Source organism: Sphaerodactylus townsendi, linkage group LG02 (genome assembly GCF_021028975.2).
Source record: "Sphaerodactylus townsendi isolate TG3544 linkage group LG02, MPM_Stown_v2.3, whole genome shotgun sequence".
NCBI lineage: Eukaryota > Metazoa > Chordata > Lepidosauria > Squamata > Sphaerodactylidae > Sphaerodactylus > Sphaerodactylus townsendi.
The window spans coordinates 16,431,419-16,558,632 of NC_059426.1; the positions used below are offsets into that span (position 1 = coordinate 16,431,419).

Genomic DNA, 127,214 nt, shown 5'->3' on the forward strand with positions numbered 1-127,214 from the left:
TAGTTTTTCAAGATAAGGACTTGAAATGCAACTTAGAAGGACTGTAAATTGTTAATGTTAAATGTAAATGTTAAAAGTTTTATTTGTTAAGTAAACTAAATTTTGTTTTAAAATTTAGTTCTTTGCAACTCCTTCCAAGTTCTGCCCCACAGAACCCACAGTTAGAGGTTACACTGGCAGGGGCTGATGGGATTTGTAGTCCATGAACATCTGGAGAGCCGCAGGTTGCAGACCCCTGTTCTATATTGAAGGTGCTCACTAAATTCCAACACTTTTAAAAGCTTACAATGCCTTGGTATTACTGCGTATTCTATGTGGACTCAGGGTCTAGTAGACCAACTTGAAAAATTACCTTTTTTCATAAATTACCAACCTCCCATCATGCATTGCTTCTGATGTAATACAACTTGAGCTTGCCGTTTCTAAAATTTCAACATTGATATGGAAAACTGTTATAAATTATAAACATCATTTATCTAGTGCAAAGAATGTTCCTGTTTTTATAGTGTTAGTAATGTTGGAGCGTAGCTGGTTGAGATGCCATAGATCATGGATGCTATTTATTAACTGCCACAATCTCTAGTCTCTCTAAGGAGAAAACCCAAAACCTTATTAGGGTGTTGTGGATTTTCTGGGTTGTTTGGCAGTATTCCAGTAGCATTTTTTTCCTGACGTTTCGCCTGCATTTGTGGCTGGCATCTTCAGAGATGCCAACCACAGATGCAGGTGAAACGTCATGAGAAAATGCTACTGGAATCATGGCCATACAACCCAGAAAACCCACAACACCCTAGTGATTGCAGCCATGAAAGCCAAGCCTTCGACCATACACAACACCCTATTGATGCTATTAGATGTGAATCTGAGCAGCCTCTCTAGCGGTGACATACCCATCAGTGTGTTTAGGATCAGACATAAATGATGACATGATTTCAACAGCGACAGATGAAAAATAGCAGCTTTCCTTATTTTTCATGGGTTAAACTCAAAAAGCTCTGCTTAAAGCTAAATGGAGAATCCATGGAGAATTTGCTTTGGTCCAGCTCTCAACTGTGTGGTGTGCGTGCGTGCGTGCGTGCGTGTGTGCACGGGGGGGGGGGGGGCAGGGCCCAGAGCATTCACCAGAGTCTAACTTCTCCTTTCATTCCTTTTATGGTTCCTGTCCGCCATTTGCTCCAGTGTTTCAGAACCTGCTTTGTTCTCATATTTCTGGAAAAAATCATAGTCAAAGCAGTTTAGACCCACCCCCACCCCCCCACCCCCGTGCACAGGGAAAAACACATTTCCAAACCTCACCCACCATATCTAGCTGCATTTCCCCTGTCCATCATCGCTTGAGAGCTTTGTGCCATTTTTAAAAAACTGTCCAAAAACCTAGAAATGGCAGGCATGAGAAAATGGGAAGGGAAAACTGAAGTGGGCTCTGAGGGAGAGTGTTTACAAGGAATTTGCTGCCCCAAAAATGTAGTAAGGACCACTAGGGGGCAGTGGTGGGATTCAACAGGTTCGCACCACTTCTGCAGAACCGGTTGTTAAAATGGTGCTTGCAAACAACCAGTTGTTAAATTATTTAAATCCCACCACCGGAACCAATTGCTAAATTATTTGAATCCCACTACTGACTAGGGGTATACAGAATTTTTAAGGAAAGAAAGAAAGGAAGGAAGGAAGGAAGGAAGGAAGGAAGGAAGAAAGGAAGAAAGGAAGAAAGGAAGAAAGAAAGAAAGAAAGAAAGAAAGAAAGAAAGAAAGAAAGAAAGAAAGAGTCAAATTCCCATAACATTTGGGGAGGGGGGGTGCTTTTGAGAGATTTTTGAATCTTTTAAAGCCAAATCCCAAAAATCTCAAGCTACAGAGCATAATGCAGGAATCCGTTTAGCCGACCCCTGCATACAACTCTCCTCTCTTCCCCACTGTCTCTGAAGCTCAAGCAAGTTTTGGAGGTGGCAGCGGAGAAAAGAGTGCATGGATTGGCTGAGCTAACTCCTGCATTCAGCTCTGTACCCTCCCTTTTTTTAAAATGGAGGCAGGGCCGAAACAGCCCCAAAAATGCTGGCAGGGGGGAATTGACATTTTTAGCTCCCTTAAATTACTGCCATTTGGCAGCGGAGGGAGGGGTTCAGTTTGGCCTTTTCCAGTTGCACTACCCTAATGGCCAACGCTGTGCACAGCTTTAAAAGGGAATTAGATTCATGAAGGAGAGGTCTATCGGTGGCTACAGGCCAGTGGTGGGATCCAAAAATTTTAGTAACAGGTTCCCATGATGGTGGGATTCAAACTGTGGCATAGCACCAATGGGGCTGGGTGGGGCATGACAGGGGCGTGACCGGGCATTCCGGGGGCGGGGCATTCCTGGGCGGGGCTGTGGCAAGGACACAGCCACTGTGCTGGTCCTTGGACGGGAAACAAATGCACGCAGGCGCAGGCTGCCACGCACACCGGTGCACCTCCTGCTAGACTGCTTCAAGTTCTGCGCGCTACTGCAGAGAGGAGGGGCGTAACTAAGGCAAAAATCACGTGGCAAAATCACCCATTAGTAACCCCCTCTCGGCACACACAAATAATTAGTAACCTACTCTCGGGAACCTGTGAGAACCTGCTGGATCCCACCTCTTCTACAGGCCATGGTTACTAGAGCAAACCTCCTCAGCTCATGGTTACTAGAGCAAACCTAGTCAGCTCTGAGTTCTAGCGCCAGAAGTCAACATCTGGGGCCACTGTACCTTCAGAGGAAGTGGCTGGGTGAGACAAGATGCTGGACCAGATGGGCCTCTGATCTGATTCAGCAGGGCTCTTCTTACATTCTTATGCAGTGCCAAGGAGTGCAGAATGGGACATCCCTACAAATATGAGGGCCCCCATAGACTCTCCATCCCTGTTCATCCAATAGACCTTACAGGTCCAGAAATAATAACTTGACCAGCTGCTTATGAACCATGCACTTTATTCCAGCCTCAAAACAAGAAGCAGCAAAATGCATTCGCCCCTGACTACCAGCTTGCGGTTTTTTTTAAATTACCCAAGGTTGTAGCTCCAAGTAAATCCCATTGAAAGGAACGGAAGTTGCCAAAAACGTCAGTCCTGCTAAATTTGGTGGGATTTAATGTTGCAGTTGCTTTTTTTCGCCAGATCCAAACAGTACAGGCATTCCCTTCTCACAATTGTAAATGCAATTAAAAGTACAAAACAAAAACAAAATCACCAGGAATAGCATTATTTAAAAAACAAACAAACAGAAATCAACTGGCCCATTCGAAACGTGTTCATTTCTTCTTCATTCTTATCTGCCCAGTAATTCTTCGGAGGAAAGCAGACTCACTCCTGAGCACTTGTATGTTTATTAGATCTTTGTTCAGTTCTTTCTTCTCCACTACAGGAATCACTTGAATCTGTGACAAAATCCCTAGATGTTGGAGGGAAAAGCAACATGAAAATATATTTCTGATGTGCCTGGATATTTCATTTTCCCGATGTGATTAGTTTTGCTTGTGAGTCAATGTGGCGTTAAAACAAATCTCAATAGATCCCCAGAACAGCTAAATAATTCAGACCATGAGGATATTTCCAACTTGAAGGGATCAGATGGCGCATACAGGTGCATGCATGAAAATGCTACTATTTGCCTACAAGTTCACACTGTGGGCAAAGGGTCCCCATTTAGTTCTTGCCCATGCCCAACCAACTCTGTTGTATTCTGCTTTCTCTCATTTTGAGCAATTTCTGCCTTCCACTTCGGTGCTCGCAATTTCTAATTTGAATTAGAATTCCCATTTCACTTATAGGCATTCATTGAAAGAGTGGAGAGAAAAAGCCTTTCCAGGTGTGAACAGAATAATCTTGTTAACAGATGTTAAGGTGGCTAAATTTGTTAAAGCCAGCGTGGTGCAAGCATGGTGCTGAGATCCATCATGGTGTAGTGGTTAAGAGCAGTTGGAGTCTAATCTGGAGAACCGGGTTTGATTCCCCACTCCTCCACCTGAGTGACAGAGGCTTATCTGGTGAACCAGATGTGTTTCCGCACTCCTGCATTCCTTCTGGGTGACCTTGGGCTAATCACAGTTCTCTCAGAACTCTGTCAGCCCCACCTACCTCACAAGGTGTTTGTTGTGGGGAGAGGAAGGGAAAGGAACTTGTAAGCCACCTTGAGTCTCCTTACAGGCTTGGGACCAGCTCTAATAAGCAACTCTCCTGTGCCCTTCCACTGTAGTCTATATGGGGCTGAAGTTCCTATGACCAAGCTATTTGCATAACAGCATATCTTTCTAGAAACTTGAGAAATTCTGTAATGGGAAGGAGGCTTGGCATAGACTCTGTCCATGTGATCCTGGTCTTCCTAAAGCCCTTTCCGCACAACTAAAACAAAATGTTTTGAGGCAGGAAATAAAACATTTCCTCCGATGAGTTTCACATGGTTCCCCCCCCCCCCAAATGATTTATTTCTAGCCTCAAAATGTTTTAAATGAATCCTCTATTTTAGCAATTCTTTGGTTGAAACATTTTCAAAATGTTTTGACTTGCTGTGTATTCTTTATATCTTTTGAAAATGTTTGCCACACCTCTGCATTCCGCAGGCTTTCTCTTGAGCACCATTTTGTGAACTCGCTCCATTGGCTCACCTGTTCATTTCCATCATTTAAAAAACTTGTTTTTGAAGGTCAAATTGTACACATCCTAGGAGAATTGCAGCACAAGGCTTTGAAGCAACATAGCAGAAAATTCACAGAAAATAAAAACCAGAACAATCACAAAATGGCAGCCAGGAATTGTTTTGAGAAGGTGAGTAAGGACAAATGGGGAGGGGGGGGGGACTGGAAATGTTTTGCAAATTTTTTCAAGGATTTGTGAAAAGGGCCTAAATCAGCGATGGCGAACCTTTTCGAGACTGAGTGCCCAAATTGCAACCCCAAACCCACTTATTTATCGCAAAGTGCCAACACGGCAATTTAACCTGAATACTGAGGGGTTTTCTTAGAGAAAACGGTTGGCTCTGAGGTGTGCATTACTCAGGTGGTAGTCGATGGCTTTGCTTTGAAGTAACCGTGCAACTCTTCCAACGGGTGAATCACGACCCTAGGAGGGTTTACTCAGAAGCAAGCCCCATTGCCAGCAACCGAGCTTACTCCCAGATAAAGGATTACGCTTTTATTCTTCGCATGAAAATCAGTGGGGTTTAACAGCACTAAACAGGGTTACCTACACTGTTTCCCCAAAACTAGGCCTTAGGTTTAATGCTAATAATCGAGATTATACTAGACTTTTTGAAAGATGAAAATTGTTATATTATTCTTGTTTTTTCTTTTTCTCCTTTTCTTTTTTCCATGATGGCGATTTTTTTTCCTTTCCGACTTTCTCCTTTCTTTTTTTCTTTTCTTTTTTTCTCAGTTAAGACATATGAATGAAAAATACTGTAATGTTATATTTATTATATGTTTATGAAATCTAAATAAAGCATTTAAAAATAATAATAATCGAGCCCAGCGGCCCAGGCCAGCCTAGATGTGTGGAGGGGGACTCTGTTTGCGTGTGCCCACAGAGAGGGCTCTGAGTGCCACCTCTGGCACCCATGCCATAAGTTTGCCATCACTGGCCTAAATTGAATAAATAACATATGCACTCTTGTATACAAAATAACAGCCTTGCTTACTCCTTGTGATCCAAGACGGAAGAGCTGCAATTTGTGGCCGACCTTCATCCAGCTGCCTTTTCCCTAGGCCATGGGTCCTGGAAAGTACACATTCCACGTAGATATCCCAGAAGAGCTGCGCCAGATCCCAGAACAGCACCCCGTGCTTCAGATTATCAGACGACTTCAAGAAGAGCATGAAATCCCAAAAGCCTCCGACCGAGTCAGAAATCGGGGGCTTCCTCATCTCCAGCAGGGTAAGTGACGAGGATTCCCAGCACTGGGGGTCAGCGCGGCCAAGAGCCAGGGGGTCAAGCTGGCTATGGCAGAAGAACGGCATCACACACAACACGCCCATCATGAAAAGAGAGCCGGTGAATCTCATGTTGCTGGGAGCCTTCTTTGAGATCCCAGAATCCATTGGGTTTCTGGAACCTGGCAAGAGCAAAAACGGCATTAAAGTCCACCACAGAAATCGGAGAAATGCACAGAAATATATTTACTTACTTACTTACTTACTTACTTACTTACTTACTTACTTACTTACTTACTTACTTACTTACTTACTTACTTACTTACTTACTTACTTACTTACTTACTTACTTACTTACTTACTTACTTACTTACTTAGGCCGTTTCCGCTTACGCGTTTTCTCATCTGAGGCGCCTCCATTATTACCGGCAAAAGAATTCTGCCGGGCGTGGAGGCGGAGGCCGCTCGCGATTACTGCAGGTGATCGCGGTTGGCTGACCTCTCTGGAGAAGGCTTACGAAGTACGGCGGTGGCTGGCTCCGCATGGAGCCGCCTCTTCCCCCCTTCCCTTTCCCATTTACCGCTCGTGTCGCTGTCCTGCGGGCCTCCTCAGCCCCGCCCACGCTGCCCTCTGACCTCCAGGGGTCGGAGGACAGCGAGGGAGGGACTTAGGAGGCCAGCAGGACGGCGACACGAGAGGTAAATGGGAAAGGGAAGGGGAAACAGCGCCGGGAAGACGCTTTCCCCTCAACAACAACCCTTTAAAGGGTTGTTGTTTAGGGCGGCCTGACGCCGCCCTGGGGGAGGGGGAGCGCAGTCAGGTCGGCGCTGCCTGGGGGTGGCGTTTTTACCGCCCCCAGGCCGTCGTTTTTGGCCCGTGCGGAAAGGGCCTTATTTATTTAATATACCGCCCCATAATCACCTTATGTTTTATCTTACCTTGGATGCAAGGATTCTATTAGCAAGGAATCGGAGAACAACAGTGATTCCAACAGCGGAAGAATGGGTTCATAAAGTTCAAGCATTCAATATGGCGGACAGATTTTGTTAAAGAATCTTTAAACCATTTGTTAAAGAATGAAGCTCGTGTGACCTATAGTGTCATTTGGAAACCTTGCTCGATGTATATAGCCCAACGATATAATGTAACTATTAGATAGTGAAATTGATCAAAGCTATCAGATTTGGGCTAGCTAGATTATAATTATTTGCCTGCACATATTAGAATAAGATCTGTTAATTGGAGGAGAAGTAGATATAATAGTGTTTTATTTAACTTTTAAAAATGTGCTTTTTATCTCATAAATATCATCTTCTATTCATACTCTTCTGTTTCTTTCTAATTTTCTTTTGTTTTCTTCTTTTCCTTTGAATCTGACTATCTTTTTTATTACTAACTTTTTTTGTTTTTTCTCTTGATGGTTTTTAGTTGTGTTCTCACTGTTGCCTCTACCGGTTCCCTGTGCTTTTATTATCAAATTTGGATCTATAGCCTGCTTTTCTCCAAGGAGTCTCAAAGCAGCTTAAAAATTCCTTCTCTTTCTCTTCCCTGTTGACTGGAGATCAGTTGTAATAGTGGGAGATCTCCAGCCCTGACCTGGAGGCTGGCAACCCTACCAATAATATAGATTTGTCTATTTCCCACCCAGGCCCTCTTTTGACAGCATCAGTGAACTGTGATCTATGGAGAAAGAAGCGAGGGAATCATTGGTCCATCTATCTATTAAGGATAGGCCAGCAAACAAGTGTAGAAGAGAAGAAGGAGGAGTTTGGATTTATATCCCCCTTTCTGTCCTGTAGGAGACTCAAAGGGGCTTACAAGCTCCTCCCCCACCCCACAACAAACACCCTGTGAGGTAGGTGGAGCTGAGAGAGCTCATAAGAGCTGTGACTAGCCCAAGGTCACCCAGCTGGCGTGTGTGGGAGTGCACAGGCTAATTGAATTCCCCAGATAAGCCTCCACAGCTCAAGCAGCAGAGCAGGGAATCAAACCCAGTTCCTCCAGATTAGAATGCACCTGCTCTTAACCACTACACCACTGCTGCTCCTTGTAAGCAAAGTTACAAGGGAAGTTGAGATTAAACATAGGCTAGATCCAGCCAACTTGTTCACACCATCTAAGCCAATCCCCCTTCTTATTACATCCTTGTCCTGCAAGCCCTCTGAGAAATGTGCCCCAGCATAGCCTTTGGGGAGGTCAAAAGAACCTTCAGTTCCCCGTTCCACCCCCTCCCCCCCTCTCCACCCTCCCTCCCCAAAAGCCAATCAGATCCAGCCCAGTAGCCACAATCCTAGAAGCTGATATTGGTTAGAAGCAAAGTGACTTAAAAACCCGGCCATTACAAAAGTTAAGACAGAGATATAATCTGTGTTTGACAGTCATGACGTACCCTGAATGCAGAGCAAGAGTTTAGCATTTGCCAGTCTTGACAAGACTGTGAGTGGGGAGGAAATCGTGAAACAAAATGAACACAGTTCATGACTACATTTTTAACCTCCCCCCGTCTTTCTCATCGCGGAGCAAAGCAATGCTGCCCAGATGAAGTTTTCCTGTATGCTTTCATTTGCTCAGGTGCATACCAAAAAGGCAAAATCGCTTCTCTTCCTTCCAAGCGAAAATCTGGAGTTTCTCAAGCCGGTGTAGATCTGTCCAGGGTGCTGACGCATATCATTCTGTCTTTCCATTTCTTTTTTTTCTGGCACTCCTTTACCATCCCAACAGGCATGCCTGCTCTCTTGCTTCTCCCAATTTCCCACTGTCTCACTTATTCGAAATGCCCTGACTCTAAAGTCCAGCACTGCCAAATGTTGTTGTTGGGAGTTTCCTTGCCACAATGTAGTTGCATTTCAGGGGAAGGGAAGCCGCCTGCCCCCAAGAGAGCTGCAAACTCTGGCACCTGAGAGGCCTCCCTTTTGTGGCCGTTCTCCTGGGAGCTGTCCTTGGTGCTGAAAGGTCTATTTGCTTCCTTGTTCCCGGCTAGGGAAAAAGAAATAGCGCTAAGAGATCCACTTACCTCCCTTGATCCCGGGCAGGTCAGTCTGTCGCCTTCACTCTAACTTTCTCCTGGGAATCTGAAAGCTACTCTTGCTTTTTCTCTCCTTTTCTTCCCCCCCCCCCAAAAAAAAAAAGCTGTGGGAGTGAATGGCTTCTCTTTGTCTTACGTCAAAGCTCGGTGCAAAATCCCCCACTTCTTTCAGACTCAGTCCCCGAAGCAGATTATTTTATAACCTCCTGTGGTTTATGGTTTGTTTTCTCTGCCCTCCAGAAGGAACTTGATCCAGGTTCTGCTCAGAGAAATGTTTCACCGTCTTGGCTTACAGCGTGCAGCCCCTGGATAGTTCTTCATCCCTGGATCTTACTGCTGAACAATAGCAACGGCGGACAGGGTATCCAACCAGCTGCGAGTGGAATGGAATGTAAGAAAGCAATTGCATTAACCTGTAATAGGTTTTCACATGGGTTGCACAAATGCCGACATTTCACTCCCTTCACCGCACAGGATTTCTTTTAAAATGTTTAGTTAGTCGGGTACATAGCCGACAAAGTTCAACACTTTTTTTTAAAAAATGGGACGGTTTCTAAATAAGAAATTCCAGCAAGTATGTAGAGAGATAGTGTGATATAGCAGTTAGAGCACTGGGCTAGGATCTGAGAGGCCCAGTTTGAATTCCTACTGTGTCATGGGATCTTACTGGGCGACCTCAGGCCTGTCACACACAGGTCTAACCTACCTCATAGGATTGTTGTGGACATAAAATGGAGGAAGAATGCTGTTGTAATCCACTTTGGGTCCCTACTGGAGAGAAAAGTTGGGTATAAATGGAGTAAACTTTTTTAAAGAAAAATCCTGTTGAAATGGTAGTTGGATAAGGCATCAGCTATGGATTCCTTGAGGCATGTGAATAAGTGCCCGTTCACTCCCAGTGGGTGTTTTGTGACCAGCACAGCAGTACACAGAAAAAAAACCAGTTGCCTGGTGCACCGTGTCCTCAGCCTCTTGAATTCAGTGTTTGTGGCTTAAAGGTACAACTGGAGTCACCTGCTGAGCTGCCTTCTTACAGCTGCTGTGCCTGGACTCTTGAGAATTGTACTCCTGGTCAAGCAGGGCAGGCAAACAGGTATGAAAGGCACTTTGTGCTACTGCTCAGGTGAACCATTCTTTCATTCTCTTACCTTTACCTCAGGACCAGGAAGGGGTTATGATGAGTTCTGCCTGTATTCTTTGAGAATTGCGTCAAAGTTAACTCCTTCTAAGTTGATTTTAATAGGAAAATTGGTATATTTATTTGCTTCATTTATACCCCGCTCAGAGGTGAAGCTACCAGGGGGCAGTGGCGGGGGGCACATTGTACCAGGCACGTGCCTGGGGTTGGCCCCCCCCCCCCGTGGTGCCCTCCCCACCCCCCATGCCCCCCCACACACAGTTACCTTAGTTCAGCCTGGAAGTGCAGGCTGGAAAAGAGGCCTGTTCACTTGAGGCTGAAGTGGGAACTACATTTCCCAGGAGACCTTGCAAGCCCGAAGGTCTCCTGGGAAGTGTAGCTCCCACCAGGCTATTTTCAGCCTCACATGAACAGGCCGCTTTTTCCAGCCTCCACTTGAACAAAGGTGAGTGTGTATGTTGGGGGTGGGGGCAGAAAATGCAGAGCGCACACCTGGTGCAGTATGGCCCAGCTACACCTCTGACCCCACTTTCCTCCCCATTGGGGACCCAACCAAGCTTACATCATTGGCCTCCCTGTGGGGTAGGCTAGGCTAGGCTGAGTAAATATGACTGGCCCAGGGTTATCCAGCTCTCTTTCATGGCAAAGCAGGTATTTGAACCTGCATTTCCCTCATACTGATACAACACTCTAATGCAGCAACTCTTAATGTCATGTCTATCGGCCTCCCCAGTAAACGCAGACTCGAATGTTAGTGTCATCCATTTTTATCGACTGAGAGTTGTGAATTGTTTACCTGTTAATATTGCCAGATCTGAGACTTCCCAAGCAAACCAGAGGCTTTATTCCTCATCCCTTCCCATAATGATTCCCTAAACCAGTGATAGCGAACCCTTTCGAGACCGAGTGCCCAAATTGCAACCCAAAACCCACTTATTAATTGCAAAGTGCCAACACAGCAATTTAACCTGAATACTGAGGTTTTAAATGGTTGGCTCAGACGCATGTGTTACTTGGGAGTAAGCTTGGTGGTAGTCATTGGCTTTGCTTTGAAGCAACTATGCAACTCTTCAAACGGGTGAATCACAACCCTGGGAGGGTTTACTCAGAAGCAAACCCCATTGCCAGCAACCGAGCTTACACCCAGGTAAAGGATCACGCTTTAGTTCTTTGCATGAAAATCAGAGGGGTTTAACAGCGCTTAACAGGGTTACCTACACTGCTTCCCCAAAACTAGGTCTTAGGTTTAATGCTAATAATCGAGCCCAGCGGCCCAGGCCAGCCTAGATGTGTGTGTGGGGGGGGGAGGGCGATTTCCCCCCCACATGACGAACTCTGTTTACATGTGCCCACAGAGAAGGCTCTGAGTACCACCTCTGGCACCCGTGCCATAGGTTTGCCACCACTGCCCTAAACTGAAACCATTTGCTGGTCCCAGCCCTCAAGGTCAGGCAATGAGATAACCAAAGCAAGCAGATGCAAAAAAAACCCAGCAACACTTAAATTGTTATACTGTGCACGCCAAGCTGAGGAGTTTAAGGTGTCAGATTCTCCAGGCCTCTCCAGGAGGCATGGCAAGCCTGCATGGAAATGGGTCTTGACACTTAACCTTTTTTGCGCCATGGACCTCTTTGGCTGTCTGGTGAAACCTAAGATCCCTTCTCAGAATAATATTTTAATGTTTGCTTGCTCTTGGAAACTGTGGGACTTATTGAATCTGTGGCGTGATGACTTCGGGAAGGGGAAAAGCTGTCCATAATGGAAACTCTGCCCCAAAGGAAATGTAGGCATAAAATAAAGTGCATAAAATAAAATACATCAGATTACAAAAGAAACCAGTTATTTACTGTAAGGCAGAGCTGTTCCAATAGGCTTGTGGTTGAGGCAGCTACAGTTACCATTCTAGGCCGCCCCTGTTCACTCACTCATACACCCACCCACCCACCTATCCATCCTGTAAATATTTATGGTAATTATGATCCCCTTGGTGTGGTGGGTCTTATTGTTGAAAAGGGACCGGAATATAAATGTCACCTGAGAATTTGGTATTTTTAAAAAAGATATTTATTATTATTTTATTGGTATGTATTAGAGGTGTGGTGAGGGGCACCCCAAGCCCACACGGTGAGGGGCAATATAGTAAATCTAATAATGCTGAATTTCAGTTAGCAGTTAGAAGAAAATGTCAGTGCTAACCCCCTCAAGGGGAATACAGCCAGAGGTGGGATCCAGCAGGTTCTCACCAGTTCCCGAGAGTGGGTTACTAATTATTTGTGTGTGCCGAGAGGGGGTCACTAATTGGGTCCGCTTTTCCGTTAGAAATTCCATTAGGTCCAAAAATCATGAAGTCCTGTTGTTTCCTATGTGGCTGGTTAGCGAAGGTAGAAAATGGGATAATTCTCCCTGTTGGGCTGTTTTAAAAACATGTTTTAGAAATATGGTAAAGTTCCTTGTTTAAGGAAAGTATCCTTCTTTTGAATTCTAGAAACAAAATTAACTATTTGAAAGTATTTGACAGGTAGTCAATTAGAGGAGAAGTAGTTGTTTCTGTTGGCGGTAGACGATAGGACTTGCTATAATGAGTTTAAATTATGGACAGAAAGATACCAGCTGGAAATTAGGAACTTTTTTTTTACAGTAAGAGTTTTTTACAGTAACAGAAATTATTAATGCCCCACCCCAGGAATGCCCGGCCACGCCCCCGTTGTGCCCCACCCAGCCCCATTGGTGCTACGCCACTGTTTGAATCCCACCACCATGGGAACCTGTTACTAAAATTTTTGGATCCCACCACTGAATACAGCCCAAGAAGAAGCTAAGTGAATATAAAGGTATAATTTTTCCCACATCCAAGTTCACAGACCCCCTGAACTCCACGCATGGGTATCCCATGGATGGACCCCAAGTTAAGAACCCCTGCTGTGACCACTACACCACACTGTCAGCCACATGTGCCTTATCACAGATCATCAGTCCACATGAAACCTGGGGACAGAGCTCTTCTCGCTCTTTTTCGGTGATAAAATGTGATGCCCAGTAGTTATATAACTTGTTGTGTCTCCCCTTCCCCCACCTTAGCCAGGTCTTTAGGAGATTCCTGAAAACAACAAAGGAACTAAGGCTGCCTCAAATAAGTGCCTTGTGTCCTGCAGGCAAGTTCCCTTATTTCAACCATTCACCGCAATTTTAACAAGAGACTTTGTCATTAAGCTTAATGACATCTAGGAGGCTTTAAGTATGCCATTTGCATTCAAAAAAAAGACTGCAAGGTAAATGAAGGGGCCAGGCTTTATTAGTAGGGCAATGGGCTCAGAATTTCTCACTAGGCAATAGTCATTAGGTCCTTTGTTTTCTTTCCTGCATTTGCCTATTATATTCTCTCTCTGTATCTCTGTATCTCTCTGTCTCTAGCTCTTTGGGGGTCATAAAAGAGCCAATTTCCTAGCCTGTCACCCATGAAGGAAGAAATGATTCACCCCTTTCCAACAGGGTCTCAAGAAATCTCTACGTGGAAGAAAAACTTGAAAGAAACAGTTCCACAAAGGGACCCCATTTGGGTGAGAAATATGCAGTAAAATTCTGCTGCAGAGGTGGGGGCAGATCTTGCCATTGTCACAGGTGCCAGAGATTAGTATGAAACAGTTCAGTGGAAATGCTGCCTATTCCAATGTAACTCTGCCAATGTTACAAAGATGCACCATTTTGACTGGGTCTTGTGAATGCGCTACTATGCTCCACCCATGAGACAGCAGGTAAGAGGTACCAGGAAAGGTAGGCATCAGAAGGAAAATGAACTTGTTCCCTGACATTCTAGCTTTCTGGGAATATGGAAGAAATGCCTTCTTCCTTTGCACCTGCCTTCTGAGAAGGTTCGTTCCAGAAAGTACTGAATATGTACTCTATGTCCCTTACAGTGATAAGATAGTATTAGTTACCTCACAGCAGAAAAACAAGGGAGGAAAATGGTTTTCACAGCAGTCAAGTCCTTGAAGCTATCTGAACTTTTCTGTTAGCCGGATTCCTTACGAAGCCATTGATAGCACGGCTATCCCCTTCTCAGTCCACTGAAATCGATGGGCTTAGAAGGGCTTGACTCCTTAGGATGGCAGTATGAACTGGGTGTGTTTAAGGTGACTGAAGCATCTAGTTCCTATGCTGGAGAATTCAAATCTATATATTTTGCAAGACTTTACTTCTGTTCCCAAAAGTGCTATGATCAGAAAAGGCTAGTGGTAACTTGTTGGGAGGTTGACGGTTTGGCTTTCTTGAAAAACGTTAGGAGCGTGTTCAGCTATTGAATCAAGTAACAATATTGAAAGTCTTGATTGCTGTAGTGTAGATCATGTTCACTAGCTTCTGCTATTGTGAAAGGACCGTTTTTTGGTCTTGATGGCATTTCATTTTTAAAAAATTATATCTCACCTTAGACTTTCTGCATTTCATTGCCCTTGGACCCTGGTCTTTACGTTTTCCTTCTTTGTAGCAGAGTGCAAAGTACAGCAGTTTATTACAAGAATCCTGTTAGGGTACATTTGTATCTATGAGGTAATAAAACTAACTGTTTACAGTGGAACCTCGGTTTTCGTTGGTAATCCATCTGAAAAGAATCAGTGAAAACCGAAACCGATGAAAACTGAAACAAACTTTTCCATAGGAATCAATGTAAATCCAATTAATCCGTTCTAGGCACTCCAAAAAACATACCAAAAACACATTTTTGGTGAATAAACATAGTGTTTAATGCTGAAAACAGTAACAAACAATAACACTAGGACCAGCTTCAGAGCCAGTGGACCAATGTTGCACCAGAAAGCTGTCCAAAGAGGTCTGTTTCTGACGCCTCTTTAAGATTTGTCTGAAATGGGGCAAGACATTGTCATTAAACAAGTTGCAGACACGGCCTGCAACAGCTTTGTCCGGGTGATTTTTCTACACAAACCCCTGCACCTTACTGCAAAATATGTAAACCGAGACAAATGTTTAACTGAAAAAATCAATGAAAACCGAAACTGATGAAAACCGAAGTCAATGAAAACCGAGGTCCCACTGTATTTGTGTAACTTTAAGGTAATAAAATAGACCCTGGAGCAGTGGTGGGATCCAAATATTTTAGTAACAGGTTCCCATGGTGGTGTGATTCAAACTGTAGCATAGCGCCAACGGGACTGGGTGGGGCACGACGGGGGCATGGCCGGGCATTCTGGGGTGGGGCATTCCTGGGCAGGGCTGTGGCAAGGCACTTGGCAGCCGCTGCGCTGGTCCTTGGGCAGGAAACGAATGCACGCAGGCGCAGGCTGCCACGCACGCCAGTGCACCTCCTGCTAGACTGCTTCAAGTTCTGCACGCTACTGCTGAGAGGAGGGGTGTAACTAAGGCAAAAATCACGTGACAAAATCACCAGTTAGTAACCCCCTCTCGGCACACACAAATAATTAGTAACCTACTCTTGGGAACCTGTGAGAACCTGCTGGATCCCACCTCTGCCCTGGAGTCATTTGAAATGTGATGTTGGAGAGACTTTTATAGATACTATGGACAGACAAAAAGAAAGCCAAGTGGGTTCTAGAGCAGATGATGCCTGGACTCTCCCTAAAAATGAAAAAAGGATCAAACTGAGGCTATCATACTTTAGTCACTATTGTGAGAAGACAGGACTCGCTGGAAAAGTTGAAGGTAGCAGGAAAGAAGGAAGACCCAACATGAGATGGATTGACTCAATCAAGCAAGCCATGACACACCCACACACACCCATTTGCAAGTCCTGTGCAAGGCTGTTAACAAGAGGACATGTTGCAAGTCATTAATTTATAGGGTTGTCATAAGTTGGAAGCAACTTGATGGCACATAACACAAACTCATACCCTGGAGATATGCAGAAATCATGTAGTCAGTTTTCAGGTCTTGCTGTGTTCAGGTAGTTGTGGAGTCTGTCTGTGATTTCCTCCCATTCACTCTGTAGCCTCACATCCAAATCTGTCATCAGTCATAGAATGCCTTTGCTGTTTTTGGTTCGGCAACATGTATCACTCTCCACTGCTTCCATGGCATATGAGGGAGTTGTAGGTCTGATATCTGCTTCTGTGCAGAGAACTCCAGCAGATATCTGGATCTGCTGGTTAAGCGGAGTTAGTATGGGTAGATGGGTTTCAATAGTCTGTACCCTACAATGCCAATGAGCACAATTTTAAGCAGCTACAAAGCCTTCCTCCAATTTCAGAGACAATGGAAAACCCACTTAAGTAGGAGGAAAGGCCATTGGGCTGGAGGATACAAGTCAATAGCATTTCTCCATGGTGCTGTGCCTCAGTGATTGAAAAAAATCTTCTCAGAAAAGGGCACGAATTAAATAAGGTTGAACCAAAAATGTTGTCTACTTAATTCTGATTCTGGCCAACTTTTATGGATTTGGATTATATGAATATTAACTAACATTAATAAGCCCTGAGGGAGATGACCCAGGATAGCCTGATCTCATCAGCACATCTTAGAAGCCAATCAGGGTCTGCCCTGGTTCGTACTTGAACGGGAGACCCCCAAGAAACCCCAGAATTGCTATGCAGAGGAAGTCAATGACGAACCAACTCTGTTAGTCCCTTGTCTTGAAAAGCCTATTGGGTTGCCATAAGTCAACTGGAACTTGGCAACATTTTCCACCACCGTCAATATTAATAAGAACATAAGAACATAAGAACAAGCCAGCTGGATCAGACCAGAGTCCATCTAGTCCAGCTCTCTGCTACTTGCAGTGGCCCACCAGGTGCCTTTGAGAGCTCAAGTGCAGGAGGTGAAAGCAATGGCCTTCTGCGGCTGTTGCTCCCGAGCACCTGGTCTGTTAAGGCATTTGCAATCTCAGATCCAAGAGGATCAAGATTGGTAGCCATAAATCGACTTCTCCTCCATAAATCTGTCCAAGCCCTTTAAAAAGCTATCCAGGTTAGTGTCCATCACCACCTCCTGTGGCAGCATATTCCAAACACCAATCACACGTTACGTGAAGAAGTGTTTCCTTTTATTAGTCCTAATTCTTCCCCCCTGCATTTTCAATGTATGCCCCCTGGTTCTAGTATTGTAATAAGGCAGAGTCTGTCAGAACCTTTCAAAAAGACACGTGTAGATGAGCAAAATCTACATGACAGATGCGTCCACCCCTAGACAAATGCCGAGTGCAAAATCAGTGTCATGTGCAATGTTAGTAATGTGTGTATCGCTGATAAGACCGTGCACCTGCTTTGTATATAGGTGGCACAGGGAACTCAGAGGAGTGTGCCGGCAAACACCTGTTGTCTGGTGAAGCACTTTGGTAGGTACAGCAATAAATAGAACTTCTGCACCGTTGACTGTGTGTCAGTTGTTTCTGCATTGCATTCTACAAAGTGGTCTACTCTCGAGTACCCGCTGCTTTAACAGAGTCTGCATCCATGAGACGCCCGGGAACAATAGAAAATGGCTCGATATATCAGATAAACTCTATTGAGTATTAACAGTGACTCAAACAGAAGAAGAAGAAGAAGAAGAAGAAGAAGAAGAAGAAGAAGAAGAAGAAGAAGAAGAAGAAGAAGAAGAAGAAGAAGAAGAAGAAGAAGAAGAAGAAGGGAGGAGGAGGAGGAGGAGTTTGGATTTATAACCCTTCTTTCTCTCCTGCAGGAGACTCAAAGGGGCTTACAATCTCCTTGCCCTTCCCCCCTCACAACAAATACCCTGTGAGGTAGGTAGGGCTGAGAGAGCTCCGAGAAGCAGTGACTAGCCCAAGGTCACCCAAAATAAAAAAAAAGCATTCATTAATTTCTTCAGTTTTCATTCACAGAGGCACCCAGTCTTAATCGTAAGGAAATTCCTAAAAGGAAAATAAGTAAAAAGGCTAACAGGAAATGGGAAAGGGGAGGGAGGCTAGCTGAGATGGACACCATTGCTGCCTTCAGTCATAGATCTGGTGGAAAATCTCTGTCTCTCAGGCCCGGCAGAATTGAAATAGGTCCCACAGAGTTACCCAGGATGAAGTCTCTCAATAATGAGGCTGGGTAGGGAATCTTTAATACCAATGTATATGAAGACCAGCTCTTGGGGGGGGGGGGGAATCCACAGAGAGGGATACAGTGCAAATTTGACAATCTTTATTGTTGGGATAAGAGGTTCACAAGTACTTGATTCAATGCAATAAACACACACACACACAGAGAGAGTTCCTAAGATATAAATAGGTTGGAAAATATGTTTGGAATAGAAAGGGGTATGGGATATATTGGTAATACGACCTGATGTGAAGAAGATCTAGGGTTCAGAACCAAACATCCAGCATCTAGTTTCCAGGGGGCAACGCATTGGGCACAGTGACAAAGACGGAAAGGTGTCAGTGGCACTAGGCGATTGGCCCTTTAGGGAGGTAGGATATTTATAGGGTAAAGAACCACCCTTGGGGGCGTGTCAGGACCTTTGGGAGGTACTCGGATGGACTGTTTGAGAAACAAGAGTGCACTGTAAGGTGGTCATGAGAAGTTAGTTATAGAAGGGAATATCTGAGTTAAGATAATCAGGGGAGTCAATGTCCTTTTGTGGCTGGAAATGAGTATCCATTCAGCAGGGCTACTATATCATGTTGAGGACACGTTCTTCTTTGGCTGTGGAGCTGAAAATGTGCTGCTACGGCAAGCTAGATGACAGCATGAGAACAGAAAGAAAAAAAAATTCCTGTAAGTTCCTTGTAGGTAGACTTGGCTATTGCCGGAGAATGGATTCCTCATCTCTGCAACACCAGCATCACCCTTTTGGGCAGGCACGTGGGCAGGGATACCTGTGAATAAGCATTCCCCCTGCTATATGTAAGGCAGTATGGTAACAACAGGGTCCAGGTCTCATTAAGAAAGCATTCCACCAGGCCAGGGCCAGAGCTGAAAAGACTCTAGTTGAGGACAGCCAAACATTTTGGGGCACCAGGGACCACCAGTAAGTTCTTCCTTGCCGAGCGTAACACTCTTTGGAGGTTTATTGGGGCAGGTGGTTTGGCAGATATGATGGTCCCAGACAGAGGTGGGATCCAGCAGGTTCTCACCAGTTCCCGAGAGTGGGTTACTAATTATTTGTGTGTGCCGAGAGGGGGTTACTAATTGAGTCTGCTTTTCCATTAGAAATTCCATTAGGTCCAAAAATCATAAAGTCCTGTTGTTTCCTATGTGGCTGGTTAGCGAAGGTAGAAAACGGGATAATTCTCCCTGTTGGGCTGTTTTAAAAACATGTTTTAGAAATATGGTAAAATTCCTTGTTTAAGGAAAGTATCCTTCTTTTGATTTCTAGAAACAAAATTCAGTATTTGAAAGTATTAAGTATTTGACAGGCAGTCAATTAGAGGAGAAGTAGTTTCTGTTGGCAGTAGACGATAGGACTTGCTATAATGAGTTTAAATTATGGACAGAAAGATACCAGCTGGAAATTAGGAACTTTTTTTTACATCAAGAGTTTTTTACAGTAACACAGACATTATTAATGCCCCGCCCCCGGAATGCCCGGCCACGGCCCCGTCGTGCCCCGCCCAGCCCCATTGGCGCTACGCCACTGTTTGAATCCCACCACCATGGGAACCTGTTACTAAAATGTTTGGATCCCACCACTGGTTCCAGACCATTTAGGGCTTTGAAAGTCAATGCCAGAAGCTTGGACCTGATCTGGTATTCCACCTGGAGCCACTGCAGCAGATGGAGAACTGGTTGACGATGCACGCACAAGGACCCACGCAACTGCATTCTGGACCAGCTGGTTTCCAGGGAAGTCTCAAGGGTAGACTTGCATAAAGTGATTACAATAGTAGCTCCTGCCTGACCCCTAATGGAAGGGAGAAAGAGATATGAAGAGTGCCCCTGCTTTGCACAACCGGGGGCTGCTGGCTCATGGCAAAAGTGGGTCCCCCTGCTTCACAACGGACAAGATGCTGTGGGCTTGTGGTGGTGGCTTGGACCCACCACACGTAAGGCCTTGCTACCAGTTCACAGCAGCCCCTGCCTGCCTTGGACAGGGAAGAGGCTGCTACTTCACAGTGGCTCTTTCCTTCTAGATCAGCCATTCTCAACCAGTGTTCCGTGGTACCCTGGGGTGCCGTGAGCATGTCCCAGGGGTACCGCGGCAACACTACTGCCCCCCCTCATTTTTGTGGTGTCTCCCACCAGCGCCAGCAAGGACATGGAGCTGGCCCATGGGGCAGGGCCTGCCACAAGATCAGCAGCCACCACCACCCCCCCCCCCAGTGCTTCCCTTCACCCCGGGAGGGGAAGGTGGGGTGTGTGGCAAGCAAGGGCAATGGAAGGGGAAGGTGGAGGGTGGCGGCAGGGGTACCGTGAGATATGAAGAGGTCAAGGGTATCCTGACCTCAAAAAGGTTGGGAAACACTGTTCTAGATCAATCAGAAATGGTGCCGTTCCATCTCTTCATCCAGCACAGGAGATATAAACTTGCCTCCTGCCTTTATCTCTCAAAGCAAAGAGCCACGAAATAACCTAATCTTTTGGTTTTAGTGGGGAAAAAAGATGCAGACTGTGTTCAAAAAATGTGTTTTTTCTCCTGCACTGCAGTACTCAACCAGGAGCATACAGACAGAAACATCTGTCCAAAAGAGACAACCAAGTGTTTCACTCTGCCTATGTTCCCCACAGTGGTGTAGTGAGTGGGAATGGGGGGGGGGGCTGGAGTCCCAGGCACCACTTCCTCGGGGGCACATTGCAGATCTCCCCCCCCCTTTACAACTGCGCTCAGCCCAGAACTCCCCATGGAGTTCAGGGCAGGGACACAGTTGAACGTCAGCAAGGAGGACTCATGCTGCCCCCAAACTCCACATGGAGATCGGGAGCGAGGCCAGCCTGTTTGCCTCACCCTGGAGATCAGAAGTGGCACCGGCCCATTTGACAATTGTCCGTCTGAGGCCAGCTTGCAGTTTAAAGCTCAATCCAAGCCTCACGGACGCCAGGATCAGATTGAGCACCAGGGGCTGGCCAGCTCTACCTTTGCGTTGTTGGCTCTGGAGTTTGGGGGGACCTCCTGTGCTCAATCTGATTCTGGCCTCAGCAATGCTTGGATCAAGCTTGGATCGGGGCGAGCTGAGGCCACCAACAAATGGGCCCTGCTGCTCCCGATCTCCACGCAGAGGCTGGGGGCGGGAAGAGTCAGCTGGCCCCATTGCTGATTTCCATGTGAAGACTGGTGGCATGGCTATGGGAGGGGGCATGGCACCCCAGATAAGGCCCAGGCATCATTTTATAAAGGTATGCCCTTGCTCTCACCTTCTGCCCTTTGGCTACTCGCTCATAATTTTCCCTGAGTAAAAGTCAGCAGATATATTTAACAGATCCTCTTGGTGTATCAAAAACTTTGATGCACTGAGCTGAAACTAAGGTGTAGTGGGGAAAGATAGGCAATTGGGGAGCCCGAGACCAGGAGAGTCAGTCACAGGGAACACTTACTTGCTGTTAACGGAACCCAGTCTCTTGTGTCCAACTGTATACACATTTTCTAGTCAGTGGCTCAAACTACTAAGACCACTCCCCCCTCCCCCAGCTATCGTAAACCATAACTTTAACAGGATTTGTCTCTCCCGTCTGCAAGTGTTGACTGACCGTGGCTCTCCAAACAATGTCTCATCTGTCTACAGACATCCGACTACTCTACAAAAAAGCCTGTGAGAAACGCTATGACTCATCTTTGCAGTAGAGTGTTAAACAACCTTCACGGACAGGTATGCTCAAGCTGCTGTGTAATTCTGGGTTTTTCTGACTAGACACTCCACCCCCTGTAACAATTTTACTAACGGCTACGTGTGACGGCACTTCTTTCCAGCAAATCTCTTTCCTACTTTGATTAGGAATTATCTCAAATACTCTAACAAAAGGCTTACTATTTATAAATTTTTGACTTCAGGGAAACAATGAATTTGTTAATTGCAACTTTGGTAGGATCTGGAACACACGAACTTATTCATAAAAGGAAGAAAAAAGATAAACAAAGAAGTTGCATCTTTCCATGTTCATGAAGTCTTTAATACTCATTTACTAAGATGCAAAACAATGACAATTGAATTTCCATTCATCAGCAGCCAACAAGATATGGATGAGTATTAATTTCAAACAAAAACTTGTTCGTCGTACTGTGCACTTAAAAATAATTACAAACCATTTAAAAAGAAGATTAATAGTGGAAGCAACAATGAATATAAAATATGATTGATAGCTTTTTAGATCAAAAATAAAATTCAAGTATTATTTTGTAAAGTTCCTCAGACATTTGTCTTTGAATTTTAACTTTGTGCAACATCTATCATTGCATAGTAAAGAAAACTTTGTAAAATTCCAGTTCTATGTAAATTTATTTTTTTAACATGCACCTAGAATATATTTTCCTTAATTTGCGTAGTGGAGCTTTCCCCTTAGTGAGAGTTTTACTCAATTCAGTGGGATCATGCAGCATATCAACATAAGCTATATAAAATTTCCATACGTCTTCCTGCCAAGATAAATCCTTTTCAATGGAGAAAAAGTACTGAGGGTGAAATGAAAACTTGACATTTATTCTGCCAGATACTGAAAAATGATAAGTGTTATGATGAAAAGGACACCATGAGTAGCATATGTACTCTACAAAATATGGCAAATGAAGGCTTGTAAAATAAATATCCACGTTCAACAGGCATGATGACATAACTCTAGTATCACAGAAAACATTACAATCCACTTCTGTGAGTTGTGTGGTTGCGTGGTCATTTACATTCTATACATTAAGTTTGTGTATTTGAAACACACACACATACACAACTGAAGAACAGAGGAAAAATTCAGACAAGGAACTTATATTTCTTATGAAACTTTCTGCCGGTGTAACAAAAAGTTACACCAACATTTACCGTATGTACATAATTGGGGACCAGTGTGGTCTGATTAAAAACATCACATCGCACATTTACAATGTTTTTGTGAATTATTTCAAAATTTTGTTTTTGTACAAACTGATTTTTGTAATCATATTGAATGGCGTTTGTCTACTATGGTTACCACATCGGACCCAGAACAGAACCAAACAGGAGACCTTAGCACCTAAGTAGAGATTATTATACCAAATATAGCCAAGATCAAAGGGATGTGAAGTAAAATAGCTTTACTTGTCTGTATCATATTATAAGTAAGAGACCCTATAAAGGAGTACATCAAAATATATATTTTGCTTTCAGAGACTGAGCCAATTTTGCTCCGAGGTTCAAAAAGGATTGAAGTTTAGGTCTTTGTTATGACAGCTGATTATCTATGGCAGGGACTGATGGGAATTGTAGTCCATGAACATCTGGAGAGCCGCAGGTTGCAGACCCCTGATATATGGTCTAGGAGTTTTCTAATAAATGCAGCCAGACCCCCGTTTCATCTTTTACTCATAACATGCCCACAATTTTTTATAATTTATGGCAATTGTGAAAGATGATTATGAGCTAAAAATCTGGCATCTTGACCACAACATTATAGGACAGTTGCTACAGGAAAGGCTAATATGATAACACCGGAAATACATAAACCAACAGCATGAGGTAAAAAAAGAAGAAGAGAGAACTGATCCATATTGTTTTGTCTTTTAACTTCTACAGTTAAGCCTGAAAGCATAATCAACAGGTACCTTTAAAACTGTGACGGGTTGTTAACTTTTGTAGACAATTCTGAATTATGCAATATAAAAATGATCCTAAAACAATAAATTATTATACATCCTGAAAAGAACATCAATAGGATTTGTTGATTCATCCTAGAAATCAAAAGCTCTGAACTGCACATGGCTCTTGAGACTACAAATTTTTTAAAAAAACACTGTTAAGCAAGAAATCTTCTGACATGAATGAGCACACCGGCTGCAAATGCGGAGCTTTGGGCGCTGCTGTACTTGGGTGTTCCCACTGGCTGAATGCAGCAAGAACTTAAAGGAACGGCTACTTAAAAAAAAATCATGGCTGCTGAGATGCAGGACGACTCGACTGACGCTGTATTAGATGGAGTGACGCTCGAAAGCAAGGGTACTCGCAGATCTTTCCTTCCCTCTCCAGAAAGGTGTTTGACCCTGGAAGTCACAAGAACTCCATGGACAAAAAGGCCCTTGGCCTGCTGTGGGGTAGCTATGAAAAGAGGGAACTGCCAAAGCGTTCCTGATCTTCCAGCATCCCTTGGGCAAGGGCGAGATTTCCCCTGGCTCACCCTCCTTGATGAGCCCCGTGTTGTTTCGTCCAAACAGGTCCCACAACTTCCAGCGTCAGCTTTTTGGAGGTCTCGGGGTGGGGGTGGGGGTGGCTGAGAGGAGGCTGTGGCGGGAAAGCTCAACGGCTGGCAAGCCTTTACTGTTGGTGCTTTGTTGGATCTGACCCCCGGCTCCCCAGCATACACAGATAGCCGGCAAATGAACTTCCAGCAGCGGGATGCTAAAGAGTATTTTGGCCATCTGCAGGGCACAGATACACCCCCCCACCCACCCACCCCACGACTTCCTCAGCACAGGTAGACTTTACACAAGCCTAGTCACTCCGGTGCTCCAATTTAACCACTGTTGGTTGTTCTCATGGACACTGGATAGGGAATGCCTGACTAGGACAAGGAAGTGTTCCGAGGCTCAAGGAGGAGGAAAAGTTTATTTTATTACTCCACTCAACTCCACTGACGCGTGAAGCAGTGCTATCCAGACGTATCTGAGCCCCGAAAAGTAACCACAAGTAGTCGAGGAAGAAACATTCAAGGCTGTGCTTTGAAATACATTACACAGAGAAACTAAACGAGAGATGGATCTTGGGATAACTTTTACACACTTAATCTGGGGGTGACGATGGGGGGGGGGTATAAAACAACACGCGGGAAAGCCTTAACCTATTTAAAAGCTCTCAGTGTTAAAAATGGATATTTTAAGGCTTATTTAGGCTTCTTTTCCTTTCATACAATGCAAGATAGTGAAAGGAAAATAGATGGTAAAAATCAAAAGTTATAAGCTTGGCACTTTTGTGATTCATCTGAAAGGGTGTCAACTTACATTATATACAAAATATCTGCATGACAGCAAATAATGCATTTGGAAAGAGGAAAATTTACTGCATATAGATGCATTTATACATATTAATAGGTTTTGGATGGGATTTGTTGTTGTCGTTTTTTGGTTTCAAGCATACACAATTAAAAAGCACACCTCGTGTCTCTGGAACTCCCTGCATCCGCATATGATATACGCCTTTTTAAAAGAAGGGGGAGAATTTAAAAAAAATTAAAGAAAAGGCTTTATAAACCCCCAGAAAGATTTTTCATAGAACAAAATTTTTTAAGAAAATGTGTATATCTGAGTATGACAGGACAAACATCTCTTATTTTGAATATTTAAAATTATTCTTTGCCATGGCATGATCTGCCACACCCTGAAGAGGTTTGCCTCCAAACAAAACAAGATTGATGAGGAATACACTTGTCGGGGAGGGCGCTGCAGAGCTCAGAGAGCAGAGCCTTTTGCACTGGTAGGAGGCAATTTCACAAGAACCCGGAACCAGCTTTTCTAGGCTTTGGATTTACTGCCGTCGTATGCAGATTTTGCTCAGGGCCAGCTTGCTAGCTTGTTTGCCGTATATATGCCATGCAGCTTACCATTTCAAAAAATTAGCTTATCATGCCACTAGAGTCTGTCGTTAATGTGAAAAAGATCATGCGGACTCAAGTTACCAGTTAAGAAACTCTTCAGCTATTTGAGTGTTCTCAAACAGTTTTCTCTTATTGCACTTGGTTGGTTTGCTCCATTCTTGGTTTAGAAAAAAATTAAGTCAAAATAGTTCATAGTTACGGCATTTGTCTTTCATCTCTCTTTAACATTCCAGAAACAGAGAGAGGGGTGGACATGAATCTCCAGCCCTTTTGCAAATACCTCCATCTGTGGTTTTGTAGTAAATCATCTCTCTTCCTTTTCTTATGCAGTGATGTATTTTCTTACACAGTTACAACAAATGCTTCCAGAAGGCTTGCTGAATCCAGTAATGCACAGAAAAGCTGTTCCAGCGAGTTCCTTAGATACCTTGTTGACTTGGATCGTATCTTCTTTTTTTGACATTTCTTCCGGTTAAGAGCAAAGAGAGAAAATAGTGAGAAGGGAAACAGAAACATTGATTAGGCATATTTTTGGGGGGAAAAGAGGCTGTTTTGTTATCATGCTACAGTAAAGGCTGATATTGAGACACTCCAGATGTAAAACTAAAATAAACTAAGTTTCACATTAAAAACACTTCAGGGTGCAATTTTATCATCTGTTTATCATCTTCGGCAGAATATAGGGCTGCTTGCATTAAATCTGCATCTCTTTTTTCCCCGGAATATCAATGATGTTTCACAGAGGAAAGTTTGCCACGTATAACCAATTGCAGTTCCAATTGTTAACAATGAAGCAACTTGATTCCCATTTAAATCAAGCAACCTATCCACCTGAGGGTCTCATCCATCAGCCCTTATTATACTGTGCAGCAAAGTTCCTTCAATTGCGACAGGGCAGATTCCGGGAAACTGCTGTCGAAGAAGAATGGACGTCAGCGTGTGTTAGTCGCGCCACTGAAATTTTGCTGCGCTTGTTATCAGCGAACAAGAAGATTTAAAAGTCCATTCTCCTCTCGTCCCAACAGTCTGTACAAGTAAACAGCAAGACATTACAAGGCCACACAGAAAATAGGTGCAACCTCCCCATAATCTGGCTTTATGTGGGGCATCAAGCAAGGGGCTCATGCATTTAGCCTTAACACTGGGTGTGTGCACTGCTACCGCCACCAAATTATCATGCAGTAAAACATAGAACAGGGTTTCACGGATTTCCTAAGGTATGGAACATAAAGCCTTGGGTTGGGTGTTCTCCACTCCATGCTTGCCGCAAGGTACAGAATTCGAAGCACGGTTCCGTTTAGTTCGTACATCTGAATAGTAGCGGACAAAAGCAAAAAGGGCTTCGCTTTTGCGCTAACCCGGACAGACACCTGACGGATCAGCGTTTTAAGAACTCGGAACGATCGCAAGCACAATCGTGGCCCTCTGAATGTGAAATATATACCCAGTGTGTATCACGAAATCCTAGGTACTGTATTAATTAGACTGTATGACATCACAAAGGAAAGGTCACTCCACATTTTGTTAGGTTAACTGGGATAAATACTTTTGTACACTCAGAATACCCAGAAAGACAGTATTATCAAGGACTGCTCCTGTTGTGAATAGGCCACTATTTGGCCATACAACTTACTAACTGGTCTTTAGGCCTACTGTTCACAATTTGTCTAATGGAAGATAAACTAATGTTACAAAACATCTTTTAGGTCCCCACAGCTTTGCAAGACTCTTTGTTGGTTTGACCACAGGGAAAAATCTAGAGTAAAGCAAAACTGTGTTTTACTTATACCTCACTTTTCTCTCCCACTGGGGACCCAAACTAGCTTATAATACCATTATCCCTTCCTTCTCATTTTATCCTCATAGCAACCACTTTGTACAGTAGACTAATCTGAGCATGATTGGGCCAAGGTGAGAATCCACAGCAGAGCAGGGATTCAAACCTGGCCTCTCCAGATCTTTATCTACCACTGCATCACACTGGCTCTCTTACGCTGTATTCACCAAGTGTTCACATTCAAAGTTTTTTCCCCGTGATGCAAGGCAGAGTGTCAAATTGGTACCACGTTATTTCCATTATTATTATAACATATGGTACTCCGATATTCTAAATGAAATTACACTGTTCCCTAATTCAGCTACACAGTTCACTTCGGAGTGAAAAACTAACAAAAGAAACTGCTCTCGAAAGTCATGGATACCAGCATGTTTCACTAGCCCACATAATACAAAACATTCCCTACAAATATTTGATGAGTCTACCAGTCAACCCACACCAAATGTAATCATATTAATGATTTTCTCCCTCTTCCCCTCCCCTTCAATTTAGGCAGAGGGGAACACTTTTCAAATGAGTTCACTATAGAAGTATTACCTTTTCAATTCAATACACTAAATTTAGTGTCAGAAACTGCATAGGAACTAAGTACTATACTACTATCCCTGTTCACAACAGTTCCTATATATAGATAGTTAGTTAGTTAACCACAGCTACTAGCTGAGTACCATTATTTTTTCTCTAAGGATTAACAACATGTACCAACACTACATCTAATTGCCCCTTTAGGCCTTCTGATATTGCCCTGGCACCTCTATAAGCCAAGTACAAAATGTCTTATTTAGGTTTCTTGTCTCTTTCTAACCATAAACTGCAGAGAAGGATATACCCCTTTTCAGACTAGAAGACCTATATTGTTTCTCCATTTGCAAAATGACTGCAAGAGTTTAACAAACCAAAGTGCCCAATCTTCTGTTTTATTTTTTTTTCAAATCTACAAACCTCATGAAATGGTTGGGGAGAATGAAGGATGGATCTCTCCGACTTGAATAACCAGTTCACAGAGTATAGGAAACTTCTGTTAAATGTATTCCATTTTCCATTAGAGAGCACCTTAATAAACTTGTAAGAAGCTTTTAAATGCCGGGTAATCTACTGAGATCCCCTGGGATGGCTAGCAAGAAAAACTTTTATTTAAATGCAGAACTTAAAGAACTTTGCAGCCTGTAGCCCTAATGGAACAGCTGGCAAGTTCTCAATTTAAGTAACAGTTCAGATACCATTAAAGGTATTTTCCTAAAAAATGCAATACTGGATCATGGGACCGCACAGAAAAATAGACAAGGGGATTACCCACTAATCCACTAATGTAGAGATGGGACTATTTGCACTTTCTGAATTTCCTTCTGATGGCTTTTAAAAGTACAGAACCTGGAGAAGAAGAAACAGGGCAGAGCTAGCTAACAATCAAAGGAACTGCCAGGCCAATCAGGAAATGAAAGAACAGCCCTGGAGGTTTTATTTATTTATTTATTATTTGACTTATAGGCCGCCTCACCCCCAAAGGGCTCGAGGCAGCTCACAACATGGCTGTCATTCAAACAGCAATCATATTACATAAGCCTTAATCTATTACCAATTTATGCAGGAGATACGTGATTTAATGAAGAGAAAATGGAAAAATCATCCAAGTTCAGTGACATGACACAGGACATGGGCAATTGAAATGGGCTGGTAAAAGAGAGAGGAGATAGGGAGGCAGAGATTTTATGGTGCGGTGGCATCCTAAGTAAACGACAGTGTGGGCGACATCACAAATGTAGCCATCGGGAAATTTTCATTCACGTTCACACAGAACATTTTTGTCTTGTCAGCAACCATGTGCAAAATGGGCAGAAAAAATAACAACAGGGGAAGGATAAAGTGTCGGAGACATAAAGATGGAGCGCTTTGTACAGACTTGAAATTTGATGCAGGGTAACAGGAAATACAGAATGACACCAGAGCAACAGTCAGTGGCTAGTAACAAGGAACGGGTAGTTCTGACTCTCTAGCTCATCTTCTGACACAGAGTGGGTCAAATACTAGGAACGACATGACGAGGAGGGTGTTCTTAGAATAAAAACAGCTTCTCTAACTGGTTCAAAGGTTGACCGCTGAGGAACCTAGTCTTGCAGATGAGAAGGAACTGGCACTGAAGGCAAGCTGGTCTCGAACTTGGAGGACTTCTCCAATGGCTCATTCTTGCGCCAAACCTCCTCTGGTGGTGGCTCTGAGGCGGCGCACTCTGGAGAAGTCAAAATGGAACCGGGAACCTTACCCAGACTCTCGGATGGAATGAAAGGGCCTTGAGTTAGTCTTGGAACCTATCAGAACCAGAGATGATCAGATCCATCTCTGTGGAGTGGGAGTCAGCATTGTGGAAGTAGGGATGGGTAGCGTGGTGGCCAAGTTTGCAGATGATACCAAATTATGTAGGGTGGTGAGAACCACAAAGGATTGCGAAGAGCTCCAAGTGGACCTTGATAAATTAGGTGAGTGGGCTCAGAAATGGCAAATGCAGTTCAATGTAGCAAAATGTAAAGTGATGCACATAGGGGCAAAAAATCCAAACTTCACATACACGCTACAGGGGTCAGTGCTATCAGTCACAGACCAGGAAAGGGATTTAGGCGTCTTAGTTGATAGTTCCATGGGAATGTCAACTCAATGCATGGCAGCTGTAAAAAAGGCAAACTCTATGCTGGGGATCATTAGAAAAGGAATTGAGAATAAAACTGCAAAGATTGTCATGCCCTTATATAAAGCAGTGGTGCGACCGCACTTGGAGTACTGTGTCCAGTTCTGGTTGCCGCATCTCAAAAAGGATATTGAGGAGATAGAAAAAGTGCAGAGAAGGGCAACAAGGATGATTGAGGGACTGGAGCACCTTCCCTATGAGGAGAGGTTGCAGCGTTTGGGACTCTTTAGTTTGGAGAGGAGGCGGCTGAGGGGGGATATGATTGAAGTCTACAAAATTATGCATGGGGTAGAAAATGTTGGCAGAGAGAGATTTTTCTCTCTTTCTCACAATATTAGAACCAGGGGACATACATTGAAAATGCTGGGGGGGAAGAATTAGGACTAATCAAAGGAAACACTTCTTCACGCAACGTGTGATTGGTGTTTGGAATATGATGCCACAGGAGGTGGTGATGGCCACTAACCTGGATAGCTTTAAAAGGGGCTTAGACAGATTTATGGAGGAGAAGTCAATTTATGGCTACCAATCTTGATCCTCCTTGATCTCAGATTGCAAATGCCTTAGCAGACCAGGTGCTCAGGAGCAGCAGCAGCAGCAGGCGGCCATTGCTTTCACATCCTGCACGTGAGCTCCCCAAGGCACCTGATGGGCCACTGCGAGTAGCAGAGAGCTGGACTAGATGGACTTTGGTCTGATCCAGCTGGCTTGTTCTTATGTTCTTATGTGCTAGGACGTCTTTTTCTGGAACTGTGCCAGACAAAGCTTTTTCCCCACTGAATTGCTTTTAAATGTGAGGTTCTTTCGTAATTAGCTTTATGCATGAACTGTCAGAATACTGAGCAATGGTAGACATCACGCTATTCAGTGGGACACAGCAAGCATTTACTGTGGTCATCCGTACCTACGTTTTCTACATTTTGGGGGCATTATCAGGGACTATGAACTCTGCAAAGATAATATTGCTGGAGAATTCTCAGTTGAATTGAAGTTTTATTTCTGAGAGAAAAATACAGCAACGGTGCTTCAAGAAGTGAACCTCTCTCACCGGCAGCAGAGACGGAGCTGAGGAAAAGACACTTTGCCCCCTGTTTATCAAGCAGCAAAAAGGCGGGAAAGCAAAATTGGGGGTGGGTGGGTGGGTGGGTAGGGCAGAGCATCCTTAGGAGTTTCTAAGCTTCAAAAACCTCTCCGCGCATTACCCATGTGTGACTGAATGGGTACCACGACATTGAATATTGTACTACAGTTAATGGTAACTAGGGAAGGCTGAGGAAAAGAGTCTGAAAGCCCGACGAAGGAGGAGGGACCATGGCCAAAACCATGTTGTAGACGTCAGGCAGTACCATGTCTGGAGGAGACCAACTGTCTTAGTCATGTTCAAAATGAGATATAAATTAGGTGGAAAAACATGAAATAGCATTATAAGCCTCAGCATAAGCAAGAAATAGAAGGTGGAAGGAGACTCCAGGATCTATATATGGTGGTAGCAGAAGGTGTTAAAAGCAACAGAAGTGCTTACCAAAAGAGAAGGCTGAGAAGAGAGAACCAGCTGGCAGCCTGCAGGCCAGACCGGGCTCCTGAAACTATTTTATCTAGCCCATACCAAACAGTATCTACCGAACACTGAGGCCTGATATCAGCACGGGAGAGAATGATGTGGAGAAGGATGAGATGACGGAAGGAGAAGCAACAGGTCAGACTACAGCCAAAGAACCACACAGTGGCCTGCTCCCCGAAGTTAAAACCTCCTGACAAACATAATCGGTGCTAGTTTTCTATCTGCGTGGAGATTCCTAAATCAGGACTGAATCCATACCTGGTAAGAGGTTCGCCCAGAGCTTCTCTCATTAGGCAAGACAGGTTTTCACAGGACAAGGCCAGGAATACTGCACATTACAGTTTTACATCTTTCATTGTGAGTTTACATAGGAGGTCCCTGCTGGGCTCGTTTGCACGTGTGGGCAGCTGTCTAGAAAAGACAGCAATCCCCAAGATCCCAGAGGCTGAACATCAACTGAGAAAGGAAGAAAAAAAATAGAAGACCAGGCATCAAGCTGCCCAATTACAGCAAGAGGGGTAGAAATCCTGCAGCTCAGCTTAACAGCCATATAAGAACACAATGTACAGGATGGATTTGCCTACTAATTTCTCCCCTGCTTTCATACAGACACACAAAGGAAAACATTTGCTTTCTATGTATCCGCCACTGCATACTGCAAAAAAGAAGACATTGCTGAAAATACAATAAACATGTTCCTTTATGCACAACATAAGCACAACTCTCTCTCTCATAATCTATATTGGATCTCATATGCTTAAGAACCTCATTTTTAAAAATAAATATTTCAGTTGTCAGTGAAGCTAACACAAACACAAACACACACACACACACACACACACACACACACAAACAAAACCTGGCATTTTTTTAAAGTAACACATATCAAGCGTATGTGAACCCAGCATTTATGCATATAATTTATCATCCACCTATTTTATTGAAGTTCAAGGATGGTCAAGAGGTCCCATTTAATAGCGATTTTATTCTTTATTGCAAAAATGCCCTGCCAAAACATCTGAGACGTTTCAGAATCTCACAGAGAACTGTCCATACTACATTATGCAAAGCAGATCTTACAAACAAGTATCATCCAGAAAAGTTTCTCAGAAAGCTCCTATTCAGTGTGTGCGTAGAGACAACTCGCAAACACTTCAATCACATCTAAGCTAAATATTAGGTCAGAATCACCAGTGAGTCTTTAATGCCATTCTAGGAGTGATTGAGACCTGCGGCAGTCAAGAGAATTTCCAATAAGCAAGATCGTCTTACAATCCACGATGCCGAGTTACAATATTCCGGAGTTTCATTAGCACTCTGTCCTGGAACGGTTGTATACGAGTTATCTAAAATTGCTACGTGTATTTTGCTTCTCATACTTGGAAGTAAATTTGCTGTTTCCCTCTTTTACATACTACCTTCAAAACCTTCTGCTGTTCCTCACAATGCACGCAAAACAGGGTTAGTGAAACCCACAAAACAAGAGATGTCCTCTGATGTTTTGGAGTTAATCGACTATCTTTTAAACAAGGTTTCTTGTCCAGCGTCATCTACTGAATGAAAAAAAAAATGAACCATGAGATGGCCTACCTGGTGCTGGGCCTCTTCCGTACTGTGAAAACTCCTTTTCAGTTTTACCCCAAAGAAACATGCACTTCAAGCCGTGAGCTAGGCGAGGCCATTGTGTTTGAGGTTCTGCTACAGAATGCGCTACTTCCTTTAAAAAGCATGGAAATGAACTGTGGTATTTACTTCGAAAGGTTACCCACGCAGGGATATCAAATAATTTTGCAGCATGTAACCAAAATGACACTCAGGATGCAAAAGATCATCTTACTGATGCTACTGTTGTGTGATATGTCACAAGTGATGGGGAAAGGTTTTAAAAGGATAAAGTTAGACACATACAAGAGGGGTGTGTGTTTGTGTGTCTGTGGAAGAGCACAGAATTCAGAAAGTCCCACCCTCCACAACATATGTTCTTCTGAAGAATATATACAGTCTAATATTTCACCCACTCCTCTCTAATATATGCAGTCTAATATTTCATCCACTTCTTTAACAGACTCTCAACTACTTTAAAAATTCTGCACCTCTTGGTGTCTTATTAATTTGAGGAGGGTTGGGGGGGAGGGGGGAGTGCCAGAGAGCAGGGTGTTAAGATTTTAATAATCAAATTGCACAGCACAATCCTAAACAGAGAATTAGATACTAAATCTGTTTAATTCAATTAGCTTAGAAGAGTAACTGTTTGGGATTTCAGTGCTGGATATAGAATGCGGGTCGTGAATGACAGAGGAAAGTATGGAAAAAGGTTAGCATAACAGGAGAATGAGGGGGGGGGAAGAGTTCTGGGGTTAGATTAAGGCAGCTCTGATGCAGCTACAGAATTACAACAGGGAGCAGCAGGTTACAACAGGGAGCAGCAGGTTACACAGTCAAGGAGGCATTCAAGGACTAAAGTCTTCTTGGAAATGATTTTTCCAATTGGGAAATGAAGCGCAGTAGGGCAGGTAGAATATTAGGATGGAATATTCCTTTGGAGTAGCTTCAGCTCCAAGAAATCATCTGCCATTTATGCTGTGCATTTATATTGATTGAGATGGGTACATTTTTGTTAATAGTAATATAAGTACCTGAAGGCAAATATGGTCTTCGCTTGTTCTGTCATAATTTCATCTATACCCCATACAAAGGAAAGAATAATTTATACTATGAACGTCCAAAAATATTTAATCTCAAATAAACACTTCTAAGGAAGACTAGCTTCATTCATATGTTGACTGAAGTAACAAACTACAAAAAAGTTTTATATCAATTCAAAAATATATATATATAAACTGTCCTAGCAGGAAAAAAAAATTGGCAATCCTATATCTAATCATCAATGTGCTAAATAGAATGCTCAAAAATCTAAGTTTAATATTTATGGAAAAATCTAAGTTCATATGAATCACAGATGGTTTATTAAGGGATAAAAAGCTGGCTAATTGGATGGATCAGGAGAATTAAATGCCCATGAACAGCCCAAGGGAGTAGTAACAGTTAATCGCAGCCCTTTTCCAATGCTGCCTCCGGACCAAAAACTTGCAGTCTCAACTGCAGTGCTCACAAAGATTTCCTGACCCATGCTGAAGGCTACAATGAGGGTTGAACTACATGTCACCATTCCCCCGGATCTGACTTTGAGGTAAAAACAATTCATTTCCCAAGAGCATCAGGCACCAATTTGGAACAGGACTGTGGAATGCCATTTTCCCAGCCTGAAATGTCCCCTCCCTCTTTTTGGGTGAGGGGTTGCACCTGTAGCTTTATGGGCAGACCTCCCCAAGAAGGCCAACGGAGCCCCTTGCAGCCATTTTGAGTCAGGAAAACAGCGTGGGGCCTTTTCTCCCGCACACAGATCTTGACATGAATAAGGGAACCAAACAATAGGGGAAATTAATAAGCTGGCATCTGAAGTCTGATTCAGGTCACGGGAACGCAAACGCTGCCCATTATAAATGGCTGCATATCATTTGGCCCTCAGAGCAGTGGTGGGATCCAAAAATTTTAGTAACAGGTTCCCATGGTGGTGGGATTCAAACAGTGGCGTGGCGCCAATAGGGCTGGGCGGGGCAGGATGGGGGTGTGGCCGGGCATTCCGGGGGCAGGTCATTGCTGGGCGGGGCTGTGGCAAGGAAGCAGCCACTGTGCCGGTCCTTGGGTGGGAAACGAATGCATGCAAGTGCAGGCTGCCACGCACCTCCTGCTAGACTGCTTCAAGTTCTGCGCGCTACTGCTGAGGAGCGGAGGAGGGGCGTAACTAAGACAAAAATCACATGGCAAAATCACCAATTAGTAACCCCCTCTCGGCACACACAAATAATTAGTAACCTACTCTCGGGAACCTGTGAGAACCTGCTGGATCCCACCTCTGCCTCAGAGTGCTTGTTAAAGACATGGACACAGATAGCAAAGATGAGAGCGTCTTCTCCTAAGAACAGGTGGCGTCACCTCCGCCCCTGCCCATTGGGAGTCATCTGTGATGTCAAATGCTGGCGACAGTTCTGGAGACTGTGCTTATGCTGTTGTGGTAAAGGTCGACTAGCGTTAGTTTATCTTCTGACAACATATGTTGTCATTGCTGAAATAGGGCAGAGTCATTTTACTGGTTACCTATTCTACTCCCTGAACTATTGTCACCCAACATATTTTCATAAGTAGAAAACTCTGGGAAACGGCAGCCTGCAAATGTCTTGATGTGAAAACCTATGTCGTATTAACCTTGCAACCTAACTATTCAAAATGGATTTGATTCACCAGCAGACACAGCCCTCACTTACCAGAATGAACTGCATTCAACCTAATATAGAGGATAGAGCAGCGGTTCTCAACCTGGGGGGTCGGGACCCCTTTGAGGGTCGAACGACCCTTTCACGGGGGTCCCCTAAGACCCTCTGCCTCAGTGTTCTCCATCTGTAAAATGGATACATGTTAGGGTTGGGGGGTCACCACAACACGAGGAGCTGCATTGAAGGGTCGCGGCATTAGGAAGGTTGAGAACCACTGGGATAGAGGATCTATTTTTCTATTTTTTATTGTAATACATGTGGGCCATAGTGAAAACATGAAGCTTGATTTTGCTATTATGTGGCTTTGCATCCTGGTGACATTTGGAAGATTTTTTTCTTTTTTAAAAAAAGTACGTTTAGGCCTTTTACTAAACAAGGAATCATTTCAGTAGAACGTTGCCAGAGGTCTTGTAGCAGGAACTCCAAATTTAGTGATATAAGCAGAAGAGAGATATGCCATAGCCACGTAAGAGAAGACATGCGGCATTGCTTACTTAAAGCCCCATCCTGTCCCCCCAAGGACAATAGCTGCCACCAGGATGGCACCAGCGATGGAACCTATTATAAGATTGGTGGCACTAGGACCTGTGACAAAGGATCATGGGAAGAAAGACATAAGAACCAACCACTTAATTAAGTCACATCATGGGAAACATACTCAAACAATTGAAAAATAAGTGCGCTGTCAAGTTATTGTAACACCAACATCACTAAATGGGCCATGTTTATTTTTAAAAAAAAAATACACAGGAAGGAGAGGAAAAAAAAAAAGTAAAGAAGATCCTTGCTCGTCGTTTAATTGTTCTATGCTTTGCTTTCGATGCTACACCGCTTTATCATCAGTTTTTGAAACACCAAGAAATATGTTCTCTAGGTTGCCTAAACATAGAGGGAAATCCCTTTTAAAAAAAGATTATGCCTAATATCAAAGCGGCCTGAGAAACTCTTGAGTAATTACATTAAACTCTACCATAACTGAAATTGCAAAGGATACAATGCTTTGCTTTCCCAATTACTTCACTGAACTGAAAGCAGTTTAGCAGGCATAAGTTGACATGGAGACTATGATGAACTGAAATGATGATTACTCTAATCATCATTTCAGTTCATCAGTTTCATGGACACACTCCAACCAAAAAAACAATCGGACTCACTGATTTTAACGTGAGAGGATATTCTCGTTCATGTAAAACAAGGGGACTTATATGTGTTTTACTTTGATTGGGTCATACCCCATTCTGAAGAAATGGCAGAGTGCTCTACTGAATAATCTGAAACATTCCAAATACCAAAGCACTCTTCTCTAGCGAGAAAAAAAATCTGACAAAGGCTTCCCCCCCCCCCCCGCCCATTTTGATTAATTTTCGAAAAAGGATTAATTGAACGCTTGAGAAGCAACAAAGAGTACAATTGAACTTCTTTATTTGCAGTACAGCTAAAAGAAATTAGATTTTTCTATCGAGTTAGAATAAGTCATACTCCATTTTTTGATCTACACATGTATAGCAACATTTAAATATTTTAAACACAGACTTAATTGGGATAGGCTGAGTAGGTGATCTCAAGGTTATATATAAACCATCAGTGAACTGAGTGCATTTTCCTATTTTGACAATGAACTGACTGTTTTAGAAAACCCATTTTCAGATTTGTTAGTGTTTAGAATACTTTCAGAGAACATTCCCTCAAAAAAAAAAGAAGGGCATCAGAGCAATGTGTGAAAGAGAAAGCAAACAAGCCAATTGGCCATGCTGGCAGGGGCTGATGGGATTTGTAGTCCATGAATATCTGGGGAGACGCAGGTTGCACACCCCTGGACTAGTCCAATACTCTGTTTTTTAGACAATATTCGCAATCCAAGAGCACTACTTCCATGCCTTATCACAATCAATTACTCCTGTAAAGAACAGTATATAACAAGACCAGGGGTAGGGAACCTGCTGTTCGAGAGCCGCATGCGGCTCTTCTGCCCTTGCACTGCGGCTCTTCTGCCCTTGCACTGTGCGCTGCGGGCTTCCCCTCTCGCCCGCCCCGTTGGAGCGGAGTGGGTGCTTTCCCGGCGGCCAGCAAGGCCAAGCGGCCAGCTTCATCCTTGCCCGCCCTGCAGGCAGCAGGGCGGGCGGACCAATTGCTCGCGGCCGGCTGGGCAGCGCCGCGGGTTTTCCCTCTCGCCCACCTTGTTCGAGCGGGGTGGGCGCTTTCCCGGCGGCCGGCAAGGCCGAGCTGCTGGCCCCATCCTTGCCCGCCCTGCAGGCAGCAGGGCAGGTGCATCCATGGGCTTCTGATAATGAGTGGAGTAAAAGGTAAAAAAACCAATATATATAGTGTTATCTTTATTTTAAATGTCAAAAATTATTTGCGGCTCCAAGTGTTTTCTTTTCCTGTGGAAAAAGGGTCCAAATGGCTCTTTGAGTGTTAAAGGTTCCCTACCCCTGAACTAGACCATTTTGGTACAATATCTGACCCTGTATCTAAGTACTCAGCCGCTATCATTTTTTGCAACAATAAGTGGGGAAAAATAATCTACAAATGGTTTATGCTTTGCAATTTCTTCATGTAGGATTTTTTTTAAAGTGAGCAACAAGAAATTCATTACTTCTAAGTAGTACGGACTAACAAGTTTGTATCATTAGCAAGCAAACTTTGGCCACCTTTACTGACGCATAATCATGCAAGAGGCATATTCACTTAAGCCTCAGTCTTTATATACCAAATAGATTGTCAGCACTGCAAAATACGATTTTGCTAAATACATGAGAAGGGAGAAAGGAGAATGTTTCACAGTTTAAAAAGCAGTGGTCAATGCCCATGGCATGTCTTATGGGGCATTTTCTTCCTCCTCAGTTTCTAACCACGGAAGGACTTCCAACCATAGCGCCAGACCTTTTTTGGCCAGTTTCTCTCTGCAGCCCCAAAAGAGGCAGCCAATGGGATAAAAACATAAAGTTACTTCACTGGAACATCTGGAAAATGCAACTCCTCTTTTTTGTAGTTTCCATTCCATACTAACCCCAGTACAGCGAGATTGATTTATATGCAGTCACAGGGTACGGCAGAGGATAAATAATGTATCTTTGAGAATATAAAGTACTCAATGTACCTGTGCACACATGCTTAGTACAGCAAATTCTGTTACTTTTGGAGAAGGGAACAATCTCTCTTGTGAAGGAATTAATTTTCAAATGCTACAGTTTCTTATGTGTTTAAAAATTCCAGATAAACTTGATTAACCAACTGGATTTCATTTGAGGAATACAAAATTCAGCTGTCCAGAGGAGGATTTGAGAACCAGGGGAAGAGGACTTTCTACCCACAAATAATAGGACTTCTCCTATGAAGAAATCAACATGGTGCCTCCAAAACCACATTGCAGTATCTAACTAGACCCTTTATCTAATGTAAATTAGCTTTCCACTCTGCCTTTCAAAGGACTATGAATTACTGGTGACACTACAGGCAGATCCAAATAATTGTCACTTTCCATATTTTCAAAGAGGGAATTCACTGATGGTTTATAGCCTTGAGTTCCACCTACACAAAATGCAGCCTACCCCAATTAAGTCTGTTTGACTTTGCCTGTTATATTTTAAATTTTTATAAAGTGAGGATTTGGACTCTTATCATGCTCAACATTTTTTTCTCTACTTCCTTCTTTCATTTCCTTTAACATCTTGCCTGATGTTCTGATGAACTTAAAAACTTGCTTAATTTTTTTACACTTTAGTTGGTCTTTATAAAAGAAATGTGATACAAATTCCGCCCTAATTTGAGCAAGCAACGCACTTTCTGTAGCAGCACAGATCCCAAAATCTGGCTTAATATGGGCTAATAACTTTAATGGGATACAGATTACATATTGTGTAAAGAACATACATTGTGAAAAATCATGGATGTAGTTATTTCTAGTAAAAAATAACAAAAAATAAAATAAGTCTCTGTTACTAGGGCAACATGAACTATGTAACATTTCAAACAGGCCAATGCTGTGCCATTGCCACTTCTTACTTTTACATAATCCAGTCTGCCAAACTGTATCTTGGCATACTGTGAAATTACTAGGATTACTGATTGATAGAAAAACCATTTCTTGACACTATAAACAAATTCCCACCCAAACCAACTCATCGTTAAAGAAGGGAAGAAAGGGAATAAACAACCCCCCCCCAAAAAAAAAACTCTAAACACATCCCAAAGGAAATCAAAACAAGGTCTACAATATATTCTTATAAGTAATGCCTTTATCCTATGATTACTCTAGGTCCGTGAAGAGATGGCATAGATCTCAGTTTCAGTGCAACTTTAAACAGTTGCAGCCTTTCTAAGCTTGACATTAACGCATTTAGTAGGGGTGTAAATGTAAGTAAAACTCCACCTGTTAGCACACAGATAGTGAAATCCTAAACAGAATTATACCCCTCTAAACGCATTGAAGTCAAACTTAGAAGTATGTAACTCTATTTAGGATTGCGCTGGTGGGCTAGCTAAAATTCTAACCGTTATTCACAAAGCTATACAAAGGCTTAATATTTAGGCTTATAGTCCGGCTCTAGTTGGGAACGGCTCATCAAAAGATGCATCGAGTCAGATCAAGAGGACCTGAAAAGTGTGATGCCAATGAAGAGACACATCCAGATATGTGTTCGGACACAAATGAGCACATTCCCTAGGGGTGGACTGCAGCATAAATCTTTCATTGAACAATACTGAAACTATTCTCTAAGGGAACTGAACATCCTAGAAAAACAAAAGTCAAACATTGTTAAAATAAAAATTATGCAAATGCTGTTGTTTTCAAGGCGAGCTTTTTTAATTGTTCAGTTTATATATTTTACCCACGATTACATGGAATGCCCCGTTAATGGCCATAAACCAAATTATATGAAGCAGTCCAAGTTATCAGCTGGAGAACACTTCACTGTAAAAATTTAATTTTTTTTTGTAATTTAGAGAGCTAAAAACAAACAGTTTTGTTATTTGTAAATCGTATTATTTGCAATGATATAAAATTCACACACATTTGTTTTATGCCCCACATTGTCCCAGACAGGAGAGGGTTAAAACACTGCATGAGCAAATCACATGACACGGACACATTCAAATCACATGACAAATACAGTCACAACATAACACAAAGCTAATGGGGTAGTACACAAAGGGCTCAGATGCGTACAGTTACCTCACACACTAGGCACCAAACATAAAACTCTTAAACTAAGAAAAATGCTTACTCTATTCCCCACCCTGTGCCTCCAAAAATCACCCCCAGAGCCAGAATGGTCCCTGCCACTGCACCTATAAGCCTGTTAGTGGCCATGCTCACTGTGTGGAGGGAAAAGGGAAGATTTTTTAAAAAGAGTTATTACGTACACACGGAAGATTTCTGAAAAGAAAAATTAAATGGCACCTCACTCCATGCTTTCATAATTCATTGTACAAATCACTCAGTTCAGCTTCAGAAATATGGATTTAAAGGAGACTATATTTACCTGAATGTAAATGTGGGATAAGTACCAATTTAAAAATTCGCTTAGAGAGAGAGATAGACAGAGCAATGTTTTGTAAACCAAGACCAGGCCCGTCCTTGCCAGGGTGTTGCTGAGAGAGAGGGTGTTATTTCCTCCCTTCTGTTCCCTGGCTGGCCTTCAGCTCTCAATCCAAATGAATGGGTCAAGTGTACACACAGCAGCAATCAACAGAATACACAACAAAAATGCAAGACCCTGGCTGTATCATAAAGTACAGCTGTGAACAAGAACAATATTCAGAGGTATACCTACTTAAAACAGTGCATAGGGCTAATCTGGGCACCACCCACCCCCACCCCGCTGTATAATAAAGTACAACTGTGAACAAATACAATATTCAGAAGCATGCCTACTTAAAACAGTGTCCAGGGCTAATCCACGTACCACGCCCCCACAACACCGGGCTAACCCAGGCACTGTGCCCCCCCAGCTGTGCCCCCACAACACAAACGCAAGACCTTGGCTCAGTGTTTCCCAACCTTTTCGACATCACGGTACCCTTGACCTCACTCTTCATAGCTCATGGTACCCCTGCCATCCCCCACCTTCCCCTCCCAGTGCCCCTGCTTGCCCCCCCACCTTCCCCTCCCAGGGTGAAGGGAAGGACTGGGGGGTGCAGGAATTGGCTGCTGACTTTGCGTCAGGCCCTGCCTCCTGGGCCAGCTCCATGTCCTTGCTGGCGCCGGTGGGAGACACCACAAAAGCGAGGGGGGCTGGTAGTGTTGCCGCGGTACCCCTGGGACATGCTCACGGCACCCCAGGGTACCACAGAACCCTGGTTGGGAATTGCTGCCTTGGCTGTATAATAAAGTGCAACTATGAACAAGTACAATATTCTGGGGCATACCGACTTAAAATAGTACCCAGAACTAATCCAGGTACCATGCGCCCCCACAACACTGGGCACTGGGCTAATTTGGGCACCGCCCCCCCCCCACTGTGCCCCCCCAAAACAAACACAAGTTCCTGGCTGTTTAATTGAGTACAATTGTGACCAAGTAGAATATTCAGGGGCACACCTATTTAAAATAGCGCTCAGGGCTAACCCAGGTACTGTGTTCCCCCAGCTGCACCCCCACAACACCGGGCAAACCTGGACACTGACTGCACCCTCTCCAGCTGCGCCCCCACAACACAAATGCAAGACCCTGGCTGTATAATAAAGTACAACTATGAACAAGTAACATATTCAGGGATATACCTACTTAAAACTGCCAGGGCTAACCCAGGCACTGTGCTCCCCCCAGCCACCCCCCCACCCGCCCCCAGAGAACCACTGGGCTGGGCATTAAGCTGAACCAGGGGACCCTTGAAGCTGCCAGGATGAGCTAGGTGAGCAGGCATGGGCAGTTTGGCACACGGGATGGGAAGCAATGCAGCAGCCTGTTTCTTTCTGCTGCTGCCTCACTCCCACTGGGCCTAGGGGGGAGGGCCAAGAAGGAGGGCACCTTGCTGCCCCATCGGGCCCTGCCTGTTCCTGGAGGGGAGAGGAGGGGAACCAGTCGAATGCGTCCATGTGACTTTTCAAAGTGGCGCCTGGGTCATCTTCCCCCTCTGTCCCACTAGATATGCCACTGACAATATTTATGTGAATCAGTAAACTGCATACAGACACAGCAAAGCCGATAAACAGCACAAGTGTAGTGGACTTGCCCCACCCTGAAGGGCTGGTGTGAAGCAGGCCTGCTTAAAGAGGCCTGGGTGACAGTAAAAGTAAGGCAGCAGGCCCTAATTTGAATAAAAGCAAAGTGATTGGTCTATGGAAGGCACTGTTGCCCCTGGCCAATGTAAAGGGGCTCTAAAACGCTGCTAGATAAACAGAAAGACAGAGAGAGCCTGTCAGACAGTTCTTCGTGGGAAGTTCTGAAGAGAACAGTTCGTGTTGAATTGAGAGCAGAGTCTGTGGAATGCAGTCTCTCCGCTCTGTCATTGGTGAAAGGGAATTCTGGTCCAGCTCAGATAGATAACAACTGAAGCTCTGTAACTTTTAAGTGAAAAGAACCTCTCTGAAACCATCAAGCGTTAGTACCTCTCTGAGCCAGTTTAAGAAGTCTTTATTTTGTTTTTTTAAATAAATTTCATTCGTTGTGTTCAAGTTACCCTCGTGCCAGCCTGCATTTGTGAGTGAGAGGTTGAAGAATGCCTGTCTGAGAGACTAGAATCCCAGCCAATTTTGAGTTCCCTCCGTTTTTTGTATATGGGACTCTGAAGGACATTCTCCTCAGACAAAGAGCAAGTGTGAGGTGGGATCCTTTATATATTTGGCAGCCAGCAGCAGTTTTTGGGATTCCTAGTTCCTTCTCTTTTATGGTGGCAGCAGAATAAAAAGTAGATCCCTGAACACTAGCCTGGGATAATTTCGGTGGCAAAGGAAACCCCACTGGTCAGTTTAGTGGGAACCTTGATTGCCGGCCACCCGTCCCGTTACAATTGGTGGCTAGTGGTGGGTTAATATCTCTCCCTCGCCTTGAATATAAGTGACCCAGTTACAATAAGCCTTTCCCAAAAAACAATAAGTCTCTATACAGGGAAAGCACATTAGTCTGAAGTATTACAAAAGAATCCAATCCAAGAGATTTTAGAACAATTTCATGGAGTCAATGTTCACTTCTTCAGCAAGTGTTTATCACTACGCCCATCTCAAATCCTGGAACAATCTTATGAATTTGCCAAAGTATGCTCCATTTCTTGCAGGCACAACAGCCAACTCTAAGCGCTTAGGGTTTTTTATAACATTATTCCAGAGTCTCTTGGATTCCATTATAACAACACCCATCAGAATACTTCGCCTTTCGTATACAGAGACTTACTTATTGTTAATTGGGAAAGGCTTCTGTTGTTTGCCGGTTTTGCTGCGGCTGTATGCACTTCACTGATCCACATAAATATTGTACTTGTTCAAAGTTGTACTTCGTTATACAGCCAGGGTCCTGTGTTTAGTGTGATGCACTCTGTTAATCACTGGGCTTCTGTTGATTCTCAAAAAAAAATTTTTTTAAGTCCTTCCTTTCATCTTTTCTCTCCCAGTGCAATATTCATGGTATAATTATCTTACAAGGTGTCTCGCAAAACGGGAGTTACTCAAGTGCAAAGTCCTTACACAATCTTTATTGTTTGAAACTGGTACTTTTTCCTTTGGGTCAATATACTTTCTGCACTAAAATACAGATGACATCTACTGTCTACTTAGTGACAGGGAAGCTGTGATGAAAAACAAGAGCTGCTGCAGCCCAATGGTTCACTTCCATGCACAAAACACATCCCTCTCCTTTGGAACCCGGCCTTAACCTCCTCCCAGTTGGACACTGTATAGTTCCGCCACAACAGTCCCATTTCCCTTCAGCATATCCACTCCATATGCTTCACCCTCCTCAGCCCAAAGTCCAGGGGCACTTTCGCACATGCAGAATAATGCACTTCCCATCCACTTTCACAATTGTTTGCAAGTGGATTTTGCTATTGCGCACAGTAAAATCCAGCTGCAAAGTGCATTTAAAGTGGATTGAAAGTGCATTATTTTGTACGTGCGGAAGTGCCAAAGGAGTTTCTAAAGTTCACCTTATAATCTTCTGCACATTCCTTATCCCAGCCCACCAGAGGGTTCCAATGCATTGCTTTACATTCCTTTTGAGAATGTTTTAGAAATAAATCTGTGAGAATCAGGGAAGCCTAGTCTTGGTGTAACTTGTCTTCAGTTTTGGAACACTGGTAAAGTCCCTCTTCCAAATAAAGGGCTAGAGCAGACATGTCCAACTCTGGCGCTTCAGATGTTCATGGACTACAATTCCCAGGGCCAATTGGCCATGCCAGCAGGGGTGGATGGGAATTGTAGTCCATGAACATCTGAAGCGCCAGAGTTGGACACCCCTGGCCTAGAGTCCCTGAGAAGTGCCAAACTCTTGTGCTACTGACCACCCAGAGAGAGGTCCCATTTACCCTTGGGAAGACAGGGGGCCTTTCCCCACTTACCATTTGCGGCGCGCTACTCTCAGCGCGAGTGATTTCTGCCGCGGGGTCGTGTTCCCCACCGCGGGGCAGTCAGAAAGTGCCGTTTCTCCAGCGCCAGAAATGACGCGCGCTGAGGGGACATGAGAGCATCAGAGTTGGGGCGGCTGCGTTGTTGCCGCCCGGACTCGTGGGGAGCGCCACTGGACCACGCGCTATTTGGGGAGTGGGGAACGGTAAGTGGGGAAAGGGCCAGGGGTTCCTTTGCTATAACAATCCATAAGCATCTTTAGAGCTCTGAACAACTGCTCTACCACCCCTAACTTTCCTCTTCTTGAAACTCTGACTAATATTTAACACTTTTAGTACCGGAAAACCTTGTACAACGATAGTGCTGTTTTGTTCCAGCGCTCCTGATTCTGGCTGGGCGAGGCTGCCCCTGTTAAGCTGCTATTCCATGTCACTTCTCCATTAGAACTGTGCTGTAATTACCTCCGATAATGCTGCTCCATACAGCTATCTGTTTCCAGAATGTACCCACAGTGCTACAGGAGGTATTACAGTACAATTATCTTAATAAGTTTCATTACCATTTTCCTTCTTCACTCCATTAGTTAGATGGTACAAAGTGGAGCACGCTGCATGTATGCATCCCCGGATTCAGCTCATTTTCCCTGCAAGTCACACAGTAGCTGCCAGGAAAGGCATGATTTTTGAAGTCCCCAGGAGACCAATTTTGCTCAGAATTATGACAGGAGAAAAGGAGGTGCTCTTGCCTTCTCCTCTACACTACTTTTCTCAGCCAAAATGGCCTTTGTAGGAAGTCACTTGCATCACTGGAGCTGTGCCTGCTCAGAATACTCCATGTGCGGCTCCAAACATATGTGAATAGTTCCCTTGTAAGGGATGTTTAAGCACAGGAAAAAACATGGCGGGGAAGGTGGGATCCCCTCGTCCCTCCGTGCTGCAGTTCCGTGCAGAATCGGGCTCCAGTGGACTTTAAAAATCATGCCTTACCCAGCAGATGCTGCGTGACTGTAGGGAAAGCCAGGTGGGACCAGGGAGATTCATCCTAACTTGCTAAACAAACCAATATGTACTTTGGCCCTCAGGAACATTTGCTTGAATGCCCAAAGTGATTGTGCAAAGGTTTTTCGCCCACGGGGCACGACTTTCTCATCTTCCCTCTCCTGTTAAAGTTCAAAATGTCCCATGAACCCCAGAAACAGGGGAGGGGGCAGGAAAGTCATCTTCTGTGGGCAGATATTCTTTCATCTGCAGAAACCCTTCGGTAGAGGCAAAACACCAACTTGAAACGCTCACATTTTCCACATGGGGACCGTCCTGTGTAGGTTCCCTGTTGATATTGCAGCTGCTGATACAGCAGGGCAGCAATAGGTGCTCACATAGTTGGATTCTCTGTCCTACCTGCTCCAGTTCCCCAGTAGTAACCACCCGCTTGCATACTACTCAAGTTTTTTTCCCAGTTTTTGTTTTCCTGAAAAGCTGGCAACTGAATATCAGTAAATGTAACAATTTACTGATTACTGTATCAGGTTCTCCGAATTCCCAGTTTTCATTTTTTTAAAATAACCTCTCACTGTGGAGATATAAGAGGAAAGGGGCTAAAGATATTCTTTTTGAAAAACGAAAGCAAGGAGTTCACTGAACCTGATACATAGATTATTACATCATAATGACATTCAATTACCCATTTTAAAAGCCCCTGAGGGGAGGAAACATCTGCTGCAGGGACAATGGATGAAGCATGGGTGGTACTAACTAGAACAGTGATGGCGAACCTTTTTGAAACCGAGTGCCTAAATTGCAACCCAAACCCCACTTATTTATCACAAAGTGCCAACCTGGCAATTTAACCTGAATACTGAGATTTTAGTTTAGAAAAAACTGGTTGGCTCCCTCTTCCTCCACCCCACCCGCACGAGTAGGGGCCAGCCTGCTCTAGCCTCCAGCAAGTCCCACACACACTGCTCTGTGCCTCTCTAGCATCTCTGCCTCCTCTGTGCTCCTCCCCTCGGGCAGCAGCCACCTGGAGCACAGGCACCAGGCCCGCTAGCCAAGTCCTCCCTACTCACTGCGGTGCACGCACGTCATGCTCAGTGGCCCAGGCCAGTCTAGATGTGTGTACGTGCCCACCCCCCACAAGATGAACTATGTGTGTACGTGCCCACAGAGAGGGCTCCGAGTGCCACCTCTGGCACCCGTGCCATAGGTTCGCCATCACTGAACTAGAATGATACAAACTTCCCCACCCACGCTGCAGTCATCCAGGAATGATGCAATTTCCCCCAAAGCTTCACAGCAAAAGCAGATGTGAGAAAGACGGGAAGTCTTGGGAGGTGTACAAATGCTAAAAATCCCACTTTCCCCGAAGCATCAGTTTTGGGGCAAATAACTGGCCTTTGTGTTTTTTCAATATATTTAAGCCCATTAAAACTGCAACGGTTACATTTTAAAAAAAATCTACCAAGCATATAATTTTTCAAAAAAAAATTAAAAGTACTTTTTGGGGTTCTGCGAGTTTTCTTCACAAATGAAAGATAATAAACTGAAGACAAGAGGCACAAATTTTTTCAAGAGGTTCTACGAAATAAACGAGAACTGCTCCTGAGCACAGCTAGACAATACAGCCAGGGTCTCAAATTCTTCTGGGATGTTATAGCAAATCTAAAGCCATGATTTTTGATTTGTGCTAATTAGAAATCCGAATGGAAAACCAGCAACTACGCTAGGAGGGTTAACTAGCCACACTGTGGGGATGATTACCAACAGATGTTAGTTGTACTAAAACACAGTTTTCAGGGTGTTGTTATTAAAGCAAAACAACTAAGAAAGAAAAAAGGTTTTATAATGATGATTTCCTCTGAAGGGTCTTTGGAGCAATATTTACAACTGTCCAGAAAGACTAGAGCAGAGAGTGTACAGTCTTCTTATTTTCAGGGGCTTTCATTCAAATCTTCCTGCCCAGTGCCATATATTACACATATAAATCTTAAAAACTGAAATCACACAAACCCTTTGGTCCATTTGGTGCTTCTACTTCTTCTTTTCTTCTAGCATCAGGCATGCTACAATCCATACCTGCCCAGGTATTATTACAAATGCAGGTAGCTTCGTTACTGCATACCTAAAAGAAGTTGTCAGCATGGGTTAATTTAAAAAGTACACTCAAATTCACAGTTGACAATTACGAAACAGAATAAGGACGGCTATACTCAAAACAACATATATTTTGAAACCAACAAAGGATGCTCTCAGACACGTGCATGTATGTCTTCAGAGGAGCTCAGTCACATTCCTTCATGCTAGAACTGGATCTGGACACAATTCAAAACAGAAGTGATTTGAGCAGAGAGAGGCTCTGGAGCATTCACACTGATACCGTATGTACATTACCAGACTGGAGCATGCTATAGTCAGCACGAGAAAGAACTGGAATTTCATCTTGATACATAAGCAGCATCTCCAGGAGCTGCCTTTACATATAAGCATTGATTTGTACACTTTTTACAAAAATGGAGTTTAACCTCTGCCAGAGGAAGGCATACTTTAAAAATGAGAATACCAGAATTTTTTTTTTTTTTGCAATGGCTTAACACTGACAGGGAAGTTGTTGAATATTTATACATGTCCAAAAGGTATTTCTTCCACCAAGCTCAAAAAACGAGATGCAACTTTTTATCCCCTCCCCTCCCCGCCCCCCACCCCCACCCCCACCACAGGAAAAGCAGCTTGGAAGTAAACTTGAATTAAGAATTGGGGACTCAGTTAGATTCAATCACCATTCCTACTGGTAAAAAAGGTCCCTTTGCTCACCAGAAAGGTCTACCTGAAGACGATGGGACCTATGTTGACAAATATCATGTGGAATGAAGGCTTTAATAGGAAGGGGAATTAGGTGAGATTTAGGCCCCTTCCGTGCTGGCCAATAAACACGGGTGTAGGATGCAAAAAAAAACCCTTTGGGGGGGCACTTCACACAGATTCCACCCCCCCCCCCCAAACGAGTCTGCCCCAGGTTATTTCCCCCAACCCGTTTTTTTTAAACCGCTGAACAAGCGAGTCTTTTAAAAAATCCCGGGTTGCAGCCGTTTGCGGCCAGGCAGGAGGCACTTTTTTAGGAGCCGCGTGGCGTAGTGGTTAAGTGCTTGCACTGCAACTCACACGGCCAGGAGTTCGAGCCCCCTGTGGGTCAGATATCCTGGCAGCTGGCTCATGGTCAACTCAGCCATCCATCCATTCCTTGGTCGGTAAATGAGTACCTAGCACATAGCTAGGGGGTAAAGAATAGCCGGGGAAAGCAATGGCAAACTACCTCACAAAAACGGCTATGAAATCACTGCTTGCAGTGGTACCCCAGGGTCGGACACGACTGAAGGGGAAACTTTACCCTTTACTTTAGGAGGCACTTTATTTTTCTCCCTTTTCCTTTTTAAAAGATTATGCAGCTTGCATCTGCGTAGCTACGCAAGTGCAGCTGGTTTTATGTGGGACATCAGCATGGCTGTCGGGGTTCATTTGTGCATGCCTGTGTACCCATGGGTGGGAAGTAATTTCTTTTTAAATAGACACATCTCCGTGTGAAGGGGCTACAGCAACCCACACTGTTTCCATGGGCTCCAAGCACTGACTACACTGATGCATGTGAACACGAAAACAGGAAAATGGGTTCCTTTGTCTTGACTGCAACCTGTTTGCCATTTGCTGTGCGAAAGGGGGCTAACTGAAAATGGTGGTGAGATTCAGCCCAGCAGGTTCGCAGAAAATGACCAGAAACAGGAAAAATTACTCAAACTCTGTACCACTCAGGTACTTTCTAAGACAGAGAACAGGCACAGGTAGTGGCATCGGTCCACAGCAAAACCCACCCTCCAAAACCACGTAGCATGGTTTAAAACCAACCAAAATAACAACAAAAATGCAGTGTGTGCATGCCTGAAGACAAACAAATAAAAAGGGAGAGAAAGAAAGAGTTTCTTGCTTAGAATAAAGGATGCTTTGAGAAACCCAGTTTCTTGACCAAATTTCATTCATTGTAAATTGGCACAGGGGCCAGTGATGAGAAACATTACCCCACCACTGGTAGGATCCAGTGTAGTGTTTCCATGGGCACAAGGGCGTTCCACAAAGTGGAATTTCTGCAGTTCCTCCCTCCTGCAGCAGCTCAAGATGAGTCTAGAAATCTTGATTCTGGGGGAGAGGGGACCCTCCAGATGTAGGATGGGGAGGGCAGTTCAGGCTGCCACAGGTGGAGGAGATGAACATGAACATGCCTTATACTGAATCAGAGCATTGGTCTGTTAAGGTCTGTGGTCTACTCAGACTCTCCAGAGTCTCAGGCAGAGGCCAGGGGCGTACCGCCCAGGGGGACATATGGAGTCAAATGTCCCTGGGCTGCGTCCATTTAGTCACATGGGGGGCGCCCCCCACACCCCTCCTCCTCCCCACCCCAGGTCTATTTACTGACTTCAAGACACAGAGATTTCTCTCTCTGGCAAGGTCGTGGTGGGGGAGGGAAGCCGCCGGGGCGGGGGGGGGGGGCTCAGCTTTTGCACCGGGCTACGTTTTCCCAAGATACACCTCTGGTAGAGGTCCTTCACATCCCCTACACCCTGGCCCTTGTAACTTGAGATGCTGGGGACTGAGCCTGGGACCTTCTGCATGGCAGGCAGTTTTCTCTCCTTCTGAGCTATGGATCCTTCCATAAAACTGTGTTCCACAGGCAGACGAAGTCCCCGTGCCTGCAGAAATGGGGCACCGGATCCAACCCGTTTTCTCTTCGAGCTGAAAATACAGGTAGATGTTAGGAATATGGGACTTACCCCATGCCCTGAACAAACTTTTCCATTAACCCCGATAGGGCAGCTGCTTATGTTCAAGGACTGGATGGATAGGCACCTTCTGTCCATGCACATCATATGAGGACCACAGGGAGCCCCGTCTTCCACATAACCCAAGTCCGTATCGTCATCTAAAAGTACATGAGAACCGCTGCAAGAGGAAGCGTCAAAACTTCTGTTACAGTAATTGTGATGCCACGAAAGATGTGTCGCTGCCTTAATATTTATGATTTCATCTACTATGAGAGACAGGCACTGAAGTTATACAAGTTATTCCATCTACTGTATCTATATACCCGTTTGCTGATTGGGAAAATTATTTATATTTTAAATATAATTGTTCTGTAATTATTTATGTTATGTAATACTGAACAGGTTAAAGAACGCTGCCAATTCTAAAGTTAACGGCAAAACCATCCGTCACCCCAATGACTGCCACGGATTACTGACCTAATCAGCAGTGGACCTGTAAGGACTTGCCCTTCACCACTATTTCCTCTTTCCTACTTCCATGTCTCTCCTTCCCACCCTGAAAACAATCATGGCCCCTCTGGCTTTATGTTTTGGGATGTGCAAAAATGTGTGTGCCAAATGTAGTGCTGTAACTGAAACTATGAAAAGTATTTTTGGTCCAGTATTTTTAATTGTGCAATGTCTTATCTATTCTTTCTTTCCCTTAGGTTGTTCTGCTTCAACAACACCTGCAAAAAAATTCCCATCTCATGTACTGCACTTGCTAATACAGAGATGTCAAACTTGTGGCCCTCCAGATGTTATGGACTACAGTTTCCATCATCCCAGATGAACTGTAGTCCATAACATCTGGAGGGCCACAAGTTTGACACCTGTGTGCTAAAACGTTACAGAATGAAAAGCCACTTGCCAATTTTATCAAGCCTAACTCTCATTTTAGTTCTTAAAAGGTTACCTTCTAAAATACATCTTAATTCTTTGAATAAGAATGCTAGACAATGGCTTTTGACACACAGTGAAAAGGTTACTACACACCTGCAGTTAACTACTACACCTTGGTGGAAAAAAGAAGTTGGTGTAATTTCTCCCTGAAGGTGACCAATTCGTGGAGCTCCGTCAAGATTTGCACAAAGCAATAATCCACAGAACACATCACTGAAAAATAAAAGCCAAGAAAGGGTCAAGTGGCAAATGTTGAGGCAAAAGATTATAATGATGAAAAAGGTCTTCACAGTTTAAAAAAAATTAGTCTACAGTGGATGAAGTTCAAATGATTTTAATGAAGAGGTTGTTGTGGGATTTCCAGGCTGTGTGGCTGTGGTCTGCTAGATCTTGTTCTGTAACAGACTTCCCTCTGTGATACACCTCTGAAGATGCCAGCCACAGATGCAGGTGGAACGTTACGAACAAGATCCACCAGATCACGGCCACACAGCCCGGAAAACCCACAACAACTAGTTGAATCCGGCCGTGAAAGACTTCGACAATACATGAATGAAGAGGATTTGTCAGGAATGGAGCCTGGTAATTGAGGGGCATTCCTAGCTTGATGGGTTTTTGCAACAATGTCTACTTCCACGTCAATGCAAGATAAATAGGTTGTAACCAGCCTGGAATAAGTAATGGATCTTTCCTTTCTCTTTCCATTGATGTTTATGGTTTAACACCCTCGTAGATAACTAGCCTGACCTGCTGGATTACTCGCAAGGGAGAACAGGATGTGTCCGTTGGCCCATGGGGGTAAACAGCCAGGTGGTTGTATCTTTTCCTATCCCCGACCGTGCGGGGGGGGGGGGGGGGTGGCTAAGCTCCAAAACAACTCTTTTCTCACATTCTCTGGGAAAGCCAGCACAGAAGCCAAAGTAATGCGAACTAACAAAACATTTCCTGAAAGTGGGAAGAACTACAACAAAACAGTATAGACTATATACCAGGTAGGAATTTAATTTAAGTGAATGATGAGGGCAGAAGAATATGGAAGTTAGCTGCCCTGCGCTCAACACAGTGTTGGGGGAAAGCAGGTGTAAACTGAATAAAATAAGAACAAATTATGGGCCATGCACTGCAGTTCTCAAACAAGTAGAAACTTCAAGTAATTTTACAGCTCATCTAATATAGCATGATGTACCTTAAACTAGAGACTGAAATGCAGAGCATATAGGATAGGAAGTTAATATACTGCACTACAATACACAGGGCGCTGCTGGCAGGCAAACCAGTCCAAATTCTTTAGAGGGAAAAGAAAGTCACAAGGAAATATTCTCCACTTATGTCTGTCATTCCTAGGATTCTGATGATAATGCTATGAAATGAAGAGCCACAAGAGGAAGTGGAAGGAGGCCCAGTGATCTGTCGAAGGACGTGATATAACATCTGATCTGGCCTCTGAGAAAACAGAAACTAGGCAAGTTTTACCACCTGCAAAATGTTTTGGTAATCTAGAAGGCGGGCAGCCCCATCCAAGAGCCGTGTGCCTGGCTCCAGTGCTGCACCAGCTGCTGTCCCCAAAGAGGCTTCCCAGTGGTGTGGGGAGGCTTGAAAAGTCAAAGAGCTTCCTCACCGCCAAGAAGTTTCTATGGGTCTCAACTGACTTATGCCGCCTTAAAGGGACACTGGTGTGGTGCCCCGTGCCACACAAGCGGATTTGAGGGGGGGCCCTTGTTGGAATAAGCGACTTCTGCATGCCTGGACACTGGGGGGTGCTGTGTATCTCACTCTAACTGTGATGTTGCCTCTCTTGTTTGCCCTCCTTGTCTGGGCCAGGAGACCGCCCACTAACTTCCTTTCTTCCTCATGCTGGTTTCACTTCTGTTCTAGCCTCTGACCCGAGTGCATGGTCAGTGGCAGCCTGCTCAGTGGGGCTTTCCCACTGTAGCATCCTCTCACCTGCACACACGTGATGGTGCGTTAGTTGTGCCCACTTGTTGTAGGTAAAGTAATCTCTTTAGACTAGGGTTTCTTTCTATCTACCTTTTTCCTGGAACAAAGCTGTGAACTGGAGATGCTTGAATAAATGTAAGTTTTACTTTTTACATTTATCTCTTGGGAAGTTTCTATAAACTGCACTCACACACACTACTGGGCAGATTCATGACTCTAAACAAAATCTAACACCCCTTTGGATAGGGTTCTAAACATGCAATCGTACATAGATTTAACAGGCTTAGAGCTCGCACAGGATTGCACTGACGAATGTAAGGAATTCCTAATCATTCCTAATACAATCATCCCTAATACAACAATTCTACAAAGGTAAACTTACTGTTTGTTGCATGGAATCCACCTGTCTCCATCCTTTCCACAGTTTCCTTTCACAGTACCTTCCGTGTTAAGCTTCTCATAACAGTGTTTATGAGACCCTGAAGCCTCTAGTGAAGTAAATTAAAAAGTTAATTTTTATTAATCAAATCAACCAAGTAAAGTCTTCTCTCATTAGACTATATTCAAAATAATATGAATTGTTGCTATTCCCTAGTGCTAATTCTCAGACTACAGTTTACTAAGTTAACATCCTTTGCTTGTTCGTTAGTAATCTGGAATTGGCTTTGATTTGCTACTGTATATAAACATGTTGGGTAAACATGAAAATTTTTTATCACAGAAATGGTACTTAGGAATTTTGTTCCAAGATAAGAAGGGGCAGAAAGAACAGTGGGAGATCCGGCCCTGTTATGCTTGTGCTTGAATAATAGTTGGCAATCACATTTCTGGAAATCCTCTCGATCAAGCCAATTCTGTTCCGACTTATACTGCAAACATACATTTAAAATTGTGTATTTTGAACCCTCTCTCCAATCTACTTGGATGACTTAGTGTTTTCTGAGCTTATTTCTATTTGATATGCCTTGCCTTGCCTGTTGCCTAGAAAACATTAGGAAAACGCCTTTTTTTTAATGAAAAAGGGTCTATGTGGCTACAACATATGCTAATGTTATTTGCTAATTTAACAAGATTGTAGAACCACTTCAGATATCAACACTTTTAATTCTACCTTTGGCATAAGTACACATCCGCTATTAACATGGATTCATGAGTTCAAAGGAACAAGTTTAGAGTCTTGTGCAATAAAACATTACAGAAGATGGCATTCTAAAAACCAGGAAAGCATAAAGGTTATCCGGCTCTGTTTTTGAGCTGGAGCTCCTTCTCTAGACCTTCGCCCTCAAGCAGAGGTGTATTGGGGTGAAATGACGCCTGGAGACAACTCCTTCTCCAGGCGCCCCCACCCCATGTGCCCAGGGGCGGGGCTCAGGGTGTGGCCCCACACCGAGCCCCGCCCCCAAGCCCTCCAGCCTCCATGCAGGCGGGCTTTCGCCAGAGCTTTTGAAAGTCGGCTTTTGAAAGCATCGAGGGGGAGCAGGGCCACGCCCCTACCTCCATACAGGCCAGGGGTGGGGCTCTGGGGCAGGGCCACTCCCCAAGCCCCACCCCCAGCCTCCGTGTTTTCAAAAGCCAATCTGCAGGGAGGTGTGGGGGGCGTGGCTTGGTGGTGTGCAGCTGGGGCACAGGCTGTTTGGTCCAGCCCCCCCACATGACCAAAAGGCATGCGTATGCTTCTGCTCTCAGGTGAGAAATAGATGCAAGACTGATGAAAAAAGCAACAGAAAATACAAAAGATCAGAGCAGAGTTATGTGGATAAGAGAGAGAAAAGATTTAAGATTAGAGAACAGAAAGAACAATGAAATAGTGCAGGCAATTTAGCTAGCTGCTCTTCCCCTCAAGAGAGAAAAAGAACTGAGGAAGAGAGGGTGATCCCATACCCAACAGGAAGAGGAAAGAATTGTTCCTGCCTCCCCAATTGGAAAGTGGGAATCACATACAAGATGTCCTCCGGCTCAGAGGAAGAACTATGACTGGCCCAAGGTCACCCATCAGACTTCATGAGGAGTGGAGAATCAAACCTGGTCCCTTCCAAATTATAGAGTCCCCACTCTTAACCACTACACCATACTGGCTCTGTTTCTATTTCTGACCTCAAATACATTTGTAAGATTCTAAGAAATATTACACATAGACCTGTCTCCAATCACAGGTTGTATCACCATATTTCCATGGCTAAATGCCTAATAAAGCTAAAAACATATATACTTATGAGTATTTTTCCCTTTAATCTCTATACCTTTCTACTCCTGTGCAGTGCAATTTCAACTGAAAACCCTAGTGACTGCAAAGCTAGTAACACAAAGACAGAAAGAAATGCATGGGAATAAAGAATACTTAAATCCAACATACTTGGTCCCCAAATGTATTTGCATTGATTATCTCTTGATTTGCACTCTCCACTGTAGCAACGTCCCTACATTTAAAAAACAGAACAGTAAATACAATTGTGCATTTTGTGTTTTTCTCAAAGCCTGGTGTTAAAATAAGAGTTAACCTACACAAAATAGAATTTTTTTCCTACAAAGTTTGATCCCTTAAAAAGGACGGAATTATTTTGCATGGTTTCCCACATGACAGAAACCTCAAATGAGCTCTCCTTGAGAAAGAGACAGACAAGAAAAAAGAGAAAAGGAACAAACTGAAATTTTATTGACTGATATATGCTGGGGGAAACACTGGTTTGCATGCATAAAATATGCATTTTAAACTATTATAAACTGATGTGATGTGCTCCTATCCTGACGACACAGTTTTGCTGTCCTCTTCGCAAGTGGGTTTAAAACGCTTACTCAATCACTGCTCTGAGTACTGCATGAGAAATAGATTGGAATTGAACTATGAGAAATAAAAAATCCTTGTCTTTTCAAAAATCTGGAAACCCTGTAATTGGGGAATAAATGGCAATAGAACAGAACAGGTCAAGCATTTTAAATACCTACACATACATTTCCAATATAATGCATCTTGGACTTATCACTGTAGGTTAGGAATAAATACAGCTAAATCCCTAGCCATTACACATTTATTTTCTAACAATAGAAACCAACACGTTCCTGCTGCATTAAAAGTTTTTAAAATAAGTGCACTTGTGTTGTACGAAACACCATTATGGATTGGTGCTGTCAACTATTCCCTAGAACGAATTCAATCCAAATTCCTTCAGAAAATTTTGGAGATGCAGAGATGTGTTCTGTATGCAGTTCTGTGTTTTGAAACCGGTCAGGGTCTGTTGGAATCTCAGGCATGGCTTACAAGTATTGGGTACTGGCTACAATTCTGGTTCCTTTAGCCTCATTTAGCAAATGCTACCAGAATCAAATTTTTTAAATTGGCATCCTGCTACTGAGGAAAAAAACTAGATCCCTTGGCCTATCCATGGACTCGCTTTGTATTCTTTCAGCATCCGAGGCCTTCTAAAAAATAAAGGAGAAGAAGAGTTTGGATTTATATCTCCTGTAGGGGCTTACAATCTCCTTGCCCTTCCCCCCTCACAACAAACACCCTGTGAGGTGGGTGGGGCTGAGAGAGCTCCAAAAAGCTGTGACTCGCGCAAGGTCACTCAGCTGGCGTGTGTGGGAGTGCACAGACTAATCTGAATTCCCCAGATAAGCCTCCACAGGTCAAGCGGCAGAGCGGGGAATCAAACCCGGTTCCTCCAGATTAGAATGCACCTGCTCTTAACCACTACGCCACTGCAGACTTTTGAAGATTGAAGCAAAATCTTAATAAGTGCAGCCAAGGCTTGCTCCCCTTTGAAATTGGAGAGTCCGCTTAACGCTGGCCATACCACCACATACCTCCACTATCTCCAAAATATGAACCAAAATACAGCTATTTCTTCGGCCACATTAAATGTTATGCCCTTTGAAATTTCCAATGGAAGGTATCAAAATGTAGTATATTCAGAAAGGCACGGCCCTTGTAAGGTAGGCTGAATTGAAACTATTCAGCATGCTCTATGTTATTGTTGCTTTTACCTGGAAATCGGAACAAAATATCTCTGCCCTATTTTTGTAAATGGGACATGGCTTTTTGATTTTGCAAACTTGTTCCTTCTCTTGAATAATTTCAATCTTGAAATAAGCGAGAAAGCAGCAAAAAAATTTTTGCAAGATGCTGTAAAACTGCACCAAAATAAGACTGGGAGATAAGTTTATTCCATCTGTTGCAATTATGGCTTATCCTTAATTTTGTTTATAGTTTGATCATAATTGTTTACTATGTTTTATATGCCAATAAATGTTTTCTGTCTGTCTGTCCGTCTGTCAGATGTAAGGATAGCCCTGCTTCATCCAGTGCAGGCTCCAGCACCCAGCAAGCTCCGGATAATCAGACTGCAAATGGCCCTGACTGTATGTGCGCGTCTAGATTATGAGGAAGAATTTGAAAGAAGCGGTATGTGTGCCAGCGAACATGACCACTTGAAAATACTACAATACATGCTAGATATTAAGCAAAACACGCTTTAAAGACTTTCGCACCTGATTTGAATCACAAGCAAATCCATCTTGCTTATGAAGATTTGGTGGGCACTGTAAGAAAAAAAGAACATTAGTTTAATAGGAAAGTTTTGCATTGCGGGCCAAAAACAAGCATCTTGAATACATGTGGCACAGCCAGACAAAAGAGGATAATTCTAAGGCTATTTCTGCACAAAAGAGGATAATTCTAAGGCTATTTCTTTTCTCTGGGAGAATTTTAACGAAAAATGGGGTTGGTCGGACGCCTTCCCATTATTATTATTATTAGTATTGTGTAACCGCTGTTTTAAAGATTTTAATAACTTATTTATTATGTTTTATGTTGTACACCGCCCAGAGCCCCCAGGGGATGGGGCGGTATAAAAGTTTAAAAAATAAATAAAAAAAAAAAACAACCCAATAACAGCGCCCTAGGAATGGTTAAAACTCCTTCCCTGGGGCACTGTTAGCACAGCAGGTGCTCGTGCCGCCCAAGTGGTACAAAAATGCCACTTTTGAACCTCACTCGGGGTGCAAGGTTTTTCAAAAGCAGTGTCTTTCACCTGGTGCCATGTGAAAGGCAGCAGGTGGAAGGTGGCGTTTTCCCCCGCCATGGCCCCAAATGCCTCTTTACCTCCTCCTGGCTTCCGTCGCTCTGTGGAGGCCAGGGGACATGCCTCCTGGCCTCCATTCCTGCAGACATCACTCTGGCCATGGGGGCGTGTCCCCTGGCCTCCACAGAGCGACGGAAGCCAGGAGGAGGTGAGGAGGCGTTTGGGGGGCTGCACAGCTGTGCGGAGCCTGCTCCACCAGCTGCGCAGCCAGTGGGGCCATTCGTGCAAATAGCCCTGCTGCTCTGGCCGTGCGGAAACAGCTTAAGAGAGTGAGGAAGAAGAAATGCTAAGTACATTAACCACAATATTTAGTTGATTAACAAGTTAGACAAAGAGGAGAAACTGCAAGAAACTGTCAGAAAAGGAAATTCCATTCTCTCTCCGCTTGGCTGGCCAAAAGGCCGTAATAATAAATATCTATCGTTCTCTCTCCGCCAGTTGCGGCTACTTTCTTATCCCTGCTCTGGATCACTATCCTTCCTCTCCCACCCACCCACCCACCCACCCACCCCACACCCACCCCTTTTCCGCTCTCCATCTCAGCCTTCCCCCGCCCAACTTGCTGTCAACTGTGGTCTCTGCCACAGTTCTAACATTAAATCTCCAAACAAATGTTTGGGGTGAATGGTCAAAGTCTAGGGGGGGTTTTCCCTGCAATTCTGTCCAGCCGCTATAATACTTGTGGACAAAGAAAAAATATCCACGGAGACAACGAAAGAAAAAGGACACTAGATATGAGAGAATGGAAGACCACAATGTCTTAATTCACTAGAAGAGCAAAACTGTGCACAATATAAATAAGAACTGCACTTGGTAGCGTTCTTATATCAAGCCGCACGGTAGATTTTAGCTATTACAGTACTGGGAAAAGCACGTTAATCTTTTCCCCTTTTTATCCAGTGCCATCTTTTAAACTCTGGGCAGCAGCAGATAAGAGAAGGTATGTACTGTTCTACAAAATCTGGAATACAGTAAAGGAATTTAATTACCTGGCCAGAGTCCCCAGTACAGATCTCTGCAATGTCACACTCATTCACTGCATCACGACATTCAATTCCTCGTGCAAAAAACTACAAAACGAAGATTTAGTTAGGAAACCGGATGAAGGGCACGAAGAGTTCAAGCATTTTAGGCTGCTTTCTAAAACAAGCATCACTTTTAAAAGTACTTCTCAAGACGAAGGAATTTTCCCCTTTTAGTTTTAACATTAGGGGATTTTATACACTCAGTATTAGAAGTTCAGCACTAAATAATGTATACATATGTAATAACATACAGATTTAATGAAACGCAGTTTAAAGATCGGCCTGTCTACTTTTTATTGATGCACAGGTCCAACAACATATTATGATGGGATGTGAAGCTTCCATTAGTGTACAGGTGTCAAACTCGTGGCCCTCCAGATGTTATGGACTACAGTTGATGGGAACTGTAGTCCATAACATCTGGAGGGCTGCAAATTTGACACCTATGCGTGGAAACTTGACCACAAAGAGGCTCTTTTTCAAAAGGGCAAAGAGTAGAGACAGTGGGTTGGATCCTGCCTAACATTTCCAGTGATGGAAGGAGATTCATTTTCATACAAACTCCCTACTCATATCATTCCTGGGGCTTATCAGGGGACATTTGGGGCATGTGTGAGAAGGTAACAAAGTTGCTTGGCTGTGATAAATTTCAGGAAGATCCAAACCAGTAAATCCCATTATTCAAGCCAATCTGCAAACATACAGATAAAGGCAAAATAGGAGGGAACCTTTTCACAATATCTGCATGGTGAGAACTGAGTATTTTGCAGACTAAGAAATTTTGCAGATGGAAACCTTAAAAATCCAGTTTCAAATGGGAAAGTTGCCTGTTTTAGTGTACAAAACCACTTTTAAAGTGTACAATATACTGGCTTTATTCTTATATATGTTTACTGTATTTGAGAAAAATCATTAAAGAAGAAGAGTTGGATTTATACCCCCCTTTCTCTCCTGTAAGGAGACTCAAAGGGGCTTACAGCCTCCTTGCCCTTCCCCCCCACCCCCCCACAACAAACACCCTGTGACCGTAAATAAATATTATACATATAGTAAGTCCCCTGCATAGGCATTTTATAAGTCTGGGAATTTTAAATGTTTATCCCTGTTACCAATCAATGTATTTTATCTACTGTTTCGCTATTATGGTGAGATGGGATTTTAAGTACTAGTAATTGACTGCAACAAATAATAATTATAATATTCAGTTCACGTGAATACCCTCTTTGTATATACCACAGACTACATACTACCTTTGATCTGTGTTTCTAGTGTTCTTTTTCTCATACACATATAGTCTATGCTAACGGTACTGTGAAATTGATGTACTTTTGCTCTAGTATACTGGTCATTGACTGTAAAAAAAATGAGTGATTGTTTGATATACTGGCTTTATTATTATACATGTTTACTGTATTTGAGAAAAATCATTAAAGAAGAAGAAGAGTTGGATTTATACCCCCCTTTCTCTCATGTAAGGAGACTCAAAGGGGCTTACAGTCTCCTTGCCCTTCCCCCCCCCCAACCACAACAAACACCCTGTGAGGTGGGTGGGGCTGAGAGAGCTCCAAAGAACTCTAACTAGTCCAAGGTCACCTAGCTGGCATGTGTTGGAGTGCACAAGCTAATCTGGTTCACCAGATAAGCCTCCACAGCTCAAGTGGCAGAGTGGGGAATTAAACCTAGAGTGCACCTGCCCTTAACCACTACACCACGCTGGCAATCTTGAGGACCAAAGTACCCATTACACACAATTGCATACTGCTTTCCTGTGAATTTGTAGCATTGAAAAGAAGCTTCAGAAGCTGTTTAACCTCTTACTCTTCTGGCCATTTGCCTGCTGAGGATCAAACCCCTCCACTCCAATTCAATCCCACCGAAAGAACGAAAAAATGTCAGAACAGATAGTCTCCTGTTGATTATGTAATTGTTCCCTGATCTATCATCATAACAAAATTAAGTAAGATTTTCCCCACCACCACCACCAGAAAAGAAACTTGGCAGTACAAAGATAACAACTAGAAAAAACTCACAAGGCAGGTTTCGTTACAACACGGCCCATCACTGCAATGTGCTCCATTAGACAGTGAGCATTTCTTACAGCAGTTTTCACGGCAATCCTGAAGAAAACACAACATTTGTGAATATCCAAAACCAAAATAAATTAAGTTGCACAATCACCGAAAAAGATTAATGAGTAGTACTGCAAAACATACGAGTGCACAAAATCTTACACGCTGAGTACTGCAGAAGCAAAAAATATTTTATTTAGGGAGGAAGAACCCAAGTGCTTGTACTGGTAAAGTCTCTAAGGATATATTAACACATTTAAGTAGGAGAATCAACAACACTGACAGATTCTCTTCTTCTATCAGAATTCCTTAGTTTTTAAACAAAAGCCCTAGAGTCACATTTCATATTTCGTGGTTAAAACAATGGTTTGGGGACTTAATCAAAGAGATTCCCAATTTTCCTTTAGGGGAAGGTTTATTCATTTTCATATGTGAATACCTTTGTGCTAAAAGTAAAGTCTAAGCAGGCAAGCTACACTTTTCTTCTTTATTATTTCTGATGGAAATTGTTTTCCAACGTTCTCACTGAAGAAGGTTTATAAAGAAGCCCACTGAATCAATCACGTGGCTACTGAAGTTGTACTACACAGCAAAAGACTTATGAGTCACAATATACCTTAGCAAAATTGTTCTTGCAACGCTCCTTCTAAGAAACCATCTAGTACATGAATGAGAAGCAACAACTGGTTTTGTGTGTGTAAAAATACTCTGAACTTACCATTTGGAACCCACAGTCACAGTCTTCTCCTGGTTCCACGTACCCATTTCCACATTCAGTGGTATCGAACAACTGAAAAAGGCAAATACACAAAGGACTACTTAAAAATCCAAATGGATGTTTCTGTTTCTTCTAACATTGCAGTTGAATGAACAAACACACCCTCGGATTTCTGCAACTGCGCAAGGAGCGCACAACAAAGATTTTAAAAAATCATCTTTTAAACTACGGTAACGGCTGAGATGGTGGAATGAAAGGCAAAGAACAAGACTGTTTATCTTTATAGGCTTTCCACAGAACCAAATCAAATGGCAAGGAACCTATTCAATGTTGGTCAAGTTGACACCTCCAAGGAGCACTAGCCATACCCTCTATGACACAACAGCAAGCACTCTGCAGATAAAGTTGATCACATTCACCCCAGTCTTAATGCCACGACTGAATCAGTGCTGATGAACAACATGCGTTGCTCAAACTCTTTCCTAGGATAAGGAAGGAATGTTGTGGTATAGCTGAAGAACAGGATTGCTTTTTCAGCTGTATTCCTGTATCACACATCTGATTCAGTTTGCAACATAAAATTTGCTTTAGTCGTGTACTGAGCAATGGTATCTTCCAATAAGTGGTTTAATTTGTATCAGGACACTTAAGAGTTGGTGTCTTCCTAGTGATGGTTGCATACCCTTTAGGACAGTGATGGCTAACCTTTTTGAGACCGAGTGCCCAAATTGCAACCCAAAACCCACTTATTTATCGCAAAGTGACAAACCCGGCAATTTAACCTGAATACTGAGATTTTAGTTCAGAAAAAAAGGTTGGCTCCGAGACGTGCGTTACTCAGGAGTAAGCTTGGTGGTAGTCGTTATCTTTGCTTTGAAGCAACCATGCAACTCTTTGAACGGGTGAATCACGACCCTTGGAGGGTTTACTCAGAAGCAAGTTCCATTGCCAGCAACCAAGCTTACTCCCAAGTAAACGATCGCGCTTTAGTTCTTTGCATGAGAATCAGTGGGGTTTAACAGCGCTTAACAGGGTTACTTACACTGCTTCCCCAAAACTAGGTCTTAGGTTTAATGCTAATAATCGAGCCCAGTGGCCCAGGCCAGCCTAGATGTGTGTGTGTGTGTGGGGGGGGATTCTCTCCCCTCCCCCATGATGAACTCTGTTTGCGTGTGCCCACAGAGAGGGTTCTGAGTGCCACCTCTGGCACCCGTGCCATAGGTTCGCCACCACTGCTCTAGGACAATAAGAACCCATAGAAACAGAGGCCTCTTGCTGAAGGGGGCCAAACTAACAGGTCAGCAAAATCACAAGCTGCTGAATGGTCCAGAAGAATCAACAAGATCCCAGCAAAGGTTGTCTATCAGGCAAGCAAAGCGACATCCATCTCAAAAGATGGTCAGAAGCCAGGACCATCCGGATGTACCTGGTGCTGACTGGCCACCACATGCTTGTCAAGTACCTTACGCAACAACAGGTCTGGCACCACCCAGGCCAGAACATCCCTGGAGTTCAAGGAACATTTCTTCAAAGAATGCCCTCAGGATAAAGAGTCAAAGAACAACACTTAATATATAGTTCTGGCCTACCTTTGTTGGCCTGTTGAAAAGGCAGGATCCTCCCCCGCGGGATAAAAATTCCTTGTATTCTGCAATACTGCACTTTGAGAATTTTCTGGGGTGATAGACCCTAAACACAACAAAGATGGAGAAATATGCTTCATTATAAGGCACTGAAGAATGTAACAATTTACTAGATTTTAAAAAACAGCACAACAATGTATGGCTCATTCCGCACTTGCAGAATATTGCACTTTCAAACTGCTTTCAGTGCTCTTTGAAGCTGTGCGGAATAGCAAAATCCACTTGCAAACAGTTGTGAAAGTGGTTTGAAAATGCATTATTTTGCGTGCGCGGAAGGGGCCTATGCTTGCTCAGATAAATGTAATTCCAGAGTCACTTGGCATAATTTGGACAAGATGTCTGCACCATTTTTTCCCCAGTATTTTTTTGGGTTCGGGTTTAATAGTCCCACAAAATTTTTGCAAATCCTGAAAAAAGTCAAATCCTCATGCAGGCTTTTGGGGGGAAATTGAAATTTTTGGGGGTTTACTAAACCCAGTGGCGTAGCTGCTGGGGGAGGGGTGGGGTGTCTTGGACGGGGTGTGGGCGCAGGGCACACACATGCCCTGGGCACAGTTCCCCCTTGCTACGCCCCTGACTAAACCCAAACCTGAAAAATTCCAGCTGCTTCCCAACTCCATGTGGATTTCAGAGGCAGCAACAACGCCGAACTGAACGATGGACTTGGCCTGGCCAAACCAAGCATTCCACTCTGCACTGCGCCTGCTGCCACTGAGACCACATGGAGTTGGGTCAGTATGGGACTTGGCTTTTTTCGGGTTTTTCTCCAGTACCTTTGCAAGTAATTTATCTAAAATTGTCCAGTTATAAGGAGTGGACTGTGATAACTTATAGTTTTCTTGCTGGTCTCTGACTGTAATCGAAATAAATATATGAATAGAGTTTTCTTGCAATTACTTTTACATGCAAGAAATAGTTTTCTTGTAATTACTTTTACATGCAAGAAATGTTGGTATTTTAAAAAAACAGCAGTTCTCTCCCATCCAGAAATGAAGTACCCCATTTCAAGCTAAGAATACAGAAAGTGATGTATGAAGTCATTTATATATTTGGGGATAAGGTTTGGTATTGATGTATTTATACATGCAAGCTGGTTATTAGTGTAAACATAGGAGCCTTAGCTTGTTCTCAGCAACTCATACACAATACATCTCTCTTAGGTACTGAACATCATAGATCATTATAGCATCATAGATCATTATAGAATCATAGATCATTATAGAATCATAGATCATTATAGCATACCCTGTTTCTTCCATGATGCATCCTCCCCAAGATTCTGTGCAGTCACATTCTTCTCAGCAGAACACACACACACAAAAATGAAGAACAGCAGTTAAAATATAATAAGCAGCAACTACAAAAAGCATTGGTCTAAAGGGAGGAGGGCTAACAAGAAACTTTGCTCCCCCCCAGTATTGTATTATGGAAGCATATCTAGCAGGGAAGGCTACAAGGGAAGGGTTTTCTCAGGGTATTCCTGCAAATATCATTACATTTTTTTCAGGCTATCTGTACGCTCTTCCCTCAAGATGCGTACTGAAGTTAGCAGGCTATCATTTCAAAATTTAATTCTTCACCACATGGCTTTGGCCACCCACGCTATATGCCAAATCATCATAAATTGAGAAGATATAAATTAGATGTTCTTTTCTTTATCTACGCTAAGCAGACTCTATATACAAAGGTCAAAAGAACTAACTCCCCTCACAATCTGCCTGCACTATCAAGCCTCAAACCCATGACCCAATAACTTTTGTGGCCTTGCACTGGAACACATGTCAGTAGGCCCTATTCTTGTCAGTATTATGTTCCATAGAAAAACACAGACTCGGGCTAAAAATACATACCAAAGGGAAACATTAAATCAACACATTTATAGTGCCATCCTAATCAGGTTCATACTTATCCAAGCCTACTGATTTCAATCAAAGGCACAACTGCCTAGGATGGCACTGGTAGTGTATATAACAATTGCTACCTTAAGGAAGGAAGGAAGGAAGGAAGGAAGGAGAAGGAAGGAAGGAAGGAAGGAAGGAAGGAAGGAAGGAAGGAAGGAAGGAAGGAAGGAAGGAAGGAAGGAAGGAAGGAAGGAAGGAAGGAAGGAAGGAAGGAAGGAAGGAAGGAAGGAAGGAAGGAAGGAAGGAAGGCTGTCATAAAAAATCTGACTGATTATTGACTGCAGAACTGGAAACATTTAGTTAAGCAAGCAAATATATATATGCACATATACACAAGGAGATAAAGGCATGGAAAATGGAATCCACCACAGCCCCTCTCCACTGCTGTGGAGCTAAGAAGTTGGGAGCTGCGGTACAGCAGGCTGGTTATCTTAAATGACTGACTCATATGGCAGAAATGCAACTCTTACCGGCCTGCAGAGGAGAGGTGGCAGTGGCAGGGTTGGCAGCAGTGCCTCGGCTGACACCAAAGTTGTCTTAAGTGCGCGGGCTCAGCTGTCCCTTCCTCCTCCACCCTCTGCAAGCTCAGACAATGGGCTTTTCCGCATTCTCATTTTTCTTGCTTGGGTGTTTCCGTTGCTTTAGGAAGGTTTTCTTCTTCCACATGTGTTAGGCTTCCTCTAGTGGTCGACTCAATTTTATACTGCTTTATTTCTCGGCACAAAAACCTGCAGTTTAAATCTGCAGGGAAATATGCTGGATATAAACCAGTGGAATATAGAATCAATCACTAGAGGAAGCAAAATACATGCAGAACAGGAAAAAAAAACCCCACTGAAACATCACACCAGTGAGGAAAATGAGAGTGCAGAAAAGACCAGTGTTCCACTCTGGGAGGGGATTAAACCTTCCCCCTCCATTTTTTTCTATTTGGGGGGTAAATCTGGATAGGACACCAGGTTTGCAGAAGAGCCCCTGCTCTCTCAATCTGGCTCCACTCACTGGATCTAGCAATGCACATGGAGCTAGATCCAGGATATTAGAAGCAGGGAACCCACAAAGAAGGGTGGTGACACATCATCTGGTCGCCACATCTCAAAAAGGATATCGAAGAGATACAAAAAGTGCAGAGAAGGGCAACGAGGATGATTGAAGGATTAGAGCACCTTCCTTATGAGGAGAGACTGCAGCGTTTGGGACTCTTTAGTTTGGAGAGGAGACGTCTGAGGGGGGATATGATTGAAGTCTATAAAATTATGCATGGGGTAGAAAATGTTTCTCACAATACTAGAACCAGGGGGCATACATTGAAAATGCTGGGGGGAAGAATTAGGACTAATAAAAGGAAACACTTCTTCACACAACGTGTGATTGGTGTTTGGAATATGCTGCCACAGGAGGTGGTGATGGCCACTAACCTGGATAGCTTTAAAAGGGGCTTGGACAGATTTATGGAGGAGAAGTCAATCTATGGCTACCAATCTTGATCCTCCTTGATCTGAGATTGCAAATGCCTTAGCAGACCAGGTCCTCAGGAGCAGCAGCAGCAGAAGGCCATTGCTTTCACATCCTGCATGTGAGCTCCCAAAGGCACCTGGTGGGCCACTGCGAGTAGCAGAGTGCTGGACTAGATGGACTCTAGTCTGATCCAGCAGGCTAGTTCTTATGTTCTTATCATTTTTCTGACACGTGTTCCTTTTTCCCATCCTCCCAGCAGCTCCCATATCACCTCCCATTTGGGGTTTTCTTTTTCCCACCTACCAAACCAGCTTTTATGTGCCCCTTTATCCAACTTTACGTATTATTTACCTAATTTACACCCTGTCTTTCACCCCAATGAGATTCCCAACTTGCATCACTCTCCTCTCCTCCATTTAATCCTCCTCACAACTGCAGAGGTATACTAGGCTGAAAGTGTGTGACTATTCCAAAGTCACCCAGCTAAGCTTATGTGGCAGAGAGAGGATCTGAACCAGCGTCTCCTAGATCTTAGTTTGACACTTGACTACATCACATTGGCTCTCAGCTTTCGTTTCTTCCTTTCCCTGGCAGCTTCTCACTGGGGAAATTCCAGCCAAGTTGCAGAAGTCATGTGGCAGTAAGTAACTCAGGCGAGTCTCATGACAGCCCCTGCGTTGGCAGTTCCTGAGCCTGGGAAAGTTGCATAGCATCAAGTTATCTGGCAAACACTGCCAGACACTGTTGAGTTCCACAAAGTGCATTTTAGTGTGTGGCCCGGGCAAGTCATGGGATGGCCGCTGTAGCATAGCAGCAAGTTCTCAGGTAGATGTTACCATGCCTGGGTAAGTCAAGGAAATCACATGGTAGCTTGCTGGTTGCTGCCACCCCTGGCCCCAATGAGTCCTCCCTTCAGGCCTGGGGTAAGGGAAGAAGAGGTGGACCGGGATGTCAAAACAGACCTGGAAAGAACCACAGCCCTCCCCGAGTCTTGTGAATTGCAATTTTTTCTGCAAACCTGGGGATTCTGCAAATTTGTCTTGTCTAGTCATGGCTCCAGTCTCTGGATTTATATATCCACAGATGGAGTGATGTGGAAAATTAGGTATATTGATCACACACTGGTTTGATATAAAGTTATTACCTCAAAAATTAAATTACATATAAGTTTTGTAAACGCAATCTAAATATGAGAACAGAAGCAAGCTACGTACTTGGTTTTCTGGCTCCCGGCTCCCACTGTATTCCTAAATTCTGAGCCAGACTTTGGGACAGTTCTTGCGCCATTGCCCAAGGAAGGCCATACTATTTGAAACAAAAACATAAAACTACTAAAGATTATTGCAATTTATAGTGTAAAGCTTCTGTCGTACCATTTATTCTGTGTGGTATTTGATCCCCAACCCTAAAACATACTTTGATGGAAATAAATTAGACTAATCTAAATCAGGTTTACATCCTAATTGAAAAGTGCAGACTTGTACACTGTTGTACAACAGGTACACTGTTCAGAAACAAAACAGAAGGATTTGTTTCCTTAATTTCCAAGGAAAATATACGAATCTAGTTTCCTTATCTATGATGCAAAGGTCCATGAGCTGAGTTTTATCAGCCCATCAGAAGAATTATTTTCTTAATACAACAGTGGGAGAAAGAACAACCTCTCTCTTAAGAATGTGGATGTGTTAATTTAATTGCAAATAAAATTAGTTTAAATCTATAATGCAAATAACATCTTCAGTGGCTATCATTTTGAGGTTAAACTTTCGGTTCACAACTATGGTTCAAGGGCATTTTTGCACAAAGATTGTTTGCATTTTTTCAAGAAATGTATACAAATGACCAGTGCAGTGACGAGCAAATCAGTACAGGCTGAACACAAGCCATGATGCCAAGCTAGGACTAGTAGCACCAAAGTCCCACCTTATGGAAGTACCTCCTTCATGGAGGTAATTTTCCTCTCACTTCAGGTTTTGCTATGCCGTTACTATTAGAAGTGATGCCTAGAAGTGCCCTACAACTAGAAGGAAACATTAATTACAGAAGTGGCGTAGGAGGTTAAGAGCTCGTGTATCTAATCTGGAGGAACCAGGTTTGATTCCCAGCTCTGCCGCCTGAGCTGTGGGGGCTTATCTGGGGAATTCAGATTAGCCTGTACACTCCCACACACACCAGCTGGGTGTCCTTGGGCTAGTCATAGCTTTTCAGAGCTCTCTCAGCCCCACCTACCTCACAGGGTGTTTGTTGTGAGGGGGGAAGGGCAAGGATATTGTAAGCCCCTTTGAGTCTCCTGCAGGAGAGAAAGGGGGGATATAAATCCAAACTCTTCTTCTTCTTCTCCTTCAAGGAGAACTCTCTCATCATTTTTAGCTGAACTACTAGGGATAATGAAGGAAAAGGCCCGGCAAAATAAAAATGACCGAAACTTTTACTGTAAAGTTAAGTTCCAAGAACAAGATTTGATACTGGAGATCTTCGGCAACAGATGTGAAAATATCCATGATACCAGATGCACCTGAAACAGGCAAAATTGTTTGTGGTGTGGAAATCCCTAATTATTATTATTAATAATAATTTATTTTGCTACTGAGGAACATACGGAATACAAGAGCTGCTACATATTTCTAATAAGTCTTTATTAAAAAATGCTAAGCAGCAGCAATCAATTATCTTTCAGGTTACAGTTTAACAATATACCTATGAACAAAACTTTGGGATTTGGAAAACCTTACAAGAAATACCCTTTAAAAAGGCAGAGGATGTTTTTATTACCCTCCCCCCAATAACCATCCATAGAGAAAGATTACCTCATTGACACCAACGCCTCGAGTCACAGAACAAATTCCTCCAAAATAACTCAGACTGCTCCTTTTGTAGTGAAACGTCACATTCCTTAAGAACAAAGATAAGCCACGTGACAATAAAAGGTTTCTTTGTACAGCAAATAGTGGCAACATCTTTCAAATGCATGTAAGATCTCTCCTTGCAGCATGTCAATTACTACTGTGTTCTCACAGCTAAATTAATCTTCAAAAATGGCCAACAGAGTCTATCCCTCCACCCCTGCAATGGATACCTTAATCATAGTTTCCGTTTGAAAGGCAGGGTTTTTGAGTGAAGCAAATTCACAGGGGAATAATTTAAAAAGGGCCTGGTCCCCCATCCCTGTCCCCCCTCACTTCCTTTGTAGCACAGGAAGTGCTTTGTAGCACAGGAAGTGTTACCACCAATGAACCTTGAGAATGGCCCCTTCCGTACATGCAGAATAATGCACTTTCAATCCACTTTTAATGCACTTTGAAGCTGGATTTTACCAGCGGAGGTTATAAAATCCACCTTTTGCAAAACACTGTGAAAGCGGATGGAAGCAGTGCACTTTTCCGCATGTGCAGAAGTGCGCCATTGTGTCAGCGTCTTCCCTTTGGTGAAGTCTCTGCCAATGTCTGCAAGACTCCACTCTCTTTCAACACACTTAGAAGTAGGGGCACAACTTCTTGTTGATTCCCCAAAACAGAGTCTGAGACTCTTTTGCCTTCAGTGAAGTTGGTGCCCAGTTGCACTGAGTGGAAGGACAGGCTGCTATTGGGCATTTTGCTACGTCAATAAACATCACTACTGCAGGAACAAGGAAATCCCATTGACAGCTGTGAAAATAAAGCACATAATATGCCCCAGAGCCCATTTGTGATCCTGTCTACATGGACTTTGTAGTTATACTTGTAAACTACCTACAAAAGTATACAGTTCGTTATCTTCCTCCTCCAACATTTTTTTCCTGGTGCCACCTTGGCCTGTAGATGGTCTAGGCATAACTCTGCCCTTGCCTAAAAACACTACAAAGACCTGCTACCTGAGACTGCAGACTGCCAGTTTTTCTAATTTTTGTCCTATTTCAGGTGTTTTCTGCTGATATTGTACTTTTTCCCAATTTTGAGTTTTGTGGGCAATGGATGTTTTGATTTAGTGATTCTTTTAGATTTTTCCTGAATTGAAAGTCTGCATGATGCCTCGACCCGTGTCCCAGGAGAAAATGCCATATAAATATGCTAAATAAATACTTTTGCTAATGTATCTGTTGAATTGAAATAAAATGTAGACACAAACATTTGTTACTGATATATATTTTGTAGATTACTGATTTTTGTATTTTTCCAATGACTTTGTCGTGACCTGTGTAGCTCCACGCTGGCTGGATCTCATCAGATCTCAAAAGTTAAACAGGGTTGGCCCTGGGTAGTATTTGACCCTTTAAGGAATACCAGGGTTGTGATGTGGAGGAAGTCTCTAGCTTTGGAATCCCTATGGGATTGCCATAAGTCAGCTGTGTCATGATGGTGAAAATGAATAGATAATTAAGGGGTTGATATTGTAACACTGTTTTCATTGAAAAACTGTTAAGGTGTCAGTGGTCTGGTGTTAATGTCTATGCTTTTTTGCTGGGCAGGGCTTCAATGGATATCCTTCATTGTATTGTCAAAGGCTTTCACGGCCAGAATCACTGGGGTGCTGTGTGGTTTCCAGGCTGTATGGCCATGTTCTAGCGGCATTCTCTCCTGACGTTTTGCCTGCATCTGTGGCTGGCATCTTCAGAGGATCTGATAGTAATATATACTCCACTTGCTTTCCTACTATCAGACCCTCTGAAGATGCCAGCCACAGATGCAGGCAAAATGTCAGGAGAGAATGCTGCTAGAACACAGCCATACAGCCCGGAAACCACATAGCACCCCAGATATCCTTCATTGTTTTGTTATTATTCTGTAAACCTCTTGGGGCAGGTTCCTGGAGAGGCAGCATTAAAAAATTTAAACAAATAAATGAGAGGGAGAGAGTATGGCACAGTCTTTCAGAAAACGGTGAAACATATAAAAATATTAAAGCCAGCAATACATACGAGAGAAGGTGAACAGCGTCGGCACGCTGCTTGATGTACTGCTGTCGATATCGGGCAAAATCATGAAGCATCTGCCTTGGGTCGGGGCGAACGGTGATACGATCCCTGTCTGACCAGGTTTCCACAGCAACCAAAACCACCCTGGTGTTCAGCTGCTCCTTGTAAATCTGAGGTCAGAGACAGGACAGGCACAGGAGTAGAACACTGGGTCAAACATGCACAATTAGCCAGTTTGTCATTGGAGGGACAAAAGGGGTAAAGGAAGAGGGAAACACGGGTACATCATTAGCCAACATAGAGCTTAACTTTTTTAAAAAACATCAGTAAGTTTACATTAAATCAAAGCTTACGTTTCATCTAGTTCAGTGGATGGCGAACCTATGGCACGGGTGCCAGAGGTGGCACTCAGAGCCCTCTCTGTGGGCACGCACAAACAGAGTCACCCCCCCATCATCAATAATAATAATAATAATAATACGATCTAGGCTGGCCTGGGCCACTGGGCTTGATTATTAGCATTAAACCTAAGACCTAGTTTTGGGGGAGCAGTGTAGGTCACCCTGTTAAGTGCTGTTAAGCCTCACTAATTTTCATGAGAAGAACTAAAGCGTGATCCTTTACTTGGGAGTAAGCTCGGTTGCTGGCAATGGGGCTTGCTTCTGAGTAAACCCTCCTAGGGTCGTGATTCACCCGCCGGAAGAGTTGCACGGTTGCTTCAAAGCAAAGTCACCGGCTACCACCAAGCTTACTCCCGAGTAACGCACTTTGCGATAAATAAGTGGGTTTTGGGTTGCAATTTGGGCACTCGGTCTCGAAAAGGTTCGCCATCACTGATCTAGTCACAGAGAAATAACAGAATGGCTTGCTCGTTTAACCAGAAGACCCAGGCAGATATTTGTACATAATTAAGGGATTGATATTTTACCACAGTTTTCATCAGAAAACTGTTATTGTGTCTCATTAACTTGCAAACATAAATTGAGCATAATGTAACAGCCTCCTGGAAAAAGTTAGCAGGTTCCCACCCACCTGAGTCCTCAGTGAGGATGCAAACCAGAACTATTCCAGTGACCTTCTGAGAGAACCTGAGTATGGGCAGAAGGATGATACCCAGCTGGTGGGGACATCAGGTGTTTTTAAATAGCTTCTTAGTGTTTTATACACATTGTTTATTTTTTAAAATTAAACTGCTTTCATAATGTCACTCTCGAGAAAGGCAGGGATACAAATATTTTCTAAAAATAAATGGATGACCTCACCGCACAGTAGGAAATAAAATGTAAATGTATTGTGGAAATATCAAGACAGCCATTATGCCTCACTTATCACTACACGTAATTGAAATCTTAGGGCAGTGGTGGCGAACCTTTGGCACTCCAGATGTTATGGACTACAATTCCCATCAGCCCCTGCCAGCATGGCCAATTGGTCACCCTCCCCCCACCCCACCCCCCCCCCCCCCCACCCCCCCCCCCCCCCACCCCCCCCCCCCCCCACCCCCCCCCCCCCCCACCCCCCCCCCCCCCCACCCCCCCCCCCCCCCACCCCCCCCCCCCCCCACCCCCCCCCCCCCCCACCCCCCCCCCCCCCCACCCCCCCCCCCCCCCACCCCCCCCCCCCCCCACCCCCCCCCCCCCCCACCCCCCCCCCCCCCCACCCCCCCCCCCCCCCACCCCCCCCCCCCCCCACCCCCCCCCCCCCCCACCCCCCCCCCCCCCCACCCCCCCCCCCCCCCACCCCCCCCCCCCCCCACCCCCCCCCCCCCCCACCCCCCCCCCCCCCCACCCCCCCCCCCCCCCACCCCCCCCCCCCCCCACCCCCCCCCCCCCCCACCCCCCCCCCCCCCCACCCCCCCCCCCCCCCACCCCCCCCCCCCCCCACCCCCCCCCCCCCCCACCCCCCCCCCCCCCCACCCCCCCCCCCCCCCACCCCCCCCCCCCCCCACCCCCCCCCCCCCCCACCCCCCCCCCCCCCCACCCCCCCCCCCCCCCACCCCCCCCCCCCCCCACCCCCCCCCCCCCCCACCCCCCCCCCCCCCCACCCCCCCCCCCCCCCACCCCCCCCCCCCCCCACCCCCCCCCCCCCCCACCCCCCCCCCCCCCCACCCCCCCCCCCCCCCACCCCCCCCCCCCCCCACCCCCCCCCCCCCCCACCCCCCCCCCCCCCCACCCCCCCCCCCCCCCACCCCCCCCCCCCCCCACCCCCCCCCCCCCCCACCCCCCCCCCCCCCCACCCCCCCCCCCCCCCACCCCCCCCCCCCCCCACCCCCCCCCCCCCCCACCCCCCCCCCCCCCCACCCCCCCCCCCCCCCACCCCCCCCCCCCCCCACCCCCCCCCCCCCCCACCCCCCCCCCCCCCCACCCCCCCCCCCCCCCACCCCCCCCCCCCCCCACCCCCCCCCCCCCCCACCCCCCCCCCCCCCCACCCCCCCCCCCCCCCACCCCCCCCCCCCCCCACCCCCCCCCCCCCCCACCCCCCCCCCCCCCCACCCCCCCCCCCCCCCACCCCCCCCCCCCCCCACCCCCCCCCCCCCCCACCCCCCCCCCCCCCCACCCCCCCCCCCCCCCACCCCCCCCCCCCCCCACCCCCCCCCCCCCCCACCCCCCCCCCCCCCCACCCCCCCCCCCCCCCACCCCCCCCCCCCCCCACCCCCCCCCCCCCCCACCCCCCCCCCCCCCCACCCCCCCCCCCCCCCACCCCCCCCCCCCCCCACCCCCCCCCCCCCCCACCCCCCCCCCCCCCCACCCCCCCCCCCCCCCACCCCCCCCCCCCCCCACCCCCCCCCCCCCCCACCCCCCCCCCCCCCCACCCCCCCCCCCCCCCACCCCCCCCCCCCCCCACCCCCCCCCCCCCCCACCCCCCCCCCCCCCCACCCCCCCCCCCCCCCACCCCCCCCCCCCCCCACCCCCCCCCCCCCCCACCCCCCCCCCCCCCCACCCCCCCCCCCCCCCACCCCCCCCCCCCCCCACCCCCCCCCCCCCCCACCCCCCCCCCCCCCCACCCCCCCCCCCCCCCACCCCCCCCCCCCCCCACCCCCCCCCCCCCCCACCCCCCCCCCCCCCCACCCCCCCCCCCCCCCACCCCCCCCCCCCCCCACCCCCCCCCCCCCCCACCCCCCCCCCCCCCCACCCCCCCCCCCCCCCACCCCCCCCCCCCCCCACCCCCCCCCCCCCCCACCCCCCCCCCCCCCCACCCCCCCCCCCCCCCACCCCCCCCCCCCCCCACCCCCCCCCCCCCCCACCCCCCCCCCCCCCCACCCCCCCCCCCCCCCACCCCCCCCCCCCCCCACCCCCCCCCCCCCCCACCCCCCCCCCCCCCCACCCCCCCCCCCCCCCACCCCCCCCCCCCCCCACCCCCCCCCCCCCCCACCCCCCCCCCCCCCCACCCCCCCCCCCCCCCACCCCCCCCCCCCCCCACCCCCCCCCCCCCCCACCCCCCCCCCCCCCCACCCCCCCCCCCCCCCACCCCCCCCCCCCCCCACCCCCCCCCCCCCCCACCCCCCCCCCCCCCCACCCCCCCCCCCCCCCACCCCCCCCCCCCCCCACCCCCCCCCCCCCCCACCCCCCCCCCCCCCCACCCCCCCCCCCCCCCACCCCCCCCCCCCCCCACCCCCCCCCCCCCCCACCCCCCCCCCCCCCCACCCCCCCCCCCCCCCACCCCCCCCCCCCCCCACCCCCCCCCCCCCCCACCCCCCCCCCCCCCCACCCCCCCCCCCCCCCACCCCCCCCCCCCCCCACCCCCCCCCCCCCCCACCCCCCCCCCCCCCCACCCCCCCCCCCCCCCACCCCCCCCCCCCCCCACCCCCCCCCCCCCCCACCCCCCCCCCCCCCCACCCCCCCCCCCCCCCACCCCCCCCCCCCCCCACCCCCCCCCCCCCCCACCCCCCCCCCCCCCCACCCCCCCCCCCCCCCACCCCCCCCCCCCCCCACCCCCCCCCCCCCCCACCCCCCCCCCCCCCCACCCCCCCCCCCCCCCACCCCCCCCCCCCCCCACCCCCCCCCCCCCCCACCCCCCCCCCCCCCCACCCCCCCCCCCCCCCACCCCCCCCCCCCCCCACCCCCCCCCCCCCCCACCCCCCCCCCCCCCCACCCCCCCCCCCCCCCACCCCCCCCCCCCCCCACCCCCCCCCCCCCCCACCCCCCCCCCCCCCCACCCCCCCCCCCCCCCACCCCCCCCCCCCCCCACCCCCCCCCCCCCCCACCCCCCCCCCCCCCCACCCCCCCCCCCCCCCACCCCCCCCCCCCCCCACCCCCCCCCCCCCCCACCCCCCCCCCCCCCCACCCCCCCCCCCCCCCACCCCCCCCCCCCCCCACCCCCCCCCCCCCCCACCCCCCCCCCCCCCCACCCCCCCCCCCCCCCACCCCCCCCCCCCCCCACCCCCCCCCCCCCCCACCCCCCCCCCCCCCCACCCCCCCCCCCCCCCACCCCCCCCCCCCCCCACCCCCCCCCCCCCCCACCCCCCCCCCCCCCCACCCCCCCCCCCCCCCACCCCCCCCCCCCCCCACCCCCCCCCCCCCCCACCCCCCCCCCCCCCCACCCCCCCCCCCCCCCACCCCCCCCCCCCCCCACCCCCCCCCCCCCCCACCCCCCCCCCCCCCCACCCCCCCCCCCCCCCACCCCCCCCCCCCCCCACCCCCCCCCCCCCCCACCCCCCCCCCCCCCCACCCCCCCCCCCCCCCACCCCCCCCCCCCCCCACCCCCCCCCCCCCCCACCCCCCCCCCCCCCCACCCCCCCCCCCCCCCACCCCCCCCCCCCCCCACCCCCCCCCCCCCCCACCCCCCCCCCCCCCCACCCCCCCCCCCCCCCACCCCCCCCCCCCCCCACCCCCCCCCCCCCCCACCCCCCCCCCCCCCCACCCCCCCCCCCCCCCACCCCCCCCCCCCCCCACCCCCCCCCCCCCCCACCCCCCCCCCCCCCCACCCCCCCCCCCCCCCACCCCCCCCCCCCCCCACCCCCCCCCCCCCCCACCCCCCCCCCCCCCCACCCCCCCCCCCCCCCACCCCCCCCCCCCCCCACCCCCCCCCCCCCCCACCCCCCCCCCCCCCCACCCCCCCCCCCCCCCACCCCCCCCCCCCCCCACCCCCCCCCCCCCCCACCCCCCCCCCCCCCCACCCCCCCCCCCCCCCACCCCCCCCCCCCCCCACCCCCCCCCCCCCCCACCCCCCCCCCCCCCCACCCCCCCCCCCCCCCACCCCCCCCCCCCCCCACCCCCCCCCCCCCCCACCCCCCCCCCCCCCCACCCCCCCCCCCCCCCACCCCCCCCCCCCCCCACCCCCCCCCCCCCCCACCCCCCCCCCCCCCCACCCCCCCCCCCCCCCACCCCCCCCCCCCCCCACCCCCCCCCCCCCCCACCCCCCCCCCCCCCCACCCCCCCCCCCCCCCACCCCCCCCCCCCCCCACCCCCCCCCCCCCCCACCCCCCCCCCCCCCCACCCCCCCCCCCCCCCACCCCCCCCCCCCCCCACCCCCCCCCCCCCCCACCCCCCCCCCCCCCCACCCCCCCCCCCCCCCACCCCCCCCCCCCCCCACCCCCCCCCCCCCCCACCCCCCCCCCCCCCCACCCCCCCCCCCCCCCACCCCCCCCCCCCCCCACCCCCCCCCCCCCCCACCCCCCCCCCCCCCCACCCCCCCCCCCCCCCACCCCCCCCCCCCCCCACCCCCCCCCCCCCCCACCCCCCCCCCCCCCCACCCCCCCCCCCCCCCACCCCCCCCCCCCCCCACCCCCCCCCCCCCCCACCCCCCCCCCCCCCCACCCCCCCCCCCCCCCACCCCCCCCCCCCCCCACCCCCCCCCCCCCCCACCCCCCCCCCCCCCCACCCCCCCCCCCCCCCACCCCCCCCCCCCCCCACCCCCCCCCCCCCCCACCCCCCCCCCCCCCCACCCCCCCCCCCCCCCACCCCCCCCCCCCCCCACCCCCCCCCCCCCCCACCCCCCCCCCCCCCCACCCCCCCCCCCCCCCACCCCCCCCCCCCCCCACCCCCCCCCCCCCCCACCCCCCCCCCCCCCCACCCCCCCCCCCCCCCACCCCCCCCCCCCCCCACCCCCCCCCCCCCCCACCCCCCCCCCCCCCCACCCCCCCCCCCCCCCACCCCCCCCCCCCCCCACCCCCCCCCCCCCCCACCCCCCCCCCCCCCCACCCCCCCCCCCCCCCACCCCCCCCCCCCCCCACCCCCCCCCCCCCCCACCCCCCCCCCCCCCCACCCCCCCCCCCCCCCACCCCCCCCCCCCCCCACCCCCCCCCCCCCCCACCCCCCCCCCCCCCCACCCCCCCCCCCCCCCACCCCCCCCCCCCCCCACCCCCCCCCCCCCCCACCCCCCCCCCCCCCCACCCCCCCCCCCCCCCACCCCCCCCCCCCCCCACCCCCCCCCCCCCCCACCCCCCCCCCCCCCCACCCCCCCCCCCCCCCACCCCCCCCCCCCCCCACCCCCCCCCCCCCCCACCCCCCCCCCCCCCCACCCCCCCCCCCCCCCACCCCCCCCCCCCCCCACCCCCCCCCCCCCCCACCCCCCCCCCCCCCCACCCCCCCCCCCCCCCACCCCCCCCCCCCCCCACCCCCCCCCCCCCCCACCCCCCCCCCCCCCCACCCCCCCCCCCCCCCACCCCCCCCCCCCCCCACCCCCCCCCCCCCCCACCCCCCCCCCCCCCCACCCCCCCCCCCCCCCACCCCCCCCCCCCCCCACCCCCCCCCCCCCCCACCCCCCCCCCCCCCCACCCCCCCCCCCCCCCACCCCCCCCCCCCCCCACCCCCCCCCCCCCCCACCCCCCCCCCCCCCCACCCCCCCCCCCCCCCACCCCCCCCCCCCCCCACCCCCCCCCCCCCCCACCCCCCCCCCCCCCCACCCCCCCCCCCCCCCACCCCCCCCCCCCCCCACCCCCCCCCCCCCCCACCCCCCCCCCCCCCCACCCCCCCCCCCCCCCACCCCCCCCCCCCCCCACCCCCCCCCCCCCCCACCCCCCCCCCCCCCCACCCCCCCCCCCCCCCACCCCCCCCCCCCCCCACCCCCCCCCCCCCCCACCCCCCCCCCCCCCCACCCCCCCCCCCCCCCACCCCCCCCCCCCCCCACCCCCCCCCCCCCCCACCCCCCCCCCCCCCCACCCCCCCCCCCCCCCACCCCCCCCCCCCCCCACCCCCCCCCCCCCCCACCCCCCCCCCCCCCCACCCCCCCCCCCCCCCACCCCCCCCCCCCCCCACCCCCCCCCCCCCCCACCCCCCCCCCCCCCCACCCCCCCCCCCCCCCACCCCCCCCCCCCCCCACCCCCCCCCCCCCCCACCCCCCCCCCCCCCCACCCCCCCCCCCCCCCACCCCCCCCCCCCCCCACCCCCCCCCCCCCCCACCCCCCCCCCCCCCCACCCCCCCCCCCCCCCACCCCCCCCCCCCCCCACCCCCCCCCCCCCCCACCCCCCCCCCCCCCCACCCCCCCCCCCCCCCACCCCCCCCCCCCCCCACCCCCCCCCCCCCCCACCCCCCCCCCCCCCCACCCCCCCCCCCCCCCACCCCCCCCCCCCCCCACCCCCCCCCCCCCCCACCCCCCCCCCCCCCCACCCCCCCCCCCCCCCACCCCCCCCCCCCCCCACCCCCCCCCCCCCCCACCCCCCCCCCCCCCCACCCCCCCCCCCCCCCACCCCCCCCCCCCCCCACCCCCCCCCCCCCCCACCCCCCCCCCCCCCCACCCCCCCCCCCCCCCACCCCCCCCCCCCCCCACCCCCCCCCCCCCCCACCCCCCCCCCCCCCCACCCCCCCCCCCCCCCACCCCCCCCCCCCCCCACCCCCCCCCCCCCCCACCCCCCCCCCCCCCCACCCCCCCCCCCCCCCACCCCCCCCCCCCCCCACCCCCCCCCCCCCCCACCCCCCCCCCCCCCCACCCCCCCCCCCCCCCACCCCCCCCCCCCCCCACCCCCCCCCCCCCCCACCCCCCCCCCCCCCCACCCCCCCCCCCCCCCACCCCCCCCCCCCCCCACCCCCCCCCCCCCCCACCCCCCCCCCCCCCCACCCCCCCCCCCCCCCACCCCCCCCCCCCCCCACCCCCCCCCCCCCCCACCCCCCCCCCCCCCCACCCCCCCCCCCCCCCACCCCCCCCCCCCCCCACCCCCCCCCCCCCCCACCCCCCCCCCCCCCCACCCCCCCCCCCCCCCACCCCCCCCCCCCCCCACCCCCCCCCCCCCCCACCCCCCCCCCCCCCCACCCCCCCCCCCCCCCACCCCCCCCCCCCCCCACCCCCCCCCCCCCCCACCCCCCCCCCCCCCCACCCCCCCCCCCCCCCACCCCCCCCCCCCCCCACCCCCCCCCCCCCCCACCCCCCCCCCCCCCCACCCCCCCCCCCCCCCACCCCCCCCCCCCCCCACCCCCCCCCCCCCCCACCCCCCCCCCCCCCCACCCCCCCCCCCCCCCACCCCCCCCCCCCCCCACCCCCCCCCCCCCCCACCCCCCCCCCCCCCCACCCCCCCCCCCCCCCACCCCCCCCCCCCCCCACCCCCCCCCCCCCCCACCCCCCCCCCCCCCCACCCCCCCCCCCCCCCACCCCCCCCCCCCCCCACCCCCCCCCCCCCCCACCCCCCCCCCCCCCCACCCCCCCCCCCCCCCACCCCCCCCCCCCCCCACCCCCCCCCCCCCCCACCCCCCCCCCCCCCCACCCCCCCCCCCCCCCACCCCCCCCCCCCCCCACCCCCCCCCCCCCCCACCCCCCCCCCCCCCCACCCCCCCCCCCCCCCACCCCCCCCCCCCCCCACCCCCCCCCCCCCCCACCCCCCCCCCCCCCCACCCCCCCCCCCCCCCACCCCCCCCCCCCCCCACCCCCCCCCCCCCCCACCCCCCCCCCCCCCCACCCCCCCCCCCCCCCACCCCCCCCCCCCCCCACCCCCCCCCCCCCCCACCCCCCCCCCCCCCCACCCCCCCCCCCCCCCACCCCCCCCCCCCCCCACCCCCCCCCCCCCCCACCCCCCCCCCCCCCCACCCCCCCCCCCCCCCACCCCCCCCCCCCCCCACCCCCCCCCCCCCCCACCCCCCCCCCCCCCCACCCCCCCCCCCCCCCACCCCCCCCCCCCCCCACCCCCCCCCCCCCCCACCCCCCCCCCCCCCCACCCCCCCCCCCCCCCACCCCCCCCCCCCCCCACCCCCCCCCCCCCCCACCCCCCCCCCCCCCCACCCCCCCCCCCCCCCACCCCCCCCCCCCCCCACCCCCCCCCCCCCCCACCCCCCCCCCCCCCCACCCCCCCCCCCCCCCACCCCCCCCCCCCCCCACCCCCCCCCCCCCCCACCCCCCCCCCCCCCCACCCCCCCCCCCCCCCACCCCCCCCCCCCCCCACCCCCCCCCCCCCCCACCCCCCCCCCCCCCCACCCCCCCCCCCCCCCACCCCCCCCCCCCCCCACCCCCCCCCCCCCCCACCCCCCCCCCCCCCCACCCCCCCCCCCCCCCACCCCCCCCCCCCCCCACCCCCCCCCCCCCCCACCCCCCCCCCCCCCCACCCCCCCCCCCCCCCACCCCCCCCCCCCCCCACCCCCCCCCCCCCCCACCCCCCCCCCCCCCCACCCCCCCCCCCCCCCACCCCCCCCCCCCCCCACCCCCCCCCCCCCCCACCCCCCCCCCCCCCCACCCCCCCCCCCCCCCACCCCCCCCCCCCCCCACCCCCCCCCCCCCCCACCCCCCCCCCCCCCCACCCCCCCCCCCCCCCACCCCCCCCCCCCCCCACCCCCCCCCCCCCCCACCCCCCCCCCCCCCCACCCCCCCCCCCCCCCACCCCCCCCCCCCCCCACCCCCCCCCCCCCCCACCCCCCCCCCCCCCCACCCCCCCCCCCCCCCACCCCCCCCCCCCCCCACCCCCCCCCCCCCCCACCCCCCCCCCCCCCCACCCCCCCCCCCCCCCACCCCCCCCCCCCCCCACCCCCCCCCCCCCCCACCCCCCCCCCCCCCCACCCCCCCCCCCCCCCACCCCCCCCCCCCCCCACCCCCCCCCCCCCCCACCCCCCCCCCCCCCCACCCCCCCCCCCCCCCACCCCCCCCCCCCCCCACCCCCCCCCCCCCCCACCCCCCCCCCCCCCCACCCCCCCCCCCCCCCACCCCCCCCCCCCCCCACCCCCCCCCCCCCCCACCCCCCCCCCCCCCCACCCCCCCCCCCCCCCACCCCCCCCCCCCCCCACCCCCCCCCCCCCCCACCCCCCCCCCCCCCCACCCCCCCCCCCCCCCACCCCCCCCCCCCCCCACCCCCCCCCCCCCCCACCCCCCCCCCCCCCCACCCCCCCCCCCCCCCACCCCCCCCCCCCCCCACCCCCCCCCCCCCCCACCCCCCCCCCCCCCCACCCCCCCCCCCCCCCACCCCCCCCCCCCCCCACCCCCCCCCCCCCCCACCCCCCCCCCCCCCCACCCCCCCCCCCCCCCACCCCCCCCCCCCCCCACCCCCCCCCCCCCCCACCCCCCCCCCCCCCCACCCCCCCCCCCCCCCACCCCCCCCCCCCCCCACCCCCCCCCCCCCCCACCCCCCCCCCCCCCCACCCCCCCCCCCCCCCACCCCCCCCCCCCCCCACCCCCCCCCCCCCCCACCCCCCCCCCCCCCCACCCCCCCCCCCCCCCACCCCCCCCCCCCCCCACCCCCCCCCCCCCCCACCCCCCCCCCCCCCCACCCCCCCCCCCCCCCACCCCCCCCCCCCCCCACCCCCCCCCCCCCCCACCCCCCCCCCCCCCCACCCCCCCCCCCCCCCACCCCCCCCCCCCCCCACCCCCCCCCCCCCCCACCCCCCCCCCCCCCCACCCCCCCCCCCCCCCACCCCCCCCCCCCCCCACCCCCCCCCCCCCCCACCCCCCCCCCCCCCCACCCCCCCCCCCCCCCACCCCCCCCCCCCCCCACCCCCCCCCCCCCCCACCCCCCCCCCCCCCCACCCCCCCCCCCCCCCACCCCCCCCCCCCCCCACCCCCCCCCCCCCCCACCCCCCCCCCCCCCCACCCCCCCCCCCCCCCACCCCCCCCCCCCCCCACCCCCCCCCCCCCCCACCCCCCCCCCCCCCCACCCCCCCCCCCCCCCACCCCCCCCCCCCCCCACCCCCCCCCCCCCCCACCCCCCCCCCCCCCCACCCCCCCCCCCCCCCACCCCCCCCCCCCCCCACCCCCCCCCCCCCCCACCCCCCCCCCCCCCCACCCCCCCCCCCCCCCACCCCCCCCCCCCCCCACCCCCCCCCCCCCCCACCCCCCCCCCCCCCCACCCCCCCCCCCCCCCACCCCCCCCCCCCCCCACCCCCCCCCCCCCCCACCCCCCCCCCCCCCCACCCCCCCCCCCCCCCACCCCCCCCCCCCCCCACCCCCCCCCCCCCCCACCCCCCCCCCCCCCCACCCCCCCCCCCCCCCACCCCCCCCCCCCCCCACCCCCCCCCCCCCCCACCCCCCCCCCCCCCCACCCCCCCCCCCCCCCACCCCCCCCCCCCCCCACCCCCCCCCCCCCCCACCCCCCCCCCCCCCCACCCCCCCCCCCCCCCACCCCCCCCCCCCCCCACCCCCCCCCCCCCCCACCCCCCCCCCCCCCCACCCCCCCCCCCCCCCACCCCCCCCCCCCCCCACCCCCCCCCCCCCCCACCCCCCCCCCCCCCCACCCCCCCCCCCCCCCACCCCCCCCCCCCCCCACCCCCCCCCCCCCCCACCCCCCCCCCCCCCCACCCCCCCCCCCCCCCACCCCCCCCCCCCCCCACCCCCCCCCCCCCCCACCCCCCCCCCCCCCCACCCCCCCCCCCCCCCACCCCCCCCCCCCCCCACCCCCCCCCCCCCCCACCCCCCCCCCCCCCCACCCCCCCCCCCCCCCACCCCCCCCCCCCCCCACCCCCCCCCCCCCCCACCCCCCCCCCCCCCCACCCCCCCCCCCCCCCACCCCCCCCCCCCCCCACCCCCCCCCCCCCCCACCCCCCCCCCCCCCCACCCCCCCCCCCCCCCACCCCCCCCCCCCCCCACCCCCCCCCCCCCCCACCCCCCCCCCCCCCCACCCCCCCCCCCCCCCACCCCCCCCCCCCCCCACCCCCCCCCCCCCCCACCCCCCCCCCCCCCCACCCCCCCCCCCCCCCACCCCCCCCCCCCCCCACCCCCCCCCCCCCCCACCCCCCCCCCCCCCCACCCCCCCCCCCCCCCACCCCCCCCCCCCCCCACCCCCCCCCCCCCCCACCCCCCCCCCCCCCCACCCCCCCCCCCCCCCACCCCCCCCCCCCCCCACCCCCCCCCCCCCCCACCCCCCCCCCCCCCCACCCCCCCCCCCCCCCACCCCCCCCCCCCCCCACCCCCCCCCCCCCCCACCCCCCCCCCCCCCCACCCCCCCCCCCCCCCACCCCCCCCCCCCCCCACCCCCCCCCCCCCCCACCCCCCCCCCCCCCCACCCCCCCCCCCCCCCACCCCCCCCCCCCCCCACCCCCCCCCCCCCCCACCCCCCCCCCCCCCCACCCCCCCCCCCCCCCACCCCCCCCCCCCCCCACCCCCCCCCCCCCCCACCCCCCCCCCCCCCCACCCCCCCCCCCCCCCACCCCCCCCCCCCCCCACCCCCCCCCCCCCCCACCCCCCCCCCCCCCCACCCCCCCCCCCCCCCACCCCCCCCCCCCCCCACCCCCCCCCCCCCCCACCCCCCCCCCCCCCCACCCCCCCCCCCCCCCACCCCCCCCCCCCCCCACCCCCCCCCCCCCCCACCCCCCCCCCCCCCCACCCCCCCCCCCCCCCACCCCCCCCCCCCCCCACCCCCCCCCCCCCCCACCCCCCCCCCCCCCCACCCCCCCCCCCCCCCACCCCCCCCCCCCCCCACCCCCCCCCCCCCCCACCCCCCCCCCCCCCCACCCCCCCCCCCCCCCACCCCCCCCCCCCCCCACCCCCCCCCCCCCCCACCCCCCCCCCCCCCCACCCCCCCCCCCCCCCACCCCCCCCCCCCCCCACCCCCCCCCCCCCCCACCCCCCCCCCCCCCCACCCCCCCCCCCCCCCACCCCCCCCCCCCCCCACCCCCCCCCCCCCCCACCCCCCCCCCCCCCCACCCCCCCCCCCCCCCACCCCCCCCCCCCCCCACCCCCCCCCCCCCCCACCCCCCCCCCCCCCCACCCCCCCCCCCCCCCACCCCCCCCCCCCCCCACCCCCCCCCCCCCCCACCCCCCCCCCCCCCCACCCCCCCCCCCCCCCACCCCCCCCCCCCCCCACCCCCCCCCCCCCCCACCCCCCCCCCCCCCCACCCCCCCCCCCCCCCACCCCCCCCCCCCCCCACCCCCCCCCCCCCCCACCCCCCCCCCCCCCCACCCCCCCCCCCCCCCACCCCCCCCCCCCCCCACCCCCCCCCCCCCCCACCCCCCCCCCCCCCCACCCCCCCCCCCCCCCACCCCCCCCCCCCCCCACCCCCCCCCCCCCCCACCCCCCCCCCCCCCCACCCCCCCCCCCCCCCACCCCCCCCCCCCCCCACCCCCCCCCCCCCCCACCCCCCCCCCCCCCCACCCCCCCCCCCCCCCACCCCCCCCCCCCCCCACCCCCCCCCCCCCCCACCCCCCCCCCCCCCCACCCCCCCCCCCCCCCACCCCCCCCCCCCCCCACCCCCCCCCCCCCCCACCCCCCCCCCCCCCCACCCCCCCCCCCCCCCACCCCCCCCCCCCCCCACCCCCCCCCCCCCCCACCCCCCCCCCCCCCCACCCCCCCCCCCCCCCACCCCCCCCCCCCCCCACCCCCCCCCCCCCCCACCCCCCCCCCCCCCCACCCCCCCCCCCCCCCACCCCCCCCCCCCCCCACCCCCCCCCCCCCCCACCCCCCCCCCCCCCCACCCCCCCCCCCCCCCACCCCCCCCCCCCCCCACCCCCCCCCCCCCCCACCCCCCCCCCCCCCCACCCCCCCCCCCCCCCACCCCCCCCCCCCCCCACCCCCCCCCCCCCCCACCCCCCCCCCCCCCCACCCCCCCCCCCCCCCACCCCCCCCCCCCCCCACCCCCCCCCCCCCCCACCCCCCCCCCCCCCCACCCCCCCCCCCCCCCACCCCCCCCCCCCCCCACCCCCCCCCCCCCCCACCCCCCCCCCCCCCCACCCCCCCCCCCCCCCACCCCCCCCCCCCCCCACCCCCCCCCCCCCCCACCCCCCCCCCCCCCCACCCCCCCCCCCCCCCACCCCCCCCCCCCCCCACCCCCCCCCCCCCCCACCCCCCCCCCCCCCCACCCCCCCCCCCCCCCACCCCCCCCCCCCCCCACCCCCCCCCCCCCCCACCCCCCCCCCCCCCCACCCCCCCCCCCCCCCACCCCCCCCCCCCCCCACCCCCCCCCCCCCCCACCCCCCCCCCCCCCCACCCCCCCCCCCCCCCACCCCCCCCCCCCCCCACCCCCCCCCCCCCCCACCCCCCCCCCCCCCCACCCCCCCCCCCCCCCACCCCCCCCCCCCCCCACCCCCCCCCCCCCCCACCCCCCCCCCCCCCCACCCCCCCCCCCCCCCACCCCCCCCCCCCCCCACCCCCCCCCCCCCCCACCCCCCCCCCCCCCCACCCCCCCCCCCCCCCACCCCCCCCCCCCCCCACCCCCCCCCCCCCCCACCCCCCCCCCCCCCCACCCCCCCCCCCCCCCACCCCCCCCCCCCCCCACCCCCCCCCCCCCCCACCCCCCCCCCCCCCCACCCCCCCCCCCCCCCACCCCCCCCCCCCCCCACCCCCCCCCCCCCCCACCCCCCCCCCCCCCCACCCCCCCCCCCCCCCACCCCCCCCCCCCCCCACCCCCCCCCCCCCCCACCCCCCCCCCCCCCCACCCCCCCCCCCCCCCACCCCCCCCCCCCCCCACCCCCCCCCCCCCCCACCCCCCCCCCCCCCCACCCCCCCCCCCCCCCACCCCCCCCCCCCCCCACCCCCCCCCCCCCCCACCCCCCCCCCCCCCCACCCCCCCCCCCCCCCACCCCCCCCCCCCCCCACCCCCCCCCCCCCCCACCCCCCCCCCCCCCCACCCCCCCCCCCCCCCACCCCCCCCCCCCCCCACCCCCCCCCCCCCCCACCCCCCCCCCCCCCCACCCCCCCCCCCCCCCACCCCCCCCCCCCCCCACCCCCCCCCCCCCCCACCCCCCCCCCCCCCCACCCCCCCCCCCCCCCACCCCCCCCCCCCCCCACCCCCCCCCCCCCCCACCCCCCCCCCCCCCCACCCCCCCCCCCCCCCACCCCCCCCCCCCCCCACCCCCCCCCCCCCCCACCCCCCCCCCCCCCCACCCCCCCCCCCCCCCACCCCCCCCCCCCCCCACCCCCCCCCCCCCCCACCCCCCCCCCCCCCCACCCCCCCCCCCCCCCACCCCCCCCCCCCCCCACCCCCCCCCCCCCCCACCCCCCCCCCCCCCCACCCCCCCCCCCCCCCACCCCCCCCCCCCCCCACCCCCCCCCCCCCCCACCCCCCCCCCCCCCCACCCCCCCCCCCCCCCACCCCCCCCCCCCCCCACCCCCCCCCCCCCCCACCCCCCCCCCCCCCCACCCCCCCCCCCCCCCACCCCCCCCCCCCCCCACCCCCCCCCCCCCCCACCCCCCCCCCCCCCCACCCCCCCCCCCCCCCACCCCCCCCCCCCCCCACCCCCCCCCCCCCCCACCCCCCCCCCCCCCCACCCCCCCCCCCCCCCACCCCCCCCCCCCCCCACCCCCCCCCCCCCCCACCCCCCCCCCCCCCCACCCCCCCCCCCCCCCACCCCCCCCCCCCCCCACCCCCCCCCCCCCCCACCCCCCCCCCCCCCCACCCCCCCCCCCCCCCACCCCCCCCCCCCCCCACCCCCCCCCCCCCCCACCCCCCCCCCCCCCCACCCCCCCCCCCCCCCACCCCCCCCCCCCCCCACCCCCCCCCCCCCCCACCCCCCCCCCCCCCCACCCCCCCCCCCCCCCACCCCCCCCCCCCCCCACCCCCCCCCCCCCCCACCCCCCCCCCCCCCCACCCCCCCCCCCCCCCACCCCCCCCCCCCCCCACCCCCCCCCCCCCCCACCCCCCCCCCCCCCCACCCCCCCCCCCCCCCACCCCCCCCCCCCCCCACCCCCCCCCCCCCCCACCCCCCCCCCCCCCCACCCCCCCCCCCCCCCACCCCCCCCCCCCCCCACCCCCCCCCCCCCCCACCCCCCCCCCCCCCCACCCCCCCCCCCCCCCACCCCCCCCCCCCCCCACCCCCCCCCCCCCCCACCCCCCCCCCCCCCCACCCCCCCCCCCCCCCACCCCCCCCCCCCCCCACCCCCCCCCCCCCCCACCCCCCCCCCCCCCCACCCCCCCCCCCCCCCACCCCCCCCCCCCCCCACCCCCCCCCCCCCCCACCCCCCCCCCCCCCCACCCCCCCCCCCCCCCACCCCCCCCCCCCCCCACCCCCCCCCCCCCCCACCCCCCCCCCCCCCCACCCCCCCCCCCCCCCACCCCCCCCCCCCCCCACCCCCCCCCCCCCCCACCCCCCCCCCCCCCCACCCCCCCCCCCCCCCACCCCCCCCCCCCCCCACCCCCCCCCCCCCCCACCCCCCCATAACATCTGGAGTGCCCAAAGGTTCGTCACCACGGTGCTAGTGAATTTTCCAGAAGAAAACCAGGAGAAAAGATTCCTACAATACCTTTGAATATTGCGGTTTTCCATCTTCATAATGAATCTCCACATAATCAGAGGATAATAAATCACTACAAAGAAATGAGGGGAAAGGACAATAAATAAAGATGGCAGGTAAATATCCATAGGAAAAATATATGTAAAACTACAGAAGTATAATAACTTTTTGAAATAAATACAGTATTTTAAAAAATATGAGCCAACGAAAGACACGCAAAGAGAGATGCCAACAGGGAACTACTGAATTTATCAGTCTGACAGTATTAGCCAGGAGCTTAACATACCAGACAATTTTCTCAGCTTCTATATGTGTTAAATTGCATGGTATAAATAGTTTGAGTTATCCCAAAATAAAAATACTGTCAATGAACACTGAGTTTATCTGTATAGGTTTGAGTCTGAATAGCAATACTACAAATTAGACCCCTCTCTAGACTTTATGACCACATCAACTGGAGACCCACCAGCAGTATATCTCAGGTGTGCATAACCCCCTCTGTGCACCTGGTACGGGCAATCACCAATCTGTGTGAATTGGGTAATGCACAGATTTTCCTTGCACTTCCAGCTTCTTCTCAAAAGACCCGCTAACACACAGTGGCTAAGTATGAGAATCAGGATGAAGGGCAGAGCCTTCTGCAGAACAGAACCATACAAAGAAGAAATGAAAGAAGAAAAGGGAAGGAGGAAGAATGAAAGAATAGCTGTATAATTTGGAAGGAAGGAAGACACACAGCTAGCATTTCAACGAAAACTGCCTTTGCCAGTCACAGTGGAATGCAGAACTGTTAGTCAGGAAAAGCTACATATTCACCTCCAAAAAAACCAGCCATGTTGGCAACAGAATCACGAAGAAGGAAATCTGTGCTCCAAAAAAAATGGGGGAGGGCTGTGAAGGTCAGGCAATTGCTTGTGAAAGAAAGTGTAGGTCATTATGATTCTCCATCCAATAAACTGTTGTTTCTAAACAGTTTTACAGGGAAGTTCCTTAACACTTTCAGAGAAGTCACAGAAATACTGAAAATGAACATGTATTAATTTACTTAAGAACAGTGGTTCCCTAAGTGGGTGCTACCAGCCCCTGGATGCCATGGGATTATGGGGGGAGGGGGGGTTGATAAGAGGCCAGGGGTTATCAGGGGGGTACTGCAGGTAGGCCTCTTCAATAATGATGTTCACTTATGTGCAACTGACCAGGCTATGGCACCATGCTGGCAAATGGAAGTCCAAGTTCCCGAGTCTCCATGGTGTAATAACAAATTAACAGTGGAAACAACTGCGATTTTTAATAACTTCACCAGCATAGAACTACTTCGGTGGGCAGACCATGGTTGGAAAAACTGTCATCATTACATGTGTTTTGTCTGTCCTGCGTTTTTGACTGGATTGAGTTTTCGAAAGCATCATAGCGTTTTATACGGCAAACAATTCAATGCAAAGGCGCATTAAATGGCTGAAAATGTGGAAGATATGTTGTGCAACATACTAAGGATACCAGAATTTGAATTACAGCTGAATGAATCAACTTTGTCAGGCAATAAATCTTGGCTTTTTGCTTATATACACTTTGTAAAAGATGGACATTTGGCTCAAGAGTTATTTGTGAGGCAATTAAGAACAGGTGCTGAAGGGGAGTCAATATTTTGTATTGTTGAGCAATTCTTCATAGATAGGGAAATTCTGCTTACTAACACAGAATCATAGAGTTGGAAGAGACCACAAGGGCCACCAAGTCCAACCCCCTGCAATGCAGGAACACATAATCACAGTTCCTAGTGCAACTGATGGAACACCATCAATGTTGGAACTGATGGAACACCAGTGCAACTGATGGAACACTAGTGCAACTGATGGAACACCATCAACTGATGGAACACCATCAAGACCACTATGGCTGTGTTGCTTACTTGAAAAAAAAAAAACAATGCCAAATAGCTTTACTACTCACTATGCCATTCATCAAACACATCTGATTGCAAAAGGCGTCAGCTATCACCTGCACAAGCCATTACGTGCTGTCATTACTGCACTGAACAAAATGCTCTCTCTCAATGATCGACTATTCCAGGATGAAAATGTTTGCTGCTTCATGCTGAAGTTCACAGGCTATCAAAAGGCAGATGTAAGAGACACTTCTATGACCATTTTGACACTGCTGTAGTTTTTGAAGACACTAATGAAAATAACCGATTGAGTGAAGCTCAAAAAGAGGTCCGGAACGGCCCAGCTTAGGAATCAAAACTTGTTTCACGGAGAGCTGACCGTAAATAAATTTGCAGTTGTAAGGAAATTAGGTCAATCGTATTAAGGCCAAATTTGTCATCTCTACATTTATTTCAAAATTGACTCTATTCAAATCCAACATATGCATCATGAACTGTACCAATTTATAAGCTTGTCAGGGTTAGAAGAGAAAGATGGGATACAAAATGCTCCCCCCCTCCCAGCAGAAGTAGGTAGACACCATAGGACCCAAAAGGCGCATTCTAAAACAAAGATGGTCTAGCAAGCGAAGCTACAATTTTGCTTTTTTCTTTTGGTGACAGAATAGAAAAGAAAAAAACACTAAAAACACTAACTTTTAGACAGCCAATATGTCGCCATGATCCTTGAACCCAGTTTTTCTTCCAAGTCAACAGTTAAAACACATACTCCTACCAGGACTGTGCGATTGTTATATTTATGCCGTACAGGTCCATGATTTGCCGTAATGGTCCCCTACGTTATTCTCAAAGAACTGCGTCATACAGTGGCGTAGTGGTTAAAGATGCTTGCACTGCAGCTCACATATGGCCAGGAGTTGAATACTGCGGTCTATAAAGTCATCGCAGCAAACTTATGGTCAACTCAGCCATTCATCCATTCCTTAGTCGGTAAATGAGTACCTAGCACATAGCTAGGAGGTAAAGAATAGCCGGGGAAAGCAATGGCAAACTACCCCAAAAAAACAGCTTGCCTCTGAAATCACTGCTTGCAGTGGTACCCCAGGATCAAACACGACTGAAGGGGAAGCTTTACCTTTACCTACTCTCACAACAAATCCGGGACACCTGATCAAAGTTGCACCATAAGCTTTATGGTAGAGTGGGGGATCTGAACAACAGGGAAAACACAGGGTGAGTGAGAGAGATTTATTCCTCCTTTCCATCCACTGGGGTTGGAGGGAGGGAGTTTCCTTGCTCCCACACATTTGAATGTTTATCTTCCCATCCCCTCCTTCCTGCTGGTATGCGTATGTGCGCACAGTACATCTGGCAATCCTAGTACAAAGTGATTGACTCCACCTCCTGGGCCAATGACTTCATACTAGGGCTGCCAGATGCTTCCGACTAAAGCAATGGATGCACTTGATAAAAATATGTTGGCCTTTCTGTGTGTATGTGAGTGAGTGAGTGAGTGAGTGAGTGAGTGAGTGAGTGAGTGAGTGAGTAGGTGAAGGTACTGAGTGAGTGAGTGGCGGTGAGTGAATTGGTGAGTGGAGTGAGTGAATTAAAATCGGTCGGTGTCGGTTTACTACCGGAGACAGGGCGCGACAGACAGACAGACAGACGAACCGACAGAAACCGAGTGAGTGAGTGGAAGTGAGTGATTGAGTGGCGGAATTACAGAGTGAGTGAGTGAGTGAGTGAGAAATTTGGAAATTAAGTGAGTAGGTGAGTGGGTGAAAGGTGAGTGGGTGCAAGGTGAGTGGGTGAAAGGTGAGTGGGTGCAAGGTGAGTGGGTGCGTGCGTATCGTCGCGATGAAGATGGCGAATTGAAGTCACTACATGAGGAACTCCGACGCGTTAAATTATTCAGAAGTAATCTTCAATGAACTCAGTGGGTGCGCCGGAGGTAAATAGAGGGCGTTTCCGATGTTTACCGCTTCGAAACATCGATAATAACAATAGAGCATCCTGCACCGGTCACCGAGATGGCGCAGAAGGGTAAAAATACGAGGCATAAACTCCATCATAAATACGTATCATCATATCACCGGGGACATTAAGCAAAACGAAGCTTTCAAACTCTCGAGCGCTTCCATATGACCCCCAAGATCATAGCGTTTTCACTCTTCATTAGAAGACTTTAGTCCTGTCACCACCTACTTACACCGTCAGCTGGAAACAACATGGGAAGCCAACTGGTCAGTTATGAAAGACTTTTTCTTTCCAGCTTTCTTGAACTGAGCCAGCAGGCTTTCTCCAGAAATGTCCCACCTGGCCACTGAGTGGTGGATTTGGTTCTCTTCAAACCTTGTTGTCTGTGATGGAGAACAAGCAGACAGAGGTATTGCCACTGCGGGGGAAAGAAAGTGCACAGGGCATGGAGCTCGGCTGCACTGGTTGCAGGCCTTACAATCAGAAAATACTGGATTATTATAATTCCAGTATTTTCCCAGTTTATGTACTGGACAGAAAGGGAAAATACTGGATTGTCCAGTTTCAAAGTGGACAGCTGGAAATCTTATTCGTACTTGTCCCTAATTCCTGCAATGGACGTTTTCTGGTGGTGTCTACCAGCCTCTCAAAACTCCAACGGAGCCTGCAGGTTGGGGACCTCCACCTTGTAACACACTCACTCTGAATAGACACCAAGCCCACAGTGAAACAGCAAACTAGGCCACATCAAGCTAACCTAACACCTGATACAACAGACATTTTATTTATGTGACAAATTAGGGACCTGTTTAAACAGAACAAACAGAAATGTGAGGTGTGTTTGTGAATCAAAAGCCCTACACAAAAATTTTCTGAAAAGGAAAAGACTTTTAATTGACTTGAGTTAGATCCAGAGTCAAGTTTCCATCAGCAGTGGAGGGAGAGATTTCTGACAGTTTCCCCCTCTCTTGACAGACAACCCCCTCCACTCACCCACCCCCCATTAACTTCTCAGGTTGATCCTGAAGGTTCCATTTCACCAAGAAGCAGAATGTTGGGAATGCTCAGTAGACTGCAGGGGGAACAGAGAGGCAGGAAAAAGCCGCCCAGGTGATCTAAATTCCTTCTGTTAGGAGAAACCAAACTTTAAATCCAACCCCTTGCCTGTCATCTCCTCAGTCATCTCTACCCATTTCCACAAAGAAACATTTGGGCTCAATGAAACTACTTTTCTCCTAGGCCAGCGTGGTGTAGTGGTTAAGAGCAGGTACACTCTAATCTGGAGAACTGGGTTTGATTTCCTGCTCTGCCACTTGAGCTATGGAGGCTTATCTGGTGAACTAGATTAGTTTGTGCATTCCAGCACATGCCAGCTGGGTGACCTTGGGCTAGTTACAGTTCTTCGGAGCTCTCTCAGCTCTACCCACCTCACAGGGTATTTGTTGTGGGGGGCGGGGGTGGAGAAGGGAAAGGAGAATGTAAACCCCTTTGAGTCTCCTTACAGGAAAGAAATGGAGATATAAATCCAAATTCCTCTTCTTCCTCCTCCTCCTAAGTGTTTTGCATCCTTGGGTTGCACACATAGCCAAATATGCGAAGATATGGAAGGAATTTCCATTAGTATGTTAAAACTCTGACACCAAGTACCTAAAACTAGCATGGTTAAGAGCAATGGGGTCTAATCTAGAGAACCAGGCTTGATTACCTGCTCCTCCACATGAAGCCTGCTGGGTGACCTTGATGTTGTCCCAGTTCTCAAAGAACTCTCTGAACCCCACCTACCTCACAAAGTGTCTGTTGCGGGGAGGGGAAGGGATGGTAATTGTAAGTCACTTAGAGACTCCTTAAAAGGAGAGAGACGTGGGGTAGAAAAACCAACTCTTCCCCTTCTTCTAAAACCAAAATGAATGTCACTTCAGCTAAAATAAAATTTCTGTAATAGAAGTTAGGAAGAGTAAATGATAATATTGTGCTTCAGCTTAAAAAAAATAGCTTGACTCTTCATAAACCAAAACACTGTATAAAATCACATTTTCCCTCTTCAAAACGGTTACAAAAAAAATCAAAACTAGACCTCAACTGAACTTCACAAAGAGGGTAATGCTCTGTATCGTTGAAAAATATTTCTGCTGATTCACTTTGGCTTAGATTTGAGAAACAGTCAAGTAAGGACAATAGCAGCTGATTGTGCATTTTCTTTCCGCAGCACTCTGCACTTACATGATTTGAGGATAATGTTCACTTCTTTGACTTCAGCGTTGGTGTTATAAATTTACCTTTACTCCAGCTAGGCATTCACAGCAGTTTACTAACAGGGGCTTGTTTCACAAATCAGGAAAAACTAATGAAAAGTAACAGGCTCCACTGGATGCCATATTGGCAAACTTAAGCAAGGCAACAACCCGAAGGATCATAACTGGGACACATGAAGTGCTGATCATGAAGGGGTTTTAAACTTTAACCCGGCACTTTGAATTGAACAGTCAATATAAAATAAGTGATATGTTCCAACTGGCTAACCTCCCATTATAATCAGCCTGCTGCATTCCAAACCAGTCAACAGCAGCTCTACATAGAGCCATGTTACAGTAGTATGACCATGATCACTTTGGCCAAATCTCCTGAGACTAAAAAACATAACAGAGTTTATCAATCCAATGCAGCTGGTAGGAGGAAGTCTTGGCTGCTACCCAAGCCTGCTTTTCAAACAAACCCAGCACTCAGAAACTCTTAGAAATTAATGCCACTCAATTAAAGACAACTGGGTCCAATCCTTCCAAGACATCAACCCTCCCAACCAGCACTGCCACTGTCTTAGCTTCAGCTTGTTCTGCCTTGAGACCATGGCCATAAACCACTGGTTCTGAGTCAAGACAGATGTAGACGGAGACTTAGATGATGAACTATAGAGAAGGGTCATGTGCATATGATTGATACCTAATCCCAAAGCTCCAGACCAGTAGTTTTCAAAGCATCTCCAAACCTGCGTACGATGTTTACATAACATGGCCAAATGCTTTAAAATACCTTCCATAGACAATACTGTTGTCATTCAGTTTACTACTTACCGTACATACTCATGTATAAGTTGACCCGCATATAAGTCGAGACATCTGATTTTACCACAAAAAACTGGGAAAACTTATTGACTCGTGTATAAGTCGAGGGTGGGAAATGCAGCAGCTACTGGTAAATTTCAAAAATAAAAATAGATACCAATAAAATTACATTAATTGAGGCATGAGTAGGTTAAATGTTTTTGAATATTTATTTCAAAGAAAAACAGTAAACTAGCTCTGTACGTGGAAAAGGGAGTCTACAAAAACAATATGGTCTCAACAATAACTATAAAAGTACAAAAACCTTAGCCAGTCAACCAGCAAACTTCGAGGAAGCTAAAACTTACAAGAGTTAAAATCCTTCAAAACTTCGGTTTTTTTTTAGTCAGGGGAGGAATGTTTCGGTATGTTAGCAGCTAAATTCAACATTTCAGAGTATCTTTAGGAGACCCTCCTGATGATACCACCCAGGTTTGGTGAAGTTTGGTTCAGGGGGTCCAAAGTTATGGACCCTCAAAATGTAGCCCCATCTACTATTAGCTCCCATTGGAAACAACGGTGGGCTCAGCCGGATGGGGCACCTTCCTACTGCTGGGTCCATAACTTTGGACCTGCTGTATCGCAAACTTTACCAAACTTGGGTGGTTTCATCAAGAGTGTCACTTGATGATATCCTGAAATTTTGGTGCCGTTAGCCTAAAAACTGCACCCCCTTGCGGCCGACAAAGTAAAAGCCCTAGAATATTTTTTAAAATACAGCTAAGTCGAGGGAGGCTTTTTCAGCACAAAAAATGTGCTGAAAAACTCGACTTATACACGAGTATATATGGTACGTAGGTGCTAGGTGAATATACTGTTGTCCTTATGCCAAAGACACAGGTGTGCAAAATTGATGTTTTGAGAAAACGATATTTAAAGTTCCAATTTCTAAGACTTTCAATGGGAAAGATTAAATTTAGATCAAAATTTAATCTATTCAGAATTCAAAAAAACTATTTGTGCCTTTGCTATATATATACGATAAGAGACACTGAAAAAAATGCAGTTAGATAAAAAAACAGTCAAGAATGCAGGACAATAGTGCTCTGTGATGAATTTCTCCCCTGAAAAATGCTCCATAACTCAAAAAGTTTGAGAATATCTGCTCCAGACAATCTCATTCAGCAACCTCGCATAAATATTGAAGAATAAAGATCGCAAAACAGATTCTTGAGGCACTCTACTAAATCCCAAACACAACTGAATCTGCCCCATCCAAAGAAAACCCACAGGCCTAGAAGAAGAGTTTGGATTTATATCCCACCTTTCTCTCCTGTAAGGAGACCCAAGGTGGCTTACAAGATCATTTCCCTTCCTCTCCCCACAACAGACACCTTGTGAGGCAGGTGGGGCTGAGAGAGCTCTGAAGAACTGTGACTAGCCCAAGGTCACCCAGCAAGAATGTAGGAGTGCGGGAACACATCTGGTTCACCAGGTAAGACTCCACCGCTCAGGTGGAGGAGTGGGTAATCAAACCTGGTTCTCCAGATTAGAATCCACCTGCTCTTAACCACTACACTACACTGGCTCTCTAAAAGTCAAAAGGCTGCTCCTCCAATACTAACTTCAGGGGCAGATGTGTTACCAGGAACCTCAACCGCTCCTCATCCATCACACACTCTATCACTTTCCCCAAGAAAAAAAACTGAAACCAGTCTGTAATTGCCCACATCATCCCTTGCCAGTGCTTCTTAAGCAGTGTTCCAGCAAGTCTTCAAAGGCTTCAGGGAAAACTTCTTGGATCAGTGAGGCATTTCTTTTCAACCAAAGGCCCAAGTCCTTCTCCTAGCATGATGGGCATGAATCCAGAGCACAAACAGTGGATCTCACCATCAAGGATTTTGTCAGCATCTATCGGCAAGATTATTCTGACTCTGTCTATACCAGGGGTCTACAATTGGCCATGCTGGCAGGGGCTGATGGGAATTGCAGTCCATGAACATCTGGAGAGCCACAGGTTGCAGACCCCTGGTCTATACAAACAGATAAATAGATGCTTCTGACACTACAGGAGCCAGACTGACTCTCAACCTGACATTCATCAGCAAAGAACCTTGCAAAAATATCCCAGCCAAGTACTAAATAAAGAGCAGACTTTGGCACTACCATATCATAAATTATAGTCTAACAACTGAGCACAATGAGATACAACTGGTGGCACGTCGAAAACGACCATCACTTCCACCTTGAAGATCTACACATGAGCTCTATATGGCATGGAATCACTGATTCATCTCGAGTCTTCTGCCTGTGACATTTGACTATAGACATCTCTCAGGCCTCTTCAAATTCCCCAGCTCCTTCATGAGGCCTTCCGCACCAGTACAACCTGATTTATCACAAAAACCCAACCCTTTCACCCAATGGAGAACAGCTCACGAGCAGTTTGAACGGGAGGACGGCGTCACACCCAATCAGAGTACAGCAACAGAGGTCATGGGCCAACATGTGTAGCGAAGGGCCATTCCACTTTGCTGTTTAGACCCACAGAACAACTCGTACACACAGAAGAGTGATGAGGAAGTACTGATGGTGAAATCTGGTAGAAAGCTTAGCATCAGTGGTGCAAACCCACACTCTGCAGACACAAATGGCACATCAGCACCCGTCCAACCTGTCTTTTCTTAGAACCCATAAAATCCAGCATTAGGGTTCGGACATGCCACGCAGAGTCCAAGTCTACAACAGCAAGAGAGCGCAGCACCCTCTTCACAAGCAAGCCCAAGAACTCCAATGAATGTGGGTGTGTATCATTTATCCATGGACTAGATCCCATGATGTATTTCCACTAACAGAAGAATTTCTTTCCATTTTAAAAATATTTATAGCCTGGTGGGAAAACAAAATTAACTATAAAATGTATAGTTTCAGAATTTTAAAGTATAGTTCAAACACCTACATCAAGAATACATTATTACTGCCCTAGCGGAAAAATTATTTACATTTTGATGAAAGGTGCAAATAAGTTTTAACACCGAGGTAGTCTTAATATTAAATATTACCTGTGCCTTGATCTATGAATGAAAACAAACATTTAAAACACCATGTTATAAGTAATACTTCTTTCATTTCTTAGTTAGCCATTCTGTCTGAACACCGGAAAAAAAGATGGAAAGGAATATAGATTTTTTCTTTGCAAAACTCCATTAAGATCCCTCTAACAAAAAGGAAACACTGCAACTGCTGAACTGTACAATTTATAAGCTAAAAGTATGGATGCACGGACTAAACTAGCAACTGTTCATGCAAGACATTTGAAGAGAAGAAGAGGAGTTTGGATTTATATCCCTTCTTTCTCTCCTGCAGGAGACTCAAAGGGGCTTACAATCTCCTTGCCCTTCCCCCCTCACAACAAACACCCTGTGAGGTGGGTGGGGTTGACAGAGCTCTGCAAAGCTGTGACTAGCCCAAGGTCACCCAGCTGGCGTGTGTGGGAGTGTACAGGCTAATCTGAATTCCCCAGATAAGCCTCCACAGCTCAAGCGGCAGAGCGGGGAATCAAACCCAGTTCCTCCAGATTAGAATGCACCTGCTCTTAACCACTACGCCACTGCTGCTCCTTCAAGTCCATTCTTTTTCCTACAAGTCTATTCTTAGATTAAAGCTAATACGTATTCAGCTACTGGCAACTTGCATTTTTTTTCCCATACCAAGGTAAACTGTGAAATCTTTTAGAATCCAATATACTTTGCTATCAGATCAACGTATTTCATAAAATTCAAAAAGTATATGATAACCTACAGCAAAATCTCTCTCTTATTTATAAGCCTCATACTCCTCTCTTAATCTCTGTTTCCTACATTCTCATCATACAACAACCGTAATCAGCAATTTTGTCTCGGGCTCCAAAAATCTCTGTGATGCTAAGGAACGTGACAATTATTTCCCTCACCTACACATTCAGAGCAGAGCAGTAATTATTTACATAGGATTTTGGGGAGGGAAGAGGCAAAATATAGCATCCAAATTATCTTCCCATTTATAGTCAATTAATCCACAGCAATGAACCTTAGAAGAATTAAACCCTTTGCAGTCGGATATGGAATAAACACAGTGCATGCAGGGGACACAGGGTAAGCTGTATTCCAGACACCAGGGGACACCATTATTTATTCTGAGGTGTCTAACTGGGCCAAAAACATGGTATATAGTTTGGCAGCTACATCAAGCAAGACAAACGGTGAACTAAAATAAGAAGTCAAGAATTACGAAGTTTTGCTACCCTTGTTTAAATAAAAAAGCCAAAACTTAGTTTCTTAACAGTGACTGGATGGTTCCACACAGAGGAAGGAAAAACCACCCGCACTTATAAGGGAGGGATCACATGACCAGTCCCTGCAGCACGTGATGATGGCACTGCCCTCCCCCCACCTCTTCCTCATCATGTCAGCTACCCAACAAGAATCTCGCTGGGTCCCCCCTGTGGCCTGGCAGTCCTCTCTCCCTCAATAGCTGAGCCATGGCTCACAGACGAACTGCGGTTGACTTGTTAAGACGAAACCCCACTAAAGAGCTAAAAGAAAATGAGAAAATACTGGAGCGTTGCGCTTTCTGAAGGCAATGCTAAAGTCAGCCAACTCCAGGGGCTGACTGTGGACAGAGCTGCACATAGAGGCTTTGCCTACAACTGCTGAGCCTCTGACTTCTAAGTTACAGCAAAGGACTGCAAGGAGAAAGCCCCAGAAAGAGCACAACAGCATGTGGAAGCTATGGGTTTGATGCAGGGAAGTAACCCCCAAATACAGTTATTCTAGTCTCAACCTGCAGATTGCAGTGGGCTTAACTCAAGTAACTTTGATTGGGACTGCACCGCATTTCTGCTCTTGGTACAATCTTGGTTTTTTGCAACATGGCTAAATTTTCAAACTTTAACATACAGTTCCATAAAATAAGTTTTAAAAAACCCCAGATAAACATTCAATGTCCCTCAGACTACCTACAGTTTAAAAAGCCACAGATATACACTTACTTATTCAATGAGATGTCGAGAATAAACGTGGAGCCAAAGGCCTCAATCTGGAAACTTGCCTGAGCCAGATGCACAGCCTGAAGATGAGAAAGGAAAGAGGCACAGGAAGAAGACATGCACAGAATGCTGGTTATTTTGCCAAATTATCCACAACAAGCAAGCTTGTTCACAAGCCCTCTTATACATTTAAAACAGTACATCTGTGGGAAAAGAGTATAATTTAAAATAGCCAGAATACTATATGGCTGATTAAGTCTGCGATGTAAATTTTAAAAATCAAATTGTAACGTACAATGATGCCACGAGAAAGCATTAAATGTAACAGAACAACGAGGCTGCTCTCTGTGAAGACGTATGAAACGGCCTTACACTGAATTGGCTCCTTGGTCTATCAAGGGCTGCACTGCCTCTTCAAAGCTGGGAACAGCTATCCAGAGTACTGATATTTCATATCACTAATTATTTGATATTTTTATCCAGAGATGCGAGGATTAAACTTGGCATCTTCCGCGTGCCAAGGAGATGCTCTGCCACTGAGCCAAAACCCTTCCCAAATTCAGGCTTCGGTCATTCTTAAAAGCTACTTTAAGTATAGCAGTTAGCACAGATATTAATACAAATGCTATCAATTAAGGATTCTAACTTATGTAACGATTAATATGTTCCAACCACAAAGGCGGCCAGGAGCCAAAACCCCAAAAGGGCATGACAAACTCTTTCCCAACACCACCTCCTGCTCAGAAATACAAGCACGTTAAATGAGATTTCCCAAGATTTATTTTGCTAAATACAATGATTTCTACCATAGACATGTCTGGCACATGTGAACGGAGAAGTAGCTGTTCTATGGTTAAATATTACATCACAGGACTGATCAAAATCCAGATTTTTAACACAGAGGTCCAGAATCTCAGCTAGTCAGCTGCTCTGAGATCTCGCTTCCACTAAAACTGTAAAGGGTTCAAATTATACTGAAATAATATCGCCTAAGAGATTTAATTTAGAAAAGCAGTCTTAAAGACGTGTCCTAAATTATGGTAGGTTAAGGCTAGATTTACTCTTCAGTACCAACCTGAAGAAGAATGCATCTAATCTTGGATAAACTGACCTCAAGTGAAAAACTAGATTGTAGAGAAGATTTGAAGCCACAGATGCTGATTATTATTAACAACTTAATTCAAAAACTTAATTGTATAACTCTTCTATGTAATTGTGAATTTCCGAATGATATCAGAAATTTAAAGACGAAGAAGAGTTTTGGATTTATATCCCACCTTTCTCTCCTGTAAGGAGACTCAAGGTGGCTTACAAGATCATTTCCCTTCCTCTCCCCACAACAGACACCTTGTGAGGTAGGTGGAGCTGAGAGAGTTCCAAAGACCTGTGACTAGCCCAAGGACACCCAGCAGGAATGTAGGAGTGTGGAAACACATCTGGTTCATCAGATAAGCCTCTGCCACTCAGGTGGAGGAGTGGGGAATCAAACCTGGTTCTCCAGATTAGAATCCACTTGCTCTTAACCACTATACCACACTAGCTCTCAGTTTATAGCATTCTACTATAGCAGGGGTCTGTAACTTGCGGCTCCGGAGCCGCATGCGGCTCTTTCAGCCTTATACTGCGGCTCCGCGTAGCCTGGAGGTCAGAGGGTAGCGTGGGCGTGTCCCTCCAGCCCTCCAGAGGAGCACTGGAAGGAAAGGTGAATGGAGGGGCCGAACCAGAGCCTCTCCAGCTCGGTGGATCTTCGGGGCTGTGGAAAATGGGTCCAAATGGCTCTTTGTGTGGTAAAGGTTGCCGACCCCTGTACTATAGCAAACAGCCCAGACTAGCCTGATCTCATCACAGTTTGGAAGCAACACAAGATCAGTACTTGGGTGAGCAACTACTGGAAAGGCTGAGACTATTACACGCAGGAAGGCAAACCATCTCCGCTCATTTCTTGCCTTGTGTCAGATTTTTTTTAACATTACCTCACTTTTTTCTACCTTGAAGAATCTCAAAGCATCTTAACATCACAATCTCTTCCTTTCCCCCCAACAGACACCTTGTGGGGTAGGTTGGGGCTGAGAGAGTTCTGAGAGAACTGTGAATTGCCAAGGTGACCCAGCAGGCTTCATATGGAGAAGCAGGGAACTGAACATGGGTCTCCAGAGTCTTGACCATTATACCACATTGGCTCTCAGTCACAATTCACCGCCCCACTTTAACTTGCTGACTTCTCACTACCATATGCTACCAGCTTCTAAATCCTATGCGATCACAATATCGTGCCCTTAGTAATGCAGTGATGTCAGATCCCGCATTGCTAATGGTACCCCATTTTCAGAATGCTCATCTTTGCAAAACATAGGAAGCTAGGTCCAAAGGCCAATCTAGATCAGCCTTCTGAATCCAATAAGGATTAACCAAATACCTCCAGTCAGGCAGGAATTGTCCCTGCCATTGTTATACTACCTTTACACATGGACATTCTATTTGGCCAGTTTAGTTACTAGTAACCCCATCAGACCAAGTTCCCCTCTCCACCACTGGAATCCTCTCCTTCCTTGAAAAACAGGAGACAAATTATACACACTATGCACTACCTGCATGATTTTCTGCTGTGGGAAAATTTTATTTGCCACTGAATTTTCAAAAATCCAGGGCTAACTGCAGCTTCTCCCTTCACGTTCCTGGCAAGTTTTCAATTATTTTTTTTTCAGACATCTGACCATTTGCCCAGTAAAACATATTTGGTTGTTTCTTTTAATAAAGCCAGCTTTGTTTAAATAAGAAATGTCATGGGACGGGTACAAGTGTGCCTTTACGATTGCCATAAGGACCAACCAATTTCCACTCTCTGTAACTGATGAAAACAGGAATAACCCGATTGCTCCCAAACTTTATGCTCTGCGGAGGGGAGTCTATCTGACTGAATAAGGCTCACTAGTCAAACTCACTTTCTGTGTGTACACAAACCACTGCGAGTAGCAGAGTGCTGGACTAGATGGACTCTGGTCTGATCCAGCAGGCTAGTTCTTATGTTCTTATGTTCTTAAACCGCTGAAAATCATTTTGGGGGGGCAAAGAGTGTCTCTCTTCTGCAAGTATATGGGACTTTGATAGTACCTGATTTCACAGGATCATTTAGAGCTGCAGCAAAAGATTTCTATCCTCCCCAGTGTTTTCTAGGGATAGAATCTAAGATCACCGACTGCTATGAAAACTCATAATGTGTGTGTGTGTGTGGGGGGGGTCCTTCCGTTGGGATCAGCAGACAGCAGAAGTCTTGTTGCTATCAGAGTTGGGTAGGAAAAAAGGCCTTCTCACCATATCGGCGAAAGTGGGACTAGCCAGCCATGGGGGGTGCCATCAACACAGAACAAAGGAATTAAGTCTCTAGTGTCATGCATGCATAAAAATACTGCATTGATTAAATAATTTATTTACTTTATTTATACCCTGGGAAAACAAAACATCTTACATAATTCTCCTTGACTCCATTTTATTCTTACAACCACCTATGAAGCAAGTTATGCTCAGAGTGTATGATTGGCCCAAGGTCACTCAGAAAGCTTCCACGGCAAAGGCCCCTTCCATACATGCACAGTAATGCACTTTCAATGCACTTTCAATGCACTTTCAAAGCAGTTTGCAGCTGGATTTTACTATGTGGAATAGCAAAATCCACTTTCAAACAATTGTGAAAGTGGACTGAAAGTGCATTACTAAGAGCAGGATATTGTGATCGCATAGGATTTAGAAACTGGTAGCATACAGTAGTGAGAAGTCAGCAAGTTAAAGTGGGCTGATGAATTGTGACTGAGAGCCAATGTGGTATAATGGTTCTGCATGTGCGGGAGGGGCCAAAGTGAAGATTGGGAACTGGGCCTCGAGACCCTAGTCCAACACTCTAACCAGTATTCCAAACTGGCTCTTAATCATAAAACCACTTTCCCCTTCTCCTGTCTGTAGAAATAGTAGAGGACTATATTGTTTTATTGGCATACCCTATCGAAGGACATCTCATAACTTTCAGATAAAGAGGCAGATCTGAAGCCTAATACTTCTACTTTTTATTCATCAGGGACAATCCTTATTTTCTGATACCCATTTTGGTAAATCAGTCACAGTTTCTAGTTTTGCCATTGGGATTGTTACAATTTTGATAGCGCTAAAGTTGAAATCATTCAGTGTTTAGTGCCCAACACAGGGTCTCTCACTGTTGCATGTCTGAGTGGGCAAGGGAGACACCTATTCTCTAGGATACATTCATGCAGAAGTTCCTGTGTGAACGTTAAAGCAGAAAATAGTATACAGATTACTGCAGTTATACCAAGTTATTACTGCAGTTATACCAACAGCCTTTTGGCTGTACAGTTCAATGGAGGATAGGCTACTGTAGAATAAACCAGTACAACAGTAGTAGTAAACTCTTCAGCAATGTGGAGCAGTATAAAGACAGGGTAAGACCATTTCTCGATTTGTAAATCTGGAAGTGTTAAAATTTATATTTTCATCTGTGAAATATGACATGTGAAAAGACAAGGGCACTCCTTTAAGAAATGGATGTTATGTAAAACTACTCATAGTCCATCTTTCTCACTGGCACTCAAGGAAGGTTACACCATGCTGAGCAGAGCAATCAGCAGGCTGATCTAATAAGAAATATGAAAGAACTACAAAACCTGGTACAGTGGAACCTCGGTTTTCGTTGGTAATCCGTCCAAAAAGAATCGGTGAAAACCGAAACAGATGAAAACCGAGGCAAACTTTTCCATAGGAATCAATGTAAATACAATTAATCATAAGAACATAAGAACTAGCCTGCTGGATCAGACCAGAGTCCATCTAGTCCAGCATTCTGCTACTCGAAGGCCCACCAGGTGCCTTTGGGAGCTCACATGCAGGATGTGAAAGCAATGGCCTTCTGCTGCTGCTGCTGCGCCTGAGCACCTGGTCTGCTAAGGCATTTGCAATCTGAGATCAAGGAGGATCAAGATTGGTAGCCAAATCTGTTCTAGGCACTCCAAAAACATACCAAAAACGCATTTTTGGTGAATAAACATAGTGTTTAATGCTGAAAACAATAACAAACAATAACACTAGGACCAGCTTCAGAGCTAGTGGACCAATGTCGCACCAGAAAGCTGTCCAAAGAGGTCTGTTTCTAATGCCTCTTTAAGATTTGTCTGAAATGGGGCAAGACATTGCCGTTAAACAAGTTGCAGATACAGCCTGCAACAGCTTTGTCCAGGTGATTTTTCTCCACAAACCCGCACACCTTACTACAAATCGATGAAAACCGAGGCAAATTTTTCACTGGAAAAATCAATGAAAACTGAAACCGATGAAAACCGAAGGCAATGAAAACCGAGGTTCCACTGTATTACATAAGCCAAAATGCAATGCAATTTCTTAGACCAACCTTGTTATGATGCACCCTTATTTCCTTTATAAAAATGCTATGCCGAGCAGTTCCATGGTGAAATGTCAGGCGACTTGGAGCCTTTCTTTGGCTCTTCCCTCATGCTGGAATGGGAATTATCGCATTCCTGCCTGCATAGAACGGAGAGGTCTTCTGCCAGAGGAACAGAGACTGAAGACCACATCTTTTCAGGTTAGCACAGAAGATCACGCCTGCTACTTCCACCAGTGTAGTGGTTACAGCTGGACTACGATCTGAGAGGTCCAGGTTCAAATTGCCGCTCTGCTGTGGTACATAGTCTTGGGCCCAGTTACACGCATTCAGCCCAACCTACTTCACAGGACGGTTGAGAATAAAATGGAAGAGTGGGTAACGATGTAAACCACTTTAGGGCCACTATTGGATTTAAATGACTAGCCAGAAAAACTCAACTTAAGCACATTCTTGCTAGTTGATGCAGATGTCATTTTCAGAGGCTTCACATTACATCTGCTCTGAAAGTTTTCAGGTTAGTTTGACAGAAATTTCAGATAACTAAGAACCAGATCTACAGCCTCAGAATTACAAAACTAAACACCTCTGATGGCATCTTCTAGAGACCATCCTGTTGCATAGATAAGCAATAACCTAAATAAATGATGACAGAAGCCTCAGGACAAAAAATGGGCCCCTCACTCCATGAATTACAGGAATTTATCTACAAAATATTTCTCTAATGTTACACATATTGTCACATACTACATAGTAACAAATTAATAACGCCTATCTGACAGTGGGATATCTTTGCTACAATGTACCATAATTAAAAACTACAAGTCTTCCCTCATTTTTTTAACCAAAAATTTAGTTTTAATTTAAACCCAAATTATTTTTAACTATTTAATTTTTTTTAATCCGATTTAATTTTTTAATCAATGTTGGTCTTCACTAAAGAGAAAGGCAGGACATAAATTAAATAAATACTATGTTCATATACTACTTCAGGCTTGCAGTAGCTACCACCGTGGTGGCGAACCTTTGGCACTACAGATGTTATGGACTACAATTCCCATCAGCCCCTGCCAGCATGGCCAATTGGCTATGCTGGCAGGGGCTGATGGGAATTGTAGTCCATAAGATCTGGAGTGCCAAAGGTTCGCCACCACTGAGCTACCATATATAACAAATCATTCAGCAACTATGAAGGTAGTTCCAGAGAGCAGCCATATTGGTCTGGAGTAGAACAGCTTGAGTGGAGTCTAGTCGCGCCTTAGGGACCAACAAGATATTCATGGTGTGAGCTTTCAAGAGACAACGCTTTGATGAAAGAAACTGTGCCTCTTGAAAGCTCACACCCTGAAAATCTTATTGGCCTCTCAAGTGCTACTGAGCTCAAATCTAGCTGCTAAGCAACTACATTTCAGGTTTCCAGAATCCTTGCTGCTAAACCATCAGTTAGGTGAACCGAAAAGGCAAAGGCAAATGTCAAAGTCTTGCATGAAAATTCAATTCAGTCACCCAACACTGCCTTAAAAAGACAGTAACACATTTTTAATCACAATGAACAAAACGTAATTAGCCACCTCTTCTTAACTGTGAATGGAAGGATTTCTGGAACAAATCCCGCACTCCGCTACAACACTGTTCCAGAAGGTCAGTGAGACTCCCGGAAACACAGTGAGAGGCAGGAGGGGAGGGCACAGCAAGATGGTAGGAACAGCAGGAAACACACACAGTGCTGTACAAGCGTTTGTTCAGTTAACGATGGTTTGCGCAAGAAGAAATGGTACTAATTTCCTTTAAATGTTTGATCTAAGCAGAATAATTGGGATCAAAGCGTAAGTGTGGAAGCTTCTTGTTTTTATGAGGCTCGACAAACCAAAGGAAAAGATAGCATAACTGCAATAAGAGATGGGGCTGGTAACCCTCCAGGGATTATGACTGGGCATTCAACTTTGTTGGGAGGAGTTAACAACATACAGCTATCCTCTTTCTACTCATGAACTCAGAGCAGGGAACAAAAAGATTCTTCTGATTCAAGGGACACTTCACTCGAAACAAACAAATGCCCCACCACAAAATGAAAATCTGTTTTATAATTTCCCTAAGATTAGATTTGGGCATGAATACCAAAAGGATAATGACCAAAACACTGATTTCCAGTTACAGAACTTTTGAATATTTTCAACTACATTACATATATAGTAGCTTGTTATATTAACTTAGACACATCTCTTGTGTAAGGATTCCCCCATTCATAGAAGGTAATCATAAACTAGGCCCCTGCTCTGAAATCAATTTATTATTATTATGTTTGATATCACAGCTGCCAGCTTTTTAGTTGGATATTAGCCTTTTGTTATAATTCGAGCCTTACCCAGAGGCCTAGGAAGTTGTATTTGTGCGGATCCTGGAAGGGTTGCCTTGTAATCTGACAGATGTTAATTTTGTCGATTTGAAGATGTTTCAAGTGCTGCCCTAGCATTTTTGGGATGGTGCCCAGGGTGCCGATTACCACTGGGACGACCTCAGCTGGTTGTGCCATAGTCACTGTAACTCGATTTTCAAATCGTGGCATTTAGTGACCTTCTCATGTTCTTTTTCGATGACCCTGCTGTCACCAGGTACTGCTATGTTGATGATGGTCACTTTCTTGTCGTCGATCGCGGTGATGTCTGGGGTATTATGTGCCAACACTTTGTCCGTTTGAATTCGGAAGTCCCACAAGATCTTGACCTTCTCATTTTCCATTACTTTCTGTGGATAATGTTCCCACTAGGACAGTTTTTAGCTGTTCTAATGTTGTAATTCCTGCATAAATTACAGTGGATCATCTTGGCCACTGAGTTGTGCCTCTGTATTCAGCGACTGGCCTTCACTAGGGCCAGGGCTTTTATGGCTCTGGCTCCAGCCTGGTGGAATGTTCCACCTATTTCCATCAGGGCCCTGCGGGACTTGAAAAAATTGCACAGGGCCTGTAAAACAGAGATGTTCCACCAGGCATTTGGTTGAGGCTGTCACATCAATTGGTCTCCTACATAACATCCGCCAATCTCTCCTCAGGAAGGGTGTGTGTGTGAGGAATGCCACCGGCTATAGAGTTTTAGTGGACTGTATTTTATTTTATTAATGCATTTTATTGTAATGTATTTATTTTATTTGGGTGCTGTGTGGTTTCCGGGCTGTATGGCCGTGTTCTAGCAGCATTCTCTCCTGACGTTTCGCCTGCGGATCCTCTGAAGATGCCAGCCACAGACACGGGCGAAACGTCAGGAGAGAATGCTGCTAGAACACGGCCATACAGCCCGGAAACCACACAGCACCCAAGTGATTCCGGCCGTGAAAGCCTTCGACAATATTTATTTTAATCTGTATTTTAATGTATTTTATTTTAATCTATTGAACGTAAGCTGCTCTGAGCCCTACGGGGGAGAGCGGCATATAAGAAATCTTTATTGGCCTCCTTTATCGCCAGCTCATAGGCTTTCATAAGTGCCCTATAAGTTGTTCTTGATGCCTTATCACGATTTTTCCTCCACACTCTCAAGTTGTCTGAGCTCTCGTTTCCTCGAACACAGCTCCTCTGTATACCAGGGAGCACACCGGGGACAAGAGCATAGAGGACGGTAGGGAGCAATTAACTCAATGGCATCCAACGGCCTGGAGTACAAGTCATAGACTTGCTCATTGAGGATGCCAGCAGGCATAGGGTCCCACAGGGCATTCTGGAAACCAAGTGGCTCTATAAGTCTCAACGGCCGAGCTAAAATCTGCTCACTGCCTAGACTGGGGTAGGACGGTAACTCCACCCGAACCCTCAGGGCAATATGGTCGGACTACTAATAGAGGATATGACCATATCTATTTCCACCCCGAAAATCAAATCCAGGGTGTGAGCTGCCTGATGAGTGGGGCCAGTGTTGACAAGTGAGAGGCCTAGTGTCGCCAGGACAATAAGCCCACTCCGAGATGGTTTCCAGCAGCTTGGACAGGCTGCCTGCCAGTGCACTAGACGACTGGTACACCAGAAGGACAGCCAGCCTCTCCAAGGCCCCCACATCAGACCAACACACTCTATCCCGGAGACTGACAGCACAGGAATCGCCCAAAAGGGAATAGCATCACAGATGAAGACTGTCACCCCCTGCCCCTGTAAAGGCACGTGAAATCTGGGGGGGGGGGGGTGCGAGCGAGCTCAGAGCAACTGTCTCGCCCTCCTTAACCCAGGTTTCCGTGATGCACACCAAGTCCATCTGCTGGTCCTCAAGATAATCCCTGAGGACACTGATCTTACCTTCCTTGCTTCATAAGAACTGGGATCCCTGGCCCCCTTATCGCCCCCCATAATGGCCAGTCTCTCCCCAAGACTCTCATTCTCACTAATTCTCAATAAGATTGACACAAGATTAGTGGCTACACAGCCATTACCTAAAGAGCCAAAATCTAGCACATCAACAGAACTAATCAGAACTACTGCTAACCCTTTACTTATCACTCCTCTCTTACAGTAAAAAAATCCTATGACAACCTAATAATACAATATTAAAAAACTCTTTGAGGACTAACCTGACCCAAACTTACAGCTATCTTAACAAGACTAGCTAACTAACTACTACTAGGGAACTATAATAAACTATGGTAAGTAGGTTCAGGTGGTATTGCTTGGAGAGGGCATCTTAGCCCTGCTCTGTTGCTGCCGTCATCTTGGATCCTCGGCCCCGTTTAAAACCCCAAACCACAGGAATCTGTTTCCTCAACAACAACAAAAAGGCCCTATCCCCAACCAGTCCCCAAATGGGCCCACAACAAGAAGAACTATTTGTCCGCTGCCTTGGGCTGCTGCTGCAGTTTTTGATATAGCTGCCAGGCCCCGCCCTCCACAGGTGTTCCAAATGGGGTGGGTGGAGAAGGACTCTCCCTCCCTCCCTCCCTCTGGTCTCAGGTGCATGTCACAGCTCACCAGGTCTTGTTCTGCTGGCAGGTAAGAAGGTTCTCTTGCTGGCGGCACTGACAGGCTGGCTGCTGCTGCAGTGTCTTATATAGTTGCCAGAACTTACAGGTGGAAGATTACATGAATACACTGGTAATTCTTTCATTCAAAAACTGGCAGGATCAGGTCGTGAATTATTTTAACTTTTGGTTTCCGGGCAAAGCTTTTTTTTAGCATGCTATCTTTTCAATACAGTTACCTGCTTTGCATTTAACCTTCTGACCTACTACATGTAGTTAATGCTTTCGTGATGTACTTATCAGTGAAGTCTACATGCTATATATACACATATTGGTAGTTTCCACATCCCAATTATAATGAGCGGAGGAAGCTATTTATCCTGTTTTGGGGAAGAACTTTGCACAGGGCTCTTCCCCAAAATGGGTTCAGCCCATTATATTTCCCTCAGACCAGGTTGGCTAAATTTCCCTCAGACCAGGTTGGCTAAATTAGCCATCTTTTTGGAGAAACTAAAGGAGTCTCAGCAACCCGGACTGTTTGCAGTCACTTCCTGGAGGGGTGAAATCTCCAGTGCGAAGGCAAACAGGGAAAAATGGTTTCATTAATAACATGTTACACACATGTACTGTGCAGAAACCACCATTACTAGCCTCTTTTCTGCAGTCTTATAAACTTTAAGAACAATTCTTCCCGGGGGGTTAGGGAGGCATTGAAGTTTTGGGGAAAACTGAAATATACACAATACTTATTTTTCTAACCAAACCTAAACTTCTTTTATTGATTTAACAACATTAAATGTACCATTTATAATGGAGTTGGCATAAAAAATTGTAATATTTGGGAATTTGAAGTATAAATATCTTAATTTTTATAAGAAAAACTGCAGATATGCCCCTGTACTTCAGAAAAAAGTTACGAACTGCCGCACCCTATGCTACCATAACAGATAGCTCTTATTTGTACTATCAGAGGCCGTTTCTGCACGGCCCCCCAGGCGCCTCCACGCCGGCAAGAATTCTGCCGGCGTGGAGGCGGAGGCCGTTCGCACGCACGCGTGCGGGCGGCCTCCGGCTCCGCATGGAGCTGCCTCTGCCCCCTTCCCCGTCCGACTCACCGTGTCCCCGTCGTCGGCCTGCTGGCCGTTGAAGCCCCGCCCACGCTGCCCTCCGACCTCCAGGGGTCGGAGGACAGTGTGGGCAGGGCTTCGACAGCAAGCAGGCCAACGATGGGGACACGGTGAGTCGGACGGGGAAGGGAAACAGCGTGTTCCCGGCGGTGCTGTTCGCACCGCGCCGCCGGGAACACGCTGTTGAGGGAAAAACAACCCTTTAAAGGGTTGTTTTTCAGGGCAGCTTGACGCCGTCCTGGGGGAGGGGGAGCGCCGCCTGTGCGAATGGCTCCCTGGGAACGGCGTTTTTACCGTTCCCAGGGCGCCATAAAAAGGCCGTGCGGAAACGGCCTGAGAGAAGAGGAGCTGGAGGTAGAAAACACATTCTGCAATAAACAAAGCTTATTATGTGAACAGAAACTATCTCAAAGAACAGATAAAACTACCAACATTTTTATGTATGTATTTATTTATTATTAGATTTATTCACTGCCTTTCCCTAGAAGGTAAGACAATACATACAATATTATGTCAGAATATTAAGCTAAACTTCAGTACACTGCATTTTTAAAACATTTAATAATGCATTATGAAATAGGTTACAGCTTGTTAATTGCTGCCAAAATTATATACATTTAAATAAAACATTCTTGAAAATGTAGTACACATCTTCAACTTAAGTCTTCAGAACTCCCAAATTTTCCCAACAGCCTTCAATAAATATTTTTACAGATCTTCAAAGCTCTACTCACTGTAGACCAGTTTAATCAGAGCTTAATCAGGACTGATGTTCCAAAAAACAGAAGATCCACAATTCATAGAGCACCTTAGCATATAAACAAGCGTGAATCACTGGTGATTCCCTACATGTCAATTAATCTAACTGTACCTTCTTACAATGCATCAGAGGCGACTTCCAAAGGTCCTATGAGGACTCATGTGCTCCATTCAGGTGTATTTTACTGCATATGACCCTTCCTATGTGCCTCTTTGGGTCCAACCACACAGCATTACTAGAAATGAGAGAAAATGCCACTCTCTTTGCTAGGGGTTACCCAACAAGAATTCAAGAAGCCCCAATGGTGTGATGCGGTCAGCTGGGTCCCTTTGGTTCTCCTGAATCACAACAAAATGCAAATAATTTCAGTCCTAGACATCAGAGAACAAGACAGTTGTGACCAATGGTAAGGTGGGGGAAAACAGGTATCCAATCAAGAGGCTTTGATGGAAACCTGGATGAAACTGATGAACTAACATGTACACAGAGCTTGGTTAGTTACTGTACTCTGGATTTCCTGTTTCATCTAAAACAAAATCAGAGACTGTTACACCATTATAGATTTATTCACATTTCTTTCCTAATGTGCTTTAAGTATCTCTGAAACCAATGGAACAAATTAATTGTGACCAATAAGTTCCACTGCTTTCAATGGGAATTTAAGCTACAATTCAGTCAAGACTAGCACTGTGTTTTACTTAATACAAAATATCGCTCTGAGGTCCCCTTAGCTTGTGCCATTAAAAGAGACAGCCCTCCCACTCTGTTACCATGGTTCTTTTTGTCAGATAACATTTGCTGGTTGGAGGGGAAAGTGCCCTAGACTATTAAAGAAGCTAGTGAACCATGATTTGTTCCCCAGGTTTTATTCTAGCACTACCCATGATGCCCTTGTCAAATCTCAGAGATTATTACCTGCAAGGACTCCGGGCATGATTTAGTGATGTAATGACTGCAGCAGCGGCTAGGATGTGGAGGGATTTCTTCAACATAATTTTAGTTAAAATGTAATAAAGAATAGAGGCTTCATACATTTTCTTGTCCCTGATTAGTTTGTTGATCAAACAACTAGAAAGGCAATCTTCTCTGGTGTTTATTGAGAGCTAGGAACCTTACTTCTACCCCCTTAGGCCATCTGGTCTAGTAAAATGTACCCACTACTTGTCAATTGAAATGGCCGAAAGCATCAATTATTTCCTCAATTGAAGGCAGTAACCCAGTAGGGAGTTACAGTCCTCTCTGACTTCAAGGATGCTTTAGGAACATTAGCCATTCTGATAAGGAATGAATTAGACTCTTCCTATACTTTAAGAGGTAAGGAAATTAGCTACAGCCTAGATTACTGTGTTATGACCTTGCAATGGAAGAGTTTTGCTTTCAACCCAATCAGAATGCTGCCCTAGATCTCATTATTATAGTAAAATCTCCACCACCAAGCCCAATTTTTTGATCATGGATCATATGTGAAGGGGGCTTAACCTGTCTTCTCACGTAAAAGGTGGCCCCAAAGTGATGTAACAAAGTGATGTAAGAATGATTGGCATATGCTTTCCCATATAACCTCTGAACTTTGACTGTATTATTGCTTCTGCTTTTGGTCAAGTGCCTATTTTGGCTGCAGCTCCAAATAAATATCTTTTTCTACCTCTCAGTCCTTGGCGTCAGATTGACTAGGACCGCGTGTAGCATCAAGGTCCCAAGCCTGAACCCCCAAACTTCCCCTGATTTTTCACAGGCATTCTTTTAAATCCCATGAAACCGATTTCTTAAATATTACCAACAAACATTCTTAAACATTCTGATCAACAAACGTTCTTAAAGCAAGACATCCCTTCAAGAGACAAGCTATTCTGAGCCACTGCATAAGGTATTTTTTTTTAACTTACCTTATTGTGTTTTTGCTGGTTCCTTGTTCTAGTATCCAATATATGATAAGGGCTTTCAGAGTCTCTGTTAAGATAATAGACAAGTCTTGAAGGCAATGTGATTTCTTTCTGGAATGCACTGCTGTGATTGTTATTTTTACTGCTACTACTGTTAGATTGTTGAAATGCGGCATCTTCATCTGCCGGTGTTCTTTCTATATTTCCTATGGTTTCATTCCAATGCAGAGCTAGGGAAGACAGAAAACTTGTGATGAATTTACAAAGCAACTGGACGTTTCAGTAACATCATGCTGTATGTTCTAGTAATCTGCTGAAGGCAAAAATACAGGTCCTCATTTGGCCAAATATGAACACAGATTTACACTGTGCGTTATTTAATTGTATAAAGTTTCACTTCATCACAGATTTCATTTGCATGAACTCACAGAGCAAAAAAAACCCCATAAACCAACCATCACCCTTCCCGAATGGCCATCCAACCACCCACTACCCTCTTTCAGCCAGGGTCCCATATTAGTCATGTGCTGCAAATCTTCCTTCCGCTCCTAAGACATATTGCAACCATGTGCACTGAATGCTAATCAACTCTGTTTATATAATGACCCTTTTCCTCTAGTCCCATAACTTTAAAACTACATTCCTAAGTGTATTTACTAGAAGAATGCCCCACTGTACCCCATTAGGCTTCCTTCTGGGGTACAGAAGGAACATGTACACCTCCTTCTGCAGAGGGGAAAAACCCCACTACAGTTCTTCGCACCGTGCACAATCTCTTCCTATAGATAAAAAGTACACTCTGCCCAGACAGCCAAGCAAGAGTACCAATTACAGAAATGCCAGGTCCACCAAAAAGAACAAAAAAACTGCCCAAGATTATCCGGCTTTGTTACACTGCACAAAAAAAAAACCCCAGCAACCTTGAAAAGCTGCCAGCAGCAGCAGCGTTTGCTGCAGAGGAGCCTTTGGAAAGGACTTCTTCACCCTATCAGAAGCATGAGGCAACAAAAAAAGTCCATTATGTTTAAAACACACACACGCACACACACACACACACACAAACACAGGCAAGAATTTCATCTCCATCAGACATACATGAGAAAGGCGGAGAGTCCGGAGAGAAGAAGCACTCAAAAGGAGAACCCCAGATCAATTACCAACAAGCAGCCAAACAAGAAAGTGCCCATTAATATGGGAATTTGCATTAAGAGCGGAAAACAAATTTTTGTATGTGGAAAGGAAGAACTTATAAAGGAGGGGCAACATGAGCTTTGTTATCATTATTATTTTAATTTTGTTTGATGTCACACCTGCCAGTTCTTCAGCTGGCCTTTCATTACAATTTGAGCCTCACCCAGATTATTATTATTTATTCTATTTCTATGGTGCCCCACCCCTCACAAGCTATGGGGAGGATTACCACATTTAAACCTCCCACCCCCAAAGAAACCAACTTTACCAAATCCCTCATTCCCACGAACTCTCCAGCCCTTGTTATATTACTCCTGATAATACTGAAAATGCAAAGACTTATTATTATACGAGCAAAGGAGGAGCAGCCGCCCAGAGCAGAGGGTGCACTCAGGCACAAGAGGCGGGGATGGGGATGCAGCAGTGGAGGGGGGGGGGGCTGCTCCATCCCCAGCCCCCCCCCCCTCCGAGAGAGGGACTCACCAGTGGCCGCGATGACCCCCCAACTCTGCGGGCATCCCGGGCAGAAGAGCAGGAGGGTCCAGAGGAAGAGGTGGGCCAAGCTGGGCAGGGGGGGAGACGAGCAGGCGGCGGCGGCGGCGGAGGGGCGGGCGGCGCACGGTTGCCGCAGGGAACTTCTGCCGGGCGCCTTCATGGCTCATCGCTTCCCCCGGGGCGGGGAGACGAGACACGCGCGCACCGCCTCGTCCGGAATTGGGGAGGGGGCACGAGGAGAGAGACCCGCCCTCTCTCTTGTCAGGGCTCAGGGGAGCGGAGGCGAGGAGGGCGGCGCGGCTTCCCCCCTCATGTTGCGGCGAGGTCTGGCTCTTCGCGGCCGCTCTCCTCCACAGCTGAGGGGAAAGGGGGGGGGAAACAGGCGGGCTGGCGCGCGTGCGCACTCCCTACCACCGCCCCTCGCGCGCGCCCGGCCGCCTCCCCTCGCGCCTCGGCTCGCGCCCTTTTCCCTCCATTCACCTTTCGAGGCCGCGCGCGCGCGAGCCGCGCAGGGGAGGAGGGGGTGACGTCGACGCTCGCGCCTCACCGTCCTCCCTGTCAGCCCCGCCCCTTCGCTCCAATAATTTTTATTACTTTGCGGAGAGTGTATTGATCAGAGCAGAACTGGAAAAATGCTAAATAGGTAGGAGTGAAACAATGGAATTACCTGCCCAGGATTATATTGAATGCACGTTACATAACGGATCCCAATACAACATCTTGAATATTCACATATAACATAAATAACAATGTAACATGTATAATGTAATATAAATCTATATATATAATATAAATCTAAAAATGAATGAATGAATGAATATTATATTATAACATATAATATAGACTGGATTTGCTTCCCCACTCTTACATTCCTGCTGAGTGACTTTGGGCCAGGCAGCCCCACTTCTCTCCGAACTCTCTCAGCCCCAGGTACCTCACAGGGTGTCTCTTGTGGGGAGAGGAAGGGAAAGGAATTTGGAAGCTGCCTTGAGTCCCCTTACAGGAGAGAAAGGTGAAGTATAAATCCAAACGCTTCTTCTTCTCGCCACCCTTTAGTGCACAGGTGTCAAACTCGCGGCCCTCCAGATGTTATGGACTACAGTTCCCATCATCCCCTGCCAGCATCATGCTGGCAGGGGATGATGGGAACTGTAGTCCATAACATCTGGAGGGCCGCGAGTTTGACACCTATGCTTTAGTGCAATGGAGTGAAGAGGCAGGTGCTCTGATGCAGCATCTTGGCTTGATGGGTTCAGTTCAGTTGACTGAATACATTCCTAATGGCAGGGGCCGTGGAATGACTGGAAAAAGGCAGATCTTCTCACTCATATGGCAGCAATCATAGTAGATATAAAAAAACCTCTTCATGGACCAGTGCAATAAAACTTAAAACAAAAACATTGCACAGCAGCCAAGCCAAAAACAAAAAAACCTTTGGCTAGTAAATTTGCCGACCCAAGTTTTTTGTGTTTTATAAGCACTGTAGAAGAACTTTGCTACCATGTACGAAACTGTGACATCCTTATCAGCAAGCAAATGGATGGGAAGCGGTGGCAACGGCAGCCCCACGAAATCCTGTGTACAGATCGCACTCACTTCCCCACAGTTCTTGCCTCTGCGATGGTGCTAGAGTTTGAGGCGGTGAATTTTAATCTTGGAGCGGATAAGATTTGGTTCCCAGGTTCTAATGGGATACCTTTCTCACATAGGACTATGGCCTATTATTTTATGAATTTAACAATCCCCTTTTGGCGTCAAGCTTTCATGCGGGACAGATTGAATGTCTGCCCATCTGTTATTGGCAGATATTTGAATCTTCTTCATGAAAAAAGACTTTGCTGTTGCCAACTTAAAGAACCAGAAACACTGCATACTCAGCTGCATTCTCGATTGATTAATACCCTTCTGCAAGCCCCAACAAGATTGGACAATCGAAGCGTTAATTTTCTTTTACCCTGTTTCCCCGAAAAAAAGACGTAGTAGAGGTTTTGCTGAAGTGCTAAATATAAAGCATCCCCTGAAAGTAAGACGTAGCAAAGTTTTTGTTTGAAAGCATGCCCGTCGAACAGAACACCAGAGCATGCAGCTGTGGAGCGGAAAAATAAGACATCCCCTGAAAATAAGACATAGCGCATTTTTGGGAGCAAAAATTAATATAAGACACTGCCTTATTTTCAGGGAAACACAATAGCTGATAATAATCCTGAAGTTACTGCAAAAAGTAGAAGATTTTTTAGCAATTGCGTCTTCAAAAAGAGTTTTTCAGGGTAAGAGTGATGTTAATTTTGTGGCAATAAAATTATTTTATCCTTCTTTTTTTTTGAATGCCCGTAAAGGTTTTGTGTATGTGTGTGAATTTTAATAAGATTCGATCTTTTGGATACGCTGGTTATTCTAGTCACCCTGTTGCAGTGACAGCGAACCTAGGGCACACGTTTCAAAGGGAACACTTCATGAAATTTTGGGCGACACGCCAGCATTCACCATCACCCGACAACAAGTTAGATGTTTTCCTAATTTTTGACACACTGAGTCCGAACAGTTTGCTTTCACTGCTCTAGTGACTCACTCCTTAGGTTCCTACTTGAAGTCAAGGGCTCCACCATTTCTTATGCGCCGTAGAAGTTTGGTACATCGCTAGCAGAATAGGAGGATCTTTGGTGTCATGTGAAATTGCCTGTTAAGTAGTTGTGAACATTACTACTGTGCTTGTATCTCAGGGTTTTCTGCTGGTCTATGACAGTATTGAATAAAGTTGCTGCAGACACACAGATATACATACGCACACAAACAGACATCAAAAAAGAGGCAACGATGAGAGAACTCTTTGCTCACACATCCCGAGATTCTTGCTTTTGATCTCTCAAAGAGACTTTTGCTTGGAAGCTTATGCGCTGTGGTTCAAAGTTGGCCCCAGACTGAAGAAATAAATCTGCTCTTATCTATTCTCCTCCTCCCACCCAGCTCTCCCTAAATTCCCTGACGCTTGCTTCTGAACAGGGAACAAGTAATTAGGAAACACACAGCTCACAAAGGATGGATTAATGTCACCGACTTGGTTTATTAATTTGTTGAAAGGGTTGAAGAGTATTAAAAGAACAAGCTTTCTGACTGAGGGGAAAATCCCAGGAAAGAAATTATATGGAGGAGATTATATTAGAGAGGAGACATCTTGTCGGGATAGATGCAGTTCGTTGAGGTGTAGAATCAACCTACTGCTTCTGCAACCAAATCTGGAAAAAAAAAACCAACCCTAATTTCAATACAGATTTAAGAGTTAAGCCCCACTGTATAAAATGGAACTCACTTCTGGATAGACTTGTTTAGGCCTGCTTCCCACAGACTCCTCAGATGGTTGTACGGGCACCTTATGCAGTCTTGGGAGAAACAGCAACGAATGAAATTGTCTGGAGCAAAGCATTTGTTTTCAGTGTTGATTCTCACGACAAACTTGTGAGGTAGGTCTGTATTGCCCAGTTTGGGAAAACTACGGCTGAGGATCTGTATTTTGCTCAGAGCAGGGCATTGAGTCCGGTCTGAGGTGGATTCCAGATCTGCCCCAATTGCATTCTCTGTGCCCTGAACCAAAAAAAAGAAGGAAGACTGCTTTGGATCTGATTTCAATCCACCATCTCTTGTGCTTTTCATTCCTACATAACCATCAAATGAAATTTACATAAAAAAAACAACAACCCTCATTTCAATACAGAGCATATAAGAGGAAGAGCAGCTTGCAAATTGATCAACAAACCAGAGCCTGTTTATTGTTCCAAGGACCGAGACCTAACACTTATATGCCCTCTTTCATGGCCACCTGCCTCATGCTCTGCTGAGATTTTGCAAGCACTGGAAGAAGAAGAAGAGTTTGGATCTATATCCCTCCTTTCTCTCCTGTAGGAGACTCACAATCTCCTTGCCCTTCCCCTCTCACAACAAACACCCTGTGAGGTGGATGGGACTGAGAGAGCTCCGAGAAGCTGTGACTAGCCCAAGGTCACCCAGCTGGCGTGTGTGGGAGTGCACAGGCTAATCTGAATTCCCCAGATAAGCCTCCACAGCTCAAGCGGTAGAGCGGAGAATCAAACCCGGTTCCTCAAGATTAGAATGCACCTGCTCTTAACCACGACGCCACTGCTACTCCTGCTTCAGGAGCAGCCTGAAGTCAGAGAAAGAGAAGGGGATATTCCCTTGCTGCCACCCCCACCATAAAGCTGGGAGCTGTGTTATGCTTGGCTCTGCAAAAGGTCACGAGTGGATCTGCCCCCTCATCTGATATTTATGGCCCTCCTCAAAAAGCCTGGTTTTATACCTTGGGAAAGGGTCAGGGAACAAGAACAGAGGGTCTGTTCGCATGTGCCGAGTGTGTGCCATCAAGTTGTTTCTGACTTATGAATTAGTGACCTCCAAAATGTCCTCTCATGAACAACCTTGTTCAAGTTGTGCGAACTGAGGACTGAGGCTTCCTTTACTGAATCCATCCCCTGGTGGGTTTTCCTTTTTTTGTGTTTTCAGTGTATCCTAGCGTTATTGTCTTTTCCAGTGAGTCTTTTTGAGTACCAAAGTACAGTAGCTTCAGGTTAATCATTTTAGCTTCTAGCAATATAAACCTTTTTTGGGCTGATCTTTATGAGGCTACAACGGAACGTGAAGTTTGGTGTTTCCCATGTCAAAAGTATGGCCCTTTCCGCACGGGCCATAAACGGCGCCCTGGGGATGGCAAAAACACCGTCCCCAGGGAGCCGTTCGCACAGGCGGCGCTGCGAAAACACAGCAGCGCCGACCTGGCTCCCCTCCCCCTCCCCCAGGGCGGTGTCAGGCCGCCTCCAAAAACCTCCCTCCAGGACGGCACCGCCGGGAATGCGCTGTTTTCCCCGTCCCTCTCCCACTCACCTCGTCGCCTTCGTCGCCCTGCTGGCCTGGAGGTCGGAGGGCAGTGTGGGCGGGTCTACGGAGGCCAGCAGGGTAATTTGGCTTACCCAGGTGAGTGGGAGAGGATCGGGGAAGAGGCGTCTTACGCGGAGCTGCCTCTCCTGGCGCGCTGTCGCTTGGCGCGGGGCCGCTCGCGATGCTTTCTGTGCTATCCGGCCTCACCCCTGCACCGGCAGAATTCCTGCCGGTGCAGGGACGCCCGCATGGCCGGTGCGGAAAGGGCCTATGTTTGCTGTGTTTTTAAAAATGTCCAGGAAAAGTCTAGACTGAAAAACATTCTCCTTGAATTGGGTTTTTATAGGTGCAGAGAAGCTGAGAAAATACTCAAACATTATAGGTAGATAAAATAATGTTAATAGGTAATTATTTTTTAACAGTTCATAGAGGTCAACATAATTTATTCTATCCTTTAAGAGTTGTTGATTATATACAAATATATAAAAATGTATATAATATATAGAGGACATCATTTTGTACTTTTGTCTCCCTTCAAAAAATATATAGATCGATCCAGCCCTGTTTAGACTATACAGCCTTCGAGTCAATTCCAGCCATCTGTCAGGAGTCGCTGACTAGACACTGCAGGATCGTTTTAAGTTCAAACCTTTTTAACAAACTTCTAGCCTGTGTTGCCACTCACAAAGGCTTTAAAAAAAACTTGGCGAGTGCTTCTTACCCTTCATCCTGCCCACCCCTCTCAGCATTTCCCGAAGGGAACAACCTATGTGATGAATATTTGAAACGATAAATTTAGCTTCAAAGAAACACTGTGAATAACCTGTCCTTTGTACTTCTGATACAGCTACAGAAGTCAGGGGGAAAAAACACGCAGGTAGTTTTCAAAGAAAAAAGTGGGGCGTCGCTCAGTAAACATTTCAACAGCATCCCCGAAATAGGTATTTTGAGGACAGATCTCACAAGTGAAAAGAAATCAACACCAACTCCGTTGTCATTCTCTTTCCGACCGTGTTAATTTCAGATGTGCAGCAAACCCTAAAGGGCGAGGAATGTTCCTTCTTCATCCACTGGGAATCAAAGCCGAACGACATTCAGATGGCTGCGAATAAGCCGAAATTTTAATTCCAGATTCCTAGTTCAAAGTCCAACAACAATTCAACACAGATAATACAGATAAACACCACCACCACCACCCATGATGTCAAGATTTGTTAAAATTGGGGGAGACAGAATCCTTCTTAATAACCATTGCTATGAAATAGTGTGATAAAGAAGAAGAAGAAGGAGGAGGAGGAGGAGGAGGAGGAGGAGGAGGAGGAGTTTGGATTTATATCCCCCCTTTCTCTCCTGCAGGAGACTCAAAGGGGCTTACAATCTCCTTGCCCTTCCCCCCTCACAACAAACACCCTGTGAGGTAGGTGGGGCTGAGAGAGCTCCGAGAAGCTGTGACTAGCCCAAGGTCACCCAACTGGCGTGTGTGGGAGTGTACAGGCTAATCTGAATTCCCCAGATAAGTCTCCACAGCTCAGGCGGCAGAGCTGGGAATCAAACCCGGTTCCTCCAGATTAGATACACAAGCTCTTAACCTCCTATGCCACTGCTGCTCACAACAGGTTCAATAAATAAATCCCAGGGCAGCAAAGACAGATAGCAGTGGGTGGTGCCTTTTTCAATGTGCACATTGTAAATTAGTATTATTGCTTAAAACATTTATATTACACCTTTCCCCGTGGTTCAAGGTAGCTTACAAGTATAGTTAAAACCAAAAATAAAATAGCAAACCCCAAATCTTTCTCCCTCCCCCTTAAAAGACGTCCATGATGTAAACCCCTTCAAAAGTCCTGACAAACAAGCAGGACTTGTGTCATTACCTGAAGATTCCAAAGAAGGAACCCCCGTACTACTTTGGGGTGCCCATTCCACAAAGCCAGAGCAACAATATGAGGATGATTGAAGGATTGGAGCACCTTCCTTATGAGGAGAGGCTGCAGCATTTGGGACTCTTTAGTTTGGAGAGGAGACATCTGAGGGGGAATATGATTGAAGCCTATAAAATTATGCATGGGGTAGAAAATGTTGACAGAGAGAAATTTTTCTCTCTTTCTCACAATACTAGAACCAGGGGGCATTCATTGAAAATGCTGGGGGGAAGAATTAGGACTAATAAAAGGAAACACTTCTTCACACAACGTGAGATTGGTGTTTGGAATATGCTGCCACAGGAGGTGGTGATGGCCACTAATCTGGATAGCTTTAAAAAAGGCTTGGACAGATTTATGGAGGAGAAGTCGATCTATGGCTACCAATCTTGATCCTCCTTGATCTCAGATTGCAAATGCCTGAGCAGACCAGGTGCTCAGGAGCAGCAGCAGCAGAAGGCCATTGCTTTCACCTCCTGCACGTGAGCTCCCCAAGGCACCTGGTGGGCCACTGCGGGTAGCAGAGTGCTGGACTAGATGGACTCTGGTCTGATCCAGCAGGCTAGTTCTTATGTTCTTATGTTCTTAACAATGGAAAAGGCATAGCTACCATGGGGTGGGGGAGAAGGTGCCGCGCCCCGGGCACGTGCCGTTGGGGTCATATGGGGGGCAGAAAATCACCCTCACACCCTTCCCCGCTCCTTGCCAGGCCCAGCAGAAGCCGCTGCTGGGCCGACCTCACTGGGCCCAGCCAGGCTGCTTTTTCAGTCGGCTGCTCTTTGCAGTAGGCCAGTGGTGGCGAACCTTTGGCACTCCAGATGTTATGGACTACAATTCCCATCAGCCCTTGCCAGCATGTCCAATTGGCCATGCCGGCAGGGGCTGATGGGAATTGTAGTCCATAACATCTGGAGTGCCAAAGGTTTGCTACCACGGCAGTAGGCTAAACTAAGGTAAGGGGGGGGGCTGGGCCTGGGTGCCATTTTGCGTCAGGCACCATTTCCCCCCACTACGCCACTGGGCCTGGACCATTTTAAGTGGTGAGCCAATAGATTTCTGCCTAATTATCATAGTTGGCACACAAGGACATATGGAAGGAAATGGTCCTTCGAATATGTGAGTGTCGGGTCATAACCACCACCTGGAACTAAGCTCAGGTACAAACTGGCAGATAATGTTGTTTCAACAAACAAATGTTTATTACCATGCGGACAGGCTTATAAGTCAGCAGTGTTTTATCCTCCAAAAGAAATTTACAGCTGAGATGTGACAGAATTGCTATTCAGAAAGCACTTCAGGCTAGGAACATGCAGTTCTCAAGAATATATTTCACTGTGACTAGGAAGCGGCTTTTGTCTGCCATGATGTAGACAGGTTTGCTGTAATTAAGTCCACTGAGAATGGCAGCACCAGATTCTGTATTGAATCTTGGCCCAATTTTGTACATGCAGCAAAGTAAATGCATAATCTCAAATGGCAATTCCTTCCAAGGAAGTTCTTTTTTAAAAAATGTGTGTTGGAATTTTGCCATGTCTAAAGCAGATCTGGTTTGTACCAACTTGGCCTTGAGAAGAAAGGAAGGAAGAATATCCGTTCAATAATTTTCAGGCTCCAGAGAGTAAATAGACCCTAACCAGAGGCAGAGCTACAAGGGGACAGGGGGTGCGCATTGTACCGGGTGCGCCCCTGGGGCCCCGGAAAATCTCCCCGCAGTGCCCCCCACACACGCCTTAGTTCAGCCTAAAAGTGGAGGCTGGAAAAGTGGCCTGTTCACTTGAGGCTAAAAACAGGCTGGTAGGAACTACACTTGCAAGCCCCAAGGTCTCCTGGGAAGTGTAGTTCCCACCAGGCAATTTTCAGCCTCAAGTGAACAGGCCTCTTTTTCCAACCTCCACTGTCAGTCTGAACGAAGGGGGTGGGCAGAAAACAAGAGTTGTTTAGAGCTGGTCTTCTGTTGTCTGTCTCTGCGTAGCAACCCTGGACTCCCATCCAAGTACTAACAACAGCCAACCATGCATAGCAACTGTGATCTGATTGGCTCAGACTAGCCTGAGCTGTACATTGTCAGTGCCTCTGTAATGCAAGGGGCTGGGGACCAGCAACAAGGATGGACTATTCCTATTGTGTTGTGTTCTGGGAAGTCTCTGTCTGGTTTCTGTTAGAAACAAAGTTCTGGGCTAGGTGACCTATTGATATGATCTAGAAAGCACAGTTCCTTCACCTTGGAAACAAGAAGCTTTCTACAAAGTTTTTGTGCATTACAGCATAAGTTAATTAGGTAAGAATCAAAACTGGGAAAATAAACTATGTGACAATGGCAAAATTATCTTTGTGAATCAGAGACCGATCAAATAATTGATCGATAAATGGAAACTTTATTCTGCAGCTACCTCCTAAGATAAGAACAAGTGTGTTCAAGATTAAGCGCAATGCTGATGGGAGCATTGAAAAATACAAATCTCATCTAGTAGCAAAAGGATTTACATAGAAACTTGGATATGATTACTCAGACATTTGCTCTAGTTGTTAGCTACACATCTATCAGAACATTGTTAAGCATTGCAGCCTCAAGAGGAATGCACGTAGAGCATCTAGATATTAAAACTGCTTTTCTCAATGGAGAGTTATCAGAGGAAATCTACATGGAATTACCACAGGGGATCCCACAACCCAAGAATGGACAATTTGTGTGCAAGCTTCAGACAAGTCTTTATGGCTTAAGGCAGGCAGCCAGACGTGGAATGAAATACTAAGAGGACTACAAAAGGATCATGCACATGTTTGGAATATGCTGCCACAGGAGGTGGTTATGGCCACTAACCTGGATAGCTTTGAAAAGGGCTTGGACAGATTTATGGAGGAGAAGTCGATCTATGGCTACCAATCTTGATCCTCCTTGATCTCAGATTGCAAATGCCTTAACAGACTAGGTGCTCAGGAGCAGCAGCAGCAGCAGGCCATTGCTTTCACATCCTGCATGTGAGCTCCCAAAGGCACCTGGTGGGCCACTGCAAGTAGCAGAGAGCTGGACTAGATGGACTCTGGTCTGATCCAGCTGGCTTGTTCTTATGTTCTTATGTTCTTATGTTCTTATGCTTGTTCTCAAGAGTGAAAGATGGGAAATATCAGTATATGCTTACCTTC

General features: G+C 49.5%; 2 protein-coding genes across 2 annotated transcripts; both read right to left on the reverse strand.

The window, feature by feature from the left end:
* Positions 1-2,989: 2,989 nt before the first annotated feature.
* FAM237A (family with sequence similarity 237 member A) lies at positions 2,990-8,931 on the reverse strand. Its single transcript, XM_048483935.1, has 3 exons — positions 8,890-8,931; positions 5,644-6,057; positions 2,990-3,402 (listed from the first exon to the last, which is right to left on the reverse strand). The coding sequence occupies exons 2-3, from the start codon at positions 6,041-6,043 to the stop codon at positions 3,263-3,265; spliced, it is 540 nt and encodes a 179-aa protein (XP_048339892.1). The 5' UTR covers positions 6,044-6,057; positions 8,890-8,931; the 3' UTR covers positions 2,990-3,262.
* Positions 8,932-22,031: 13,100 nt separating this feature from the next.
* Positions 22,032-117,644, reverse strand: ADAM23 (ADAM metallopeptidase domain 23). The gene is made up of 20 exons (XM_048484451.1): positions 117,253-117,644; positions 115,582-115,808; positions 101,473-101,549; positions 89,553-89,616; positions 73,036-73,202; positions 70,949-71,033; positions 69,356-69,446; positions 66,028-66,076; positions 64,729-64,828; positions 63,140-63,211; positions 62,383-62,469; positions 60,317-60,397; positions 58,735-58,785; positions 56,603-56,666; positions 54,632-54,737; positions 52,405-52,524; positions 51,379-51,547; positions 48,572-48,683; positions 36,560-36,650; positions 22,032-26,118 (listed from the first exon to the last, which is right to left on the reverse strand). The coding sequence occupies exons 1-20, from the start codon at positions 117,422-117,424 to the stop codon at positions 26,073-26,075; spliced, it is 2,031 nt and encodes a 676-aa protein (XP_048340408.1). The 5' UTR covers positions 117,425-117,644; the 3' UTR covers positions 22,032-26,072.
* Positions 117,645-127,214: the final 9,570 nt, after the last annotated feature.

What these genes read in the sequence shown, in the direction of transcription:
- FAM237A (XM_048483935.1), bottom strand. Translation starts at nt 6,043, where the DNA reads ATGGATTCTGGGATCTCAAAGAAGGCTCCCAGCAACATGAGATTCACC. An exon ending in TCCGTCTTGGATCACAAGGA is followed by an intron (nt 3,403 to 5,643) that starts GTAAGCAAGGCT and finishes TCCAACATCTAG; the next exon opens with GGATTTTGTCACAGATTCAA.
- ADAM23 (XM_048484451.1), bottom strand. Translation starts at nt 117,424, where the DNA reads ATGAAGGCGCCCGGCAGAAGTTCCCTGCGGCAACCGTGCGCCGCCCGC. An exon ending in GTTGTAACGAAACCTGCCTT is followed by an intron (nt 60,398 to 62,382) that starts GTGAGTTTTTTC and finishes TTCGTTTTGTAG; the next exon opens with TTTTTTGCACGAGGAATTGA. An exon ending in GGTGTAGTAGTTAACTGCAG is followed by an intron (nt 51,548 to 52,404) that starts GTGTGTAGTAAC and finishes TTCCTCTTGCAG; the next exon opens with CGGTTCTCATGTACTTTTAG.